Here is a 138,069-nt window from a genome sequence, read left to right on the forward strand (position 1 = left end):
AAGTGGAGTGACATCCATGCCGATATGTCACTTAGTAGGTTAGTAATGGGAGAGGAGACTGAAGGGGTGAGGTGAGGAGGAGACTGAAGGGGTGGGGTGAGAAGGAGACTGAAGGGGTGAGGTGAGGAGGAGACTGAAGGGGTGAGGTGAGGAGGAGACTGAGGGGGTGAGGTGAGGAGGAGACTGAAGGGGTGAGGTGAGGAGGAGACTGAAGGGGTGGGGTGAGGAGGAGACTGAAGGGGTGAGGTGAGGAGGAGACTGAGGGGGTGAGGTGAGGAGGAGACTGAAGGGGTGGGGTGAGGAGGAGACTGAAGGGGTGAGGTGAGGAGGAGACTGAGGGGGTGAGGTGAGGAGGAGACTGAAGGGGTGAGGTGAGGAGGAGACTGAAGGGGTGGGGTGAGGAGGAGACTGAAGGGGTGAGGTGAGGAGGAGACTGGGGGGGTGAGGTGATGTCTTGGACTCGGTCACTTACAGACCATTTACCGTGATCTACCAGTGAGCCAAATTAATATGAGAATACGTGCACGTGGAAGTAAGACACTGACACTTCGCAGTTTGCCAACTTCCTAAAAATTCTGTTTTATTGAGGAACTAACAGTATCATTTATAGGGCTTATGATGCAGGCAAAGCATATACATTGATTGGGTGAAAAGTCCACTGGGTTTCTGCGTGTTCGTCCATCCGTGTTGATATCTTCCAATCATTGTCCCCAAAGAGACTCATTCCCTTTTATGGGGGTTGTTTACATTAAAAGATACTTTTCTCCTGATGAGTCACCAAGGGTGAGACTCCGGATGAAGGCGCCATCTTAATTATCATCATTGTTCCGTCAACCTATATCTGATTGTTCACTTAAGAGAGTAAGGAATTTAAAGAGCAAGATACAGACAGTAGCAAGACTATAAAATTGTCATTTTACTGATCATCTAATAAAACGTGGACTGTCAATCACAATCCACTACAATCCCCCCTTAAAATGGCTATTTTATTCCTGACTGTCCCTATATCTTCTGATGTCCTAACTGCCTGGTGGCCCTCCCTCTGGAACTCTTTTAAGACGCATATAGAGCCCCTGAGTGGCTAATCCATCCCTAGAGTCTCGATACGTCCTGAGAAGGCCACAGTCAGGCACTATCTTTCCCTATTTATAGTTGTCTGTTAGGGGGGGAAATTTGTAGCATTCCCTTTTGTTTTTATAAGTCTGAAATATGATGATCAGGGGCTATAGTCTGTAAGGGAGTATAGGATTCTCTTTCTTCACGGGGGAGTTCAACATTGTTATAGTTCAGGAATGTAGGGGAGATCTCGTTCACAGCGTTTCCTATTAGCCTCTTAATGCAAGGGATCACACAGCAGGCGACTATTGCCATTAGAATGATAATACCCAGGATAACCACCCCCGCTTGGGCGAGGGCTTTCTGCCAGCCACTCAGCCATCCAAACCACTGATCCCAGGGATGTGTAATACCTGAGTTTTCCTTAAGCTCATTTGACAGGTCCTCCAACCTCTTGATGGCCAGTGTCACCTTCCCATTTGGGCCTGTGTTATCTGGGATATACGTACAGCAGGTCATGGTCTTTGGTATCATTTTACAGACCCCCCCTTTTTCAGCTAATAACATATCGAGTGTCATACGATTTTGAAAGACCATGTTAGAAGTAGCCTCCAACTGCTCTGCTATCCCCTTGAGGGCATCTCGTGTGTAGTTTACAAACCGTTGTTGATTATAGTAGATGTAGTTTATCCAATCTACATTCTTGTTCTCAGTGATGAAGAGGAATAGGGATTCAAATCCCGCGGCCACCTGGTCTCTGGCTTTGAATTCATCGGGTACCCCCCTTGGGACTCCTATCGCATCTATATAGACATGGGGGTCAAAACTCCCTTGTGGGGCACTTCGTTTGTGCTTGGTTGCATGGAGGGGGTTAGGCGGCCCCTTAAGTAATGGATCTGAGAGGATGTGCAATGGCATTATGGCATTGGCAAGGGTACATTCCCCTCTCCATTTCCCCATCAGTCGGGTCCTAATCTTCTGATCACCACAGATCCAGAATATATCCCCCAATGACATGACCTGGTTCTGGGTGAGATCTGACCGGGCTGTACTATAAGCAGCACAGAATCCCTTTGTGAAGTTCCCCAGAAACCTTCCTCCTCCCTCATAGTTGGCATAGCAGGTATAATTACCGGGATATATGGTTAAACCATTTGGGGCCTTTTCGTCTCCTTGGATTAAGGGGTAACGCTTCTTCCAGTCCTCACATAAAGACTGGTTCGTAGAGATGTTAGTATACAGGCTTAAGACACACTCCTCTATGGAATCTGGTAGGGTTAGTGGCACCGTCCCCAGATGTGGTCTGGCATGCCCACACACATAGCAGTTGGACTTATTATGCGAGTTTGCATTGTATCTCATCCATTCTAACCACAAATTAGTGTCTGAGAGGCCGGTTTCTACTGCTATAGTATCTTCGTATGTAGGGTTTGCTATGGCCACCATCTCTGCCAACGTTTTGATCTTTGGCATAAGTGGGTTATAGGTGGGAGCAGTATCTCTGGAAGATTTCCATCGGTTTGATCTATACATATCCCTTATCCAGAATTGTCCCATCACTCCCCCATGTCCCCAGTATCCCAACCAGTAAAGCCCCTCATCTCCTGGGCTGGGGTTCTCTATGGTGAGGGTGAGTGGCATAGTTCTCCCTGTTGGGTTTTCATATGAACATGTGCCTTTTTTAAATATAGTCAATCTATCAATTAGGCTCTTCCCATTTTTATCTTTGCGGTTTAAGGCACTTAGCGGTTTATACCCCCAGTCAGGCCCCGTATTCCATCCTACTGAGCCCCAGTATCTGCATTTGTCTCCCCAATAGTCATCCGTCACACATATATATATACTACTGGAGTGATCCTGATACGTAGTACACTGCCAAGGTTGTTTCGGACAAGGCGCTATGAAGCAAAAGTCAAAGGCAAAAGTGGCCACACGGGTGTTGGAAGAATTGTACCAAAATGTTATCAGGCCACTCTGTTCGGGTGTCCCACCTTCCCTTGTGATTGCCACTCTTTGTCCCCTACCCATTCCCGAAAGCACATACAAAAGGATATATGTGTATAGTCTCATGTTCTAGTTGTCTTCTGGGGGTGCAACTTTCTTGCAGTGAGAGGCGTGGATCCAGGTACTCTTTCCTTCTAGCTTCACTGAGGTGGCCGTCACCAGAAGCACCTGGAAGGGACCGTCATATCTGGGTTCCAATGTATGTTTCCGCAGAAACTTCTTGACCAAGACCCAGTCTCCAGGTTGCAAAGTGTGCGTTCCAGTGTCCGCCTCAGGATCTGGAATGGAGGAGAAAACTTGCGCATGGATATTAGTCAACACACGTGCCAAAGATATCACATACTTTGTCAATGAGTCAGACTGCAACTGTAATTGTTGAGGATAGTAGGTACCCAGTCTAGGGGCGGACCCAAACAAAATCTCATAGGGAGACAACCCATGACTTCCCCTTGGTGTGTATCTAACGCTGAAAAGAGCAATAGGCAAGCTGTCCGGCCATCCCATGCCTACCTCTTGGGCCATTTTTAACATTCTTGACTTCAGGACCCCATTTAGGCGCTCTACCTTCCCACTACTCTGGGGATGATAGGGTGTGTGAAACGCAAGTGTGACCCCCAGAGCCCCCCAGATCTCTTTCGTGACATTGGCAGTAAAAGCCGGTCCCTGATCGCTTTCAACCACCTCGGGCACTCCGTATCTGCAGACTATCTCCGTGAGCAGCTTCTTGGCAGTGGTTCTTGCCGTCTGGTTGGTTACTGCGAATGCCTCTGGCCATCCTGAGAACATATCCACCACCACTAGGGCATATTCAAATCGTCCACTTTTTGGCATCTGGATATGATCTATCTGGATCCTCTGAAATGGATATAGTGCCCTGGCCAGATGCTTGCTTGGAGGTTTCTCAGGTCTTCCAGGATTGCACTTGGCACATACAACACAAGACTTACAGAATCTGTCTGTGTAAGCCGTAATTCCGGGTGCCACATAGTATTTACTGATCAAAGAGTTCATTAGCATCTTGGACAGGTGTGACGCTCCATGTGCCCACTGCACTGTTGCCGGATATAAGGATCTGGGAAGCAAAACCTTCTTCCCCACCACCCACAATCCTTTGTCCTCAACTGCTCCTTTCTGCATCCATTCCTTCCTTTCTTCTTCTGAAGCATTATCCTGGGCTTCCTGGAGTTGGTTGTCCTTGGGCTGATGAATTAGCACAGGCATCACCTCACTGCACATCTCTTCATCCTCTTCCTGCACCCTGACCGCAGCTTGCTTAGCAGCCATGTCTGCCAGATGATTTCCTTTTGCTTCCATAGTGGTCAATTTACCGTGGGCCTTCACCTTCAGTATGGCCACTTGGGCTGGTAGTAAAAGTGCTTCCATAAGGTGGTTGATCGCCTTTCCATGCTTTACAGGAGTCCCAGCTGCCGTGAGAAAGCCCCTCATTTTCCAGATTAGGCCAAAATCAAGTGCAACCCCCAGTGCATATCTGGAGTCCGTGTAAATGTTAGCTGTCTTTCCGTTTGTTAATTCACAGGCTTTGGTGAGGGCCCTTAGTTCAGCCTCTTGTGCAGACATAAAAGGTGGAAGAGGTCTAGCTTGCAGTACCATTGTGTCGGTAGTCACAGCATATCCAGTGTGGTAGGTGCCAGCATTATCTGCAAAGCGGGATCCATCCACAAAAAGTATTAAGTCAGGATTTGATAGGGGCGTATCATGGACTGTTGGTAGGTGTGTAGTTTCTGCCTGCATAAGTTCCAAACAGTCATGTACCACATCCTCTGGTGCCACGTCTTTGGTGTCTTCTTCTGCTTCGTCTACCCCCCCCCCTGGAAGAGGGAGAAGAGTTGCAGGGTTTATCTGGGTGCATCTGACCAGGGTGACATGATCAGGTAAAAGAAGGGAGCCTTGCAGTCGCAGATGCCTGGCGGCAGATAGATGTTTTGGTTGGGTTTGGTTCAGTATTGCGGTAATGTCATGGGGGGCCAGAAGTGTGAGTGGATGTCCTAAGACCAAATCTGCCGTTTTATCCAGAAGAAGATGAGAAGCAAAAACAGCCCTCAGACAGGAGGGACCACCTCGTGCAACCGGGTCTAGCCTGCAGGAGTAATAACCCAGAGGCCGGAGGCGACCCCCATGGCGTTGTGCCAGAACTCCTGTTGCATGACCCTGTCTCTCAGCCACAAAAAGCTTGAAGGGCTCATCATAATCTGGTAGACCTAATGCAGGTGCAGTGGAGATGGCTTTTTTCAGGCGATGGAAATCAAGTACAGCTTCTTCTGTCAGGGAAAAGGGTTCAGATTTCAGGGCATCATAAAGGGACTGCATCAAGACGGAAGCTTCTGGGATCCAGGAACGACAATAGGAAACCAACCCTAGAAAAGCATGCAGGGTTTTTGGTCCCTGAGGTATTGGGACATTCTGGATAGCCCGTACTCTATCCGGTGTGAGGTGACGAGTGGCTTGGGAAATGCAATGTCCCAAGAAAATGACAGAAGTTTGGCACCACTGTAACTTGTCCTTAGAAACCTTGCAGCCCTGTTCAGCCAAGTGGTGGAGGAGGCTCAGAGAGGCGATTTTTCCTTCAGAATGGTTGGTGGCACATAGGAGCAAGTCATCCACATATTGGAGCACTATGACTTCCGGGTGTGACTGTTGCCAGGTGCTGAGGATAGATGTCATGGCCTTTGTAAATTGGCTTGGCGAATTTTGGGCCCCTTGGGGCATAACTCTCCAGGTATACTGTCGGCCAGCATGGGTAAAGGCGAAGAGATACATGCAAGAGGGGTCCAGCGGAACACTGAAGAAGGCATTGGCCAAGTCAATAACTGTGAACACTTGGGCTGTGGGAGGTACCCCTGCAAGCAGGGTGTGGGGGTTTGGTACAATGGGGGTTTCCAAAATAGTTGCCTCATTGACTGCTCTCAGATCTTGAACCATGAGATATTTGGTGGGCTCACCTTTTGGAGTTTTTTTCTTCACTGGGAAAAGGGGTGTATTGCATGGGGACACACAGGGAATTAATGCCCCATTTTCCAGAAGTATATTGACTTGTTTGGAGATGGCGTCCATCTGGGCTTGCTTCAGAGGGTATTGAGGCTTCCGTGGCAATGGTGCTCCAGGCTTAAGCTGGACTAACACTGGAGCAACTTTCAGATGGCCAATATCCTCAGGGCCGGTGGACCAAAGAGTGAGTGGCAGCTCCTGTAAGGCCTGTTCTACATGGTCTGGCAAGGGGTGGCCTGAAACTTCCTGTAGAGACATCATCAGTGGTAATGAACATAGAGCCGAGGTGTCTTCCTCTCCCAAGGGGGTGGAGAGCTGAATGGTGCCATCTGGTTGGTAGGATATAGTTGCTTGCAACCTGGACAAGACATCAGCTCCCAGCAGATTCAACGGGCAAGTATTTGACACCACAAAACGAGACAGAAGATTGGGTAAGGTGCCGATATGTAGAGGTTTTGTAAGCCAACTGCGTTGTGGGCAGCCGTCTACTCCAACGCAGGAAACATCAATGTTTGAGAGGTATGTTTCATTGGGTAAATCTTCTCTCCGCAAAACGCTTCTGGCTGCACCTGTGTCCACTAAGAATTGTGTAGGATGTCCCTCGATGGGGACAGTGACCTTTGCTAGGGGCCCACTAGCACAATATCCATGAGAAGAAACTGTCATAAGGGGAGTGGACACAGGTTTGCCCCTGTCCTATTGGAGAAGGTTTAGATGTTCTTGGGTAGGACCTGTGCGTGGGGGTCCTGGAAGCGGTGGAGGTGGTGGCATTGCAGACTCTTCCCACCCTGAGTTGTAGTCATTGGGTCGTCGTGAACGTCTGGGAGCTCTGCATTCCCTTCTGAAATGTCCTGGTTTTCCACAGTTGAAGCAGATAAGTGGGTTTCTTCTGGAGACCTGCTCTCCAGCCGACAACATGAGTGGTGCCGGCTTCCGGGCCACCTGGGCGGTCTCTAGACCTTTTGCCACCAATAGCAGTATATCCAGGTGGAGGGTACGGTACTCTGGACGGGCAGTGATCAAACCCTTGCGAACAGACTCCTTTAGTCCTGATACAAATGCAGAGGCCAGCATTTGAGTATGTACCTTGTTATGGACACTGAATCCCAGGTCTGTAAACACCTGTGTTAGTCTGGTATGGAACTTTTCCACCGACTCAGTCTTGTCTTGGGTAATGTCCTGCAATGTGGTTGCCTGGTCCGCCAGTCTCTCTCTGGCCCACTGCTGCAACTGGTCACAGAAAGAAATTCCCGAGGCATAAGTGGTGTCCTCATTTGGCTTTACTCTGGTGAGATCCTTTTCCATTATAGGCCAATATGCATCCCCAGCCTTGATCTCACACAGACTGACCAAATCCCTCCAGGCTGTGGAATAGGTCTTGTGGATCTGGGCTATGCGCCGGTAAAAAGGCATCGGGTGTTTCTCCGGGTCCGGGAGAGTTGTGACTAGTGCGGAGGCTTGGGATGGAGTGAAGGCCACATACATGATAGGAGCATCAGGTAGGTTGGGCACCGGGCGGGGATGGTCTCCTTCAGATCCTTGGGGGCGATAGACAGGATTGTGGTAAGTGGAAGAAAAGGGATGAGGTGCTGAGTCTGCTTCCATTCCAGACTCATACATAGATAATTTTTGACGTTGGGGTTGTGTGGTTGGGGGAAGTTGAACGAGTGGTTTGCTTTCTGGACCATGGCCTTCTGAGAACGGATCATTCTGTTGGGAACGAATGGAAACAGCATCATCCTCTCGGGTACCCTGGCGGACTGCCGCAGCCACTGTCTTTTCTTGAGCCCATCCTCTTCTGTCTGGCAGAGAGGTAGGGGTTACCACATCTGTAAAATTCCAGCCCTGCCATTCTGTGGGTGTCTTCAGTTCAACTTGGTCTGAAGCCTCTGTTTGTTTTGGTGGTGGTGGTACTACAGGCATTAGGGGTGTGTGGAGGGCCGAAGGTGGTTGGGAGCCAGAGACAGTAAGCACTGGGCACAAGGTGGTAGCTGGTATGAGGTGTGTATGGTGTATCGGTGTACTAAGCCCAGAGTCAACATGGCTTCCGGTGGCCTCACTGGGCGCCGCCATCTTTGAAGAGGGCGGAAGCGGAAGGGGCGGAGGCGGAAATGGAGGTGACTGAGTTGGAAGCATCGGATGTTGCATAGTCAGCTTCCGGTCACATCCCTTGCAAATCTCCTCCCACCCCGGATTCTTAACTGAACACCCCTTACATATCCGGAGGTTCTGACTACACGGTATGCAAAAATCTGGACTCTCGGGGTAGGGCCTTCCTGTATTTCCACATGCCTCGCACCTCCAGGACGGGCCATCATCATAGGGGGGCGGCGCCTTGCTGGGCGCATCTCCTTTCCTGTAATATACATATACAACTCCCCTGTCCTGATCCAGTTTTTGCTCCACCCACCCCTCCTGATGTAGGGTGCGGGCCACATTAAACCAAGTTTCTGCTGTCTTTAACATGTTATATTTCAGTAGAAGCCCTTTCTTCTCTTTACACAGCTTTCTCCAGTCCTCCGCCTGCAACCTCCCACCGTTCTTACATGTTCCACCCAGCTTGTTTAACTGTTTTAACTTTTTTACATACTCTGGTCCCTCTCTCTCCTCCACCAGTTCACAAGCAAACGAACTGTTCTCTGGCTTTATAAGTTTCTGTCCCATTTCGTTTTACTTCCCTCCCGGGGACCCCAAGGTGGTCCCCAAAGCCGTCACTCTGTTCTGAAAGTGCTGTGCCGTGAGACAGTGGAACCCGCGCAGCACTTTGCCCCCCCCCTTCTTCTCCTCCAGTAACTTCCCTATTTTTCAGCTACACTGAGAATAATGTACATTAACCCTGTAAACCAATATATCAGGATCTACGATTGACACCGTACCACTACTTGTAGTACTTTCACGAATCCCCACTCTTTCGTGGTGTACACCAAACATTAATCCACATACACAGTGTGATCATGACATAGTATTTCAGACACGCCTGTCGGGAGTAAAATGTTTTTTTTTTTTTTTTTTTTTTCCTTTTTCCCCCACAAGCCAATCCCTGGCTGTGGTTATTTTTTCCCTCGAGTCACCATTACTGCGACTACGAGTTTCCCCTCGACAGTCACCACGACTGCGAGTGCCCGGCACCCTCTCTCAAATCAGAGTGTTTCCTGTCCACTCCTGACGAGGAATATTTTGCCGTAATTCTCCCCTCCCTCACAGGCGCATCAACAACAACCCAACCAATCACACTGGTACACACAGACAACCAGACAACAAGACAACACAAAAGACAAGACATATCACACTGGTAGATGACGTTACACTGACAGGTGGGTTCAAAGGAGCCCCGGGCAAGTATACCTGTCACTTTGCTGATCAACGGACAGCCAGACGGGTGAGTAGTCCCGCTGAGCAATTCCAGACTACGCAGGTAAGGAATTATTAGACATAAAAATTCACTTACCGCTTTTGGAGGTGATCAGTCTCCGCGTCTGGAATGCTCCACGGTCCCCCTCATCCACTCTGGGTCGGGCTGAGCCGGTGTTCAGAACCCGGGCCCCACGCTGGGCGCCAAATGTCTTGGACTCGGTCACTTACAGACCATTTACCGTGATCTACCAGTGAGCCAAATTAATATGAGAATACGTGCACGTGGAAGTAAGACACTGACACTTCGCAGTTTGCCAACTTCCTAAAAATTCTGTTTTATTGAGGAACTAACAGTATCATTTATAGGGCTTATGATGCAGGCAAAGCATATACATTGATTGGGTGAAAAGTCCACTGGGTTTCTGCGTGTTCGTCCATCCGTGTTGATATCTTCCAATCATTGTCCCCAAAGAGACTCATTCCCTTTTATGGGGGTTGTTTACATTAAAAGATACTTTTCTCCTGATGAGTCACCAAGGGTGAGACTCCGGATGAAGGCGCCATCTTAATTATCATCATTGTTCCGTCAACCTATATCTGATTGTTCACTTAAGAGAGTAAGGAATTTAAAGAGCAAGATACAGACAGTAGCAAGACTATAAAATTGTCATTTTACTGATCATCTAATAAAACGTGGACTGTCAATCACAATCCACTACAGTGAGGAGTAGAAAGATAGATTTGTGTGTCATCAGCATAGAGATGGTACTTAAAGCCATGGGAGTTTATCAATATCCCCAATATATCAATATGTATTCATTGTTAAACCATTTCATATAAATATATGTATGTGGAAATGGAATCTAGTAATATAAACCTGGATGACATAAGTAAGCAAGCATTCACTTCATGTAATACTAATAATAATACAAGTGACATTTTTGGATCAGATATTCCTGTCACATAATAATAACACCATATACAATGTAAGGTATAATATGCACTCTTTCCAGAGGATCATGGGAAATAATCATTGTGACCAGTTCTTGTGTCCTTTGTCCAATCTAGACATGGACTCATCCATTTATCTTACCACTTGGTGTCATGTCTAGTCTTCATCTTGTAGCCGTCTGATCCCACCATACCCCCCCCAGATTTATAACCTGGGAACATAAGCTGTAACCACCTTGGAATGCTCTTAGAATCTGTGTTCAGAAACCATGAAATAGAATATACAGAACAAAATGGCTTCCAGCATGTCCATGTAGAGATGATAAGTTCAGCCTTCCTGGTTCATTCTGTGAGCCAGAACAGTTCTGACAACCTGGTGATCTATGATTGGCTCATAACCTTGTGTGGTGGTAACCTATAGGCACCTGGTGATCTACGATTGGCTCATATCCCTGTAGGGTGATAACCTGTAGGCACCTGCTGATCTATGATTGGCTCATAATCCTGTGTGGTTTTATCCTGTAGGCACCTGCTGATCTACTATTGGCTCATAACCTTGTGGGGTGGTAACCTGTAGGCACCTGCTGATCTATGATTGGCTCATACCCCTTTGTATCCTGATCAGATGATGATTGCGGCACTCCCAATGTTGTTCATGTAATGGAGTGCACAGTGTGTTCCATCCAAGAAGGGCAGCAAGGTAGAAGCCGGCAATTACAGGCCAGTGAGTCTAACATCGGTGGTAGTCAAGTTAATGGAATCACTCCTGAAAGGAAGGATCATTGATCATCTAAAAACACACAACTTGCTGGATCCAAAGCAGCATGGCTTTACTGAGGGCAGACCATGGCAGACTCATCTGATTGGACTTTTTGACTATATCACCAATGTTTTGGACCAGGGTGGTGCTGTGGACATAGAGTATCTTGATTCCAGCAAGGCATGTGATACAGTTCCACATAATGATCTAATACAGAAGTTGGACAAGCTAGGACTTAGCCCTTGGGGGGTTCAGTGGATGTGCAGCTGGATAAAGGAGAGATACCAGAGTGTGGTTGTAAATGGGGATCAATCAGAACAGAGAGCAGTCACTAGTGGTGTACCCCAAGGCTCTGTACTGGGAGCTGCTCTGTGCAATCTATATGTAAGTGATAGAACTAAAGGGTTGTTGGGTTAGGGGATGTCTCTTTGCTGATGACACAAAGGCGTGTAATAGGGAGGATATCCCTGGAGGTGACTGTAACATGGAACAGGATTTGGCATTGCAGGAAGATTGGTTAAAAAGTGGAAATTGCAGTTCAATGTTTCTAAATGTAACATAATGCACCTAGGGAAAAACATCCCTTCAGAGAGTACAACATTGGGGGTACAGTGTTGGCCAGCACTTCAGAAGAAAAGGATTTGAGGGTACTTATTTCAGACAATTGCAAAATGAGCAAACAGTGTGGCCAGGCAGTAAGGAAAGTGAATAGAATTCTAGGATGCATCACTAGAGGAGTCACCGGCAGGAGGAAGGAGTTCCTCATTCCTCTATATAGGTCTTTATATCACTAGAGGGGTCACCGGCAGGAGGAAGGAGGTCCTCATTCCTCTATATAGATCTTTATATCACTAGAGGGGTCACCGGCAGGAGGAAGGAGTTCCCGATTCCTCTATATAGATCTTTATATCACTAGAGGGGTCACCGATGGGAGGAAGGAGTTCCTCATTCCTCTATATAGATCTTTATATCACTAGAGGGGTCACCAGCAGGAGGAAGGAGGTCCTGATTTCTCTATGTAGATCCTATCACTAGAGGGGTCACCGGCAGGAGGAAGGAGGTCCCGATTCCTCTATATAGCTCTATATATCACTAGAGGGGTCACCGGCGGGAGGAAGGAGGTCCCAATTCCTCCATATAGATCTTTATATCACTAGAGGGGTCACCGGCGGGAGGAAGGAGGTCCCGATTCCTCTATATAGATCTTTATATCACAAGAGGGGTCACCAGCAACCTCATTTAGAATACTGTGTCCAGTTCTGGAGACCTCACTTACATAAAGGTATTTATGAAGTACATGAATGAAGAACATAGGGAAATGACCTCCAACTAACTTGAGGAAAGTTCAAAACTAATCTCAGAAAGTATTATTTTACTGAAAGAGTAGTTGATGCTTGGAGTAAACTTCCAGTAGAGGTATTGAGCCAGTGACAAATCACAGAGATCATCACAATAGTACTCAATGAATGGCTATGAATGAAAGCCATTCATTGTATACAACTGTCATATGATCACTGTGATTGGTCATAGCAATCACATGGTACTGGGCTGGTCTGGTACAATGATCTGTCATCTGGTGGACACAGCAGGTGACATATCAAGATACAGCAGAGCCACTAGACTTGGAGGACTTCATATGATGTCCACCCAGGATGGGAGAGATCCCGCTCAGCTGTCATTCTGCTATAGGCCTGGTGGGAAGCAGTTCATTACAGGGGACACTGTACAGGTTCTATATGTAGTCTCGGGGGTCCCTGTGGAAGTCCATGTGTGGACATTTCTACCTATGATAAATGACAGGCTAAACCCACCTGGAGACTTTCTCCACACCTGGAGTGTGTTGAGTTCTTGGAGAACGTCTACACAGTGTTTCCAGATTGGCTTTATCACCCCAACGAGCTCGCTCCAGTTCATGGATGTCATCATTATGTTTGGAGGATCTCACCAGTCAGGAGCCTTTCCTGTCATCCTACATGTTCCCTTCTGAGGATTGTTCTATCCTTCCAAACAAATGTATGAAATCATGGATGAGTCCTCCTTCTATGTGATCTAGAAGATCTTCAATCACAATGTCTTTATGGATGAAGTGGATGGCCCAGTTTATATATTATTTATTGCTTTACAGCTTTATTCCCTCCAGGATTCATTCTTTATTTATAGAACCATTCAAGGAAGTGTTCTTACTGTGAGAGATCTCCACCACCATTCCTCTGTGACCATTACATCCTTGTCATTTATGTCTAACATCCTCATTATCAGTGGATTGATAGATATTCTTATACTTTAGGATGTATTTTTGCATTTTTTTTACCCAAAAAGATCTGTTTTGGAGGTTTCTGTTTTATTAGGTATTTTGTTTTTATCTTGTGTTCTGTGTCTTTAAGACTTTTCTATCTGTAGTAAAATATCTTTTTTAAACAGTTGGTTGCATAAGAGTTAGATTTATTGTTTCTTACTTTTTTTAGTTCTTTTTGAACGTCCCTGGTATCTCTGTAAGGTAGATACAATGCAGGAATGGTTATTAGGGATGTTTCTTGGGGCTGCAGTTCCTCTGAACTCCACAAGATGGGGATCTCATTTCTCTCCAGACAGAACTTCTCTATGGAATACAGACAGGAAGTGATGTCAGGTATAGACATGAAGTGATGTCAGGTACAGAGAGGAAGTCATCTGGAATAAAGATAGGAAGTTCCATACCTTAGAAATCGGCAAGGAGATGTTGATGGACATGGCAGAAGATGAGGTAATAAGATGTTATTTCTTATTTACACCCAGTAACCCCCATCATGTCCGTCCTCTTCCTCCATAGTCACGTCCGTCGTCTTTCTCCATACTCACGTCCGTCCTCTTTCTCCATAGTCACGTCCGTCCTCTTCCTCCATAGTCACGTCTGTCCTCTTCCTCCATAGTCACGTCCGTCCTCTTCCTCCATAGTCACGTCCGTCCTCTTCCTCCATAGTCACGTCCGTCTTCTTCCTCCATAGTCACATCCGTCCTCTTCCTCCATAGTCACGTCCGTCCTCTTCCTCCATAGTCACGTCCGTCCTCTTCCTCCATAGTCACGTCCGTCCTCTTCCTCCATAGTCACGTCCGTCCTCTTCCTCCATAGTCACGTCCGTCCTCTTCCTCCATAGTCACGTCCGTCCTCTTCCTCCATAGTCACGTCCGTCCTCTTCCTCCACAGTCACGTCCGTCCTCTTCCTCCACAGTCACGTCCGTCCTCTTCCTCCACAGTCACGTCCGTCCTCTTCCTCCACAGTCACGTCCGTCCTCTTCCTCCACAGTCACGTCCGTCCTCTTCCTCCACAGTCACGTCCGTCCTCTTCCTCCACAGTCACGTCCGTCCTCTTCCTCCACAGTCACGTCCGTCCTCTTCCTCCATAGTCACGTCCGTCCTCTTCCTCCATAGTCACGTCCGTCCTCTTCTTCCATAGTCACGTCCGTCCTCTTCTTCCATAGTCACGTCCGTCCTCTTCCTCCGTAGTCATGTCCGTCCTCTTCCTCCATAGTCATGTCCGTCCTCTTCCTCCATAGTCACTGTGACGTCTTTTATCTCCAGCAGATGATGATACACACATATATAGTGTGGGAACCCAGATTACCCCCTTCAGGGGCAGAACATTCCCCCACTTCCGGGGCCGGAACATTCTCCTCATTGTGGAGATAAATTCTAGTAATATGGTCCTCTAAACAAACAGCACTGACAATAAATAGACAAGACAAGGACCATCCTGACCATACATGGCCTACAAAGGGCAATGATGACACTACACAGGCAGCCAATGGGCAATCATTACACTATGCAGCCAACACAATGATGGAGTGCCGGGGTCAGGAGTATGGAGCATAGAGCCCCTTACATTGCTGCTCAGGAGGAAGGAAACATTCCCCAGCCGGCCATGAAGAATATGTTCCATCATTGGTGTCAGAGGGAGGAATACTGAGGGGTCTGAGGGAAGTAGAGGAGCTGAAGGGTCTCTCAGGGGTTACTGAGGATGAGGGACTTTAGGTCCCCTAAGGGGTAGTGGAGCTCAAGAGCTTTGAGGGGGTAGAGTAGCTGAAGGAATCTGGGTGGATAGGGTTGGCGGGGAGCAGGGCTTTGAGGGAAGAGAAGATTGTCAGGCTCAGGGGGACACTGAGGTAGGGAGGGGGCTCTTAGTCTCTGCTTACTCTCCCACATGAATTTACTTTCCAGACCTCCTTACAGAACTCCTACCAGGAAAGGAAGACAACCTTCACCTTCTTATCATCTCACTGGTCAAATATTATTTTCCAGTATACCAAGTGGAATGAAAAAGGACAATCCTTCATCCCTTGGTGGGCACTTGTTCTTAGAGGTCTGTTGGTGCATTATTCACTAGAAAGTAGTCAGCATTCAGTGCTGAACATCTTCTGGAGACACTCCAATACCTCCCATGACACAGGCTCTGGCAGTGCCCGGTGCTGGAATTCAGAGCCTCAGGTACCCACCGCCTCTCTGTACAATGTCCTGGATACTACAGTATACTTGGCAATGAAGAGAAGTAACCCCTCCCTTATGTTCTCCTTCTACCCATTATGAGCTGTCATTGGAGGGAAGAGAACAGATTCCTCCCCCACAGCTAACTACTTCACCAGCACCATCCTCCTGCTATCCAATCCCTTCTCTTATGGCAGAGAGTGACAGTGACATCACTCCTGTCAGTCAGCAGGCTGCCAGAGATTGGAGCCTTGCAGTCAGAGTTCTGGCTATTAAAGTCAGCAAATCCGGCCAAAAGTCAGCAAGTTCCCCTTCCTGGACCTCATGATGAGCCGACATTGACCTCACAGCACTGCCTCAGAGCAAACAAGTCATAGGAAGGTGTGAAAAATATACAAATAAAGTGCTTCACTTTTCCACTCCAACCTCAATGCGTGCTCGTGTGACACTCTAGTGTATCTATCCATAAGTGCCTAGAGTGCCTCCTCACCTCCTTAACTCGACCCCTAGGGCCCACAACTCTTTTTACAGCAGGCTCTTCACACCATAAAGAATCATAAACAACTGGCTCCAATGGCTCCACTTAGTCTCCACTGACAGATCAGGTTCCCCCTCAGGTAATGGTCACCGTAGTGAAGCTGAAAGGTACATGGTATGTATCAGGGCCATAGAGGAGTAAACAGAAGAGACCTCCATAGTGTGATACTATTTACTGATTTATAACAAATTAGAACACCAAATGAACACTCACGTTTCAGCTGGTACAGACAAGCGGTTTCCCATGTGCTATGGGTGTACTGTGGGACACTGAGTGTATGAAGACGGCGTGTACCGGAAGTGTGTCAACCGGAAATGCGTCATTGCGCTCTACGCGTTACTCCACGATTACCACGTGGCTTCCTCAGGATATCACAATTGGTGACATGGTCTTCTATTTATAATTCAATGAGATGTCAATTTTATATACATTGAGAAAGGTCTGATACTTCTGGTGATCACCCACTGTATGCAGCTTTGTGGGTATAGGAATTTCCTTCCAGTGTATGCACATTTCTATGTATACATTTTATACATCCATGGAAGCTATCCACAGGAACACAAATATAGGGACTTCACATTAATCTGCAGAATAATAAGATTCACATAGGAGAGCGCTTAATGTACTAGGGAAAATGGCTGCCGGATTAGGAATTAGACTACAACAAAATGGAAGAGGAGTCTCCACCCTACTTTGGCTGATTGACATCTCAATGAATTATAAATAGAAGACCATGTCACCAATTGTGATATCCTGAGGAAGCCACGTGGTAATCGTGGAGTAATGTGTAGAGCGCGGTGATGCATTTCCGGTTGACGCACTTCTGGTACACGCCATCTTCATACACTCAGTGTCCCACAGTACACCCATAGCACATGGGAAACCGCTTGTCTGTACCAGCTGAAACGTGAGTGTTCATTTGGCGTTCTAATTTGTTATAAATCAGTAAATAGTATCACACTATGGAGGTCTCTTCTGTTTACTCCTCTATGGCCCTGATACATACCATGTACCTTTCAGCTTCACTACGGTGACCATTACCTGAGAGGGAACCTGATCTGTCAGTGGAGACTAAGTGGAGCCAGTTGTTTATAATCCCCTATGGTGTGGAGAGCCTGCTGTTAGAGTTGTGGCCCCTAGGGGTCGAGTTAGGGAGGTGAGGAGGCACTCTAGGCACTTACGGAGAGATACACTAGAGGGTCTCACGACCACGCATTGAGGTTGGAGTGGAAAAGTGAAGCACTTTATTTGTATATTTTGCACACCAATTTTTGCACATATTGGTCTGCACTACATTGTGGACTTTATTCTTGTCATTTGATATTTATATGTTAATTAATTTTGTGGTTTATGAGCACCAGTCACTTTATTATTGAGTATATTGAGTGACACCCTACTTGTATATCCCTCTATTGTAATTGGGGGGATTTCTTTTTGGCACATTTTGTGAGGTCATTAGACCTGTCATTTGCACACCATCACAAGTGTGGAATATTAGCACCAGTCACTGTGATTTATTATTGTGTTTATCTTTTTATGTAGATTTATGTATTTGATTTATTTTCTTATATTGCACTTTTTAATTATCTCAGTTTATTATTGATATATGTTTTTTTTTATATGTGTATTTATGATTATTGCATATGTATAGCGTTTCACCATTATTTTATATATATTGTACATCCTTTGGTATAAGGTAAGGGTGGTAGCAGCTTGAACGTGCATATTTCATTTATCTTATTTATCACCTGTGGATGGCAGGGGGATTTTCACCAAAAGTCATAGAAAGGATCGTATTTATCATTCCTTGTCTGCAGATCTGAAACTCATCAAAACCAGTTCAGAGAACAAACAAACCCAACAGAGAAAAGGGGATTTCTGCTTCGGCAGATCAAGAGGGTCCCCGGACCTCCAAGATGTAGCAAATACTGAACAGTCCAAACTAAATGTCTTCCCATGGGGGGAGTAATTCTTCAATGTCCAGCAACCCTCCTATTCCCCCCTCACATCCACATCCTATTATTGTGTGACCAATACCATCCAAATCATTCTTACTTTCATTTCCCAAAGTTATCGGTCTACAAGGAGACCTGTATAGATCACATGATGGCACCAATGAGGATGGAGGAGGACCGGAGTCACATGACTGAGAAGATACTAAACCTCACCCTGGAGATCATCTACCTGCTGACCGGAGAGGTGAGGAGGATTCTGGGAGGTCACATGACATCACTCTTATCTCTATTAATAAAACACAGACCTGACCGGAGAGGTGAGGAGGATTCTGGGAGGTCACATGACAACACTCTTATCTCTATTAATAATACACAGACCTGACCAGAGAGGTGAGGAGGATTCTGGGAGGTCACATGACATCACTCATCTCTATTAATAAAACACAGACCTGACCGGAGAGGTGAGGAGGATTCTGGGATTCTAACATGATATTCCTATTGGTTCCTCAATACAGAGATTTCCTCTTCTGAAGTCAGGTGATCATATGACCATCACAGTGCCTCCATGTGACTCCCTAAATCCTGAGAGACACAACATGCAGAAGATTCTAGAAGTCACCAAGAAGATGATGGAGCTGCTGACAGGAGAGGTGAGCGGTGCCGGGAATTCTGGGACATTCTCCAGTAACAGACAAGGGATGTGTCTGGATGGTGACTGTATCATTGTGTGTGTCAGGTTCCTATAAGGTGTCAGGGTGTCACTGTCTATTTCTCCATGGAGGAGTGGGAGTATTTAGAAGGACACAAGGATCTCTACAAGGACGTCATGATGGACAATCAGCCGCCCCTCACATCACCGGGTAAGAGGAGACTTTATTGTAAAGGAGAGAGCAGTACGGAGGATCCACCTAGATCCCCCATCATCTGATAAACACATAGAAACAATGGATTCAGTCAGTGTGTGTGTTTCCTACAGATGGATCCAGTCATGGGAACCCACCAGAGAGATGTCCCCGTCCTCTGTATTCCCGGGATTCCACACAGGAAGGTCACACCATCCCTCACCATCATCAGGTAGATGATGACAATTATTGGTAGTTGTGATTTATACACAGCATGTTTGTTACAATGAATGTTTTATTATATCTTTCAGAGTGGAATCCTCGGGGATGATAATATTGATGTTAAAGAAGAGTATAAAGAGGAGGATGAGGAGTATGGAGTGATGGAGGAGTTTTCAGAAGGACACAAGGATGTTATGGAGCCACCTAATACCAGGAACCCACCAGAGAGATGTCCCCGTCCTCTGTATTCCCGGGATTCCACACAGGAAGGTCACACCATCCCTCACTATTGCAAGGTTGGTGGGATGGAGAATCTAGAACATGGACTCATAGAGACAATGTGTGGATATTTTATGTGAGCTTATATTTTACAGATGATATTTTCTCTCCTTCTCTTGATTTAGAGTGGAGATCCAATCGATATAGAATTTGAGGTGAAAGCAGAAGAAGAAGAGGCGTATGTGAGGGATGATCAGCAGTCTATGGAGGAGGATGGAATAACGGGGACATTTATAGAGGAGGACACTCCTACAGAGATCAGCACAGGTGGGTCATGAACACTAAATCCATTCCTCCACCCATACTGCTCACTGATTGGTCCAGAGTAGGGCGGGGACTGGGTGATATCAGCCTGTAATCCCCTGGTCACTTTCCTGAGCTGTGTTCCCCGTCCTGTATTCCTGGATTTCTCTCGGATAATCTTCCTTCTCTGTGCTGCAGACACAATTTATGTATCTAGACTGGATTTATGGAGATTCTGGGGATCAGCTGGCAGCAAAATGTTCATTTTCACTTTAGACATTGCTCTACCTAGGCACCTGGGGTGTGTGCTTTAAGTCTTTTACTCCATGCCCGGGTCTAGTAAGATCTCTGACAGAACAATTCTCCCAGGGTTCCTTGCTCTGTGGTCTGCTGGCTGTGCCTGGTGGAGGGATATGTCTGTAGTGTCTCAGACCCAAGTCACTGAGTGCAGTCTCAGGAGATGGGAGGCAGCGGTGTGGGATCTCTGCAACTTGTCTACAGTAAACAATCTTCCCCTGATTGCTGAGTACCAATATTATGAGACCTGACCCTTACACTATATAATTTATATTGTACATTACATCCTCCTGACCCCTGCACTATATAATCTATGTTGTACATTACATACTCCTGACCCCTGCACTATATAATCTATGTTGTGCATTACATCCTCTTGACCCCTGCACTATATACTCTGTTGTGCATTACATACTCCTGACCCCTGCTCTATATAATCTGTTGTACATTACATTCTCCTGATGCCTGCACTATACATTCTATGTTGTGCATTACATACTCCTGACCCCTGCACTATATACTCTATGTTGTACAGTACATACTCCTGACCCCTGCACTATATAAATTGTTGTGCATTACATACTCCTGACTCCTGCACTATATACTCTGTTGTACATTACATACTCCTGACCTCTGCACTATATACTCTATGTTGTACATTACATCCTCCTGACCCCTGCACTATATACTCTATGTTGTACATTACATACTCCTGACCCCTGCACTATATACTCTATGTTGTACATTACATCCTCCTGACCCCTGCACTATATACTCTATGTTGTACATTACATACTCCTGACCCCTGCACTATATACTCTATGTTGTACATTACATACTCCTGACCCCTGCACTATATACTCTATGTTGTACATTACATACTCCTGACCCCTGCACTATATACTCTATGTTGTACATTACATACTCCTGACCCCTGCACTATATACTCTGTTGTACATTACATACTCCTGACCCCTGCACTATATACTCTATGTTGTACATTACATACTCCTGACCCCTGCACTATATACTCTATGTTGTACATTCCATATTCCTGACTTCCGCTCTCCCCCTCCCCCCACTGCTATTTATACACATAATATGGATTCTCTTTTGTTCCCCCCATTTCCTCCCAGCTGGACATTTTATATCGGATGATGTGATTGGAGCACAGACTTTTACATGGTCATAATAATGTGATAACATCCTCCAACTTTGGTCCCTTAAACAGAAAGTGATAATGAGGGAGGAGTCAATACCCCAATGATGGTGGTCTTCAGGATCAGTCCAGTCTTCATCTTGGTTGTTCTCCCCCCATCCTCACTCTCTGACCTCTGGTGGGGCTCAGCCCCGCTGTTCTTCATGACTAAATCATGGACTAAATAAGGAAGTGCAGTACTTATTGTGTTGGGAAGATGGCGATGAGTGATAGAGGGGGTGGGGACCCTCATCCTATAATCCCCTCATCACTGTCCCTCCTATAAAAGACAGTTCTGGTTGTTTCCTCACTCTCTGACTAAGGTCCATGAATAAAGAAATGACCTGGTAGGAGATCAGAGGAGCCATTTCCTAGTTCCCTTGAGGGTGGAATTGTAAGCTCCTCAGAGACCAAGCTGCCTGGTGTGGGCGGAGTCCTGGTTTGGGGGAACCAATCAGCTCCTGTCTAGTAATCCTCTTTGTCTTTGTATTTTAGTCCATGGCCGGGAGATGAGGAAAACCTCCGAGGATTGTCTCACTTTGTCTCCAGACTGGAAAGTAGAAGATGAGGACATCACACAGTATAGTCCAGGAGAAAACCCGGCTCCCTCCAATGTCCATCCGGCACCACCCAGTGTAGATGGACCATCGGATTCCTCGTATCCTGAGGAACCTCAGACTGTGCGGGACCGGGCCAGCCTTCCAACAGGGAAGAGCTTCTCCTGTACTGAGTGCGGCAAGAGGATCTGTTCTACATACCATGTTAATGTGCATAAAAGATCTCACACGGGAGAGAAACCGTATTTCTGTCCTGAGTGTGGGAAAAGTTTTTCACAGAAGTTCAATCTTTACACACATCAGCGATCTCACACAGGGGAGAAGCCATATTCCTGTCCTGAGTGCGGGAAAAGTTTTTCACACAAGTCCAGTCTTCACACACATCAGAGATCTCACACGGGGGAGAAGCCATATTCCTGTCCTGAGTGTGGGAAAAGTTTTTCACAGAAGTTCAATCTTTACACACATCAGAGATCTCATACGGGAGAGAAGCCATATTCCTGTCCTGAGTGTCAAAAATGTTTTTCAGATAAGTCCAGTCTTTACAGACATCAGAGATGTCACACGAGGGAAAAGCCATATTCCTGTCCTGATTGCAGCAAATGTTTTTCAGTGAAGTCCAATCTTTACACACACCAGAGATCTCACACGGGGGAGAAGCCATATTCCTGTCCTGAGTGCAGGAAATGTTTTTCAGAGAAGTCTAGTCTTCACAAACATCAGAGATATCACACAGGGGAGAAGCCGTATTCCTGTCATGAGTGCGGGAAATGTTTTTCACAGACATCCAATCTTTACAGACATCAGAGATCTCACATGGGGAGAAGCCACTTTCCTGTCCTTAGTGAGGGAAATGTTCCTCACTGAAGTCCTGTCTTCCTGTACATCAGGGGTCCCACACAACCCTGGAGGTATATTAGTGCCTTGAGTGCGGGAAATGTCTTCTAGATGAATGTTGCTGGACATCCCAGCTCTCATGTGGGGAAGAAGCACACCCTGATATACACCTCAGATATACTCCATGGCTGATCTTCATCATGGAAGGAACAGTTGATAAGGAGATGAGAGGTCCCCAAAGACATGGATGAAGTGCAGTAAATGTCGGGGTGCAGAGTGGTCAGTAGATCCTGGAAATGAAGGACACAACTTCAGCCCTTCTTGGGTGTCGGAGTTGCGTTTCCTGATAATGATATAGCGGGTTACAGAGCTAGAAGCCGGGAGAGCCCAGATCTCGTTATCGGGGAACTTTACACAGACAACAAGAACTTCTGAAGTTGATGACCTTCATTTCAAGGCTCTACAGAACAGTGGTGACCCCGAAGCGTCTCTCTGTCTTCAGTCCATCCTTCTCCCATCCCCCAACAGGAGGGAAGGAGAACTCCGCCCCAAACTAGGGGGAAACTTTCCTCTCATTATTTCCCTTGGCTTCTGTGTGGGTTTGGGTGGTTGGAGGAGTGCGGCACGAGAGGGAACACAGCTTGTTGTTCTATGTCTACATATGGGGTCTGGGTAGAGGGGATCCACCGGAAAATATTTCTACTCTTTGATTTTGTGCAAATCGTTTCTGTTTTCACTTTGAAGGGCGATATTATGTGTGGTTTGTAAAAGGGATTGGCCCAATAGATACCGCCCCACTTAGAGAATAGATGAACTAATATGACCAGCATTCATTCAGCCATGTCACATGTTGGGATCTTTTCTACAATACTTTGTTATAATAATGGAACACGTTGTGTATTGTATTGTACACCAATAATAATGACTCCGCCCCCACATTCCAGACAAGGGATCTTCCTGACCAATCGGATTCCTTCCTTTGTTATTTCCTGATTCTATGATTACAATCTTATTAGAAGTAAAACTATAATAAAGAATTTATTGAGTGAAAAGAATTGTGTGTGTCGGGGCCATGATGGGGATCTTTGGGGCCCAAACATTTCTCACAGGAGACACTTTACAAGCCTTTACAGGTCATCCAGTTTCTGGTTCATCATGAATAATGGCCCAGAGTGCAGGGGTCAGGAGACTGCTTCATACAGCCCTGCAAACAACGTGCAGTGGTCAGGAGTTACATCCCAGAGTACAGAGTGCAGTGGTCAGGAGTAAGTGATTTCCATCCCAGAGTACAGAGTGTAGTGGTCAGGAGTATGTGATTTACACCCCAGAGTACAGAATGTAGTGGTCAGGAGTATGTGATTTACACCCCAGAGTACAGAATGTAGTGGTCAGGAGTATGTGATTTCCATCCCAGAGTACAGAGTGTAGTGGTCAGGAGTATGTGATTTCCATCCCAGAGTGCAGAATGTAGTGGTCAGGAGTATGTGATTTACATCCCAGAGTGCAGAATGTAGTGGTCAGGAGTATGTGATTTACATCCCAGAGTACAGAGTGTAGTGGTCAGGAGTATGTGATTTCCATCCCAGAGTACAGAGTGCAGTGGTCAGGAGTATGTAATTTCCATCCCAGAATGCAGTGGTCAGGAGTATGTGATTTACATCCCAGAATACAGAGTGTAGTGGTCAGGAGTATGTGATTTCTATCCCAGAGTACAGAATGTAGTGGTCAGGAGTATGTGATTTCCATCCCAGAGTACAGAATGTAGTGGTCAGGAGTATGTGATTTACATCCCAGAGTACAGAGTGTAGTGGTCAGGAGTATGTGATTTACATCCCATAATACAGAATGTAGCGGTCAGGAGTATGTGATTTATATCCCAGAGTATAGAATGTAGTGGTCAGGAGTATGTGATTTATATCCCAGAGTATAGAATGTAGTGGTCAGGAGTATGTGATTTACATCCCAGAGTACATAGTGTAGTGGTCAGGAATATGTGATTTACATCCCAGAGTACAGAGTGTAGTGGTCAGGAATATGTGATTTCCATCCCAGAGTACAGAGTGTAGTGGTCAGGAGTATGTGATTTACATCCCAGAGTACAGAATGTAGTGGTCAGGAGTATGTGATTTACATCCCAGAGTACATAGTGTAGTGGTCAGGAGTATGTGATTTACATCCCAGAGTACAGAGTGTAGTGGTCAGGAGTATGTGATTTACATCTCAGAGTACAGAGTGTAGTGGTCAGGAGTATGTGTTTTCCATCCCAGAATATAGAATGTAGTGGTCAGGAGTATGTGGTTTCCATCCCAGAGTGTAGTGGTCAGGAGTATATGATATACAGTCCTCATACAGAGTGAAGTAGTCAGAAGTGGTATGTCATGTACAGCGCACAGTGGGTAAGATCATGTCTTATACAGCCCAGCATTTAGATGTGGCCATTGGTCAGGAACATGTCATACATGGCGCAGCAAAAAGAGTGCAGTGGTTAGGAACATGTCACATACAGTCCTGTGTACAGAGTGCAGTGGTCAGGAGCATATCATATACAGCTCTGTGTATAGAGTGCAGTGGTCAGGAGTATATCATATACAGCCCTGTGTATAGAGTGCAGTGGTCAGGAACATGTCATATACAGCCCTGTATATAGAGTGCAGTGGTCAGGATTATATCTTAGACCTGTGTATACAGTGCAGTGGTCAGGAACCTTTCATATACAGCCCTGTGTACAGAGTGCAGTGGTCAGGATTATATCTTAGACCTGTGTATACAGTGCAGTGGTCAGAAACCTTTCATATACAGCCCTGTGTACAGAGTGCAGTGGTCAGGATTATATCTTAGACCTGTGTACAGAGTGCAGTGGTCAGGATTATATCTTAGGCCTGTGTACAGAGGTCAGGAACATATCATATGCAGCCCTATGTATAGAGTGCAGTGGCCATGTTTATATCTTAGGCCTGTGTACAGAGTGCAGTGGTCAGGAATATGTCATATACAGTCCCGTGTATAGAGTGCAGTGGTCAGGATAATATCTTAGGCCTGTGTACAGAGTGCAGTGGTCATGAGCATATTACAGTTGTGTCCAAAATTATTCAACCCCCACTGAAATTGAGTGTTTTGGCCAGTTTGACATTGCTTTTGATCATTCAGTCATCTTGCTTACATTTACATTAAAGAGGCACTTGTAGGTCAGACAAATATAACATAACAGTTATAATGAAATAACCACAAATGTCTTTTCTGTGCTCACAGCATTATCAGTTTTATTCAACCCCCAAGTGACATTCAATCTTAGTACTTAGTACAGCATCCTTTTACAGTTATAACAGCTTTTAAACGTGAAGCATAGCTTGACACAAGTGTCTTGCAGCGATCTACGGGTATCTTCGCCCATTCTTCATGGGCAAAGGCCTCCAGTTCAGTCACATTCTTAGGCTTGCGCACTGCAACTGCTTTCTTTAAGTCCCACCAGAGGTTCTCAATCGGATTTAAGTCTGGTGACTGCGATGGCCACTCCAAAATGTTCCAGCCTTTCCTCTGCAACCATGCTCTAGTGGACTTGGAGGTATGCTTGGGATCATTGTCCTGTTGAAAGGTCCAACGTCTCCCAAGCCTCAGGTGTGTGACGGACTGCATCACGTTTCCATCCAATATCTCCTGGTACTGAAGAGAATTCATGGTACCTTGCACACGCTGAAGCTTCCCTGTACCTGCAGAAGCAAAACAGCCCCAAAGCATGATTGACCCTCCACCATGCTTCACAGTAGGCAAGGTGTTCTTTTCATCATAGGCCTTGTTCTTCCTCCTCCAAACATAGCGTTGATCCATGGGCCCAAACAGTTCTAATTTTGTTTCATCAGTCCACAGAACACTATCCCACAACTTTTGTGGTTTGTCCACATGGCTTTTGGCATACTGCAGTCGACTCTTCTTATTCTTTGGAGACAGCAAGGGGGTACGCCTGGGAGTTCTGGCACGGAGGCCTTCATTACGCAGTGTGCGTCTTATTGTCTGGGCTGAAACTTCTGTACCCACATCTGACAAATCTTTTCTCAGTTCCTCAGCAGTCACACGGGGACTTCTCTCCACTCTACGCTTCAGGTAGCGCACAGCAGTCGAAGTCAGCATCTTCTTTCTGCCACGACCAGGTAGCGTTTCAACAGTGCCCTTTGCCTTGAATTTGCGAATGATGCTTCCTAAGGTGTCTCTTGGTATGTTTAACATCTTTGCAATCTTCTTATAGCCATTGCCCTTCCTGTGAAGAGAAATCACCTCTTCTCTTGTCTTCCTGGACCATTCTCTTGCCTTCACCATGTTTGTAACCACACCAGTAAATGTCTAGAAGGAGCTGAGTATCACAGTCATTTTAAAGCTGCCTAATTGGTGCTTATTATGCTTGATTGCTGCTCGGTGACATCCACAGGTGTTTTCAATACCTGATGGAAAGCACCTGTATGAACCTCTGTTCTTCAGAGTGGTAGTCTTTAAGGGGTTGAATAATTGTGGCAATGAAGAAACCACATAAGAACCATTTACTACTGTATTACATAAACAATTGATGTCATTTTAGTTGCATTTGGGTAGTTACAACGTCCTTGTAGGATTTGATTCTGAATACAATTCCAAATGTACACTATAGTCCCTAAACCCCTTTACAGCATTGGGGGTTGAATAATTTTGGACACAACTGTATATACAGCCCTGTGTACAGAGTGCAGTGGTCATGAGCATATTATATACAGCCCTGTGTACAGAGTGCAGTGGTTAGGAGTATATCATATACAGCTTTGTGTACAGAGTGCAGTGGTCAGGGTTATATCTTAGGCCTGTGTACAGAGCGCAGTGGTCAGGAGTATGTCATATACAACCCTGTGTATAGAGTGCAGTGGTCAGGGTTATATTTTAGGCCTGTGTACAGAGTGCAGTGGTCAGGTTTATATCTTAGGCATGTGTACAGAGTGCAGTGGTAAGAATTACATCTTAGGCCTGTGTACAGAGTGCAGTAGTCAGGAGTATATCTTAGGCCTGTGTATAAAGCGCAGTGGTCAGGAGTATATCTTAGGCCTGTGTACAGAGCGCAGTGGTTATAATTACATCTTAGGCCTGTGTACAGAGCGCAGTGGTCAGGAGTATATCTTAGGCCTGTGTACAGAGTGCAGTGGTCAGGATTATATCTTAGGCCTGTGTACAAAGCGCAGTGGTCAGGAGTATATCTTAGGCCTGTGTATAGAGCGCAGTGGTCAGGAGTATATCTTAGGCCTGTGTACAGAGTGCAGTGGTCAGGAGTATATCTTAGGCCTGTGTACAGAGTGCAGTGGTCAGGATTATATCTTAGGCCTGTGTACAAAGCGCAGTGGTCAGGAGTATATCTTAGGCCTGTGTACAGAGCGCAGTGGTCAGGAGTATATCTTAGGCCTGTGTACAGAGTGCAGTGGTCAGGATTATATCTTAGGCCTGTGTACAGAGTGCAGTGGTCAGGAGTATATCTTAGGCCTGTGTACAGAGTGCAGTGGTCAGGATTATATCTTAGGCCTGTGTACAGAGTGCAGTGGTCAGGAGTATATCTTAGGCCTGTGTATAGAGCGCAGTGGTAAGGAGTATATCTTAGGCCCGTGTACAGAGCGCACTGGTCAGGATTATATCTTAGGCCTGTGTACAGAGTGCAGTGGTCAGGATTATATCTTAGGCCTGTGTACAGAGTGCAGTGGTCAGGATTATATCTTAGGCCTGTGTACAGAGCGCAGTGGTCAGGAGTATATCTTAGGCCTGTGTAACAGAGTGCAGTGGTCAGGAGTATATCTTAGGCCTGTGTACAGAGCGCAGTGGTCAGGAGTATGTCATATACAGCCCAGCATGCATAGTACAATGGTCAGGATGTTGTGGTATACAGCCCGGTATACAGAGTACACTGGTGAGGAATATAAACCCTTGTAAGGAATGCAGGTATCCAGTGACAGCAGGGATGACCAGATCGGTGGGCTATGCCTAAGAAATGTGGAATAAGACGGAGTAGGAGGAGTGTGATTACAGGGGGTGTAAAGTCAGGAGGTTTGTTACCTCCATGCATTCTATATATGAAGGTAAATACCCTTCTCTGTGCAGCAGCCCCCCCAATACTCACCTGAGCCCCATCCTGATCCAGCAATGTGCTCAAGATCCTCTGCAGTCTGGGGACTCTCCCTCTTTGGCTGAGGCAGGAGCAGGGGCCGTTGGCTCTTGCTGCTGTCAATCATGGCCAGTGAGCCAATGAGGGAGAGGGGACTCTGTGGGCACACAGAGCAGCGGCTTGCTCCTGAGCCTGCTTGGATGCCCCCATAACAAACTGCTTGCTGTGGGGGCACTCAGCAGGAGGGAGAGGCCAGGAGCACCTGTGGGGGACCCGAGAAGAGGAGGATCCAGGCTGCTCTGTGCAAACCCATCACACACAGCAGTAAGTATGACATGTTTGTTTTAAAAGAAAAAAAAGTTGCCTTTACAATCACTTTAAGTCTCATTTACTAATGGACACGACACCCTCCGACACCCACAGATCATAAACAAAGCAAAAGTGACAAATAAATGTGACAGCAAATAACCGACCCAACAACCTGACTATAATACACTGTGTACAATGGAGGGAAGCTGACATACACCGGGCAGACCCGGGACTGGGAATCGGGAGCAGAGATGGGGGAACAGGATGCAGGAAACCAGAATCAGGGGAAAGTATACAAGATACAGGACGCAGGATCCAGCAGGGAAGCGGCTCACAGGCAGAACACTGAGGCACTGATGAAAACTACGGGGGGATTATATACCTTCCCAGCAGCCAGCATCAGGTGGAGCCTCATTACTGACACCTTCTGTCTGCTGGGAGACACAGCAATGTCTCCTCTCCACTTCCTCCCGACTTACCTCACCCAGAGCTTCCTGTCTGTACCTGACATCACTTCCTGTCTATACCTGACATCACTTCCTGTCTGTACCTGACATCACTTCTTGTCTGTACCTGACATGACTTCCAGTCTATACCTGACATCACTTCCTGTATGTACCTGATATGACTTCCCATCTGTACCTGACATCACGTCTTGTATGTACCTGACATCACTTCCTGTCTATACCTGGCATCACTTCCTGTCTGTACCTGACATCACTTCCTGTATGTACCTGACATCACTTCCTGTCTGTATCTAACATCACTTTCTCTCTGGGTAGAAGGGCACTCACCACCTGGTGGAGCTCAGAGGAACTGCAGCTCCAAGAAATGTCTCATAGTTTGAACCTTCTTGTTGTTTCTAAGTGTTCTGGAATGTTCATGTCCATGTCTGGCAGGTTCCAGGACTCTTCAGAGTGGCAGTGAGGTGATGACTCCGGAACTCTCTCTGGGTTCCATCACCAGGCACTGCAATTATACCCGACTGCTGGGAGCCGGCATCTCCTTTCCTACAGTGAAAGTATAATTGTGACATCAGCAGAGAGATAGTGGGAGGGTGGGATCAGGTAAGTACCACCACTGACCACTTATGCTGGGCTGGGGGTACACTTTGTTCTCACTGACACCAATAATAGAGCTTATATTATCTCACTGACACCAACAATGAAGCTTATTTTATCTCACTGACACCAACAATGGAGCTTATTTTATCTCACTGACACCAACAATGGGGCTCATTTTATCTCACTGACACCAACAATGGGGCTTATTTTATCTCACTGACACCAACAATGGGGCTTATTTGTTCTCACTGACACCAACAATGGGGCTTATTTTATCTCACTGATACCAACAATGGGGCTTATTTTATCTCACTGACATCAACAATGGGGCTTATTTTATCTCACTGACACCAACAATGGGGCTTATTTTATCTCACTGACACCAATGATGGATGTCAAGGAAATCATGCCCACGGTGACTGGGTAACTGGAGATCCATGATTGGTGGAGAAGGAATGAGGGTGGAGCTTTCTCTGAATTCTCATCTGGTGACAATTGATGGACTTATCTGAATTCTGTGTGAAATATATCTGGTTGTTAATGATTGGCTGGAAATCAGGCGGTCACACCCCTAACCGATGACTCCTCATCTGTCGGCAGGTTTCCCCACTGACAGCTGAATGTCCATAAAAGAATTGTCAGCAATTACAAATTGTGGAAAACCCCTCAGAATGTCTCTGAGAAGAAATGATATTTTATCTTCTCTCCAACTCAGACTATATTTGTCTTAGACGTAAGAGGCCCAAAATCCCGAGTCCCTGTCAGGTCTGAGCTCCAGCCGGATACAATCACCTTCTCCACTCACATAGTTTGCTTTTGTAAATGAAGTGAGTACAGAATTGAGGAAAGCGAGGACACCCGGCAACAATGGGATTCTGTCCTATCTCCTGCACCCGGAGCAAATGAACAACATGTACCAGCCTTCCCAGCCCCATCAATGTACACTGTGGAGGCATCTTGTATGTAGACTCTGGATTCAACAAACCAGCAGCCTGGCCATTCAGGAACATACCATTGTTCAGTTCTGGGGGGGAACAAACATCTCTCATGGAAAGGAGCTCTGGGGAGTCAACAGACCAATCTTTCATCTATACATATGTTTCCATCTCTCCACATCACTCCATTCTTTTTCTGGACAAAACCATTATAAATATCAGCGACAGATTTACAAATCTAGGATTTTACAATGAGAACACAATGTCACAAGGGATCTATAAAAGATTTTATCCGGACACAAGATCCCATTGTAAGAAAGTAATTCTGAATATGAACAGCGACTGTTATGTGGGATCCCATTATATTCAGGGCGGGGAAATGTATCTTTTATATTTTACTGAAACCTTAGATAATAAATTACATTTATGTCCCAGAAATTAACTTTACTGTATTTTTAACTGAAATTGTACCTTTCATAAATCATTGCACTAATATTGTGTAAAATAATAAAAATCATAAAACATCAGAACTAGAGATGAGCAAAGAAATGAAAAATTCGATTCGACTGATTCGGCGAATTCGTGGACAATATTCGATTCGAGACGAATAAATTCGCTGTGAATTTAACTTAAAAAAGGGTGTTTCTAGGCTTCAGAGAGACTTAATATTAGTGCAGAACACTGTACCTTTAATTTAAATGCCCTTGGAGTCTGCTGGGGAAGAGAAATAATACTGTCACTCAGTATGACATGCAGATGAGTGCTGTCGATCTTAGAATCACCGCACACTTCACTCATTTGGCCAGTCACGGGGCCAAAACCAGTGTTTGGAGCCACAGTGTGGCGGTGGAGGCAGCAGCAATGGGAGGCCATACAGCAAAAATGACAAAATGGAAACCAGCAGGAGTGTGAGGAGACCTCAAAGTGGCACATGGCAGAGTGGGAGCAATGGAAGGCGGTACAGGGACCCAGGTCACACTGTGGGCTCAGCAGCAGCGTGACCAGGCGGTACGGGGGCCCATGGCCGATTTGGGGCCTGGTGGCACCTATGGAAGGCCGCTAATCTGCCAGCAACCTATGACAAAATGGACAACCGCAGGAGTGTGAGGAGATTTCAAAGTGGCACATGGCAGAGTGGAAGCAATGGGAGGCCGTACAGGGACCAGGTCACACTGTGGGCTCAGCAGCAGCGTGACCAGGCGGTACGGGGGCCCATGGCCGATATGGGGCCTGGCGGCACCTATGGGAGGCCTGTAATCTGCCAGCAACCTATGACAAAATGGACAACCGCAGGAGTGTGAGGAGATTTCAAAGTGGCACATGGCAGAGTGGAAGCAATGGGAGGCCGTACAGGGACCCAGGTCACACTGTTTTTGGGCCTGGCGGCACCTATGGAAGGCCTGTAATCTGCCAGCAACCTATGTCAAAATGGAAAAGCACAGGAGTGTGAGGAGACCTCAAAGTGGCACATGGCAGAGTGGAAGCAATGGGAGGCCGTACAGGGACCCAGGTCACACTGTGGGCCCAGCAGCAGCGTGACCAGGCGGTACGGGGGCCCATGGCCGATTTGGGGCCTGGCGGCACCTATGGGAGGCCCGTAATCTGCCAGCACCCTATGACAAAATGGAACCCTGGGCTGGGGCAGGCAGAACCGCCGTATCTTTATCACGTTTTTCCCAGGCCACCGAATGGCGACGCTGCATATGCTGACGCAACGCTGTAGTCCCAACATGGGCCCCCTGGCCACGCTTGACTTTCTGGCCACATAGTCGACATTAGGCTACGTTTACTTCCTCGGGCGGCTTGACGAAAACTTGCCACACCGCCGAGTAGGAAACTTTGCACCCGCTACTCCTCACTGGCTGACTGCTACTTCCTCCGTGCACACCGGCACCACTACTGGCTGTGGTGGTAGGCTGCAGTGGAGCTGCTGCTCTACTCCGTGGCCGTTTGCCTCCACTGACACAGCTGCGACCCTGCTGCCTCCTGGCAGCAGCAATGGGAGGCCGTACAGGGACCCAGGTCACACTGTGGGACCAGCAGCAGCGTGACCAGGCGGTACGGGGGCCCATGGCCGATTTGGGGCCTGGTGTCACCTATGGAAGGCCTGTAATCTGCCAGCAACCTATGACAAAATGGACAACCGCAGGAGTGTGAGGAGATTTCAAAGTGGCACATGGCAGAGTGGAAGCAATGGGAGGCCGTACAGGGACCCAGGTCACACTGTGGGACCAGCAGCAGCGTGACCAGGCGGTACGGGGGCCCATGGCCGATATGGGGCCTGGCGGCACCTATGGAAGGCCGCTAATCTGCCAGCAACCTATGACAAAATGGAAAACCGCAGGAGTGTGAGGAGACCTCAAAGTGGCACATGGCAGAGTGGGAGCAATGGGAGGCCGTACAGGGACCCAGGTCACACTGTGGGACCAGCAGCAGCGTGACCAGGCGGTACGGGGGCCCATGGCCGATATGGGGCCTGGCGGCACCTATGGAAGGCCGCTAATCTGCCAGCAACCTATGACAAAATGGAAAACCGCAGGAGTGTGAGGAGACCTCAAAGTGGCACATGGCAGAGTGGGAGCAATGGGAGGCCGTACAGGGACCCAGGTCACACTGTGGGACCAGCAGCGTGACCAGGCGGTACGGGGGCCCATGGCCGATATGGGGCCTGGCGGCACCAATGGAAGGCCTGTAATCTGCCAGCAACCTATGACAAAATGGACAACCGCAGGAGTGTGAGGAGATTTCAAAGTGGCACATGGCAGAGTGGAAGCAATGGGAGGCCGTACAGGGACCCAGGTCACACTGTGGGACCAGCAGCAGCGTGACCAGGCGGTACGGGGGCCTATGGCCGATTTTGGGCCTGGCGGCACCTATGGAAGGCCTGTAATCTGCCAGCAACCTATGTCAAAATGGAAAAGCACAGGAGTGTGAGGAGACCTCAAAGTGGCACATGGCAGAGTGGAAGCAATGGGAGGCCGTACAGGGACCCAGGTCACACTGTGGGCCCAGCAGCAGCGTGACCAGGCGGTACGGGGGCCCATGGCCGATTTGGGGCCTGGCGGCACTTATGGGAGGCCCGTAATCTGCCAGCACCCTATGACAAAATGGAACCCTGGGCTGGGGCAGGCAGAACCGCCGTATCTTTATCATGTTTTTCCCAGGCCACCGAATGGCGACGCTGCATATGCTGACGCAACGCTGTAGTCCCAACATGGGCCCCCTGGCCACGCTTGACTTTCTGGCCACATAGTCGACATTAGGCTACGTTTACTTCCTCGGGCGGCTTGACGAAAACTTGCCACACCGCCGAGTAGGAAACTTTGCACCCGCTACTCCTCACTGGCTGACTGCTACTTCCTCCGTGCACACCGGCACCACTACTGGCTGTGGTGGTAGGCTGCAGTGGAGCTGCTGCTCTACTCCGTGGCCGTTTGCCTCCACTGACACAGCTGCGACCCTGCTGCCTCCTGGCAGCAGCAATGGGAGGCCGTACAGGGACCCAGGTCACACTGTGGGACCAGCAGCAGCGTGACCAGGCGGTACGGGGGCCCATGGCCGATATGGGGCCTGGCGGCACCTATGGAAGGCCGCTAATCTGCCAGCAACCTATGACAAAATGGAAAACCGCAGGAGTGTGAGGAGACCTCAAAGTGGCACATGGCAGAGTGGGAGCAATGGGAGGCCGTACAGGGACCCAGGTCACACTGTGGGCCCAGCAGCAGCGTGACCAGGCGGTACGGGGGCCCATGGCCGATATGGGGCCTGGCGGCACCAATGGAAGGCCTGTAATCTGCCAGCAACCTATGACAAAATGGAAAACCGCAGGAGTGTGAGGAGACCTCAAAGTGGCACATGGCAGAGTGGGAGCAATGGGAGGCCGTACAGGGACCCAGGTCACACTGTGGGACCAGCAGCAGCGTGACCAGGCGGTACGGGGGCCCATGGCCGATATGGGGCCTGGCGGCACCTATGGAAGTCCGCTAATCTGCCTGCAACCTATGACAAAATGGAAAACCGCAGGAGTGTGAGGAGACCTCAAAGTGGCACATGGCAGAGTGGGAGCAATGGGAGGCCGTACAGGGACCCAGGTCACACTGTGGGACCAGCAGCAGCGTGACCAGGCGGTACGGGGGCCCATGGCCGATATGGGGCCTGGCGGCTCCAATGGAAGGCCTGTAATCTGCCAGCAACCTATGACAAAATGGACAACCGCAGGAGTGTGAGGAGATTTCAAAGTGGCACATGGCAGAGTGGAAGCAATGGGAGGCCGTACAGGGACCCAGGTCACACTGTGGGACCAGCAGCAGCGTGACCAGGCGGTACGGGGGCCCATGGCCGATATGGGGCCTGGCGGCACCTATGGGAGACCTTTAATCTGCCAGCAACCTATGACAAAATGGAAAACCGCAGGAGTGTGAGGAGACCTCAAAGTGGCACATGGTAGAGTGGGAGCAATGGGAGGCCGTACAGGGACCCAGGTCACACTGTGGGCTCAGCAGCAGCGTGACCAGGCGGTACGGGGGCCCATGGCCGATTTGGGGCCTGGCGGCACCTATGGGAGGCCTGTAATCTGCCAGCACCCTATGACAAAATGGAACCCTGGGCTGGGGCAGGCAGAACCGCCGTATCTTTATCACGGTTTTCCCAGGCCACCGAATGGCGACGCTGCATATGCTGACGCAACGCTGTAGTCCCAACATGGGCCCCCTGGCCACGCTTGACTTTCTGGCCACATAGTCGACATACGGCTACGTTTACTTCCTCGGGCGGCTTGACGAAAACTTGCCACACCGCAGAGTAGGAAACTTTGCCCCCGCTACTCCTCACTGGCTGACTGCTACTTCCTCCGTGCACACCGGCACCACTACTGGCCGTGGTGGTAGGCTGCAGTGGAGCTGGTGCTCTACTCCGTGGCCGTTTGCCTCCACTGACACTGCTGCGACCCTGCTGCCTCCTGGCAGCAGCAATGGGAGGCCGTACAGGGACCTATGAGACACTCTGGACCTGGCAGCAGCATGAAGAGGCAGTACAGGGGCCCATGGCAGATTACGGGCCTGGCAGCAGCAATGGGAGGCCCGTAATCTGCCAGCACCCTATGTCAAAAAATTCAACACACCAGCAGTGTGAAGAGACCTGAAAGTGGCACATGGCAGAGTGTGGCGATGGAGACAGCAGCAATGGGAGGCCGTACAGGGACCCATGAGAGACTCTGGACTTGGCAGCAGCATGAGGAGGCGGTATATAGGGGCCCATGGCAGATTAGGGGCCTGGCAGCAGCTATGGGAGGCCCGTAATCTGCCAGCACCCTATGTCAAAAAATTCAACACAACAGCAGTGTGTGAGGAGACCTGAAAGTGGCACATGGCAGAGTGTGGCGATGGAGACAGCAGCAATGGGAGGCCGTACAGGGACCCATGAGAGACTCTGGACTTGGCAGCAGCATGAGGAGGCGGTATATAGGGGCCCATGGCAGATTAGGGGCCTGGCAGCAGCTATGGGAGGCCCGTAATCTGCCAGCACCCTATGTCAAAAAATTCAACACAACAGCAGTGTGTGAGGAGACCTGAAAGTGGCACATGGCAGAGTGTGGCGATGGAGACAGCAGCAATGGGAGGCCGTACAGGGACCCATGAGAGACTCTGGACTTGGCAGCAGCATGAGGAGGCGGTATATAGGGGCCCATGGCAGATTAGGGGCCTGGCAGCAGCTATGGGAGGCCCGTAATCTGCCAGCACCCTATGTCAAAAAATTCAACACAACAGCAGTGTGTGAGGAGACCTGAAAGTGGCACATGGCAGAGTGTGGCGATGGAGACAGCAGCAATGGGAGGCCGTACAGGGACCCATGAGAGACTCTGGACTTGGCAGCAGCATGAGGAGGCGGTATATAGGGGCCCATGGCAGATTAGGGGCCTGGCAGCAGCTATGGGAGGCCCGTAATCTGCCAGCACCCTATGTCAAAAAATTCAACACAACAGCAGTGTGTTAGGAGACCTGAAAGTGGCACATGGCAGAGTGTGGCGATGGAGACAGCAGCAATGGGAGGCCGTACAGGGACCCATGAGAGACTCTGGACTTGGCAGCAGCATGAGGAGGCGGTATATAGGGGCCCATGGCAGATTAGGGGCCTGGCAGCAGCTATGGGAGGCCCGTAATCTGCCAGCACCCTATGTCAAAAAATTCAACACAACAGCAGTGTGAAGAGACCTGAATGTGGCACATGGCAGAGTGTGGCGATGGAGACAGCAGCAATGGGAGGCCCGTAATCTGCCAGCACCCTATGACAAAAAATGGAACACACCAGCAGTGTGTGAGGAGACCTGAAAGTGGCACATGTTTGGGGCATGATTCATGGCGGATTTAGTCAGTTGTGTCAGGAACTGGTGGTTTAAAATCTAGACTAATCCACGCCTGATTCATTTTCACAAACGTGAGTCTCTCCACACTTTGGGTGGACAGTCGTGTCCTCCGCGGAGTTACAATACCTCCTGCCGCACTAAACACGCGCTCCGATGCCACGCTACTGGCCGGGCATGACAGCCTTTCAAGGGCAAATTCAGCTAGTTGGGGCCAAAGGTCAAGTTTCGTTGCCCAGTAGTCAAGGGGATTGTCTACCTCGGTTGGCAGGGTGCTGTCCAAGTAGGCCCAAGCCTGTTGTTTGAGCTCCTGCTCCAGGTCCACCTGATGCTGCTTCTGCTGCTGCGGCTGGTTAGTAGTTTCCTCACTGCGCTGGTGAAGAAAGCTACTCATCATCGACTGCAGACTGAGGCAGCCGCTGCTGGTGGAGCTGCCACTGCTCCTACCACCCCACCCCTCCCCTGCTGCCATGGCAGCGGAACGCGAGCGCACAGGGCCCACAGTGTCTGAGGATGGACGTTGGCGCACAAAGGCAGAGACCAACTGACTACATAGGTGGTTTTTATAGTACGTAATTTTGGCCTCCCTCTCAGCAGGTGTGAAAAAGGCCACCATTTTGAAACGATAGCGAGGGTCCAACAAGGTGGACAGCCAAAAGTCATCCCTCTGTCTGATGGTTATTATTCGGCTGTCGCTACGCAAGCAACCGAGCATGCTATGGGCCATTTGTGCCAAGGAATGCGAGGCACTCCCTGCCTCCATCTCCACAGCATACTGCCACGGTGCGTCTGGGTCCTCTGTCTCCTCCTCCTCCTCCTCTACCAGATGCTCCTGCTCCTCCACTCCTGTCCGCTGAGTGGAAAAACCACCCATTTCACTCAATAATTCCTGAGCACAAATGTCCTTCTCTACCTCCTCCTCTTCTTCCTGTCCTGGCCCCACAGGGGTCATGTGGCGTTGAGATCTGTGCGCCACGTCTACCGCACCCTGACCAGCCATTGTTAACAGCATTTGTTCCAGGACGTGCAACAGAGGAATGACGTCGTTCATCCCATAGTCCTGCCGACTCACGAATAGCGTGGCCTCCTCAAAGGGCCTGAGCAAGCGGCAGGTGTCACGCATGAGCTGCCAATGGCTGACATCTAAGTTACACAGGGGAGTACCTTTATCTGCTTGTAACATCAGGAAATCGGTGATGGCCTTTCGCTGCTCGTAAAGGCGGTCTAACATGTGTAGGGTTGAATTCCACCTTGTTGCAACGTCGCAGATCAGGCGATGCTGTGGAATTCCGTTCTGCCGCTGCAGCTCAATGAGGGTGTTCTTTGCGGTGTAGGAATGGCTGAAATGCATGCAAAGTTTACGTGACATTTTAAGGATGTCTTGCAGTGGGATAGTGGATTTTAGGAACCGCTTGACAACCAGATTGAACACGTGAGCCATGCATGGCGCATGGCACAACCTTCCTTGACGCAGAGCAGACACCATGTTCTTTCCGTTGTCGGTCAACATGGTTCCGATTTTCAGTTTGCGCAGAGACAGCCATCTGTCGATTTCTCTGTTCATTACACTCAGAAGTTCCTCCCCTGTGTGACTACGTTCGCCAAGGCATACCAGGTGCAGCACAGCGTGACACCGTTGCGCCCTGCACATGTGATATGCCGGTCGGGTAATGGGACTTGGCACGGGGGTGGCGGCTGAGGACACGGCGGAAAAAGAGGTGGTAGAGGCGGACATGTTTGCTGGACCAAGGACGTGCAAAGGTGGAGGCAAAAGCGTCGTGACCTGTCCAAGTTGCTGGTGCGGCTGTGCCGGCACCACGTTCACCCAGTGGGCCGTAAATTACATATACTGTCCCTGACCGTAGTTACAGCTCCACACGTCGGCGCTGCCGTGCACTTTGGCAGAGACCGACATGCTCAAAGACTGGCCCACCATCTCTTCTACATGTGAATGCAGGGCTGGCACTGCCTTTATGGCGAAGAAATGACGGCTTGGCACTCTCCACCGCGGCGCGGCACAAGCCATCATTTCTCGGAAAGGTGCTGAGTCCACCAGTTGGAAAGGGAGGGACTGCAGCACCAGCAACTTGGACAGGAGGACGTTCAGCTTTTGCACCGTCGGGTGCGTGCTCGCAAACTGTTGTCTCTTGGAAACGGATTCCAAGAAAGACTGCTGACGGAATCCGAGAAGAGGAGTAGCAGGAGAAGGAGCATCTGAACGAGCGGAAGATGCCAACGAGCGACAACTCCCCTCAGCAGAGGTGTTGGAGCCTTGACTGGCTGATAGAGGGTGATTGACGACGTCGGGTGACGGAGCAAGTAACGGAGCGGGTGATGGAGCAGGCAGAACCGCCGTATCTTTATCACGGTTTTCCCAGGCCACCGAATGGTGACGCTGCATATGCTGACGCAACGCTGTAGTCCCAACATGGGCCCCCTGGCCACGCTTGCATTTCTGGCCACATAGTCGACATACGGCTACGTTTACTTCCTCGGGTGGCTTGACGAAAAATTGCCACACCACCGAGTAGGAAACTTTGCCCCCGCTACTCCTCACTGGCTGACTGCTACTTCCTCCGTGCGCACCGGCACCACTACTGGCCGTGGTGGTAGGCTGCAGTGGAGCTGGTGCTCTACTCCGTGGCCGTTTGGCTCCACTGACACTGCTGCGACCCTGCTGCCTCCTGGGCAACCCACCGACTGTTTCACTCGCTGCCAAGCTGGCACCCTCTTCTCCTGATGATGCGGAAGAAATTGCCTGATGACGACGAGGCAGCCAAGTGCGATCAACCTCCTCATCATCAAGTACGGTCTCCGCCTCACTACTAGCCCCCTCGGCTGCATCTGGGTCAGGAGACAGACCTGTCTCTAGACCGGCTACCGAGCCACTCTCCTCGCCAGTACTTGTTCGCCTGGCTGCTGAAAAGGCCAATGTCTCCCCCCGTTCCTGACCGCCCTCTGTTAGCTCTTCCTCACTGTACAGTGGGGCTGAGCCCACAGCATGCGATACTTCACTTGGTGAGGGAACAGCAAAGGACAGGGGCAGGTAGAGGACATGTGATTTCAGTGGGCTTGCTCCCGGGCCATGCCAACTAACGGTTGTGTCTGACGTACCCACCGACCGTTGGCTGTAGGTGTCAGAGGTGACCTGGGAAGAGGAAGACGACCGAGCCAACCAATCAATGACGGCAGGGTTGTCGGTGGAGACACGACCGCTGGATGACACCGGGAGCACTGGCCTCTGGCTGCGAATAGTGCTGCCTCGACCCCTTCCTCTGCTGCCACGTCTGCTCGCTCCTAAAACATTGCCTCCTCTGCCACTCCTCTGCATGTTGTCTGACATACTCTTTAATTCAACGATTATGTGTCCCTGAGTAACAATTCTGTGTCCCTGAGTAACAATTCTGTGTCTGTCCGAGTAACAATTCTGTGGCCCTAAGTAACAGTTCTGTGGCCCTCAGTAACAATTCTGTGTCCCTGAGTAACAATTCTGTGGCCCTAAGTAACGGTTCTGTGGCCCTCAGTAACAATTCTGTGTCCCTGATTAACGTTTTTGTGGCCCTAAGTAACGGTTCTGTGGCCCTCAGTAACAATTCTGTGGCCCTCAAGAAACAATTCTGTGTCTGTCCCTGAGTAACAATTCTGTGGCCCTAAGTAACGGTTCTGTGGCCCTCAGTAACAATTCTGTGTCCCTGATTAACGTTTCTGTGGCCCCAAGTAACGGTTCTGTGGCCCTCAGTAACAATTCTGTGTCCCTGATTAACGTTTATGTGGCCCTAAGTAACGGTTCTGTGGCCCTCAGTAACAATTCTATGTCCCTCAAGAAACAATTCTGTGTCTCATGTTCCTGAGTAACAATTCTGTGGCCCTAAGTAACGGTTCTGTGGCCCTCAGTAACAATTCTGTGTCCCTGATTAACGTTTCTGTGGCCCTAAGTAACGGTTCTGTGGCCCTCAGTAACAATTCTGTGTCCCTGATTAACGTTTATGTGGCCCTAAGTAACGGTTCTGTGGCCCTCAGTAACAATTCTGTGTCCCTCAAGAAACAATTCTGTGTCTGTCCCTGAGTAACAATTCTGTGGCCCTAAGTAACGGTTCTGTGGCCCTCAGTAACAATTCTGTGTCCCTGATTAACGTTTCTGTGGCCCCAAGTAACGGTTCTGTGGCCCTCAGTAACAATTCTGTGTCCCTGATTAATGTTTATGTGGCCCTAAGTAAAGGTTCTGTGGCCCTCAGTAACAATTCTGTGTCCCTGAGTAACAATTCTGTGTCTGTGCGAGTAACAATTCTGTGGCCCTAAGTAACAGTTCTGTGGCCCTCAGTAACAGTTCTGTGTCCCTGAGTAACAATTATGTGTCTGTGCGAGTAGCAATTCTGTGGCCCTAAGTAACAGTTCTGTGGCCCTCAGTAACAGTTCTGTGTCCCTGAGTAACAATTCTGTGTCTGTGCGAGTAACAATTCTGTGGCCCTAAGTAACAGTTCTGTGGCCCTCAGTAACAATTCTGTGTCCCTGAGTAACAATTCTGTGGCCCTAAGTAACGGTTCTGTGGCCCTCAGTAACAATTCTGTGTCCCTGTGTAACAATTCTGTGTCTGTGCGAGTAACAATTCTGTAACCCTAAGTAACGGTTCTGTGGCCCTCAGTAACAATTCTGTGTCCCTGAGTAACAATTCTGTGTCTGTGCGAGTAACAATTCTGTGGCCCTAAGTAACAGTTCTGTTGCCCTCAGTAACAGTTCTGTGTCCCTGAGTAACAATTCTGTGTCTGTGCGAGTAACAATTCTGTGGCCCTAAGTAACAGTTCTGTGGCCCTCAGTAACAATTCTGTGTCCCTGAGTAACAATTCTGTGGCCCTAAGTAACGGTTCTGTGGCCCTCAGTAACAATTCTGTGTCCCTGTGTAACAATTCTGTGTCTGTGTGAGTAACAATTCTGTGGCCCTAAGTAACAGTTCTGTGGCCCTCAGTAACAATTCTGTGTCCCTGAGTAACAATTCTGTGTCCGTGCGAGTAAAAATTCTGTGGCCCTAAGTAACAGTTCTGTGGCCCTCAGTAAAAATTCTGTGTCCCTGAGTAACAATTCTGTGTCTGTGCGAGTAACAATTCTGTGGCCCTAAGTAACAGTTCTGTGGCCCTCAGTAACAGTTCTGTGTCCCTGAGTAACAATTCTGTGTCTGTGCGAGTAACAATTCTGTGGCCCTAAGTAACGGTTCTGTGGCCCTCAGTAACAATTCTGTGGCCCTGAGTAACAATTCTGTGTCTGTGCGAGTAACAATTCTGTGGCCCTAAGTAACGGTTCTGTGGCCCTCAGTAACAATTCTGTGTCCCTGTGTAACAATTCTGTGTCTGTGCGAGTAACAATTCTGTGGCCCTAAGTAACAGTTCTGTGGCCCTCAGTAACAGTTCTGTGGCCCTGAGTAACAATTCTGTGTCTGTGCGAGTAACAATTCTGTGGCCCTAAGTAACGGTTCTGTGGCCCTCAGTAACAATTCTGTGGCCCTCAGTAACAATTCTGTGTCTGTGCGAGTAACAATTCTGTGGCCCTAAGTAACGGTTCTGTGGCCCTCAGTAACAATTCTGTGTCCCTGTGTAACAATTCTGTGTCTGTGCGAGTAACAATTCTGTGGCCCTAAGTAACAGTTCTGTGGCCCTCAGTAACAGTTCTGTGTCCCTGAGTAACAATTCTGTGGCCCTAAGTAACAGTTCTGTGGCCCTCAGTAACAATTCTGTGGCCCTAAGTAACGGTTCTGTGGCCCTCAGTAACAATTCTGTGTCCCTGTGTAACAATTCTGTGTCTGTGCGAGTAACAATTCTGTGGCCCTAAGTAACAGTTCTGTGGCCCTCAGTAACAATTCTGTGTCCCTGAGTAACAATTCTTTGTCTGTGCGAGTAACAATTCTGTGGCCCTAAGTAACAGTTCTGTGGCCCTCAGTAACAATTCTGTGTCTGTCCCTGAGTAACAATTCTGTGGCCCTAACTAAAGTTTCTGTGGCCCTAAGTAACAGTTCTGTGGCCCTCAGTAACAATTCTGTGTCTGTCCCTGAGTAACAATTCTGAGGCCCTAACTAAAGTTTCTGTGGCCCTAAGTAACAATTCTCTGGCACTCAGTAACAATTCTGTCTGTCCCTGAGTAACAATTCTGTGGCCCTAATAACGTTTCTGTGGCCCTAAGTAACAATTCTCTGGCACTCAGTAACAATTCTGTCTGTCCCTGAGTAAGAATTCTGTGGCCCTAACTAGCGTTTCTTTGTCCCTAAGTAACGATTCTGTGGCCCTCATTAACAATTCTGTGTCCCTGAGTAATGGTTCTCTGTCCCCAAGTATCGTTTCTGTGGCCCTAACTCTGTCCCTGTCCCTAATACAGAGCGGTCTGCCTCTGTTCAATGACTGGAGGCAAATGAAGAATTCCAAAATGGCCGCTATTTATAGCTCGACCATTACACAGTGCTGGCTGGCTGCTGATTGGCTGATGCGATCACATGTCGTTGAGGAATGCATTATGGGTCAGCGCGCCTTGTCTGCGCGCCTTCCCAGACATCCCTGCTCCGTCGCCGCACATGTCAGCCGCCATTTTCGGAAAAATTTCGAAAAATTTTTCCGATATTCGACTCGAATTCCACTTCGGCTACTTCGATTCGCTCATCTCTAATCAGAACTACTAACAATTCATCCTCTAGTGTGTCTGCTGTTGTGAAGGAATATATACAGTTGTGACCAAAATTATTCAACCCCCACTGAAATTGAGTGTTTTGGCCAGTTTGACATTGCTTTTGATCATTCAGTCATCTTGCTTACATTTACATTAAAGAGGCACTTGTAGGTCAGACAAATATAACATAACAGTTATAATGAAATAACCACAAATGTCTTTTCTGTGCTCACAGCATTATCAGTTTTATTCAACCCCCAAGTGACATTCAATCTTAGTACTTAGTACAGCATCCTTTTACAGTTATAACAGCTTTTAAACGTGAAGCATAGCTTGACACAAGTGTCTTGCAGCGATCTACGGGTATCTTCGCCCATTCTTCATGGGCAAAGGCCTCCAGTTCAGTCACATTCTTAGGCTTGCGCACTGCAACTGCTTTCTTTAAGTCCCACCAGAGGTTCTCAATCGGATTTAAGTCTGGTGACTGCGATGGCCACTCCAAAATGTTCCAGCCTTTCCTCTGCAACCATGCTCTAGTGGACTTGGAGGTATGCTTGGGATCATTGTCCTGTTGAAAGGTCCAACGTCTCCCAAGCCTCAGGTGTGTGACGGACTGCATCACGTTTCCATCCAATATCTCCTGGTACTGAAGAGAATTCATGGTACCTTGCACACGCTGAAGCTTCCCTGTACCTGCAGAAGCAAAACAGCCCCAAAGCATGATTGACCCTCCACCATGCTTCACAGTAGGCAAGGTGTTCTTTTCATCATAGGCCTTGTTCTTCCTCCTCCAAACATAGCGTTGATCCATGGGCCCAAACAGTTCTAATTTTGTTTCATCAGTCCACAGAACACTATCCCACAACTTTTGTGGTTTGTCCACATGGCTTTTGGCATACTGCAGTCGACTCTTCTTATTCTTTGGAGACAGCAAGGGGGTACGCCTGGGAGTTCTGGCACGGAGGCCTTCATTACGCAGTGTGCGTCTTATTGTCTGGGCTGAAACTTCTGTACCCACATCTGACAAATCTTTTCTCAGTTCCTCAGCAGTCACACGGGGACTTCTCTCCACTCTACGCTTCAGGTAGCGCACAGCAGTCGAAGTCAGCATCTTCTTTCTGCCACGACCAGGTAGCGTTTCAACAGTGCCCTTTGCCTTGAATTTGCGAATGATGCTTCCTAAGGTGTCTCTTGGTATGTTTAACATCTTTGCAATCTTCTTATAGCCATTGCCCTTCCTGTGAAGAGAAATCACCTCTTCTCTTGTCTTCCTGGACCATTCTCTTGCCTTCACCATGTTTGTAACCACACCAGTAAATGTCTAGAAGGAGCTGAGTATCACAGTCATTTTAAAGCTGCCTAATTGGTGCTTATTATGCTTGATTGCTGCTCGGTGACATCCACAGGTGTTTTCAATACCTGATGGAAAGCACCTGTATGAACCTCTGTTCTTCAGAGTGGTAGTCTTTAAGGGGTTGAATAATTGTGGCAATGAAGAAACCACATAAGAACCATTTACTACTGTATTACATAAACAATTGATGTCATTTTAGTTGCATTTGGGTAGTTACAACGTCCTTGTAGGATTTGATTCTGAATACAATTCCAAATGTACACTATAGTCCCTAAACCCCTTTACAGCATTGGGGGTTGAATAATTTTGGTCACAACTGTATAATATTTGGGGGTTTTAAGTACTTTTAAGGTAGAAATTATTTTTAAAACATGTAAACAAAAGAATTAAAAATGTCTCCAGGACTCCATGGACCCCTTCATTCCAAACACAAATTCTTCTGCACTCTAGGACCCAGGCAGGTGGCAAATAGATGGAACCAAAACTGGAAAAACAGCGACCACCAGTGCTTCAAAGGTTGTGCAGCTCCAAACAAGGCTGGGGAAGCCCGACCAACACTGCAAAGCGAAATAAAAATGAGAAGCGCACAAACCTTGCGCATTACCTCAGTAAACAGAAGTTTATTAAAAAGAAAGGTACTCACAAACAGCGAATAAAATCAGGCATGTAAGTCCTCACAGGGACTTCAGAGATAGAGGGCCAGCGCGAGTCCCATCGTGGGGGTAAGCACTCAGTTCAGCGTTTCGAAGGCCAGACCTGAGCGGTGGGAGGACCTGATGGAGAACAAGACCATGACCACCAGGACCATCGCCTGACTGAAGCCATGCTCACATTTCTTTCTAATGCTGCTTCTATGGTCTACTCAGATACAGATTTGGCAGATGTACATTAGTGGAACCCTTTCACTCCGGCCAATGTAAGGTTTCCATCAGCAGCAGCACGGCCTTATAGCTACAGCACCCGGGGGTTGTATATATTTGTTAGGCCGACTGTCGGATTTCTGGTGGAAGTGATTCAGCCGCACTGAAGGTCCTCCCCCCCGCCATGTATACCGGGCTCAGCTGTCCCTCCTACAAGCCCAAGACAGGCATGGTGGGTGTCAGTGGTGAGAGCAGAAGGAGATCAGCAAACATCTGATCTCTGATCTTCCCTTCAGTGAATGGATGTGGGAGGTGGGAGATTATGTCATTTCTGGGTTCAGCGCTGTCATTCTCCAGTCACTATGGTTTGGGAAGGAGCTGATTAGGCATGATCTGTGCTTGAACATCTTTCTTGGGGTACAGAGGTGACATTGGGGGTCTAATAATGTTCTGATGTCTCTTTAAAAAGGACCTGTGACCAGAAATATGTATCACAGGGAGCTATCAACCCCCTATATGACAGAAGCCATGTTATGTGAAAAAAGAGTTGAAAAAAAATTAAACCCTATAAAAATTTAAAAACACACAAAACAAATTATACGACACATTTTACATATCATTGCACAAGCGAGAGTGAGAACAATCATTCTGAGGCCATCGTTCACGGGTAACTATCTGAACTGATAACCTATAAAGGCTCTTAAAGCGTCACCTTTGAACAATTTTTGGTACTGAAGTTTGTCACCATTTCACAAGTACGCACAGTTTGTAAAGTTTGACATGTTTGGTATCTATATACTTGATGACAACCCCATATTTTATATTTCACCAAACAAATTGGGTCATATATTGTGTTCTTTGTGCACTAACATTATCTTTTTTTACAGAAAAAAAATTTGATAAACAGCTGTACTAATATTCTGTGACATGAAAAATGGCAGCTACCACCATTATATTCTCCAGAGTCTCTGCTTTCAGATAATAAAAGAAATGTTTGGGGTTTAACTAATCATATGGCCTGAAATGTGAATTTAACTAAAAACAAAAGCAAAATAAACTCTGGCAGTGAAAGAAAATACAGCAATATATAACATTTCAAAATCAAAACTATGGTAGCAACTAATGGCTTAAGAAGCAAACCCACCATATTACTCAACCAGGTTCCAACTAAACCCACCCAAACATTGGATCCCACCTCCTCCCACCCAGGTTCCTGTTGGAACTCCTTTACCTTGTGTAGATATCCCCTTCTGAGATCCTCATTATCTAATATAAATGTACAACACTCTCCATCTGACACCAGTTTGTAGACTCCACCTTGGTCTGCCAAGAGATAGTCAGCTGCCAAGCAGTTCTGTGACACCACCTTAGGTGGTGGAGCCACTTCTGCTGTCAGCTCTGCTATAACATCAATGGTGTCATTGGTTATCTGATCCGTGACTCCAGTACACCGGTTCATCTTACTTATCTTAGATTCCCCATCCCGTCTATGAAGGGCTCACTGCATAAAGCATCTCCAATCCATAGAAAATGTTTCTTCTCACTGGAAGGCCAGGGGAATATTGGAAGAAATTGAGGCTTTCCCTTACAGATATGGGGGAGGGGCAACATAACCTCAAGTACAGCTATGGGTGGAATTGAAGGGAAGACATTTTAGGGCGCTCCTTCCACAAAAGAAGCAAATGTTATCTTGAAGGACTAGGAATCCATTGGACCAATGGGGATTAAACATTCTGCAATTACAGTGAGAAACCATGAAATGTTACTGGCCTGTGATTGGCTCTCCTATTGTTAGTGAAGTAAATGAGACTCCCCTTGTCGGTGCCATTAATGGAATTAAATGTTTCTTCCAAACCCAAAAAGGTGACCCCCTTGAGTAAGTACCCATCCTACTATTCCTGATATGAGGTTGTAGTCCCTGCTATACAGGAAACATGTGGGCAATCATTTACACCTTTTACAGCAGGACAGTAAATATCAGAACACAATTCAAACAGAAGACCAACAGCAGGAAGTCTGCTAACTGAATGTGTAATGCAATCTGTCATTAGCATTCCCAGAGTTCCCTCTGCAACATAGTTGTATCAGCTGTTGGTCCTGTCTGTAGATCTGTTATTTCCCCACCTTCTGTAACAGGGTGACAACCCTGATCTTTCTGCAGGAACATTACACAGCAGCGTTGTCACCCTGTACAGGGAAGTCTTAGATAGATTATAAGTAAGACACACAACAAGTAAAGTCCAACTCCAGCTAACGCTTCTACAGCAGTTACAGCAACAGGATTTCTATAAGGTTCAACCCCCCCATATGAATGGAAGATGACAGTTGTAAGCACCCCCAGCAGTGTTATATGGTGTTTCCTACCCCCCAACTTTAATTTTTGCCAAATAGCTTGGCCTTCTACATGAAGCAGAAAAAAACAGATCTACTGGGAGGGTCAACAGGTAATAAAAATATTACGAGGGGAGACTTGGAAAAACATAAAACGTTTATGCTAATGACAGATTGCACCATTTACGTAATTATTGATTTTGCCCATTGTTACACTTTAGTGCCGATGTCTTAGCATTTCCAGGAATAATTAGTGCTCTTTGCTAACTTTGCCCCAAAAAGGGATCCGTTCATTCAGAGTCATTAAGGTGAACCCCAATAAGAGGAATTTCAGTCTCCCAGAAGAAGTGGTAGGAATATGACCGCACACTTAGCACTTTGTAAGTTCAGATCTCTTGCAGTTGTACTGTGTGAATAGTTTATGGAGATGAGCAATAGCTGGACAAAAAAAAAAGATAACAAGGACATCCAATCATCACCTGATAGAATCCCTTTTGAGAAAACCAGATGAAACATAAGTGGTCAGCTGGGAGTAGGTGATACTGTTGAATATGTCCCCTAAAACAGCATTAACTCCGTGTTGGAAGGCCTACACCAGCTTAAGAAGTTACTCTCTAACCAGAGACCTCTATCTGGCTGGTATCTCAGCTACAGACCTGCCTGCAAAGCTGTCATCCATGAGAGGAGATGGAACATGGAAAGGAGGCATTGATCATGGGAGAGGAGGTGGAACATGTAATGGGAGGTGTGGACAAGGTGGGCTTAGCTGGAACCCTCAAGCCTAGCTTATGATGTATCAGTTCTCAAAAGAACCTGGAATGGACTCTCCTAATGAGGTTTCAGAGGCATGGCAAGAAGCCATTGGACCCCATCCTAGACTCTGGTACTGAGGCATTGTTGGTCATGTATTGGTTGGTCAGATTCTGGCAATGAAGAAAACACATGGGAACATAGCTCAGTTAGTGAATGATGAAAATGCATTACATGTTCAGTCAATGCTCCATAAAAAAGGATAAAGATGAGAATGATGAAGAATACAGTTCAGTCATTGCTGCTTGTCTGAAGAAATGTCCAAAGGTGAAATATTCACAGGCCTTCTAGATGTGTTCCTGATGGACATAAGCACTAAACCCAATGAATCTGATCATTAGAGTCCTGTTTGTTCAAAGTTTTTTTTTTTTAAGTAGCATCATGTCTTCCCTAGTTTGTGGGAAGACATTGGGCCTGTGAGCCTAATGGGACAGCTGTGACTTCTTTAATATTGCCCCTTCTTCTGGAGTTTCCTCTATGTAGCTCAAGCTTGTGAATCCTCTGGTGATAGATTAGCCCGGCCTTACCTGTAAAAGCTTTGTCACATTCAGAACACTGATATGGCATCTCTCCAGTGTGGACCCTCTGGTGTGCTATGAGAACTGACTTCTGTCTAAAAGTTTTATCACATTCAGAACACTGATGTGGTTTCTCTCCAGTGTGAATCCTCTGGTGTATGATAAGATCTGACTTATGTGCAAAAGCTTTGTCACATTCAGAACATTGATATGGCATCTCTCCAGTGTGAACCCTCTGGTGTGTGATAAGATATGACTTATGTGCAAAAGCTTTGTCACATTCAGAACACTGATATGACTTCTCTCCAGTGTGAATCCTCTGGTGTGTGGTAAGATTTGACTTCTGTGTAAAAGCTTTGTCACATTCAGAACACTGATATGACTTCTCTCCAGTGTGAATCCTCTGGTGTGTGATAAGATATGACTTCTGTGTAAAAGCTTTGCCACATTCAGAACACTGATATGACTTCTCTCCAGTGTGAACCCTCTGGTGTATGATAAGATCTGACTTATGTGCAAAAGCTTTGTCACACTCAGAACACTGATATGGCTTCTCTCCAGTGTGAATCCTCTGGTGTGTGGTAAGATTTGACTTCTGTGTAAAAGCTTTGTCACATTCAGAACACTGATATGACTTCTCTCCAGTGTGAATCCTCTGGTGTGTGATAAGATATGACTTCTGTGTAAAAGCTTTGCCACATTCAGAACACTGATATGACTTCTCTCCAGTGTGAACCCTCTGGTGTATGATAAGCTTTTTCTTGGTTAAAAAAGCTTTGTCACATTCAGAACACTGATATGGCTTCTCTCCAGTGTGAATCCTCTGGTGTGTGTTAAGACTTGACTTATGTGCAAAAGCTTTGTCACATTCAGAACACTGATATGACTTCTCTCCAGTGTGAACCCTCTGGTGTATGATAAGCTTTTTCTTGGTTAAAAAAGCTTTGTCACATTCAGAACACTGATATGGCTTCTCTCCAGTGTGAATCCTCTGGTGTGTGTTAAGACTTGACTTATGTGCAAAAGCTTTGTCACATTCAGAACATTGATATGACTTCTCTCCAGTGTGAACCTTCTGGTGTCTGATAAGATATGACTTCCATGTAAAAGCTTTGTCACATTCAGAACACTGATATGGCTTCTCTCCAGAGTGAACCTTCTTGTGTGCGATATGTTTTGCCTCCATTGTAAAATCTTTGTCACGTTTCAAACAAGAAATAGCTTGAAATGACTCCTCTTATGTATACATGGGTTGGACTTTACTGTAAAGCAATTGTCACTTCCAGAACACTGAAATGATTTTTCTCTTGTTATCCTCTGAGGTTGGATCAGTGTTGAAGAGGACCCAAAGCACTTAAGACATTTAGAACACGGATATGACTTGTGTCCTGTGTGACTCCTCCAGTGAACTGCGATACAAACTTTCAGTCAATTACAACACCCAGACGTTTGGTTTCCCATGTGACTGAGTTGTATTCACGAAGACCAGCATGACCAAAAACGTGGCTCATCAATCCACCTGTACAAAAAAAATAAAAATCAGAATTCTATATAAAAGGGCTAAAGTTGGTTTTTATTTTTAATGGTCATTATTAAATATATCTTATATATCATCGCAGGCTGTGTCAGCATTATGGTTGTCCTCAAAGGGCCAGTTGTAACTGTAAGACTAGATGTCCAGAGCACCTCACCCCCCCATTACATCAGATGCCAAGAACCCCACACCCACCCTAACATCACCGTGCACCTCCTTTGGGGGCAGAGCTGGAAAGCAGAAAGTGCAGGGTCTGGAGGAGGACCAGAGGAGGAGTGGAGTCAATTACCAGAGTCTGCTGAATGCTGAGACCAAGGGAGGCGGAGATGAGGGGATGCTGCAGCTGCACTGAGAAGTACAGGATTTGGAAGAGGAGTTATTTTCTCCTCTCTGCTGCCGACTGCTGAGACATGGTGGAGGAGGAGACAAGGGGGTACCTGCAGGAGAGGTGCAAGGGCTACATGGAATAACCTAGAGGGCAGGATCTGGATACAGGTGTTTGACACCTGTGTTATATATATAGAAAGCATATGTACATCATCATTTGTATATATATATATATAATATTTTTTTTTAAATTAAACTAAATTGTATTGTTTAAGTTTTTAAGTGCACACAGTATATCCAACATTCAGCCCAGACAATGGAGTCATACATTCTAATGTATAAGCAGTTGTGGCAATGTTACAGATCATACAGAACAATAACTTGCTTTGTCTCTGGTGTCACTTTTACTTTCTATAAACAAATGAAAAGAGAAAAAAGAAGCAACGTAGAACAATTCACCTGTACATGGCAAGTAACTCTCTCCAGTATAGACATAGATAGCTGACACCATTCAAGTAGGCCTGTGTCTACAGGATCATACACCAAGTATCGGCCTCCAATGTAGTTACCATTTAGTAGGGTACAATTGGCTGGTCCATTTTTAGGGGCCTAAAAAAGTTAAACCTATAAAAATCTATGACAAATGAAATATGGGGAGTGAGTACCGGAGTATCCAGCCAGTTCTGCCAGAGAGCCATAAGTCTCCTAGGAGAAGTTAGGTTTTCATGTATTATTATGGGGTTCACCTGCTCAATCCATGCCTGGTGGGAGTATGAGTTGATAACCAGAATGTTTGGATTCGATTTGCAGGTACGTTCAGAAAGTGCATCTAAAAATCCAAAAATTACAAGCTTAATCTCAGCTAGGGAGAGACTTTGTTCAATTAAAAGAAAAATGTCAAAGACAGGTGAGAAAATGTAAATAAGCAGCTTAGAGAAGAGCTAAAAACACAAACACCCCCCCAGATCTATCCTAGAAATTCGATCTAAAATGTAATAATTACAACAAGAAAACCCTCAACTGAGGGAAGAGATAATGACACCAAAGATACAAATGGAGCTCAACAATCAGGAAAGAGAATCAAAGAGGATGATTTATACAAAGTACCCATCAAGGAACAACAGACCGGTGAGACCAATCAGCTTCCGAAATGTAACGAGACAAAGACCAGCAATAGCCAAGACAACTCTACTAATCCTGAGACCACAAATAGTGATGGCCGAACACCCCCCCTGTTCAGGTCGCGGTCAAACATCCGAACCTACAGAATGTTCTACAGTGAATGTCAAACATGAAGGACTGAGAGGTGTCTTACCACATCTGAGTATGAAGATCCCGCTCAGTTACTAATATCCGGCATGAGTTATGTGATGAAGTCACGCAGTATTTTAGTAGTGAGACACTCATTCATGTTCCTGGTGTCAGTGGGGTTTCCTGCCGACAGCTGAATGTCAAAAGAATTGTCAGCATTGCCCAACAATTAAAAAAAAAAAAAACTTGTTGTCCCCCCTCTCATCCACACCAAGCACTTTGAGACTGGTATGAATTTTGAGAGGAACCCTCTATGCCAATCATTTTTTTAAAAATGGTATGGGGGTCCCCCAAAAATCCATATCAGGAGGCGAGCACCCCCTCTCCTGAACCATACCAGGCCACATGCCCTCAACATGGGGGGGTGCTTGTCCACATATTGATGGGGACAAGGGCCTCTTTCCCACAACCGTAGCCTGAGGTTGTGGGGGTCTGCAGCCTGGGGGCTTATTGGAATATGGAAACCCCCTTTAACAAGGGGGCCTCAAGATCCCACCCCCCCGCCTATGTGAATGAGTAGGCTGTATATGATACTGCTACCCATTCACAAAAAAAGTGTAGTGTAAAAAATGATAGGAGACAGTCTTTGACAAGTCCTTTATTAAAAATAAACATTTTAAAAAATGTCCCCCAAAGTAGATCCAACATCAATCACGATGCCACCACCACCGCTACCCAAAAAAGGGGGGAAAAAGCTCCGCTTGCGATGCTGGCTCCTGGCTGACAGCTGTGCCCATGACAACAGTTTTTATATACCCCGCCCCCTTGTGACATCACCACACACTGTGATTGGTCAAAGTATTACACCTGACTTGTGGTTAGGTGCATTGCTTTGTCCAATCACAATGCACTGTCAGGGTAAACAGCCCACTGAATGCCCGTACCGTTTCTGTTTGCCGAACACACGAACGGCCATGTTCAAATCAAACTTAGGTTCAAGTCGAACATGAAGCCCATCCCTACAAACAAACAATCATCAAACCACAAGAACAGGCAACAAATTCCGGATATTTTTTGTTAATAATAGACTCCAATGGGAAATATCTAAACACCAAACGGCTCTTCCCAGGAACAAGAGACAACAAAATTCAAGTTCAACAACTGAACAAGCGATAGGAGTCATCAATGATCCGTATTTCACCGACCCCAAACATATCATCATACACACCGACCCAAACATATCATCATACACACCGACCCAAACATATCATCATACACACCGACCCAAACATATCATCATACACACCGACCCAAACGTATCATCATACACACCGACCCAAACATATCATCATACACACCGACCCAAACGTATCATCATACACACCGACCCAAACATATCATCATACACACCGACCCAAACGTATCATCATACACACCGACCCAAACATATCATCATACACACCGACCCAAACGTATCATCATACACACCGACCCAAACATATCATCATACACACCGACCCAAACATATCATCATACACACCGACCCAAACGTATCATCATACACACCGACCCAAACATATCATCATACACACCGACCCAAACATATCATCATACACACCGACCCAAACATATCATCATACACACAGACCCAAACATATCATCATACACACCGACCCAAACGTATCATCATACACACCGACCCAAACATATCATCATACACACCGACCCAAACATATCATCATACACACCGACCCAAACATATCATCATACACACCGACCCAAACGTATCATCATACACACCGACCCAAACATATCATCATACACACCGACCCAAACATATCATCATACACACCGACCCAAACATATCATCATACACACCGACCCAAACATATCATCATACACACCGACCCAAACATCCTCCAGGGACAAAAGGAAGCCTCTGAGAATAAACTATTACAACTAACAGAGACCGCACAACAAAAATGTCCTCACTCCAACATCATACTGTCCTCCCTAATTATTAGTATTATACAGAATTTATAAAGCGCCAACAGTTCGCTCAGCGCTGTACATTACAAAGGGGGACAGAACAAGCAACAAACAAAACAGTAACAATACAACACAATATAATGTGATACATGAGGGGGCCCTGCTCCTTGGAGCTTACAATCTAGGAGGGAGGGGAAAGTGGTACAGAAGATACTGTAGCTGTGGGGGATGGAATGGTAGGAAGAGTGGAGGAGGTAGAAAGATTAGCAGGGGGTGGGGTAGGCTTCCCTGAAGAGGTGGGTTTTCAGGGCATGCCAAAAGGAGAGGAGGGTAGGTGATAGTGTGATGGGTTGGGGAAGGGCGTTCCAGAGGATGGGTGACACCCTGGAGAAATCCTGGAGGTGGGCATGGGAGGAGGAGACCAGGAAACTAGAGAGAAGGAGGTCTTGAGAGCAGCAGAGAGTGCGTGAAGGGTGATACTTGGATATTAGGTGTATGTATGATGTAGTTTGGGGTGGTATTATGGACAGCTTTGTACGTCAGTGTTAGGATTTTGAATTTGATCCATTGCGCAATCGGAAGCCAGTGGAGGGATTGGCAGAGGGGGGTGGCGGAAACGGAGAGGTTGGTAAGGTGAATGAGTCTGGCTGCCAAATTCAGGATAGACTGAAAGGGGGATAGCCTGTGGCGAGGCAGGCCAGTGAGGAGGGAGTTGCAGTAGTCGAGTTTTGATATGATGAGGGAGTGGATGAGCTGTTTAGTGGTTTCAGGGGTTGGAAACGTGCATATTTTGGCGATGTTGCGGAAGTGGAGTCGGCACGACTTTGTTAATGATTGGACATGGGGCTGAAAGGAAAGGTTGGAGTCCAGAATGACACCAAGTACTCTGGTCTGCGGGGCGGGTCTGATAGTGGAATTTTTGGATGTGATGGAGAAGTCAGTAGGGGGTGGTGTGTGGGTTGGGGGAAGACAAGGAGCTCGGTTTTGGAGAGGTTCAATTTAAGGAAATAGAGTGACATCCAGTCTGATACGTCGTTCAGTAGGTTGGTGATTTGGATAGAGACTGAGGGGGTAGAGAGATTTGTGTGTCATCGGCATAGAGGTGGTAGTTGAAGCTGTGAGAGTGTATGAGTTGGCCCAGGGAGGAGGTATAGATGGAGAAGAGAAGGGGCCCAAGGACAGAGCCTTGGGGGACCCCAACAGAGAGGGGGAGTGAGGGGGAGGTGGTAGCATTATAGGTAACGCTGAAAGAGCATTGTGATAGGTAGGATGAGAGCCAGGAGAGAGCAGAATCTCTGAGGCCGAGGGAGTGTAGTTTTTTGAGGAGGAGGGGGTGGTCAACTGTGTCGAAGGCTGCGGAGAGGTCCAGGAGTAGGAGTACAGAATAGTGGCCATTGGATTTGGCTGTTAGGAGGTCGTTGGAGAGTTTGAATAGGGCAGTTTTGGTGGAGTGTATGGGGCAGAAGCTGGACTGTAGGGGATCAAGGAGGTTGTTGTCGTTGAGGTGAGAGCTTAGGCAAGTGTAGACAAAGCGCTCGAGGAGTTTGGATGTGAGTGGAAGCAGGGAGATGAGTCTGAGGTTGTTCAGGTCATTGGGATCCAGAGAGGGTTTTTTAAGTATGGGGGTGATGTGTGCATGCTTCAGAGGGGAGAGGAATGTGCCGGAAGAGAGGGAGAGATTAAAGATGTGGGTGAGGGAGTGTAGTATGGAGGAGGAGGGAGGTTGTAGGAGTTGTGAGGGGATAGGGTCAAGGGGGCAGGTGGTGAGGTGGGCATCAGTGAAGACTTTGGAGACCTCCTCGATGGTAGTAAGGTCGAAGGTTTGGAGGGAGTGTGAGCTGCGGCAATGTCCTTGTGAATAGTGTCAATCTTGTTTTTGAAGTAATTGCACTAATCTCAAGGGCAGTGAGTGAGGAACTGGGTGGAGGTGGGGGCAGAGAGAGTAGGAAGTTAAATGTGGAGAAGAGTCGGCGAGGATGGGAGGAGAGGGCCTTGATGAGGGTCAGGAAGTAGGCTTGTTTGGCGGAGTGGAGGGAGGAGGTGTAGGTGTGGAAGGCAGATTTATAGCGGGAGAAGGCTTGTTGGGATCTGGTTTTGTGCCATAGTCACTCCAGGGCATGACTGCATCATTTGAGAGATTTAGTGTGATCATTCTGCCAGGGCTGGAGCGGTCGGGGTCTGATGTTTTGTGTGGTTAAAGGCACTAGTAAGTCAAGGGCTGTTGATAGCGTGTTGTTATAGGCAGTCATAGCCAAGTCGGGGCAGGACAGGGGGAGGATGCTGTCGTGGAGTTGATCAGCTGCAGAGTGGAGGGGGGCAGGGTTAAGGTTGCAGAGGTTGCAACTGGTGGTGGTAAGACATTTGGAGGGGTAGGCACTGGAGGACGAGGAGATAGAGAAGGTAATCAGGTTGTGGTCAGAGAGAGGGAAGGGGGAGTTTGTGAGGTTGTGGGGAGCACAGCGGTTGGAGAAGACAAGGTCCAGGATATTTCCGTCAGAGTGGGTGGTGGATTGTACACACTGTGCAAGTGCAAAGGAGGAGGTTAAGTGGAAGAGATGGGATGTGGACGGGTTGTCAACGTTGACAGGGATGTTGAAATCCCCAAGGATGATGGTGGGTAGCTCGGAGGAGAGGAAGAATGGTAACAAGGAGGAAAAGTCATCCAGGAAGCAGGATAGAGGTTCAGGAGGCCGGTGGATAACAGCAACCTTCAGGGGGGTAGGAGAGAATAGTTGGATGCAGTGGGCCTGGAAGGAGGAGAAGGATAGAGAGGGGGGGTTTGGGAGGACTCGGAAGGTGCTCTGTGGTGACAGGAGCAGACCAACCCCACCACCTTTATGACAGTTGGGCCTGGGTGAGTGGGTCCAGGTGAGACCTCCATAGCAGAGCGCAGCAGGGGAGGTAGAGTCAGTGGCCTGGACCCAGGTTTCCGTGATCGCTGGGAGGTTGAGGGAGTGGGAAATAAAGAGGTCATGGATGGTGGTGAGCTTGTTGCACACCGATCGGGCGTTCAGGAGTGCGCATGAAAATGGGGGGGGGGGTGGTTTTAGGAAGCAGGGGGACAGATACTAAGTTGCGATGGTTGCGGCAGGACGTGGAAGTGGGAGGGTGCTGTGTGGGTGAGCGAGGTGGTGGAGGGCCAGAGTTCGGGGAGATGTTCCCGGAGGTTTGGAGGAGAAGGGTGAGAAAGGTGGCATCGGAGCGGGATGTACAGGAGTGAGCAAATCTGCCAGTGGAGGTGTTCGGGTCTGTGGGAGGGTGGAGTGTTAGGAGGAGGTGGTGGGTGCCGTAGAGGGGCGAAGGAAGCAGTGAGGACACAATATACAATTGTCTGGGAGGAGCAGAGTGATATAGAGAATAGATTTTGGGAACGGAGGAGAGGAATATGAGAAGGAGTGGAAGAGGCATTTAAGGGTGGCAGATAGGAGTGGTGGGAGGCTTGGCTGTCGATAGTCCAGTGTGCAGTGGCGTATCTTGTTGCTGTGGCTTCTAGTAGCTGGGTAGTAGGGGAGTAAGGAGGGGGAATGGGTGAGGGTGGATGGTTTCCAGGGGCGCTTGATTGTAGACAGTCTGGTGAGCAGTGGGGTCTCTTGTTGTGGTGTCTTACATCAAGGGTTCGTGTCTTTAGGTCGAGCAGAGATGGGGGTTGGTGTGAGTAGTCCCTGGGTGGACGGATCTGGATCATTGTGCGGCTGTTACTTGTCCTTTGGGTTGAGCTGGGTTGGGGTCGGTGTGAGTGCTGTCAGGGTGATCAGGTCAGGAGTGATGTGTGGCTGCAACTTGCGTGTGCTCCTGCGGAGACATGCTTGGCAGGGTTCAGGGTCCAGGTGGAAGTCCCAGGGTGCTGGTGCTGGTGTGTGGGTTGACTGTGGTTTCCTTGGAGCCTTGTGTGCTCCTGTGGCCCTCTAGGTTCTAGTGGTATCCCCTGGGTTTGTGGTGGCAGCTTTGTTGGGGGTGATGGCAGCTTCCCCTCATTGTGGAGAAAAACGGCGGTGTGGCAGCATCCCGGAGGTGATGGCAGTTTTGCCTTCTCTCAATTGTGCTTGTGGGCGCTGTGTGCCAGCGTTAGTGGGTGCCGTAGGGTCAGGCGTCTGTGGGAGCGGCAGGGTCTGGCACCTTTAGGTGTTGTAGGGCCCGGCATGTGCTGTAGGCCGCATGGCAGGCTCACATGATGGGCCATGGGGTTGTGCGGTGGTGGGGCACGGGGGCGGCTTTGTAGCACATGGTGGGGAGCAGGGGTGCTGAGTTGGTGGTGGTGGCTTACCCTGTCCATTTTGGTGGTGGTGGATTTCCCTCACAGGGTGGGGGTGGTGGAAGTGTCTTTAACCCCTCTGGCTGGAGAGGAGGCGTCCTGGTTCTCAGTGGCCCGTTTTGGTGGTGGTGGCCGTGCGGGTGGTGGTGCTGCCATGCAGGCTCCCTGTAGGTGTCATGGGGGGTGCGCCTTGGTGGGCCACAGCAGGCCATGCGAGGCTGGGTGCTGGAGTGCTGCACTAGTCCTGGGCAGTTATAGGGTCCTGGTGGCAGAGGTAGGGCTGGGGGGCACCAATGCTTGCCCCCTGCCTGCTGCTACCCGGCGGTAGCTTATATGCAGGCTGCTTGTGTGCAGCTAATCAGGTTGTGGGTGGTTTGTCTGGAGGGCCGGTGGATTCGGGAGGCCGGGCCAGGGCTGCAGGGACAGGCACCGTGGAGGCTTGGGCGGCGGCTTCACTTCTTAGAGGGCGGTGGCTTCCCCTCTCCTGGTGTGTCTAGGGCCCGAGGAGCTTGGATGTGGCCAGCGGTGACGGCGGCGGCAAAGAACCGGGCCGTGTGGTGATGAGACCAGCATGGCGGCAGCGGCAGAGATTCGGGCCACGTGGTGATGGGACCAGCGTGGCAGAGGTGGCGGATAGGGCACAGTGGTGGATCACGTGGCACCACTCCCTCTCCAGGTACAGGGGGGGTCAAGGAGGGTCGGGGTGGCCGCTGTTAAGTCAGTTTAGCTGGTGGGAGTTAGATGGAGTTTGGGGGCGACCGGAGCTCTGGGTCATGCGGCTGCTCTGACCGCCATATTGGCCTCATCAGATTTAAGGATGGACATTCCAAGGATGAACATAATAAACAATATAAAACTCAGCGAATCAACACAGAGCTGGCAGATAAAACCAGGTCAGAGCCTACCATTCACCTGACACAACATCATTCCATCATGACCCAACACCTCTATGACTACAAACACCTCAACTAACAAGGGGGCAGTCAACTAGCAAGAGAACTCAAAGACATTGTACTGAATGGAACTCACAACCCGGGATCTGGCACAAACCATCTCAGATGGACACAATGGGGCTGATTTACTAAAACTGGAGTGTGCAAAATCTGGGGCAGCTGTGCATGGGAGCCAATCAGGTTCTGACTTCAGCTTGTTCAATGAAGCTTTGACAAAAAACCTGGAAGCTGATTGGTTCCTATGCAGAGCTGCACCAGACTTTGCACTCTCCAGTGTCTCATTGTCATCACATGCTGTGTCCATAATGACCACCCATCCCCCCTTATCAGCTGGCTTCAATGTTATATCTCACCTTGCTGCTAATGATGGCAATGCACCTTTCTCCTCAATGGTCCCATTATTAGGATATGACCCCAGAGTTCCTGATTATAGACTGTCATACGTCACCATCTTTATCATCCAAATGAAGAAACATTTCTGCTGCTGAATATGTAGTGGGTGGTGGAAACTTCCATTTTATCTGTAAACCTCAGACAGACCTACTCAGTGGTGTGACTACAGATGATCCCTCAATATCGCCTCTCCAAGAATAATGTACCTTCAATCTAATATTCCTGAAACATCTATACAAGTCCTGTGCCAACAAAAACTTCTTCATGATACCTTTAGGGCTAAAGCCCAAACCTTTCCCCAGAAGGTCCATCTTCCCCGATGTCAGTCCAGCTGAGGAGAAGGTGAGAATTCCGTCTATTTCTGTTGATGAATCATCTGTTGGGATGGTTGGATGAGTGGGAGATCCCTTGTTGCAGCGTTGATGTTTCCTACCTCCCCTGTGGCCGGATCTCTGCTGTTTCCTTGATTCCGATGTACAATACGAGGTGGGTGTTGTCCCTCTATAGATCCTAATAAAGTGCCTCCAGCATAGGAGGGAAGTGATGGGTCAGAGGCTGTAGAAGAAGCTCTAGTGAGCAGTCTAGATGGACGAGGTGAGTCTTGTGTAGGTGGTGCTCCAAGAGTACGCCTGATTAGTAGACGTTTAGATGTTGGACTCCTTCAGCTGCTCGGCTGACAATGCAGACTGCAGTGTAGACTCCACCTGTGTGATCTGTACAGCCAGAGCAGCTTCTTCCTTCTGGAGAAATGAAACTGGAGAACAATGGAGCTTTTGTTTAGGACTTGTGTAAACAGACCATTGAACTCCTCCCTGTAGGCAAACAGACCATTGTCCTCCTCCTTGTAGGCAAACAAAGTTGGGGTCAGTTTACCTCCTAGCCACCTTGGAATACACTGTGCTTTCTAATATTCAGCTAAAGTTATCTTTTTTACATAGACAAGACAGTTTTTTTTTTAGGAACTTCTCAGGAGGACTTTGATCTGGTGTCATTTACCCAAAAAAAACCCTTCCCCTCTTCCACTAAGAACACCCTCTCCCCCCACAGAGGACACCCTTCCTCCAGTAAAAACACCCTCTCCACTGAGAATACTCCCTTCCTCTCTTTTCCTCCTCTGATGACACCCCTCTCTCTCCTTTTCTGCACTGGGGACACCTTTCCCCCTCCCCTTCTGAGGACACTCTCTCCCTAGTGTTGTCACCCCTCCCCCACTCAAGACACTCTTTCCACTGAGATCATTCCCTCCAGATTAACACGTTGCCGCCCAACCTATAGCCAGATGGTGGCCAGGCGAATAACTCGTCCCTCCGGGTGGACACCATAAGGCGTCCTTCCCGGAGAGTGTATTGCGCATGCCCGCAAGGCCACGCTGTGGTGTGGTCTGTCACCAGCCGTGTACCTCGGACACGGCCGATAACAGATATGTGCTCCTTTGCCAGTACCATGTGACCTGCTGTGACCAATCACAGCAGGTCACATGATAGTTGTATGCAATGGATGGCTTCCTTTCACGCCATCCATTGTATACAAGTGTGTCTAGCTGTGAATGGTCACAGTGATCACATGCACAAGCTGGGCCAATCACAGCCCAGCTGTGTCATGTGATTAGCTGTGGCCAAATCACAGCTAAGCACAAAAAAACCCTGAATGAATCGATTTCATTCAGGTAAATGTTTGCTTATAGCAAAGTAATTCTTTGCTATAAGCAAATTGTGTAAAAAAAATATATATATAGATCACTTCCCCAAAGTAGTACAACGTTACTATGGTAATATTGTACTACTTTGGTCATAGTGAAATATGAAAAAAATCTAAAAAAAATAAAAAAAGTGTAATAAAAAATTAAAACTAATAAAAAAAATAAAAAAAGTATAATTTTTTTTGTTCATACTGTCACCAGTCAGTGTCCCTGATCACCGCTATGCCAGTTATATGATGACACTATACTGCACTGGTGACAGTATGTAAAAAAATAAATAGTGCAAATAATTTTTTTTATTTTTTTTCATTTTTTTAAAAAATATGACAAAAAATTACAACTTCAAAAAACTTGCCACGCCTCTTATGAAATACGTCGGACTGTCTACTTTGCAAAAAGAGGTAATTTGGGGGATATCTGTACTGTCCTGACATTTGGGGGATATCTGTACTGTCCTGACATTTGGGGGATATCTGTACTGTTCTGACATTTGGGGGATATCTATACTGTCCTGACATTTGGGGGATGTCTGTACTGTCCTGACATTTGGGGGATATCTGTACTGTCCTGACATTTGGGGGATATCTGTCCTCTCCTGACATTTGGGGGATATCTGTACCGTCCTGACATTTGGGGGATATCTGTACCATCCTGACATTTGGGGGATATCTGTACCATACTGACATTTGGGGGATATCTGTACCGTCCTGACATTTGGGGGATATCTGTACCGTACTGACATTTGGGGGATATCTGTCCTGTCCTGACATTTGGGGGATATCTATACCGTCCTGACATTTGGGGGGATATCTGTACTGTCCTGACATTTGGGGGGATATCTGTACTGTCCTGACATTTGGGGGATATCTGTACTGTTCTGACATTTGGGGGATATCTGTCCTGTCCTGACATTTGGGGGATATCTGTACTGTCCTGACATTTGGGGGGATATCTGTACCATCCTGACATTTGGGGGATATCTGTACCGTCCTGACATTTGGGGGATTTCTGTACCGTGCTGACATTTGGGGGATATCTGTACTGTCCTGACATTTGGGGGATATCTGTACCGTGCTGACATTTGGGGGATATCTGTACCGTCCTGACATTTGGGGGATATCTGTACCGTCCTGACATTTGGGGGATATTTGTACCGTCCTGACATTTGGGGGATATCTGTACCGTTCTGACATTTGGGGGATATCTGTACCGTTCTGACATTTGGGGGATATCTGTACCGTTCTGACATTTGGGGGATATCTGTACCGTTCTGACATTTGGGGGATATCTGTACCCTCCTGACATTTGGGGGATATCTGTACCGTTCTGACATTTGGGGGATATCTGTACCATCCTGACATTTGGGGGATATCTGTACCGTCCTGACATTTGGGGGATATCTGTCATGCACCGCCTGGCAGAGTCTCTAGCAACCCACAGCTCGGGGTTCTTCAGGGCGTGGGGTCTAAGTCCCAATCTGCTTAACGTTATGGAGTAGGTCTGGCGCTAGAATTATTGCTGTCACTACAGTGTGCACGGTGAATGTAACGTGTATCAAAATCGATGTTCACGTGTAGGCGCCCTGATATGTAGGCACCCACCACCTCCTCCTATTACTCCACTCTCACACTGACACAAACAACTCCACTAGTAGTTTCTCCTGCACATCCCGCTCCCATGCCACCTTTCTCACCCTTCTCCTCCTCCTAGCCGCGGGGGACATCTCCCCGAATCCTGGCCCTCCACCACCTCCCTCACCTGCACAACACCCTCCTGCCTCCACGTCCTACCGCAACCCCCGCAACTTAGTATCTGTCCCCCTGCTCCCTAAAATCTCCCCCCCCCTGTTTTCATGTGCACTCCTGAACGCCCGATCGGTGTGCAACAAGCTTGCCACCATCCACGACCTCTTTGTTTCCCGCTCCCTCAACATCCTAGCGATCACGAAAACCTGGATCCTGCCCACTGACTCTACCTCCCCTGCTGAACTCTACTACGGAGTACAACAACGCGCTGTTAACAGCCCTTGACTCACTAGCGCCTTTAACCACACGCAACATCAGACCCCGACCACTCCAGCCCTGGCAGACTGATCACACCAAAACCCTCAAACGACACAGTCGTGCCCTGGAGCGACTATGGCGCAAAACCAAATCCCAACAAGCCTTCACCCGCTATAAATCTGCCTTCCGCACCTACACCACCTCCCTCCACGCAGCCAAACAAGCCTACTTCCTGACCCTCATCAAGACCCTCTCCTCCAATCCTCGCCGACTCTTCTCCACCTTCAACTCTCTACTCTCTCCACACCCAGCACCTCACTCACCGCCCTTGAGATTGCCAATCACTTCAAAAGCAAGATTGACACAATTCGCAAGGACATCGCCGCAACTCACACGCCCTCTCAACCTGTCCCCTCATCCCCCCTCCCCCTCGACATAACCCGCAGGGACTTCGTCACTGCTCAAACTCCCTCCAACCCCGTTTCCCCTCCCTCAGCCACCCCCTCATCACCCCTCTCCCACGGCCCCACCACTGCTCTGACCTCCACTTCCACCTCACCCTACATTCCTCATACTGAAGCTCCCCCAACACTCCACACCTTTGACCTTACCACCATCGAGGAAGTCTCCAAGATCCTCTCTGATGCCTGCCTCACCACCTGCCCCCTCGACCCTATCCCCTCACAACTCCTACGACCTCCCTCCCCCTCCATCCTACGCTCCGTCACCCACATCTTCAATCTCTCCCTCTCCTCAGGCACTTTCCCCTCCCCTCTGAAACATGCACACATCAACCCCATACTTAAAAAGCCCTCCCAGGACCCCAATGACCCGAACAACCTCAGACCCATCTCCCTGCTCCCCTTTACATCTAAACTCCTTGAGCGCCTCGTCTACACCCGCCTATGCTCTCACCTCAACCACAACAACCTCCTCGATTCCCTACAGTCTGGCTTCCGTCCCCTACACTCCACCGAAATCGCCTTACTCAAACTCTCCAACGGCCTTCTAACCGCCAAAGCTAATGGCCACTATTCAGTGCTCCTACTCCTTGACCTCTCTGCGGCCTTCGACACAGTCGACCACCCCTTCCTCCTCAAAAAACTACACTTCCTTTGGCCCTAGAGATTCTGCTCTCTCCTGGCTCTCATCCTACCTGTCACAACACTCCTTCAGCATTTCCTATAATGCTACCACCTCCCCTTCACTCCCCCTCTCTGTTGGGGTCCCTCAAGGCTCTGTCCTCGGGCCCCTTCTCTTCTCCATCTACACCTCCTCCCTTGGCCAACTCATACACTCTCATGGCTTCAACTACCACCTCTATGCCACAAATCTATCTCTCAACCCCCCACCTCACCCCCTCGGTCTCCGCCCGAATCACACACCTGCTGAGCGACATATCAGATTGGATGTCGCTCCACTTCCTTAAACTGAACCTCTTGTATTCCCCCCAGCCCGGACCCCACCCCCCATTGACTTCTCCATCACATCCAACAACGCCACCATCAAACCCGCCCCGCAGGCCAGAGTACTTGGTGTCATTCTGGACTCCAACCTATACTTCCAGCCCCAAGTCCAATCTTTAACAAACTCATGCAGACTCCACCTCCGCAACATCGCCAAAATCCGCACGTTCCTAACCCCAGAAACCACTAAACAGCTCATCCACTCCCTCATCATATCACAACTCGACTACTGCAACTCCCTCCTCACTGGCCTGCCTCGCCGCTGGCTATCCCCGCTTCAGTCCATCCTGAATACGGCTGCCAGACTCATTCACCTTTCCAACATCTCCATTTCCGCCACCCCCCTCTGCCAATCCCTCCACTGGCTTCCGATTGGCAACAGATCAAATTCAGAATCCTAACACTGACGTACAAAGCTGTCCACCATACTGCCCCGAACTACATCACTGACCTAATATCCAAGTACCGCCCAGAATGCACACTCCGCTCCTCACAAGACCTCCTTCTCTCTAGTTCCCTGGTCTCCTCCTCCCATGCCCGCCTCCAGGACTTCTCCAGGGTGTCACCCATCCTCTGGAACTCCCTGCCCCAACCCATCAGATTATCACCTACTCTCCTCTCCTTTAGGCGCACCCTGAAAACCCACCTCTTCAGGGAAGCCTACCCTACCCCCTGCTAACTTGACCGACCTCCTCCACTCTTCCTACCACTCCATCCCCCACAGCTATCTCCTCCTGTACCACTATCCCCTCCCTCCTAGATTGTAAGGTCCAAAGAGCAGGGCCCTCGATCCCCTCATGTTTTGCATTGTATTGGTATTGTTCTGTCACATGTTCTGTCCCCCTTTGTAATGTACAGCGCTGAGCCAACTATTGGCGCTTTATAAATACTGTATAATAATAATAATATGTGCGTTTATGTTCGTACATGTGTATATGTGTGGCTCAAAATTGTTTGGTGGGTATGTTGTGTGTTTGGGTGTAACTTTATTTTTTACTTTAAAAAAAAAAAAAACAACTTTTTTTTCATTACATAGGGAACTCAAAGTCCCTTAATGTGATGATTTTTAGGTGACAGGTTCTCTTTATTGAGACATGCAGGGTTCTAAAATATCCCCAATGTCTCCTCTGGGATCCACTCAATGTATTGTGATGCCATACATTGCTGCTTGGCTATGCTAGAGAAGGTGACCCAAAAGTGACTTCACACACGTCGCCTTCCGGGCATTTCCAGCATTTCGGGGGAGGGGGGTTTGACATAAATCTTTGCATTTTGAGAATAGATATGAGCCCAAACACATTTAGAAAGGCAAATGACTGAGGCTTTCAAATGAACTTTTGAGCAATTTTTCCACCCATCTATGGCCACCTTTTTAGAAGTGATCCGAGCGGCTATACACTTTTGCAGAGCGTGGATGGGGGTCTTCCTCTGGCTGCTTCCTTCCACCATTACCGGGCTCTCCTGAGCGATCGGGGGGGGGGCCAGGGATCATCGCCATTCAGTGTGCTTAGGAGAGGCATGTTCATCCATACCCGCCTCCCCTCATATAGGAAACCAGAAATGGTGAGGATTGTGTCACTTCCGGTTTCAGTTTGTGGTTCACAAGCCATTGCTGGCTGATATCGCATCCGACAAACCAATCTCCATTTAATCAGATGCTTTGGAGGCCAGCGGAGAGATATGGTGTCTAATAGAGCCTAGAGATCTCCATGAAGAGGACCTGTCATGACCTATGATATCAAAAGGGATATTATTCATCTCTTGTGATAGCAATAAAGTTGATCAAAGAAAAAAATTTAAAGAGACAATGTATTTTTAAAAAATAAAATACTTAGTAAAATATTAAATTAATAAATATAAATTCAATTTTAACGAGAGATTTGGGGTCTAATAGAGCCTAGAGCTCTCCATAAAGAGGACCTGGCACGGCCCATGCTACACAAGGGATATTGTTCATCTCTTGTGATAGCAATAAAGTCGATAAAGAAAAAATGTAAAGGGACAATGTATTTAAAAAAAATAAAATACATAATAAAATATTAAATTAATAAATAAAATTTTAAATAAATTATAAAATAATACAAATTTAGAGCACCCTCCCCATGCTCGCGCACAAATGCGAACGCACATGTAAGTCTCACAAGCATACGGCAGCGGCAATCGCACCACACATGTGAGGTATCGGTGCAAACATCAGAGTGAGCGTAATCATTCTAGCACCAGATCTCCTGTGTCACTCCAAGCCGGTAACCTGGAAAGGCTGTTAAAGTGTTGCCTGTGGAGGACTTGTAGATACTGTAGTTTGTCTCCATTCCACAGACATGTGCAATTGTAAAAAGTGACATGTTGGGTATCTATTTACTCAGCATAACATCATCTTTTATAGTTTACCACAAAAATTGGGCATTCTATTATGTCTGTGTGCACTAAAATTCATTAAAGTGTGCTTTTTTCCCAAAAAAACTGTGTTTTAAAAATGTCAGCGCAAATATAGTTCACCTTACAAAAATTGCAACACCCAATATTTTAATCTCCAGCGTCTCCACTTTCAAAAACTGTCTAATATTTAGGGGTTCTGAGTAATGTTCTAGCAAAAAAAAGCTACTTTTTACTGGTATGTGTAAGTGTGAGAATTGGCCTGGGGGGAGGGTGATCAAAGAGAACCAATCTTGGCTGAGCTTCCACTGTTTTGTTTATCTTTTTGGGATCATTGATTTTTTTTCCAGTTGTCTTTCAGCTGTTTTATGAGCTTTGCATTTCCTTTGTGCTCACAAATTCTCAGCCTTGCTCTGTGGAGGAACCTCCCTCACTTGAACAATTGGTTCTGGAGATAAGGAGCTTTGTTGATTTCTCTGTCTTCTATCAGCGATGGCGTCCTCCGATATGAGAGCTCTGCTGGATTGTTCCATCTTCCTGAACATTTATTCGGATCCTGTCATCTTGAAATGTGGACACAGCTTCTGCCGGGTCTGCATCGATCATGTGTTGGATACACAGAAGGAGTCCGGAGGATATTCAGCAGGGGAGAGTTCCAGGAGAGACCTTCACCGTACACAATTATAACTCTGAGTAACATCTCTCAGCATTTCCTGTCTCCACCACAAGATCAAGAGAAGACCGGTGTCTCCTGTACTTACTGTGTCCACACCTCTGTACCTGCTGTGAAGTCCTGCCTGCATTGTGAGGCTTCTCTATGTGACATCCATCTGAGAGTCCACCACAAGTCACCAGAACACGTCTTGTGTGACCCCACCACCACCCCAGAGACCAGGAAATGCTCCGTCCATAAGAAGACCCTGGAGTATTACTGCATTGAGGACTCTACTTGCTTCTGTGCCTCCTGCTTTATAATTGGAGAACATCAGGGACACCAGGTGGAGACACTGCAGGAAGTCTTTTTAAAGAAGAGGAACATGACAATCTATCTTCACAAACTGATTAATAAAAGAGAGAAAACAGAAAAAGAGTCCAGAGTCTGCAGGAACTCAGGGGAAAGTACAAGACAAAGCAGATGGTGAAACAGGGAGAGTCACTGTCCTGTTCAGAGATCTCAGGAGACGTCAGGAAGACCTGAAGAAGAAAGTCCTGCGTGAGATCTCCAGGCAGGCAGAGCGGATCTTAAGCCCCATCGATGATCTGATCCAGTGCTTGGAATTCAAGATGGAGGAGCTGTCCAGGAAGATGCAACCCAAGATGGATCCATTGACTGTTCTACAGCAATCAGACACAGGTGACTGGTGTGATACTGAGGATGGAGATGAGGAGGACACAGAGAGACATGATGGAAGGGATCTGGATGTGGGGGTGATTTTCCATATGATCAGCACAGGTTTATCAGATCTAATCACTGGTGTCATTGGGGGGGTCTATATTCAGAAAGCTGTAGACATTTTATTGGATGAGGACACAGCTCATATTAATATATGCATCTCTTCTGACAAGACGACTGCAACCCAGTTGAGAGAATGCCGGCATCGCTCATATACCGAGGAGAGATTTATGGATTTTTATCAAGTTTTAGGCAGCCGAAGCTTCTTCTCAGGGAGACATTACTGGGAAGTAGATGTCCATAGATCCAATAACTGGAGAATCGGGATGTGCTACAACAGTATAGACAGGGCCGGCTTTACTCCTTGATTGGATATAATGATGTGTCCTGGACTTTGGTCAGGAGGGGTAAAAGGTATAAAGTGGTGCATGACGATAATGAGACCGAGCTCTGTTATAGTGTTTTGGTAAACGATTCCGGGTATATCTGGATCATGAGGCCGGGCAAATCTACTTCTATGTGTGTGACCCCATCCGTCATCTCCACACCTTCACCGCCACCTTCACCGAGCCCCTCTATGCTGCGTTGGGTGTTTGGCATTCATCTATATCATTGGCTTGAAGGGAGATGGGAAAAATCTAGTCTAGACAAATCTTCCAATGGGGACGCTTGTTCTGGTGGTTCCCAAGGAACTTCCTTAATTTGGAAGAACTTTCTCTCACTTCCTGTTTGGCTGACACAAGAAGTAAAGGGAAATCTGCACAATGGTGCACAGATGTAGAAAAAAATCTGACAGTGTTTTTTTTGTTGAATTCAATAAAAAACTAAGAAAAATGAACAAATAGGAACACATTTTATTAAAAATAAAGAGTACAGTGTTAAAGTTTATACCTTTGACTGTATTTTGCAAGATGACTTTTCTGCATAGGGGATGTTACCCATTTCTAATCTGTGTACTCTGGAAATATTGAACTGCTCTGTGAGTGTGGAATTGTCTCTATAAATAAAGAATTTGAAAAAAAAATAGAGAGTACATACAAATTCATTTTTTGTTGCATTTAATAAAAAAAAGAAAAATGAATAAATAGGAACAATTTTTAATGGTATTTTCACTCTTTTTTTGTTGTTGCATTTAATAAAAATATTTGCACAGCGGCTAAATGGTTAGCACTTCTGCCTGGCAGCACAAGGATGATTGGTTCAAATCCCAACCACAGCATCACCTGCCTGGAGTTTGCATGTTCTCCCTGTGCCTGCATGGGTTTCCTCTGGGACTCCGGTTTCCTCCCACACTCCAAAGACAAGCTGGCAAGTTAATTGAATCCTGTCTAAAATTGGCCCTAATATATGAATGTAAGTTAAGGACTTTAGATTGTATGTCCCTTGAGGGGTGGGGACTGATGTGAATGTACAATATATATGTAAAGAGCTGCGTAAATTGATGACGCTATATAAGTAATGGAAATAAATAATAAAAAAGGAAAAATGAATAAACAGGAACAAATTTTATAAGAAATAAAAAGAGTACATGCAAAAGTAACAATTTTACTTTGTACTGTGTGTACATATATGTATGTTTACGTATATATATATATATACATACATACACACACACATTCCTGAATATCCATGCATAGACTGGTGACAAGTCCATTTACATATTAAAAGGGAATTCCTGAAGAGTGATAGACTATGGGGACTATTCTGGTGCTAATTCTATTTAAAAGGCAAACTGTATCTGTGTGACTGTAATGAGAGAAATGGTAATGGGTCCAATGGACAATAGTATACTGTCCTGTCCAGGGTGACCAGGGTGGTAAACAATTGACCATTTCAGCAATTAACATTTTCATGATAAGATGTTTGGTAAAAAAATCAGAAATCCCTCCAGCAGGTATTAATCTGTATATGAAGGGAAGATTAACAGCTAAAGACTTTATACCCACATGGAAGGAAGATATATTTAAATATATTCTAAAAATATTCTTCCCAATATTTTGATATATATTTGAAATACTACAATTTTGGCCGTATATATATGCTGCATGTTAAAATGAGTTTTTTATATATTCCAAAATAAATTAAACATATATTCTTCAAAATTTTTTAACATATAAAAAAGTAATTTTAGCATATATGTTTACATATATTTATAAATGCATTCCAAAAATGTAGATTAAAATTTACAAAGGCATACAGTATATATGTAAATGTATTTTTAAAAATATTTTTCCTATATTTTGTAATACAAATGCATTACATCATACAATATATATATATATATTGAAATATATTTTGAAATATACTGAATATGACCAACATTGCAGTATTTAAAGTATATGTCAATATATTTTGGAAGAATATTTTTAAAATATATTTAACCACTGGACATCCTGAGGATTTACCCCCCTTCCTGTTTTTGCTGTTCGGTGCTGCACTATTTCAACTGACAATTGCGCAGTCATGCAATGCTGTACCCAAATGAAATCTATGTCCTTTTTACATACAAATAGAGCTTTCTTTCATTGGTATTTGATCACCTGTGCGATGTTTATTTTTCGCACTATAAACAAGAACAGGGCCAAAATGTTTGAAGAAAAAGGATGTTTTTTACTTTTGGCTATAAAAAATATATAGTAAACTCAAAGTTTGTTATAAATTTAGGCCAAAATGTATTCTGCTCCATGTTTTGGTAAAAAAAATCCCAATCAGTGTATATTGATTGCTTTGTGTGAAAGTTATAGCGTCTACAAACTATGGGATAGATAATGGAATTTACACAGCTTTTACTTTCTGACTGCCCATCACATTTCTTGAGGTGCTAAAATACCAGGATAGTACAAACACCCCCAAATACCAGGACAGTACAAACACCCTCAAATACCAGGACAGTACAAACACCCTCAAATGACCCCTTTTAGGAAATTAGACACCCTAAGCTATCTGCTGAGAGATATATTGAGTTCATGGAAGGTTTTTTTTTTGTTCCACTAGTTTTTGGAAAATGACAAAAACATTTTTTTGTACACAAAGTTGTCATTTAAATGATTTATTTCTCACATGAGCCATGGGTATATGTGGACTTACACCCCAAAATACATTCTGCTACTTCTACCGAGTATGGGGGTACCATACTCGGTAGTATGGTACCCCACCATAACTTGCTTTGTCTCTGGTGTCACTTTTACCTTCTATAAACAAATGAAAAGAGAAAAAAGAAGCAACGTAGAACAATTCACCTGTACATGGCAAGTAACTCTCTCCAGTACATACATAGATAGCTGACTCCGTTCAAGTAGGCCTGTGTCTACAGGATCATACACCAAGTATCGGCCTCCAATGTAGTCACCATTTAGTAGGGCACAGTTGGCCGGGTCCATTTTTAGGGGCCTAAAAAAGTTAAACCTATAAAAACCTATGACAAATGAAGTATGGGGAGTGAGTACCGGAGTATCCAGCCAGTTCTGCCAGAGAGCCATAAGTCTCCTAGGAGAAGTTAGGTTTTCATGTATTATTATGGGGTTCACCTGCTCAATCCATGCCTGGTGGGAGTATGAGTTGATAACCAGAATGCTTGGATTCGATTTGCAGGTTCGTTCAGAAAGTACATCTAAGAATCCAAAAATTACAAGCTTAATCTCAGCTAGGGAGAGACTTTGTTCAATTAAAAGAAAAACTTCAAAAACAAGTGAGAAAATGTAAATGAGAAGCTGAGAGAGGAGCTAAAAACACTAAAAATACCCCCACAGATCTATCCTAGAAATTCAGTCTAAAATGTAACAATTACACCAAGAAAACCCTCAACTGAGGGAAGAGATAATGACACCAAAGATACAAATGGAGCTCAACAATCAGGAAAGAGAATCAAAGAGGATGATTTATACAAAGTACCCATCAAGGAACAACAGACCGGTGAGACCAATCAACTTCCGAAATGTAACAAAGACCAGCAATAGCCAAGACAACTCTACTAATCCTGAGACCACAAATAGTGATGGCCGAACACCCCCCTGTTCAGGTCGCGGTCAAACATCCGAACCTACAGAATGTTCTACAGTGAATGTCAAACACGAAGAACTGAGAGGTGTCTTACCGCATCTGAGTATGAAGATACCGCTCAGTTACTAATATCCGGCATGAGTTCTATGATGAAGTCACGCCGTATTTTAGTAGTGAGACATTCATTCATGTTCCTGGTGTCAGTGGGGTTTCCTGCCGACAGCTGAATGTCAAAAGAATTGTCAGCACTGCCCAGCAATTAAAAAAAAAAACAAGCCCATCGAGACTGGTATGGATTTTGAGAGGAACCTTCCATGACAATTTTTTTTAACCATTTCCATACCGGGCACTTTTACCCCCTTCCTGCCCAGGCCAATTTTCAGGTTTCAGCGCTCTCACACTTTGAATGACAATTGCGCGGTCATACAACATTGTACCCAAACTAAAATGTTATCATTTTCTTCACACAACTAGAGCTTTCTTTTGGTGGTATTTAATCACTGTTGCAGTTTTTGTTTTTTTGCTAAATTAACGAAAAAAGACCGAAAATTTTGAAAAAACACATTTTTCTTTGTTTCTGTTATAAAAGTTTGCAAATAAATAATTGTTCTTCATACATTTAGGCCGAGATGTATTCTGCTACATGTCTTTGGTGAAAATAACCCAAATAAGGATGTATTTTTTAGTTTTTAGAAAAGTTATAGAGTTTACAAACTATGGTATAGATCTGAATATTGATCAATCCTGAAGTACTGACAGCCAATCTAATTTCTTGAGGTCCAAGAATGTCAGAACAGTACAGATATCCCCCAAATGTCAGGACAACACAGATGTCCCCCAAATGTCAGAACAGTACAGATATCCCCCAAATATCAGGACAGTACAGATATCCCCCAAATGTCAGAACAGTACAGATATCCCCCAAATGTCAGGACGGTACAGATATCCCCCAAATGTCAGGACAGTACAGATATCCCCCAAATGTCAGGACAGTACAGATATCCCCCAAATGTCAGGACAGTACAGATATCCCCCAAATGTCAGGACGGTACAGATATCCCCCAAAATGTCAGGACGGTACAGATATCCCCCAAATGTCAGAACAGTACAGATATCCCCCAAATGTCAGGACGGTACAGATATCCCCCAAATGTCAGGACGGTACAGGTATCCTCCAAATGTCAGGACAGTACAGATATCCCCCAAATGTCAGGACAGTACAGATATCCCCCAAATGTCAGAACAGTACAGATATCCCCCAAATGTCAGGACAGTACAGATATCCCCCAAATGTCAGAACAGTACAGATATCCCCCAAATGTCAGGACAGTACAAATCCCCCCAAATGTCAGGACGGTACAGATATCCTCCAAATGTCAGGACGGTACAGATATCCCCCAAATGTCAGGACGGTACAGATATCCCCCAAATATCAGGACGGTACAGATATCCTCCAAATGTCAGGACAGTACAGGTATCCCCAAATGTCAGAACGGTACAGATATCCCCCAAATGTCAGGACGGTACAGATATCTCCCAAATGTCAGGACGGTACAGATATCCCCCAAATGTCAGGACAGTACAGATATCCCCCAAATGTCAGGACGGTACAGATATCCCCCAAATGTCAGGACAGTACAGATATCCCCCAAATGTCAGGACAGTACAGATATCCCCCAAATGTAAGGACAGTACAGATATTCCCAAATGACCCCTTTTTGCAGAGTAGACAGTCCAACATACTTCATAAGAGGAATGGCGAGTTTTGTGAAGTTGTATTTTTTTGTCAAAATTTTTCAGAAAATGAAAAAATGAAAAAAAAATTATTTTCACTATTTTTTTTACATACTGTCACCAGTGCAGTACAGCGTCATCATATAACTGGCATGGCGGTGATCAGGGACAATGACTGGTGACAGTATGAAAAAAATATATATATATTTTTTTATTATTATTTTAAATTTTTTTATTACTTTTTTTCTTTTTTAATATTTTTTTTATTTCACTATGTCCAAAGTAGTATAATGTTACCATAGTAACATTGTACTACTTTGGGGAAGTGATCAGTATTTTTTTTTGTTACACAATTTTCTTATAGCAAAGAATTACTTCGCTATAAGCAAGCATTTACCTGAATGACATTGATTCATTTAGGGTTTTTTTTTTTTTGTGCTTAGCTGTGATTTGGCCACAGATAATCACATGACATGTGCATGTGATCGCTGTGACCATTCACAGCTAGACACACTAGTATACAATGGATGGCATGAATGAAGCCATCCATTGTATACAACTGTCATGTGACCTGCTGTGATTGGTCACAGCAGGTCACATGGTACCAGCAACGGGGGCTGGTACACAGATCTGTCATCGGCCATGTTCGAGGTACACGGCCAGTGAAAGATCACGCTGCTGCGCACTCTGCAAGTGCGAAAACTGTGCGTGTGGGAGGACGCCATATGGCTTACACCCGGAAATCTACAGCCTTTTCCTGGCCACCAAACGGCTATTGGCCGGATGGCTATTGGTTAAAAATGGCATGGGGGTCCCCCCAAAATCCATACCAGACCCTTATCTGAGTATGCAGCCCGGCAGGTCAGGAAAGGGGTGGTGAGCGTCCCCCTTCCTGAACCATACCAGGATACATGCCCTCAACATGGGGGGTGCTTGGGTCGGGAGCCCCCCAAAGCACCTTGTCCACATATTGATGGGGACAAGGGCCTCTTTCCCACAACCGTGTCTTGTGGTTGTTGTGGTCTGCAGCCTGGGGGCTTATTGGAATCTGAAAGCCCCTTTTAACAAGGGGACCTCAAGATTCCAGCCCCCCGCCTATGTGAATGAGTTGGCGGTATATGATACTGCTACCCATTCACAAAAAAAAGTGTAGTGTAAAAAGTGATAGGACAAAGTCTTTGACAAGTCCTTTATTAAAAATAAACATTTAAAAAAAAGTCCCCCAAAGTAGATCCAACATCAATCACGATGCTGCCACCACCGCTACCCAAAAAAGGGGGAAAAAAAGCTCTGCTTGTGATACTGGCTCCCGACTGTCTGACAGTTTTTATATACCCCACCCCCTTATGACATCACCACACACTGTGATTGGTCAAAGTATTACACCTGACTTGTGGTTAGGTTTATTGCTTTGTCCAATCACAATGCACTGTCAGGGCACATTGCATTGTGGGGCATGGTGGGCAAACACCCCACTGAACACCCGTACTATTTATGTTTGCCGAACACATGAACGGCCCATGTTCAAATCAAACTTAGGTTCAACTGGAACATGAAGCCCATCCCTACAAACAATCATCAAACCACAAGAACAGCCAACAAACTCCGGATTCTTTTTGTTATTAATAGACTCAAATGGGAAATATCTAAACACCAAACGGCTCTTCCCAGGAACAAGAGACAACAAAATTCAAGTCCAACAACTGAACAAGCGATAGGAGTCATCAATGATCCGTATTTCACCAACCCCAAACATATCATACACACCGACCCAAACATCCTCCAGGGACAAAAGGAAGCCTCTGAGAATAAACTATTACAACTAACAGAGACCGCACAACAAAAATGTCCTCACTCCAACATCATACTGTCCTCCCTAATTCCAAGGATGGACATAACAAACAATAGAAAACTCAGCGAATCAACACAGAGCTGGCAGATAAAACCAGGTCAGAGCCTACCATTCACCTGACACAACATCATTCCATCATGACCCAACACCTCTATGACTACAAACACCTCAACTAACAAGGGGGCAGTCAACTAGCAAGAGAACCCAAAGACATTGTACTGAATGGAACCCACAACCCGGGATCTGGCACAAACCATCTCAGATGGACACAATAAGGGTGATTTACTAACACTGGAGTGTGCAAAATCTGGGGCAGCTGTGCATGGGAGCCAATCAGGGTCTGACTTCAGTTTGTTCAGTTAAGCTTTGACCAAAAACCTGGAAGCTGATTGGTTCCTATGCAGAGCTACACCAGACTTTGCTCTCTCCAGTGTCTCATTGTCATCACATGCTGTGTCCATAATGACCACCCATCCCCCCTTATCAGCTGGCTTCAATGTTATATCTCCCCTTGCTGCTAATGATGGCAATGCACCTTTCTCCTCAATGGTCCCATTATTAGGATATGACCCCAGAGTTCCTGATCATAGACTGTCATACTTTATCATCCACAGAAGAAACATTTCTGCTGCTGCATATGTAGTGGGTGGTGGAAACTTCCATTTTGTCTGTAAACCTCAGACAGACCTACTCAGTGGTGTGACTACAGATGATCCCTCAATATCACCTCTCCAAGAATAATGTCCCTTCAATCTAATATTCCTGAGACATCTATACAAGTCCTGTGCCAACAAAAACTTCTTCATGATACCTTTAGGGCTAAAGCCCAAACCTTTCCCCAGAAGGTCCATCTTACCCGATGTCAGTCCAGCTGAGGAGAAGGTGACAATTCCGTCTATTTCTGTTGATGATGAATCATCTGTTGGGATGGTTGGATGAGTGGGAGATCCCTTGTTGCAGCGTTGATGTTTCCTAGCTCCCCTGTGGCCGGATCTCTGCTGTTTCCTTGATCCCGAAGTACAAAACGAGGTCGGTGTTGTCCCTCTATAGATCCTAATAAAGTGCCTCCAGCAGAGGAGGGAAGTGATGGGTCAGAGGCTGTAGAAGAAGCTCTAGTGAGCAGTCTAGATGGATGAGGTGAGTCTTGTGTAGGTGGTGCTCCAAGAGTACGCCTGATTAGTAGACGTTTAGATGTTGGACTCCTTCAGCTGCTCGGCTGACAATGCAGACTGCAGTGTAGACTCCACCTGTGTGATCTGTACAGCCAGAACAGGTTCTTCCTTCTGGAGAAATGAAGCTTGGAGAACAATGGAGCTTTTGTTTAGGACTTGTGTAAACAGACCACTGGACCCCTCCCTGTAGGCAAACAAAGCTGGGGTCAGTTTACCTCCTAGCCCCTTGGAATAGGCTGTGCTTTATAAGATTCAGCTAAAGTTCTGCCATGTCACCCCAATGACCGTTGTTTTTTTAGGAACTTCTCAGGAGGATTTAGATCTTGTGTTATTTAGCCAAAAAACCCTTTCCCCTCCTCCACTAAGAAAACCCTTCCACAGAGGGCACCCCTCCCCCACTAAAGACACCCCTTCCCCTCTTTTCCTCCTCTGAAGACACCCCTCCTTTCCTGCACTGAGGACACCCCTCCCCTTCTGAGTACACTCCTCTCCCACTCAAGACACTCTTTCCACTGAGATCACCCCCTCCCCCTTCTTTCCTGAACTGAGGATCCCCCTCCTGCTCTTACATGGAGCTGCAGCCAGAGACAGACAAGAAGCTGAAGGAGAAATGTCTGGGGAGGTCAGGATGTGAGGAGCCATAGAGGGAGACTACTGGGGTGACAGCAGCTATTGTAGTGAGAGAGGAGAATCGTGGGGGGCAATGTGGTGTCAATCAGAGGTGAGAAGACAGGAACCATGGGGGCAATGTGGAGTCACTCAGAGGTGAGGAGACAGGAACCATGGGGGGCAATGTGGAGTCACTCAGAGGTGATGAGAGAGGAACCATGGGGGGAAATGTGGAGTCACTCCGAGGTGAGGAGACAGGAACCATGGGGGCAATGTGGAGTCACTCAGAGGTGAGGAGACAGGAACCATGGGGGGCAATGTGGAGTCACTCAGAGGTGAGGAGACAGAAACCATGGGGGCAATGTGGAGTCACTCAGAGGTGAGGAGACAGGAACCATGGAGGCAATGTGGAGTCACTCAGAGGTGAGGAGAGAGGAACCATGGGGGCAATGTGGAGTCACTCTGAGGTGAGGAGACAGGAACCATGTGGGGCATTGTGGAGTCATTCAGAGGTGAGGAGACAGGAACCATGTGGGGCAATGTGGAGTCACTCAGAGGTGAGGAGACGGGAACCATGTGGGGCAATGTGGAGTCACTCAGAGGTGAGGAGACAGGAACCATGTGGGGCAATGTGGAGTCACTCAGAGGTGAGGAGACAGGACCATGTGGGGCAATGTGGAATCACTCAGAGGTGAGGATACAGGAACCATGGGGGCAATGTGGAGTCACTCAGAGGTGAGGAGACGGGAACCATGTGGGGCAATGTGGAGTCACTCAGAGGTGAGGAGACAGGAACCATGGGGGCAATGTGGAGTCACTCAGAGGTGAGGAGAGAGGGACCATGGGGGGCAATGTGGAGTCACTCAGAGGTGAGGAGACGGGAACCATGGGGGCAATGTGGAGTCACTCAGAGGTGAGGAGACAGGAACCATGGGGGCAATGTGGAGTCACTCAGAGGTGAGGAGAGAGGAACCATGGGGGGCAATGTGGAGTCACTCAGAGGTGAGGAGACAGGAACCATGGGGGCAATGTGGAGTCACTCAGAGGTGAGGAGACAGGAACCATGGGGGCAATGTGGAGTCACTCAGAGGTGAGGAGAGAGGAACCATGTGGGGCATTGTGGAGTCATTCAGAGGTGAGGAGACAGGAACCATGGGGGGCAATGTGGTGTCACTCAGAGGTGAGGAGACAGGAACCATGTGGGGCAATGTGGAGTCACTCAGAGGTGAGGAGACAGGAACCATGTGGGGCAATGTGGAGTCACTCAGAGGTGAGGAGACAGGAACCATGTGGGGCAATGTGGAGTCACTCAGAGGTTAGGAGACAGGACCATGTGGGGCAATGTGGAGTCACTCAGAGGTGAGGAGACGGGAACCATGGGGGCAATGTGTAGTCACTCAGAGGTGAGGAAACAGGACCATGTGGGACAATGTGGAGTCACTCAGAGGTGAGGAGACCGGAACCATGTGGGGCAATGTGGAGTCACTCAGAGGTGAGGAGACGGGAACCATGGGGGCAATGTGGAGTCACTCAGAGGTGAGGAGACGGGAACCATGTGGGGCAATGTGGAGTCACTCAGAGGTGAGGAGACGGGAACCATGGGGGCAATGTGGAGTCACTCAGAGGTGAGGAGACGGGAACCATGGGGGCAATGTGGAGTCACTCAGAGGTGAGGAGACGGGAACCATGGGGGGCAATGTGGAGTCACTCAGAGGTGAGGAGACGGGAACCATGGGGGGCAATGTGGAGTCACTCAGAGGTGAGGAGACATGATCTATGGGGGGGGGCAATGTGGTGTCACTAAAAAGGGAGGAGAGAGGAACCATGGGGGGCAATGTGGTGTCACTAAGAGAGGAGGAGAGAGGAACCATGGGGGCAATGTGGTGTCACTAAGAGAGGAACCATGGGGGGTGTTGTGCTTTTGAAGAATTATTAATAATTCATCCAGCAGTGCCTCTAAAAATAGTATGTTCTGCCAGGTAATGCCTGGGCAAATAAAGTCAGCTAAAGGTGCTTGCAAATATAATAATAATTTATAAAATAATTTATCTGATTTAATAATTCTGAGTAATTTAGAGCCAACCAAAATCCTTTAAAAACACAGATTAGATCAGTGGAAATATGGACTAAATGATTATTTATTTACAATAAGGGACTGCGAGACTGTGGCAGACATTCTGACACTGGGGGGGCTGACTTGGTGTCACTGACATCCCCAGTGACACCAATACATTTAAAAGCACTGACTCTGTACTAATGGCACTGGGCAGGAAGGGGTTAACATGAGGGGTGAACAAAGGGTTAACTGTGTGCTGGGAGTGTTTTACTAGGGGGCGGGGGTGCATTATTGTAAGCTCACTGTTCTGGATAGCTGTGCTGTGCAGTGTGCCCGAGCTGACAGGGAGGAAGATTTTTAGTAAACAAAACAGTCCTCCTCCCCATCAGAGATACTCGGTAATCACTGGGCGCCGGCGGATAATTACTGTCCGGGATCCGGTGACTGACAGCCACACACACTATTTCTATCGCTCCTGATTGGTGGGAGATATGACATCACACGCACACTATTTCTATCACTCCTGATTGGTGGGAGATATGACATCACACGCACACTATTTCTATCCCTCCTGATTGGTGGGAGATATGACATCACACGCACGCTATTTCTATCCCTCCTGATTGGTGGGAGATATGACATCACACGCACGCTATTTCTATCCCTCCTGATTGGTGAGAGATATGACATCACACGCACGCTATTTCGATCACTCCTGATTGGTGGGAGATATGACATCACAAACACACTATTTCTATCACTCCTGATTGGTGGGAGATATGACATCACACGCACACTATTTCTATCGCTCCTGATTGGTGGGAGATATGACATCACACGCACACTATTTCTATCGCTCCTGATTGGTGGGAGATATGACATCACACGCACACTATTTCTATCACTCCTGATTGGTGGGAGATATGACATCATCACACGTACACTATTTCTATCACTGCTTATTGGTGGGAGATATGACATCACACACACACTATTTCTATCACTCCTGATTGGTGGGAGATATGACATCACACGTACACTATTTCTATCACTGCTTATTGGTGGGAGATATGACATCACACGCCCGCTATTTCTATCTCCTGATTGGTGGAGATATGACATCACACGCACACTATTTCTATCACTCCTGATTGGTGGGAGATATGACATCACGCACACTATTTCTACAATCAGATACATTTCCCCACACTGAATATAATGGGATCCCACATAACAGTCGCTGTTCATATTCAGAATTCCTTTCTTACAATGGGATCTTGTGTCCGGATAAAATCTTTTATAGATCCCTTGTGACATTGTGTTTTCATTGTAAAATCCTAGATTTGTAAATCTGTCGCTGATATTTATAATGGTTTTGTCCAGAAAAAGAATGGAGTGATGTGGAGAGATGGAAACATATGTATAGATGAAAGATTGGTCTGTTGACTCCCCAGAGCTCCTTTCCATGAGAGATGTTTGTTCCCCCCCCAGAGCTGAACAATGGTACGTTCCTGAATGGCCAGGCTGCTGGTTTGTTGAATCCAGAGTCTACATACAAGATGCCTCCACAGTGTACATTGATGGGGCTGGGAAGGCTGGTACATGTTGTTCATTTGCTCCGGGTGCAGGAGATAGGACAGAATCCCATTGTTCCTGCACTGAGGTGTCCTCGCTTTCCTCAATTCTGTACTTGTCCAATAGATACTATATACATGACAATCAGAGAACAATCTCCTAGACTTCATGTGGGGAGAGATCCATTGTTCTAGATGAGCTCCATAAAATAGCTTTGTTTGCAAAAAAACAAAAACAAACAATGTAACTCTGACTATTGGGAAGGAGATTGTATCCGGCTGGAACTGACACCTGGAAGTCACTTTGGATTTTTGGGCCTCTTCAGTGTAATACAATTCTAGTTGGAAAGAAGATAAAATATCATTTCTCTCATAGAAATTGTGGCAGAATAAATGAGTTTCTGCTTTAGAAAGTTCACGCTGGAGAGTCAACTTCTGATGGTTATTATCCCATTTAAGATGGGCTCCAACAGAAATACATGGACCCCTAAAGAATGCCTTATGTGCCCCCCACAGCGTGTCCACCCTGTCCACAGTACCAGTGTTCAGTCTACACCATTCCTCCAAAGAAGCCTGCAAGTCATATTGGATTTCCGGGTGTTGAAGGAAAATGTCGATAAGCCGACAATAACATGTTCTACTAGACATATCGGGAACCAGAAAATCCAATGATGTGGCCGTGTGATCAGACCAAGGAAATGATTTCAGAGGAGACGATATTCTTTATCCATGGAGCTGAGACAAATCAATCCAGTCCAGAGTGGACCCGATGACCCCCGGAGAATAAAGAATATTGTTTGTGGGGAGGGTGTTTGGTCCTCCACCAGTCATATAGGTGATATTCCCTCGTAAGATCGGGAAAAGACATAGATAAAGCAATCAGACGTTTAGACGGTAATCCTCCAATGGCTGAAGGTCTGTCCCTATACAGGACATATGTGCATTGATGTCCCCACCAACCATAATATGTGGACTAGAAAACTGGTGGAGCTTTTCCAGGGTTGGCTATAAAACTGAATTTGTCCAGAATTGGGAGGACAGATAATCAGCAATATTATAATTTTGCCAGCGTAGGTGCAGTTCAATAAGATACAAAGGATATAAAAAGTCTGCACACCCTGCTGAAATGTCAAGTTTCTGGGATGTAAAAAAAATGAGAGAAAGATAAATAATTTCAGATTTTTCCACCTTTAACCACTTGCCCTCCAGAGGATTTACCCCCTTAATGACCACGCCTCTTTTTGCTACTTAGCACTGCACTAATTCCACTGATAATTGCGCGGTCATGCAATGCTGCACCCAAACAAAATGTACGTCCTTTTTTCACAAAAATAGAGCTTTCTTTTGGATGTATTTGATCACCTGTGCGCTTTTTATTTTTTTGTGCTGTAAACAAAAAAAATATTTTTTTTGAAGAAAAACAATTCTTTTTATTTTCAGTTATAAAAAAAATACAATAAACTCAAAGTTAGTCATAAATTTAGGCCAAAATGTATTCTGCTCCATGTTTTTGGTGAAAAATCCAAAAAAATCCAAAGTGTATATTGATTGCTTTGTGTGATAGTTATAGCGTCTACAAACTATGGGATAGATACTGCAATTTACACCTTTTTTAATATACAGCGCTGTGCTAGTTTAACTGACAATTGCGTGGTCATGCAACATGGTACATAAATGAAACTTATGCACTTTTTTCACACAAATAGAGCTTTCTTTCGGTGGTATTTGATCACCTGTGCATTTTTAATTTGTGGCGCTATAAACAAAAAAATTAAAAAAAAAAAAGATTTTCTCAATTCTGTCAAAAAAATATCCAAAAAACTCAAATTTCATCAAAAATGTAGACCACAATGTATTCTGCTCCATGTTTTTGGGTAAAAAAAAACAATAAGTGTATATTGATTGCTTTGTGTGATAGTTATAGAGTCTACAATCTATGGGAGAGATAATGGAATTTTATTTTCTGACTGCCCATCACATTTCTTGAGGTGCTAAAATACCAGGACAGTACAAACACCCCCAAATGACCCCTTTCCAGAAAGTAGACACCCTAAGCTATCTACTGAGAGGCATGTTGAGTCCAAAGAAGATTTATTTTTTTCCACAAATTTTTAGAAAATTACAAAAACCTTTTTTTTTGTACAAAGTTGTCATTTAAATTATATATTTCTCACACAAGCCATTGGTATACACCTTGTTCCAAATTATTCTGCAAATTCTATTTAAGTATCACAAAGATTAAATATTATGTTTTTCAGTGTAACTCATGGATGGCATTGTGTGTCAGGGCTCTTTTGATCACTGAAAACAATCTGGGACATCTGTGATAATTAGATTGGCCGGTGAGCCCAAATTAAGGAAAAACTCCTAAAGGACGGCGTTCCCCATTATTAAGCAGAGCACCATTTTCAAGCAATATGGGGAAGAAAAAGGATCTCTCTGCTGCTGAAAAGAGTGAAAAAGTTCAATGCCTTGGATGAGGGATGAAAACATTCGATATTTCAGGAAAATGTAAGCGTGATCATCGCAGTATGAAGAGATTTGTGGCTGATTCAGAGCACAGACGGGTTGGTGCAGATAAAGGCACATTGAGGAAGATTTCTGCCAGATCCTTGCATTGGGATCAAGAGAGCAGCTGCTAAAATACCATCACATAGCAGCAAACAGAAATTTGAAGCTGCTGGTGCCTCTGGAGTCCCACGGACATCAAGGTGTAGAGTCCTCCAGAGTCTTGCAACTGTGCATAAACCTTCTATTCGGCCACCACTAACCAATGCTCACAAGCAGAAACGGCTGCATTAGGAAGAAAAATACATGAAGACTCATTTTCAAACAGTCCTGTTCACTGATGAGTGCTGTGCAACCCTGGATGGTCCAGATGGATGGAGTAGTGGATGGTTGGTGGACGGCCACCCTGTACCAACAAGGCTGTGACGTCAGCAAGGCGATGGTGGAGTCTTATTTTGGGCTGGAATCATGGGAACAGAGCTGGTCGGCCCCTTTTGTGTCCGCGAAGGTGTAAAGATGACCTCTGCAAAGTATGTGGAGTTTATGACTGACCACTTTCTTCCCTGGTACAGAAGGAAGAACTATGCTTTCCGTAATAAAATCATCTTCATGCATGACAATGCACCATCTCATGCTGCAAAGAATACCTCTGCATCAATGGCTGCTATGGGGATAAAAGGAGAGAATGTCATGGTGTGGCCCCCATCTTCCCCTGACCTCAATCCTATTGAGAACCTTTGGAGCATCCTCAAGCAAAAGATCTTTGATGGTGGGAGGCAGTTTACATCCAAACAGCAGCTCTGGGAGGCTATTCTGACATCTTGCAAACAAATTTAAGCAGAAACTGTCCAAAAACTGACAAGTTCAATGGATGCAAGACTTGTGATCTGCTATCAGATAAGGGGTCCTATGTTACAATGTAACGTGACCGCTTCAAATGTTTACAAAGTTACAATGTTGGGAAAAGTTTGATTGAAATAGCTTTTGATTTCAGTAAATATGCTGCAAACACCACAAATGACAATTTTCAGTTCTTTACAACCTAGAAAGTGTTTTGAAACTTCCTGTGCGGAATAATTTGGAACAAAAATCTTGTTATTAGGAGGTTTGTTCAATAAAATGTGAATTGTACTCTTCTAGTTGTAACATGAGAATTATGCCGACTGTTATTTACATCAATTATTGAGGGAAATGAGAAAAATATCATTTGCATAATAAGTTGGAACAGGGTGTATGTGGAATTACACCCCAAAATACATTCTGCTACTTCTACCAAGTATGGGGATACCACATGTCTGAGACTTTTTGGGAGCCTAGCCACATACAGGGGCCTGAAATCCAATGACTACTGTGAAAGCCTGAAGGTGTGTAACTTCCTCATTACCTATCACAGTTTCAGAGGCCTTGAAATGCCAGGATAGCACCAACCCCCCCCCCCCCTCCAAATGACCCTTTTTTGGAAAGTAGACACCCCAAGGAATTTAAGAAGAGGCATGGTGAGTATTTTGCAGATCTCATTTTTTCTCACAAGGTTTTGAAATATAAAAAAATAGAAAAAATATGTTTTTGTTTTCTTCATTTTCCAAAGAATTGTTGCAATAAACGAAATCTGCAAAATACTCACCATGCTTCATTTTCCAAAAACGTTTGGTAAAAAACTTAATTCTTCTATTGACTCAACATGCCTCTCAGAAAATAGTTTGGGGTGGTCTACTTTCCAAAAATTGGTTGTTTTGTGGGGTGGGGGCATTCTATGCCCAGCATTAGAAGTTTATGCCGCACATCATTCACTCTTCTAACCACCTGAAGACCAAGCCTTCTCTGACACTTTTGGTTCACATGAACCATATTTTTTGCTATTTTTTTGCATATTTTTTGCTAGGAAATTACTTTGAACCTCCAAACATTATACATTTTTTTAAAGCAGACAACCTAGTGAATAAAATGGTGAGAGCTGCAATTTTTTATGTCACATAGTACTCACGCAGCGATCTTTCAAATGTAATTTTTTTGAAAAATTACACTTTTTTCACTTTTAATGCACAAAACAAAATATGTTTGGTAAAATATAAAAGATGATGGTATGCCGAATAAATAGATACCAAACATGACATTATTTAAAACTGTGCATCCCCTGTGCAATGGTGACAAACTTAATATCCATAGGCAATGCTTTAAAAGCCTTTACAAGTTACCACGCTCGAGGGGGCTTTTTTTAACATTATTTTGATTTGTTTTATTATTTTTACATTGTCCCTTTCATTTTTTTATATCCCTTTTAATGCTATCACAGGTTCCCCTGATGGCACAGGACTGCCCAAGAAGACCGTGGAAGGAAGGGGCATCTACTCCACTGCTTGTAAAAGCAATCTTGCAGCTAATTAGCCACTAGGATTGCTTTTACATGAAGGCTGATTGCCGGATGAATAAAATGATACCAGGATGATGCCTGCCACTGTAGGCATCATCCTGGTATAACCATTCAAAGTCCTCTGATGTACCAGTATGTCTCTGGTCCTTGTTGGGTATATATACTATGTTCTTTTTTATGTATGCAGCCTGTGTGCTGAATGAAAAATAGAGAAGAAATCTCTGGCAGAAAAAGTGTTTGGTGTGCCCACCATTAGAATATACCGCCCTGCATCCACCCACTTCTAATGATGGGCACACATTAGGTCACATGGTGCCACGTGCCAATTCCAAGATTGTACAAATGTCTAAATAGTGGCACGCTTGAATAAAAATTATCCACGTATAGGTGGTACCCCATATGGAGAAAGGATGACACCGAGTCCCAAACTATCTTGCCACTGCTCCCCATGTATTCTGGGCATCCGAGGGGCTCCATGTGACTATCTTTTCCCTCATAAATCTGAAACATATGTATATCCTGTTGTCCTCTCACAGGTCTTCTACATTGTGAGCCCATATCTGGCACGCTTGCTGGGGAGAAATTGTTTGTATGCAAGGCAGCCAGAAAAATGAATGAGGGACTCATCAACGCAGATGCTTTGCTGGGGAGTATAGACAGCTGCAAATTTTTGGTTAAGGTGATTTGCGAGGGGCTGAATTTTGTGGAGTCGGTCAAATTCAGGGTCACCCCGAGGATGATAGTGAATTGTCGTTGAAATGCATAAAACACACTATACTCTCATATCTATGCCTGGCCATGGAAGCAGAGAACACGGCATTTGATGAATCGGGTCTGCGGACCAATACAATCGCAATTCATTTTTTTAGTAATGCCCATGTTGAGGGTTAGTCCCAAAAAACTTTACATTCAGGAACTGTAATGGGTTTCCATGCGAATAGTCTGGCAAGGTTAGAATTTGGGTTGGAGGCCATAAATTGTTGTGCATATAAAGTGCTTTGATCCACAATCATTGCATACAGATATTCCGTGAAAAACAGTTCCAAAAAATCAAGGGGAGTAGTTAAATTTGCTGTTTCCACCTTAATTCCAGGTTTGGCAGTGAATGGGGGAAGTACAGATGCTGCAGAATTTGTAGGCTGCCAATTGGGATTTGCAAGCACGTCCGGAAGGATACTAGGTGCTCTACGGGCCTGTGTGCAAATTCTTGGTGGTTGCGAGACAATACTTGTGCTCGTCACCGCACCAGCTTGTACTGCACTTATGGGACTCGCCTCATCACCAAGTGATACTGCAGTGCTGGTATAAGAGAGACCAGGATGTACTAGACTGCTGGTGCTCACCAGTTTACCAAAAGGTAGTGTGGCACTAGTACTGGCACTCTGCTGCATATGAGAGTCATCATGCGATTGTAACATCTCAGCAACCTGGGAACGGGGTTGGGTATGCCTGACCTTAGTAGGGACCTCTTCCCCATTGTCTGAGCGATCTGTCAGGGTGCCGCAGCTGTCTACAGGTTCGTATTGTGAGACAGATTCCGTCAGTAAGTCTTCCCCTTCACTCTCATCTGACATACTAAGAATCCTGTAGGCCTCTTCACTAGTGTACCTTTTGTTGGACATATTGGACACTAAATTTATAGGTACCTAGTGTGACTCAAGGATAAAAGAGCACTTGGCTGTCAGGGACTGCATGAACCCGTACAAGCAAATGTACCTGCAAGTGCTAGCAGAGATCAGGCTTGATTCTGTGAACACTGCAGTTTTGTGTGCAATATATCAAGTGACAGTGACCTACTGACACTGCACTTGCTGGGGGAGAAGGGGGGGTAAGCGTAGGGGCTAAACACAGATGCTGGCAGGTGCCGGGGCTGATCCCACTAACGCTTCATTTTTGGGGACACTATACTAATTTGAATGCTGGTATGGTGTTGATCTGATCAAAGATATTGATCCGTTCAGACACTATGCTAGCAGCGGTGGTTTATTGTGTATGTGAGCATGTTCCTGGCAATCAAGGGGTTAAATGTGATGAGTGGTGTACTGACGGACAATCTGACTCTATCTGAAAGGGGCACTAATGCTATGTGAAGTCGCCGGCGTCACTAACACAGCGATCAGCAAAAAGCTGTGTACTGTACTAATGACACTGGTGACATGACAGTGAAGGGGTTAACTGGGGGGGGGGGTCAAGGGGTTAAATGTGTCCTAAAATGTTCTAACTGTGTAAGTGTGCTGTTTTACTCACTGTCTGCTTTCTTCTCTCTCTGGGACGGAATGGGCTTCTTGTGAATCTCTTTTCACAATTTCTTTGTTGTTCTTGTGGGCCCTGGCACAATGCTGTGGTTGTTCTTGTGGGCCCTGGCACAATGCTGTGGTTGTTCTTGTGGGCCCTGACACAGTGATTGGGGTTGTTCTTGTGGGCCCTGGCACAATGCTGTGGTTGTTCTTGTCTTGTGGGCCCTGACACAGTGATTGGGGTTGTTCTTGTGGACCCTGACACAGTGATTGGGGTTGTTCTTGTGGGCCCTGACACAGTGATTGGGGTTGTTCTTGTGGGCCCTGGCACAATGTTGTGGTTGTTCTTGTGGGCCCTGACACAGTGATTGGGGTTGTTCTTGTGGGCCCTGGCACAATGCTGTGGTTGTTCTTGTCTTGTGGGCCCTGACACAGTGATTGGGGTTGTTCTTGTGGGCCCTGACACAGTGATTGGGGTTGTTCTTGTGGGCCCTGACACAGTGATTGGGGTTGTTCTTGTGGGCCCTGGCACAATGCTGTGGTTGCTCTTGTGGGCCCTGACACAGTGATTGGGGTTGTTCTTGTGGGCCCTGGCACAATGCTGTGGTTGCTCTTGTGGGCCCTGACACAGTGATTGGGGTTGTTCTTGTGGGCCCTGGCACAATGCTGTGGTTGTCCTTGTGGGCCCTGACACAGTGATTGGGGTTGTTCTTGTGGGCCCTGGCACAATGCTGTGGTTGCTCTTGTGGGCCCTGACACAGTGATTGGGGTTGTTCTTGTGCGCCCTGGCAAACTGATGTGGTTATTGTGGCCCTGACATTTGCTGGGGTAATTTAGTAATGCTGCCACCAACACCAACAATGGGGCTTATTTTACTCCCACACTCTCTTCAGTGTACCCCAAGGACAAGCTGTTCAGTGTACCCCAAGGACAATCTCTTCAGTGTACCCCAAGGACAATCTCTTCAGTGTACCCCAAGGACAATCTCTTCAGTGTACCCCAAGGACAAGCTGTTCAGTGTACCCCAAGGACAATCTCTTCAGTGTACCCCAAGGACAATCTCTTCAGTGTACTCCAAGGACAATCTCTTCAGTATACCCCAAGGACAATCTGTTCAGTGTACTCCAAGGACAATCTCTTCAGTGTACCCCAGGGACAATCTCTTCAGTGTACCCCAAGGACAATCTGTTCAGTGTACTCCAAGGACAGTCTCTTCAGTGTACCTCAAGGACAATCTATTCAGTGTACCCCAAGGACAATCTCTTCAGTATACCCCAAGGACAATCTCTTCAGTATACCCCAAGGACAATCTCTTCAGTGTACCTCAAGGACAATCTATTCAGTGTACCTCAAGGACAATCTGTTCAGTGTACCCCAAGGACAATCTCTTCAGTGTACCCCAAGGACAATCTCTTCAGTGTACCCCAAGGACAATCTCTTCAGTGTACCCCAGAGACAATCTCTTCAGTGTGCCCCAAGGACAATCTCTTCAGTGTACCCCAAGGACAATCTCTTCAGTGTACCCCAAGGTCCTATTCCGCCTCTACCATAGCAATACACCAGAAGGGAAGGTGGCACCATACACACCATACCATGTGAAGCAACACCCAGTTTATTGACTATGGCCACTTTTTCAGTCATGCCCACAAGCATGTATAGGAAGCGTGCTATGCCAGCCAAATGTTTTCTTGCTAATACCTTACAAAGCAGTGGGCAGCAGCATGCATAGGGCACCACATTTCTCTTTCAGTTCCTTCAAGGCGTTGCTCTTGCACTTGGTGACCATCAATGTTAGGGATGCTTTAGACAACTGCCCTCGGTACACACCTAACAATATTCAAGAGGGACCGTCTTCTCATTGCACTGTGAATGGTTTCTACATAACATTGCTTTGTTCATTTCTGACTAAGCCTTTCCATGTATTCTCCAAGCACCAGCATAGCACCCCCCAAAAGATGCCTGGAGCCCCCCCCCACCATGCACAAGGCTCTATGCTGCAGGAATCAACTTACATTTCCTGATCTGGAAATTCCACAACAACCTGCCAAGCCCTTTCCATTGTCAGCAATGTGTACCTGTAAAGTGAGCCCCTCCCCCCTTCACCAATCAAACATTTATCCCAAAGGACTCCTATATTCTGTTCACTACACACCCTGAGAGAAACATGTGACCCCCCCCAGAGAGAAACATGTGACCCCCCCAGAGAGAAACGTGTGACCCCTATAGAGAAATGTGTGACCCCCCAGAGAGAAAAAATGTGACCCCCCAGAGAGAAACGTGTGACCCCCCCCAGAGAGAAACATGTGACCCCCCCGAGAGAAACGTGTGACCCCCCCAGAGAGAAACATGTGACCCCCCCCAGAGAGAATCATGTGACCCCCCAGAGAGAAACATGTAACCCCCCCAGAGAGAAACATGTGACCCCTATAGAGAAATGTGTGACCCCCCCCAGAGAGAAACGTGTGACCCTCCCAGAGAGAAATGTGTGACCCCCCCCCAGAGAGAAACATGTGACCCCCCAGAGAGAAATGTGTGACCCCTAAAGAGAAATGTGTGACCCCTATAGAGAAATATGTGACCCCCCAGAGAGAAATGTGTGACCCCTATAGAGAAACTTGTGACCCCCCCAGAGAGAAACGTGTGACCCTTATAGAGAAATGTGTGACCCTGATAGAGAAATGTGTGACCCCTATAGAGAAATATGTGACCCCCCCATAGAGAAATGTGTGACCCTCCCAGAGAGAAATGTGTGACCCCTATAGAGAAACGTGTGACCCCCCAGAGAGAAACTTATGACCCCTATAGAGAAACGTGTGACCCCTATAGAGAAACGTGTGACCCCCCAGAGAGAAATGTGTGACCCCGATAGAGAAATGTGTGACCCCCCCCAGAGAGAAAGGTGTGACCCCTATAGAGAAACGTGTGACCCCCCAGAGAGAAATGTGTGACCCCTATAGAGAAACGTGTGACCCCGATAGAGAAACATGTGACCCCCCCCAGAGAGAAATGTGTGACCCCGAGAGCTTCACTACCACAAATCTTCATCTACAGAAATACTTCCAGAGATAAAGAGACTGAAAACCACAAACATTCTTCAGGTAATACTGATCTCTGAGCACAAATACAGTTATATATACATATACCAGAGCGCTGTACAGAGACCACTGAGCCAGAGGAGCTTACACTCTAATGTCCCCTCCCCCCAAATCATATCAATCTCTGTACCAGAGGAGCTTACACTCTAATGTCCCCTCCCCACAGTCACATCAGTCTCTGTACAGAGGAGCTTACACTCTAATGTCCCCTCCCCACAGTCACATCAGTCTCTATACCAGAGGAGCTTACACTCTAATGTCCCCTCTCCCACAGTGACATTACTCTCCATACCAGAAGAGCTTAAACTCTGATGTCCCCTCCCCCACAGTCACATCGGTCTCTGTATCAGAGGAGCTTACACTCTGCACCAGAGAGGTTGTGCTGCAGTTGCTCTCCCTCTCCAGGCACTAGGGGGCCAGGCCTGCTCGCCTGGCCCCAGAAACATGGCCTCTTCTGGGCTAGGCTCAGACCATGCTCCCCCTGAGGGACCCAGCTTGCCTTCCCATACTTTACCAGCACCTGAAGACCTTGGCTGTGGCCCTAAAAGTGGGGAATCCCTCCCTGTCTTTAGAGAGCGGGTTGCTGATTATCTGGTGAGAATCGCAAAGGAGGAGGAAAAGTTGGTGAGTCTGAAAACTGACTACAAGAAGAAGAAAGTTCTCCATGATAAGTCATGGAGCAGCAAGAGGCAGAGTCTGAAGCCGGAGATGAAGGGTTTGGAGGACGTCATGAAGCAGCAAGAGGCAGAGTATGAAGCCGGAGATGAAGGGTTTGGAGGACGTCATGGAGCAGCAAGAGGCAGAGTATGAAGCCGGAGATTAAGGGTTTGGAGGACGTCATGGAGCAGCAAGAGGCAGAGCATGAAGCCGGAGATGAAGGGTCTGGAGGTCGCCATTAAGAAGCAGCAGAATCTGGTAAAGACGCTGAAGGAGAAGAGTGGAGCTTTCAGAGAAAAGTTCCGGAATGAGGAAAGGTTCAGGAAGATGAAGGGAGACTCCGGTAAGGATTCAGCATCGGCGGTGGCAGTACGGGTGGAGAGCGAGGAGGGGGTCCTGGATGCTGCCCCTGCTATCCCATCCACCTCAGGATCTGCTTCCCTGGAGGAAATGTCAGCCTCTGCTTCCCTCCCTCCACAGCAAGCTGGAGGATCAGCACAGGAGGTAGAGGAATATGGCGGAGGGCTGCTGAAGTACATTGAGGAATTGGAGTCTTCCCTAATTGGAAGAACTTTCCGCTTTTCTGAGGACTCTGAGGATGAAGATGACGGTGAGGACTCTGTACCTGGTCCTGTAAAGGAGAAAAAAACAGAAAAGCCACGCTTTATTAAAAGTGCCAGTTTGGACTCCAGTGTGGACAGCCATGTGCACTGCAGTGTTTTGGAGGGAAATCCTCCTGTGTGTGCACAGAGCTCTGCAGGGAAGATGGCTGCTGTGCCTGCAGGACTGCACTCTGCTGGGACTGAGGACTCTGATACCAGGAACCCTGGGACTGTGGACTCTGCTGGGGGAAAGGTAAAGGGGGGATCTGACACACTTGCTGGACAATCCCTGCTGATGGCTGCAAATGCAGCAGAAAATGGTGGGAGGGAAATTGTCAGCAGCACTCTGAAAGGTGTTGCTGAAACCCAGGGGAGAGTGACCAGGAGTGGAAGGCTTTTACCTAAGAGGAGTATGTTGGGGGAGGGGGAGACAGGAGCATCTGGTGTGAGTGGGCCTGCTGGGAGCAGTAGTGCCACGAGTGAAAGGAAACATATGGATAAGAGTGCTTGCAATGCTGGAAAGGGGAATGCCTGTGTGTTGGTGGATGGAGTGACTGCTGCTGCCTCTAATGGTGGTTTGCAGAGCGGGGGCTCTGAGGTTCCTGCAACCAGTGGGCGGGGTGCAGCTTTAAGGTCCACTACATCTAATGCTGCAAATAAGACCTATGCTGGGGCTCTGGCTGGGAGGAGGGGGTCACATCATGTCAGCTCTGGGGGGAGGTCTGCTGCAGGTCTGCCATCTGCACCCCTGTCCTTCAGGAGGAGGAATTTGGTGCAGCTCAGATGGGAGGGTGGGGGTGCTCCCCCGGTCAGGATGTTGGTGGTGGACAGGATTTTGGAGATGGGGTTTAGGGCGGATGACATCTTCGCCTTGATCAGCCCTGTAGGATCCTATGAATATGATCTGTCCTTTGTGCGCCCCGAGTCTCTGGATATATTCTGGGAGAAGTATGAACACATGTATAAGGGTCTGCCGGAGTGGAAGGGACTCGTCCCAAAGGTTGTCTCACGCCAACCTCTAGTGAAGACGGTCACCATTCTAGTACGGAATGAGTCCATTCCTTCTGCTGACTTGGCTGTCTGGCTGAGGAGATTTGGGGAGCTACTTGCACCCCTGAAGAAGATTGTGGATGAGAGAGGGATATGGACTGGTGGGTGGTCGGTGCAGATGAGGTTGTATGTGTGTGGGAATGTGGTCCAGCATCTGCCCTCCTCAGCCTTCATTGGGAAGGACAGGATTGTGGTGTTCTACCCTGGACAGCCCAAGCTCTGCAATAAGTGCGGTTCTCGGGGTCACTTCGCCTCCTCATGCCCAGAGATGAAGTGCTCCCTATGTCAGGATCTGGGGCACCTGGCTAAGGATTGTAACATCATCAGGTGCAATCTGTGTGATAAGGTTGGCCATTCGTACAACCGGTGCCCTGAGGCCATGCACAACCAGTCAGCTTTGGTGGAAGAGTTTTTTCGTCTGGACATGGAGGAGGCAGAGGAGAGGGAGACTGGGCCAGGGGTCCCCAATGTCTCTGTCCCTGTGGTCCCAGTGTCTGATGGTCCCTCTAATGTGTCATCTCCTTGTGTTGTGCCCCCTGAGTCAGTGTCCGTGGATGTTGTGTCTGATCCTCCTGTGTCAGTTTCCCCAGAGGTAGTGGGGGCTGTGGAGGGAACTGGACCAATGTGTATGGTTGCACCGACCCCCCCTCCCCGGCGTCGGAGGGTCAGAGCGCGTGAGGCGCTGGGGGGTGGAGTGAATGATGGTGGGGGTATTGGGGTGAAGGTTGGGGGGCCTGCTGTGGTGAGTGGAGAGAGTGGGGTGGATGATGTTGTTGGTGATGGTGGAAGGGAAGGGGAGGGGGCTTTGCGGTCCGGTTTATCAAATGATGATATGGAGTGGTTGGAGGCAAAAAGGAAGTCTGGGAAGAAGAAGCGGAAGAAGGATGTGCCTGTACCTGACCCTGGGAGGGTGGAGGTGTCAAACACATTTGATGTGTTATCTGAGGTGGAGGATGAGGGATCTTCAGGGGATGAGTCTCTGGTTTCCATGGAGGAGGAATCACAGAGGACTATGAAACGTGTAGGGTCTCCAAGTAGGGAGGGGGGTAAGCAGGCTAAGAAACGGGTACCTCGATCATCCTGATGGCGGTTCCCACTCCTTTGAAGGTGGCGACCATTAATGTCGCCAGCATAAAATCAGTAAGCGCTCGTAACATGGCCTTATTTTTGCTCAGCAGGTTTGATGCTGACATTTTCTTTTTGCAGGAGACCAGGTTGTCCAGTTTGGGGGATGTTCATATGGTGAAGAAGGAGTGGAGGCGCGGCCCCTCCTTCTGGTCTCTTGCGGCCGAGCCTTACACTGGAGTTGCGGTACTTTTTTCCGGCATGGTAACCTGTCGGCGGATTATTGAGGTAGAAATGGGGAGATGCATGGTCTTAGACGTCTCCATGGGGGGGCAGGACCTGCGCCTGATTAACATCTATGGGCCCCAGACAAAATGGGACAGGAAATGCCTCTTCATGAAGATCAAGCCTTTCCTTTTTACAGCCCAGCAAGTTGTCTTCGGTGGTGACTTTAACACCGTCACTAGGACTAAGGACAGGAGAGGGACCGGAGTCAGGCTGGACTGTGACGGGTTTTTTTTAAACAAAATAGCTAGAGAGGCAGGTCTGGTTGATGTGCACATTCATTGCTGCCCAGACGACACGGGATTCACTTTTCAGCGAGGTTCTAGTCAGAGTAGAATAGATAGGTTTTTTTTAAAGGGGAACTCCGCCTTCTCGGCACCAGTGTGTCAGGCGGTGGAGTTTTCCGATCACTGTATTCTGTCTGTGACTCTGAGTGGCCCCGATACACCACCTAAGGGGAGGGGTACCTGGAAGCTGAATTCGGCACTCCTGGACGATGAGAAGGTGAGTCAATCCTTTGAGGATTTTTTTCAGGCACAGGTATCAATCATGGACTTTTGCAGCAGTAAGTCCGAGTGGTGGGAGCTTACAAAACGAAGGATCGTTGGGTTTTTCAAGGCCATAGGAAGGAATAAACAGCTTGATAAGTATGTCACCTACCAGCGTCTGCGGAGGAAGCTCGATCGGCTTGTCTCGAATAATGGAGATCCAGAAGCGATCTCTGAGGTTAAACTCTTGCTCAGGCAGTGTCAATATGACAGGCATGCCTCTTTGGTTCTGGAGAGGGATTATGGGAAATATCACTCACCCGACCCTTACCAGAACTGCAAACAAGGTAGAGCAGTTAAGTCAGTTGTAGGCCTGGTTGACAGTACGGGTTCCCTGACAAAGTCCAAGATGGGGATCCTGGAAACCTCCAGGTCATATTATGCTGACCTCCTGGGTAGGAGGGACCTCGATCGGGCGAGCATGTTGGGTTTTCTGGACTCTACTCCAGGACTGGGAAATGGCAGTTCTCTTGTGAGTTTGACAGAGGACATCATGGCAGATGAGGTGGTGAAAGCTATTGATCAGCTTGCCATGAAGAAGTCGCCTGGGCCAGACGGATTGACAGCCGAGTTTTATAAGCACTTTAAGGTGACTCTGGCCCCATATTTGGTGGAGGTGTTTAATGGCTGTCTGAGAGAGGGTTCGCTCTCTCCCTCCATGCGACAATCTGCAGTGATTCTTCTGTCAAAGGGTAAGGATTCCTCGAGAATTGAGAATTGGCGGCCCATTAGCCTTCTCAATGTTGATAGGAAGATATTGGCAAAAATTATTTTCTGGCGTTTATCGTCTGTTGCGGGCAATTTACTTTCTCGCCATCAGCATTGTTCGGTTCAGGGAAGAAGCACTTTTTCAGCGGTGTTAGCTGTCCGGGAGGCCCTGGAGCGGTGCAGGGCTGCAGGCTGGGGAAAGTTCCTGCTGGCATTGGATCAGGCCAAAGCTTTTGATCGAGTCAATCATGAGTACCTATGGCTGCTTCTTGGCAAGTATGGCCTGGAGGGGGGCTTTATCGATTGGCTAAAGACCTTATACAGAGGGGCTGAAAGCTTCATGCTTGTGAATGGTTGGATTGGACGGCCCTTTGAGGTTGGCTCAGGTGTGCGTCAGGGGTGTCCTTTGAGTCCTCTGCTATATGCGTTTGTAATCGATCCCTTCATTCGGAGGTTAGAGAGCGGACCATTGTGTGGAGTTCCTTTGGGCATTCCTGGGGAGCCCCCTCTGAGGGTCGTGGCCTATGCTGATGACGTGTCTGTTTTCATCTCCGGGACGCAGGAGGCAGAGGAGGTGGTCTCGGTGATGGAACAGTATGCTGAGGCATCTGGCTCAAAGATCAATCAGGATAAGAGTGAGGTTTTCTGGATGGGAGAGGAAGGCGAAGGCTTTACCCTTCCGGACGCCTTCCCAGAGCCCCAGCAGGAAATTAAAGTTTTAGGCATCAGATTTGGTCCCGGTGATTACGGCCTTGCAAATTGGGTAAGCAGGCTACAAGATGCCGATGCCAAGGTGGCCAGCTGGAAGGATTGGAAACTCTCTTACAGGGAAAGGATTGACCTGATTAAAACTTACCTTATCCCGGTATTTCTGTACGTCAGCTTTGTCTGTGTTTTGCCAGTGTCTCTCTATGCGAGGATCTACAGTTGTTTCTTCCAGCTGTTATGGGGGCACAAACTAACGGATGGGTGGCCTAGGTATGGTCAACCCGGTGGTTTTCTTTTCTCTGATGTTTTTGAAACATAATTTTGGTAGCATGCTGGCAGAGGAACCGCCTGGGTGGGTTGGTATTTTTCAGTCCTGGTTTAGGCCTTTTCTACGGAGCTGGGAGAATGGTGGGCCAGTGAAAAGCCTGAGGGTCCACCATGGTAAGCTCCCGGCTTATGTTGCCCCTGTGGTGGTTTATGTAAGGATATATATTATTTATAAAGGGCGTGTCCCTTTCCCTTAGATGAAATATTACAGTGCCTCCAGCCGTTAAAATACGGCAAATATTTAGTAAACCAATAATTTGGACACCTTGATAATTTGATCACCACTTATTATTATACCTTGAATTCTTTTAGCCAATATGATTTCGTACCATACACACAAAATTTGCCTTATAATAGATAAATATAAAAATTTATTTATGTACAAAAATTATATATATATTAACACAAAACGCAAAAGACTGGTGATAAATGAATATTGGTACACACAATCAAAAATATATCCTACCAATGTAAGACACAATAATAAGGTTTCTAACTAATTACATCAATATCACAATTTTTAAATGATATGATTATTTATTAAATTTATTAATAATTAATAATTTCGAATACATCAAAGGTTATATTCTCACAAGCCGTGGCCATAGGATTGCAAGAAGCAAGCCCTTGATATATGATACTCTGGTTATTAATATTCAATAAATTTGAAATATGAAAAAAAAATTATAATATGGCAATAAACAATTTTTAACAGTAAAACAGGATCTCTCTACATATATCTAACTACCCAATATTGTTGTGATACACTAAGGTAATTTTATGATTCCACACAACGGAAAAAATAAGTAATACAAAATCAAATAAACATCTCACCACACCCGGAATTCAGACTAGGCAACTCTCCCGTGGATTTAGCTGGCAGTGGAACGCCTTTAGACTGATATTATAGGGCAAGTGATAGATTCAGTAGGGGAGAATGTAGGAAGTTATAAGGTTAGAGGTTTAGAAATTTAGTTAAAGTTTTAGGAAGTTTGAAAGTATGAAAGAGTAGTTATTCAGCAGAGATCTTCTTCAGATGTCAGGGTCTTCTTGTGATGAGGTCTCTTCTTGAGCTTTTTCTTGATGAGCTTCCTTTGTTAAAGGTACAAAGGCTTTTATATCCACTAATCCATTGTTCTAAGATACCTTCCCACCAGGCTTCTTGATTGGCTAGTTGAGAAATGTGTGTACATAAGCTATTTCTCACCTGCCCGCCAGGTGGCGGTCATGTATCACAGAACAATTTGAGTATTTGAGATGACTCATACCTTGGGTGGAATCTTAAGGTAATTTCAGGAATCAAATATACGTCTTTTTCCAGATATAAGTGATCATACCTATGATATTCTAAATAGGGACCATGGAATATAGGTGTATATTCAGTTATTCCTTCTTGAAATACCATCCTGTTTGTTTCCTGATAAGACATGTAACTAATGCTAGTTTATAATACATCTTACTTCCCATCATCTCAATACTCAAGTTAGTGATATATAGTTCCCATTTCTGAATATTTAGTGGTGTGTAAAATCCATAACATCTCATTTATAATATGTTTTTGTAATATATTTTTGTAATTATATACAGTCAACTTTTAGACTTTATATACAGTCAACTTTTAGACTTAAATGTCCTAAATTTCACCCCTTTGTTTTAGAATCAACATTTTCTCTGTGTAGGAAAAAAAAACTTTCTGTTTGCCTGGTCCTTGTATTGGACTCATGGTAAACAACTGTTAATGCTTTCACCCTTGGTGAACAATAGTATATTTCAGAGGTCTGTTGGTTCATCACACTCTGCACGTTTTGGTTAAGCTTTCAACCAGTTGAGTTCCCGTCTCATTATTGTTAAAATGTTTGAAAGTCGAAGTCCTATCTGGCTATTTGTTTGACTTTCTGTATCTGCATTCTTCTCAACCTCAATATACAAATAGTCCTTGTTGACAGTTCAAACAGTCTTATTGTCTTGGAAAAGTCTCACTTCCCCCCTTCTCCATTTCTTAACTAGAATCCTTGATGGTTCAACCAAGACAAAATTAACTCTTAGCATCCGGCTATACTGAGCTGTTTGCCATATAATATTATGTCTTGATAAAGTCATATTTTTGAGACATAATTCAAAAGGTCCACAACAAATCCCCCTTTTTTTTGGGGGTACAGGCACGTGTAGAGGGGTGTCTGTATTGAAAAACACGAGTGGGACTTTTGGTTAGAGTGGTCGTTCGTCTTCTCCGGTGAAGTGAATGAAATACAAAAGAAAAAATATATAATTTTTTTTTTTTTTTTTATAATAAAATAGCAGCGGTGATGCTGGTTGGTCCTCAACTTGACTCGGCGTCTTTAGATGGACACTCCTGATGACGATCCTGGTCTTGTGATGAGGCCGGCCTGGCCTGGCACATCCACCTTGGGGTCCATGGGTCCTCCGCACGACAGGTCTCTTAGACGGTCTCCTAGGCGGGTCTTTTCCTCTGGACTGGCCCTTGGTGGCCTGGGACATCAGGTTATCGTCTTCGGATCGATCTCTGGCATCTGGTCTTTCCCACAGGACATTATAGCTTCCTTCTAGGGTCTGGTCATTGACACCTCCGATCGCCGGTCTGATCATAGTCTGGGCCTTCCTTTCTAAATTATTAAAATGAACAGTTTAAGTATCGGATATACATAAAATTATATTACTGGATCCTGTAAGGCAAAAGATGAGTAATATGTTCAAAGGAAATTTAATAATGATCTCAATATCTCCAGATAGGAACTGGTGGGTTAGTCTTCCAACAACTGCAATTGAGACTTTGGATGGCAAGCACGTAATTGGTTGATGTGCACCCATCTATCACTGATTTCACCATACCGGGTAACCTGCAATTTAGAGAGATTTTATCAATGATAGAGAACGGACCTTTCCAAGATGGAAGGAATTTCCGTTCCTTGATCTGGTCTCTTGCAAAGTTGTATAGATAGACCTTGTCACCAATCTCATATTCCTTCTTAGAGGTTTTGAGATCATAGTATGTCTTAGCACTAGTTGCAGCTCTTTCCAAATTTCGCTGGGCAAAGGCAAAAGCATATTGCAGATGTTTACGTAGATCCTCTATGTACTGGTGTGTGGTGGTAGCATTGATCAAATTTTGATCTGTAGTGCGATACAATAAGTGCTGGGGCAGTACCATCCGTCTACCTGTCATCAGTTCAAAAGATGACATTTTTGTAACTGTATTCGGAGTAGCCCTCAACGCCATCAGGACCAGCGGGAGTTTGACATCCCAATCTTTGCCTGTTTCCTTAACAAATTTCTTAAGGACATTAACGATGGTCTGATTGTATCGTTCTACACCACCACTAGAGGCTGGCCGATAGGCGATATGCAATTTCCTTTTAACCCCCAAAATTTTCCACAATTTGGCCATCACTTCGCTAGTGAAGTGCGATCCTCTATCAGACTCTATCCTCTGTGGGAGACCAAAACGAGAAAATACATGATTTATTAGCAATGCAGCACATGTCTCAGAGCTATTATTTGGTGCTGGTATACATTCGACATACTTGGTGAATAAACATGTAACTGTTAACATATACCGATTTCCTCGTGAAGATTTTGTTACTGGCCCAATAAAATCCATCTGAAGGTCTGACCAAGGCATACATATCCCCCTCTTCTGGAGAGGTGCTCTGTGAGTTGGCTTGGTAGGTTGAAATTGGGGACATATTAGGCAACCTTGGCAGTACTCCTTCACATCACGTAACATATGAGGCCAGTAGGCATAATCCCGCAGGATCTCATACGTGATCTTCTCTCCACGATGACCGGAAGTGGGAGCATCATGGGCATGCTGTAGCATCAAACCTCTAAATTTAAGTGGGACGACCCATTGTTGTACGCCACCCTTTGAGGTTCGTATCAACAATCCCTGGTATAAAGAGAATTGGGATTTGGATTTCATTAAGATACGTAAATCCTCCTTCCCACTACATACTTCCTTATTTATGGGATTTTGGTTGGGATCTTCTATATGACTATAAAATAAGCCAATTATTGGGTCTTCTTTTTGGGCAGTAATTAAATCCTCACTAGGAGAATCGTGACTCCACTGTAATGCATTCGGATCACCAGCTGTTCTGGCCTGTTTCCTGGTGACAGCTTCAACCTGTACGGTACCTAAAAATTGGTCAATGTCTAACAGTTCACCGGTGATTGCCCCTTCCTTGGCTAGAGAATCGGCCAGATCGTTCCCTTCTTTCTCGGCACCTAGAACCTTGGAGTGGCCTTTGGTCTTCTTGAAGTGCAGGGTGAGATCATTTGACCTTACCAGTTCATCGATGTGACAAAAGAGCTTACCATGTTTCACGGGTTTGTGATTACTCTTGTTCATGTTGTTTCGCTTCCACCTAGGGAAATACTCCACAAAACTATTCCTGACATAATTGGAATCGGTTATGATGGCACACTCTCTGATGTTGAACTCTATAGCCATCTCAACTGCTCTAAGGATTGCAGTAAGTTCAGCAACCTGACTGCTTTTTGGTCCAAGTTTGTATCCCACAGAAATTGGGGTGACACCTTGGGTCCAAACGATTCCAATACCTGCCACTAGTTGGAGCTGTTCCCCATCCTTGTGATGAAAAGCACAACCATCCACATATACACACGGCAGCTGTTTACAGTATTCTTCATCGTAAACCTTGTAGGGAGAGAACAGTTGTTCTTCCAGAAAGTCAGTGTCCGGGGCCTCCATAGCAGGCGTAGTTGCGGAACAATCATGGAGCTCGGCTAGGCCCTGGGCTACTGGACTTTCCTTGTTCTGTTTGTACCGAATTTCAAGAGGCCACCCTTGCAAAGACAAAGTCCAAGCAGTGATGCGGCTATTAGACACATTTCCTCCCTTGATACGTTCACTCTTTAAATACTGTAAAGGCTGGTGTGCCGTTTCAACAATGATTCTCTCTCCCTGAATGTAACTGCAAAAATTCTGTAATGCCCACACGGTGGACAATAGAGCTTTTTCACAGTCACTGAACTTTACTTCAACCGGGGACAAAGTTTTACTGGCATAGGCAATCACCTTACTGACATCATCACGTTTCTGGTAAAGAACAGAACTCATACTTACCTGCGTAAACCCTGTCTCTAGATAGAAATTTTTACCCCCTTCGGGATATCCGAGACACGGGGCTTGTGTGAGACGTTCCTTTAATTCCTTCATGGCGTCCTCCTGTTTCTTACCCCACGACCATCCGACATCCTTCTTCAGTAGGTGAAGCAACGGCTTGCTTATCTCGGCGTAGTTATCAATAAATTTACGCGAGTAGTTTACCATACCTAGGAATGATCTCAATTCTTTAAGGTTAGTAGGGACTTTACAGTTCAGAACCGCCTCAACTTTCTTCTTTTGTGGGTTCAAACCTTCAGCAGTAACTTCATGGCCTAGGAAGTTTACCTTCGTGCGACACCACTGGGCTTTTTGTAAGGACAGTTTAACTCCTGCTGCTTTTAATTGGCCCAGGACATGCCGAAGTTCTGTAATATGCTTGGCCATATCAGTACTTTTGATCAGGATATCGTCCACATATGCCAACGTCCCCCTTTCGAAGGCGTCTGGCATGGCCTTGTGCATGAACACAGCAAATTCATGTCTGGAATTTATGAATCCGAAAGGCATTCGCACCCAACAATACTGTCGATTCCCAAAACTGAAAGCCAGTTTGTATTGGTCTTCCTCACTCACCTTAATGGTCCAATACCCCTGTGCACAATCCAAGGCTGTAAAAACTTGGGATCCTTGGAGCTGAGCGAGACATTGGTCTATGTATGGGACAGGCCATCCTGACATGTACACACGCTTGTTTAGCTGACGGAGGTCAGCGCACAAACGCCATTGTCCATTGGGTTTTAAAATACCCAGGATCGGGTGGTTATAGGAGCTGTGGATGGGCCTAATTATACCCCTTTCATGTAACTTCCTGATAATCTCAGCTAGAGATTCATAGGAAGCTAATGGCAACCTATACTGTCTTACGAATACTGGTGGGGCATCTGGATCTGTTTGGATCCTAGCGATGTGTAGGTCAGTAGTCCCACAATCGTAGGAATCCTTGGCAAAGATCTCTTGGAATTCAAGGAGAAGCTCTCGGAGCAATTGTCGGTCAAGATCACTGGAACACGCATCGGCGAGGGCCACCATCTCTTCCACTAACTCCTTGAATCCAGGAAAGCTTTCCGGCTGACCTATCTGATATGCCTCTTCAAGTTTTGTGGTGAGGTCATTGGGCATGTGATGTGTGTGTGTGTTCTCCTGCCATCCAGGTTCTTTGGGGTACTCTTGTTCTTTGATTGGGTGATCAAAGACAATGGATGTCTCTTCAATTCTACAGGTACCATCTTTAGAATCGAACGGATAAATGGACTCTACGGTGAAAATACCCTCTGGTAATGAATGGAATGTTTGTTCAATTAATTGTTCCTCCGACAAATATTCATCGGGGATGAGTCCAATCACCTGGTTAGTGACCCCAAAGGTGTAATATTCAGTCTCTACCGCTAGACCAATAAGGGTCTCCTTGGGTAAGACGATGTCCTGATTGGACAGATTATGTATGTAAATGTACATCGGGAATTGATGTGTGTTGACTAGGGGCGTGTGTGTAATGTTCAGTCCCTCCCCCTGCATTTTATGGGAGAGGCATACTAATGCATCTGACCCCTTCAGTCTATGTCCCTTTTTAACTTGGATGGGGAGTATGAAATTATTTATGCCCTTAGGAATTGTAATCTTTTGGGCTACCTGGACTTCAACAGCATAAGGCATCTGTTGCTGGGATTTTAAAGCTAAGTCCAGATTTTGGTATTTCTCGGGGTCCCCCTTTAGTCGACTCCATAAACAGTCATTAATTAGGTCGACTTGCACTGCAAAGCGATGTAATACATCATTGCCAAAATAAATTTTAGTTTGGGGATTATCCAAGACTAGGAACACATGGGTGGCTGTTTTGTTTCCTACAGTGACATTTAAGAGACACTTGGCTATTGAATTGTAATCATCAGAGTCATCAAGGGAGTCTGAAATCCAATGACGCTGAGGTGTGGAGAAACGGATCATTTCCATTTCGGTCAGGTGTTTTATCAGCCCATGGCTTACAAAGCTGTGTTCCTGTCTCAAATCTAGTTTGGCATATTTTGACCTATTAAGACCATTTATCCGGATGGGGATAAACAAGTCGCTGTTAACCCTTTCAATACCTGTCAAGAATTGGGTGTGATCTCCCCCTTTTCTTGGTTTATCCTCCTGATGAAAAGATATCGTAAGGATATAATCTTGGAGGGAAATATCTTTTATTTTATCTTGGGGAATTTTAAAAATGTGATCCTCATCTCTTCTGATAGGGTTATGGTCATCAGGTTGGATAACTGTGACTAGAGATGAGCGAATCGAACTTGGCAAAGTGGAATTCGTTTCGAATATTAGGAAAAATTTGATTCGCATCGAATCCGAATTTTAGCAAACTTCGGATGCACGAATCGAATTTTCCCCGATCAGCCGGCAAAAGTGTCACTGCAGAGAGCTCCGCTATTTCTGACAGTTCTCTGACAGTTCTGACAGTTCATTTACAGCGGTTGAAACATTGTATCTATTTGTTTCCATTTAGGATACAGATGTTTTTATTCGGAAATAAATAGATACAATGTTTCAACCGCTGTACATGTGAAGGAACTGTCAGAGAACTGTCAGAAATAGCGGAGCTCTCTGCAGATACACTTTTTGCTGTACTGGAATTCTTCTTCTTTTCATTCTTCTTCTTCTTTTCATTCTTCTTCCTCTTCTTTTCATTCTTCTTCTTCTTTTCATTCTTCTTCTTTTCATTCTTCTTCTTCTTTTCATTCTTCTTCTTCTTTTCATTCTTCTTTTCATTCTTCTTCTTCTTCTTTTCATTCTTCTTCTTCTTTTCATTCTTCTTTTCATTCTTCTTTTCATTCTTCTTTTCATTCTTCTTTTCATTCTTCTTCTTCTTTTCATTCTTCTTCTTTTCATTCTTCTTTTCATTCTTCTTCTTCTTCTTTTCATTCTTCTTCTTCTTCTTCTTTTCATTCTTCTTCTTCTTCTTTTCATTCTTCTTTTCATTCTTCTTCTTTTCATTCTTCTTCTTCTTCTTTTCATTCTTCTTCTTCTTCTTTTCATTCTTCTTTTCATTCTTCTCATTCTTCTTTTCATTCTTCTTCTCATTCTTCTTTTCATTCTTCTTCTTTTCATTCTTCTTCTTCTTTTCATTCTTCTTTTCATTCTTCTTCTTCTTCTTTTCATTCTTCTTCCTCTTCTTTTCATTCTTCTTCCTCTTCTTTTCATTCTTCTTCTTCTTCTTTTCATTCTTCTTCTTCTTTTCATTCTTCTTCTTCTTCTTTTCATTCTTCTTCTTCTTCTTTTCATTCTTCTTTTCATTCTTCTTCTTCTTCTTTTCATTCTTCTTCTCCTTCTTTTCATTCTTCTTTTCATTCTTCTTCTCCTTCTTTTCATTCTTCTTTTCATTCTCCTTCTTCTTCTTTTCATTCTTCTTTTCATTCTTCTTTTCATTCTTCTTTTCATTCTTCTTCTCATTCTTCTTTTCATTCTTCTTCTTCTTCTTTTCATTCTTCTTCTTCTTCTTTTCATTCTTCTTCTTTTCATTCTTCTTTTCATTCTTCTTCTTCTTTTCATTCTTCTTCTTCTTCTTCTTTTCATTCTTCTTTTCATTCTTCTTTTCATTCTTCTTCTCATTCTTCTTTTCATTCTTCTTCTTCTTCTTTTCATTCTTCTTCTTCTTCTTTTCATTCTTCTTCTTTTCATTCTTCTTCTTCTTCTTTTCATTCTTCTTTTCATTCTTCTCATTCTTCTTTTCATTCTTCTTCTCATTCTTCTTTTCATTCTTCTTCTTTTCATTCTTCTTCTTCTTTTCATTCTTCTTTTCATTCTTCTTCTTCTTCTTTTCATTCTTCTTCCTCTTCTTTTCATTCTTCTTCCTCTTCTTTTCATTCTTCTTCTTCTTCTTTTCATTCTTCTTCTTCTTTTCATTCTTCTTCTTCTTCTTTTCATTCTTCTTCTTCTTCTTTTCATTCTTCTTTTCATTCTTCTTCTTCTTCTTTTCATTCTTCTTCTCCTTCTTTTCATTCTTCTTTTCATTCTTCTTCTCCTTCTTTTCATTCTTCTTTTCATTCTCCTTCTTCTTCTTTTCATTCTTCTTTTCATTCTTCTTTTCATTCTTCTTTTCATTCTTCTTTTCATTCTTCTTCTCATTCTTCTTTTCATTCTTCTTCTTCTTCTTTTCATTCTTCTTCTTCTTCTTTTCATTCTTCTTCTTTTCATTCTTCTTTTCATTCTTCTTCTTCTTTTCATTCTTCTTCTTCTTCTTCTTTTCATTCTTCTTTTCATTCTTCTTTTCATTCTTCTTCTCATTCTTCTTTTCATTCTTCTTCTTCTTCTTTTCATTCTTCTTCTTCTTCTTTTCATTCTTCTTCTTCTTTTCATTCTTCTTTTCATTCTTCTTCTTCTTTTCATTCTTCTTTTCATTCTTCTTCTTCTTTTCATTCTTTTCATTCTTCTTCTTCTTCTTCTTTTCATTCTTTTCATTCTTCTTTTCATTCTTCTTTTCATTCTTCTTCTTCTTCTTTTCATTCTTCTTCTCATTCTTCTTCTTTTCATTCTTCTCATTCTTCTTTTCATTCTTCTTCTCATTCTTCTTTTCATTCTTCTTCCTCTTCTTTTCATTCTTCTTCTTCTTCTTTTCATTCTTCTTTTCATTCTTCTTCTTCTTTTCATTCTTCTTTTCATTCTTCTTCTTCTTCATCTTCTTCGTCGTGCCCCGTGACTGCCCAAATGAGTGAAGTGTGCGGTGATTCTAAGATCGACGGCACTCATCTGCATGTCATACTGACTGACAGTATTATTTCTCTTCCCCAGCAGACTCCAAGGGCATTTAAATTAAAGGTACAGTGTTCTGCACTAATATAAAGGTTCTCTGAAGCCTAGAAACCCTTTTAATAAGTTAAATTCGCGGCGAATAAATTCGCATCGAATCTAATTTCTCCCGCAAATTCGGCGAATCAGCCGAATCAAATTTTTGAATAATTCGCTCATCTCTAACTGTGACATCAGGAAGTTGCCTATTCCTGAAATGGATTTCCAAGGAACCAGGCCTTTCTTCCACCAGGTGGCAGTGTTGTCGGGAATGGGGAGTTTGAAGTTTCCCATATTTAATCGGGGTATTTACCTGTGACCACAGTACTTGGTTCACACAGTCAACTATTGTGTTCAGCCTTTTTAAAAAGTCCATCCCAATTATCATGTGGTGCTGGGAGATGCTGGCAATGATGATGGGGTGTCTCAGTTCCTTGTTACCCAGTTTAAGCTTTAGCCAGGCGGTGCCTGTGACTTGTAAAGGGTCTCCACCTACACCAATGAATGAGCTGTCAAAGCTTTTAAGTCTTGGCTTAGTGGGCATGACATTCGCCACTTTATTAAAATGTTCCTGTGACATGATGGTAGCCTGGGATCCAGTGTCTATTAGGCCGACAATAGAAAGATCACTGGCATCCTGCACCTGCACCGTGGCATAATATCTCCCATCAGATTCAGTCAGCTCACACATGAAATTAGTGTGGTTGAAGATCTGTGGGCCCTTCAATGACATATGACTGGCTCTTATCTCACCGCATGTGGTGGACGCATCACCCTTATCCTTCCTGGCGGGACTCTTGGAATGTTTCAAGACGGAAGCACAACTAGAAGTTGGCGTTCCGTCTGGCTTGTCAATCCCGACGACTTCCGACGCCGCGACTATATTAGGGAAAATAGATGGACACTGAAAAACAGGAGAGGAATTAATAACCAACAACTGGTCCCCCTTTGCCCGAGAACTAGATTCTCCATTAGTGGGCATGTCAGGGACGGGACACACATCTCCTGTCATTTTACTCAGTGTTCTCCCCTGTTGGTTTAAGGGTTGGTTGTTTATGAATTCTGTGACCCTTGGTTGGTCACAGAAGCTGCTCCTAAAAAAGGATTGGAAGAATGGTTAGTGACAAGCCTGTTCATTTGTTCAGCCATTTTGCTGATCTGCACCTCTATTTGCTCGATGCGCTTAGAGGAGGCATTCTGGTGATTCTCCCTTTTCCTGTACTTGCAGTTGTACTGCGGACGGGATTGGCTAGGAGACCCGGAGTCAGAATTGCTGCTCCGGTCCCGACGCCATGGCCTTGCTCCCTGAGGTTTCTGGTTCTCCCTGTAATTGAGGGGAATCTGGGGTACTGTATCCACCCTTTGAGCTTGAGGGTGTTCCTGGTGTTGAGGGAATCTTTGGAAGTCAGAGTTCCTATTAAAATTGGGGTTCCTATTGAAATTAGGGTTCCTATTAAAATTGTTGTTTCTATAAAAATTTCTCTGTTGGTTCTGGCGAGTATAGTAGAACCTCCGAGGATACCATTGACCCCTTTGGTTCTCATCACTATAGTGGGCATTTTCATACCTTTTATTCTTTTCACTTCCACTACCGTAGTTCCCTGGCTTTTGTCTATCCTTCCTCACCCACTGGGTTTGAGGGGCAAAGCTAGGGGCCTCCTTTACTTGCTGGGTTTGAGGTGCAAATCTAGGGGAACCATTGGGTTAACTCCAACGGACTACTTCCGCATACGATTTCTTCTCCGCCTGCAAATTTAGATTTGGAGGGGAAACGGTAGTGGCTGCCACTATCTTGGGACTATTCTTGTGCTCTCTTTTTATCCCGCCCTCACTGGACTGTTGGATTGAGAACAGATAGTCACTCTCTTTCACCAGCCAATCAAGAGAGCGTCCCTTTCTGTAATCCTGAGCAAGTCCCAATTTTATGTAAGCAGGTAATGCTTCATAAAATAGAGTCTTGAATTCTGGCTGGTCAGGATTGGGATCCTTCTCAGCCAGGATATATGCATTTATGAGGACGGCCAGAAATTCTGCAGGGCTTTGGTGAGGACCACACTTTAAATTGTAGGCCGCAGCCTTGGCAGAGGTAACAGTTCTATAAGGCCCAAATTCCATGTGGCACCTATGTTTTACCTCTCTCCAGGACTGATTGGAAAAGGCCTTCAAGGTATCAAAGAATTGCCGGTATTTTTCTTCAAACACCCATGGCAATAATTCAATTTTGGTGTGGTCATCCCTAATGCCTAGAATTTCTAACGCTTGTTCATATGTTTTCATATGTTCAGTAATTTCCAGGGACCCTTTCTTGGTGAAAATAGGAATGGTGTCTTTCAAAAATTGAATGACCTTTGGGGTGTCATATCTTCTGAATGACCCCCGGGACTTCCCTTCCTGCCTATATGAACCCTCATACTCTTCTTCTGCATGCTCTGGGGTATATCTTTGGAGCCTAGGGGGCGACCTATATTCCGTCTCTGTCTCACTATCAGGTACTTCACTGTGATATGGGTATTCCCGTTCATCAGCCTCCTGCTTAACTGGGTAGGTCCGGTTCTGGACTCTAGAATTTATTTGGGCAGTTAACCTGACAATCTGCTCCTCCAGTGCTTTTTGCTCAGACCTTACAAAAGCAACTTCTGATTGGTCATTCTTATCCCCTGGATGAACATTAATTTCAACAGGAGATATCCTTCCTGATCTAAAGAACTCTACTTCTTGTTTTAAATCCTGATATCTCTTTTTAAATTGTTTTAATTCCTGAAAACTTTCCTCATATAAGCCTTGAGCACATTGAATGTCTTTGACCAATCTAGCTTGATGCTCCTTGGATTCGTTGAGACGAACACATGTATGGTCAAGCTTCTCCCTCAAGGACTCAATTTCCTGATCTCTGTCTTTCAAAAGGTGGCGGGCTTCTGACAGGTCCTCCCTTAAAGCTGGTGTTTGCTGGGCAGCTTCACTGCTCATAAACCATAACATGGGCCAGGCTTCTAGAAGTCTGTCACGGCTTTTATTATTTTCTGCTTCAGCAAATGCAAAAAAAACCTGACAAACCGACCTTCTTCGTTAAACAGGTCCTCAGAGGTGCTCATAGCTTGCTTTTTCTCTTCTGCTACTAATTCCTCAATGTTATCCCCTAAATCTAATCCTAGATAATCTATTACCGTACATTCTGTATACCTTTGCAAAGCATCGCAGGATTTTCTAGCTCTCTTAGGAGTTTCCTCCTCAACATTCTGGACAGCTACCTTTTCCTTGCTATGCTTGGAAGAGGTGGATCCGTGGTTACTGGATGCCATTTTTATACAAAATATGTTTTTGACAATGGTATAATCACCAGTGCGTTTTGTATTATGGTACGATTTCTTTGGCTCTCAGCAGTGCCTCCAAATTTGTCCTGTGGTGATTTATGTAAGAATTTATTCTAAATACGTAGGGTGGTGTCCTCTCCCTTAAACAAAATATCGCAATGCCTCCAGCCGTTAAAATACGGCAAATATTTAATGAACCAATAATTTGGACACCTTAATAATTTGATCACCACTTAATAATATACCTTGAGTCCTTTTAGCCAGTATGATTTCGTACCATAGAAACAAAAATTGCCTTTTGATAAATAAATTTATTTATGTACAAAATTTATATATATATATTAATACAAACGCAAAAGACTGGTGATAAATGTATACTTGTACATACAATAAAAATATGACAGGCTAATTCTATATGATCCATAGATAATAGTAAATAGAGGAAAAATCTAAGTTAGGTATAAGTTGTAACCTTATAGTGCTTCAGCAATTATTTAAAATTTCTCGTGGCCATAGAGAAAAAAGAAAAGTATCTCTGATAAATTGCACTACAACAAAACTACCGATCAGTGAAATATGAAATATATACACTCAATACCAAACCAAATACTTTTTAGTGATAATTATGTATATAATCTTAATATTCCTAAACACACAATACAAATGCTATAAGTCTTTGGAAAATTGGAAATATCAAATAAAATACAATATCCTAGCAGTCTCACCACTCCTAGAACCTTGATTTTGAGGACTCCCCAGTGGGATGCAGTTGGGCCTTCAAATGGTCCTCAAGACAAAATGGCAGCTGGACTCCTTCAGCAAAATGGCCGCAGGTAGCAAGTGAGAGATAGTGCAGTCTTGATTGTAGTGTTTAGAGTAGAGTGTAGATATTATATAAGGAAAGTAGATCAGAAGAAGTAGCTCAGTATAGTCATAGACGTGTCGATAAAAGTCTAGATCAGAAGTGTCATAGAAGAAGTTTAGAAGTCTTGAAGTTTAGAAGATTGTTTTCAGATTTTTAAGTGTCAGATTTTCAGCTTGATTGAGTATGAGGTGTACGGCCTTTTTATACCATACAATCCTTTGTTTCAAGGGACCCTCCCAACTGGCTTGTTGATTGGCCGGTCGAGAAGTGTGCGTACCTAGAGATATTCCTCACCTGTCCACTGGGGACAGTCAGGCATCCAAGGAAATTTGTGTTTTAATGACTCATACTTTGATAGAAACAAAATGTCTTTAGGTATCAAATATATATGTCTTATCCAAGTATAGTTGATTTCAATACTAATTCTTGGATAAGGATCATAGAAAGATATATGTACATTCAGTTTCTCATTTCCCTGATATTTAAGCTGTTTTGAGATAGCTGATTTCTTTGGAAATGTACAATTGACACCAATTCATAAATCATCCTATTCTTTATCATTTCACACTTAATTGAGTGGTATGCAATACCCAACTTTGTTGAATATATTTTGGTGTGTGGAAACATACCCTTTATAAGATCCCATTGATATAAACCACATTTTTCTTTGTATCTTAGCTGACCCAGATTTTACCTTGGGCTGAATGTACAGTTCATGGGAATGTGACGGAGAACCTTATCCATTGTTGAGTAATTAAGGTAAATAGACTGGCCTGGAGTTAAAACCTCAGTTCAATAGCATATTGTCACATTTCACGGTTTGTTCATCACACTTTCCAAGGTTTTGTGTGAGCTTTCAGACAATCAGGTTTGGTTCCCCTATTGTCACTTCCAGACCTTGTATATGTTCACCTGCAGAAGTCCAAATAGTGGTGTTTGACTCTATAATTAAGTTCCCTGCAGGTGAAGTCTCCTGGCTTCCCATAGACCATGGTACTTGTTTAGATGACACTTTGCAAGGTCTTAGAAAAACCAGAATCAGATCCCACCATTGTCTTTTCTGGTACTCTTGTTTGATCACCTGTAGAAATTCAAATAGTAATATTGTGTCTTGAACAAGTCTCTTCCACTCATTGTGTGTGTGTGGTAACCTCTTGAAATATCCCTTGAAATTCACCCTAAAATGTTAACCCCTGACAGTCAGCTGGGATTCCCAATTTTGGGATAATATTATTTTTCTTAATAAACAGTCCCCCAAAAGTCACTACAATCCACATCTCCAGTATGTTCTTGGTAGGGCTTAAAGTCCATCCTGAAGATTCGTGGTTTCCCTTACCACAGGGACAGACACAGAAGTGGCTTCTCTGTTCTTTGTAGCCTCCCACTCTGTGTGTCTCTTTTGTGTCTTTTCAGTGACTGCAAGTTTCCTTTCTGTAGTGGCACCCTCCCCCAGAATGGCCATCTCTAGCACCAGATAACCCATGGGCTCTTACTGGATTTCCCAGGTAGCTCTGGTACATCCTCACCGGGTGGTGCCTGACCCATGTCGGTGCCCAACTCCTGTTGGCCAGCTTCCTCCAGTATTCGGACCAGCTGTTCTTTAGTAAGTCCCCTGTAGCTGAGACCCAACTCTCCAGCCTTTTCTTGTAGGCTGGGACGGTCAGAGACTGCAGACATACTACAGGAGATGGTCAGAGACTGCAGACATACTACAGGAGACGGTCAGAGACTGCAGACATACTACAGGAGACGGTCAGAGACTGCAGACATAGTACAGGAGATGGTCAGAGACTGCAGACATACTACAGGAGACGGTCAGAGACTGCAGACATACTACAGGAGACGGTCAGAGACTGCATACATACTACAGGAGACTGTCAGAGACTGCATACATACTACAGGAGATGGTCAGCAATAACAGACATACTACATGAACATAGCTACAAATTTTCAGAAACATTTCCAGGGACACCTTTTCTGATGAACATCCAGCAAGCCATTAAAGGTAGAGAATGTATTTCCTATTAAATCTATTCTGGAGAATGCCGGTCACATCCGTTCAACATTGTTCTCCATAGACCTCCAAGTGTTTGTGAAATCTCCCACCACAAAATGTACTCAGCCAATCACAGGGCAGGACTCTATTTTTATTCTTCTCCTGCCATCAATGGCCAACCCGGTCCCACACTTCATCCATGTCTTTGGGGGCCTCTGATCTCCTTATGAACTGTTCCTTCCATGATGAAGATCAGCCATGAGTTATACAGGTGAAACTGGAAAAATGAGACTATGGTGCAAAAGTTCATTTATTTCAGTTCAGCAACTTAAAAGGTGAAACTAATATATGAGACTCATTACATGCAAAGCAAGACAGTTCAAGCTGTGATTTGTCATCATTGTGTACCTGTATCTGAGATGTACATCAGGGTGTGCTTCTTCCCTACATGAGAGCTGGGATGTCCAGCAACATTCATCTAGCAGACATTTCCCGCACTCAAGGCACCAATACACCTCCAGGGTTGTGTGGGACCCCTGATGTACAGGAAGACAGGACTTCAATGATGAACATTTCCCTCACTCAGGACAGGAAAGTGGCTTCTCCCTCGTGTGAGATCTCTGATGTGTGTAAAGACTGGACTTCTGTGAAAAACATTTCCCACACTTAGGACAGGAATACGGCTTCTCCCCTGTGTGAGATCTTTGATGTGTGTAAAGATTGGACTTCACTGAAAAACATTTCCCACACTCAAGACAGGAATATGGCTTCTCCCCTGTGTGAGATCTCTGATGTGTGTAAAGACTGGACTTCACTGAAAAACATTTCCCGCACTCAGGACAAGAATGTGGCTTTTCTTCAGTGTGAGATCTCTGATGTGTGTAAAGACTGGACTTATCTAAAAAACATTTCCCACACTCAGGACAGGAATACGGCTTCTCCCCCGTGTGAGATCTCTGATGTTTATGAAGATTGGACTTCTCTAAAAAGCATTTTCCACACTCAGAACAGGAATACCGCTTCTCCCCCGTATGATATCTCTGATGTGTGTAAAGATTGGACTTCACTGAAAAACATTTCCCGCACTCAAGACAGGAATATGGCTTTTCCCCAGTGTGAGATCTCTGATGTGTGTAAAGACTGGACTTCACTGAAAAACATTTCCCACACTCAGGACAAGAATACGGCTTTTCTTCGGTGTGAGATCTCTGATGTCTGTAAAGACTAGACTTCACTGAAAAACATTTTCCACACTCAGAACAGGCATACGGCTTCTCCCCTGTGTGAGATCTCTGATGTTTATGAAGATTGGACTTCTCTGAAAAGCATTTTCCACACTCAGAACAGGAATACGGCTTCTCCCCCGTGTGATATCTCTGATGTGTGTAAAGATGGGACTTCTGTGAAAAACATTTCCTGCACTCAGGACAGGAATATGGCTTCTCTCCCGTGTGACATCTCTGATGTGTGTAAAGACTGGACTTCTGTGAAAAACATTTCCCACACTCAGGACAGTAATGTGGCTTCTCCCCTGTGTGAGATCTCTCATGTCTGGAAAGATGGGACTTCTGTGAAAAACATTTCCCACACTCAGGACAGGAATGTGGCTTTTCCCCCATGTGAGATATCTGATGTTTATGAAGATTGGACTTCTCTGAAAAACATTTCCCACACTCAGGACAGGAGAAGCTCTTCCCTGTTGGAAGGCCGGCCCCGTCCCGTACAGTCTGAGGTTCCTCAGGATACGAGGAATCCGATGGTCCATCTACACTGGGTGGTGCCGGATGGACATTGGAGGGAGCCGGGTTTTCTCCTGGACTATACTGTGTGATGTCCTCATCTTCTACTTTCCAGTCTGGAGACAAAGTGAGACAATCCTCGGAGGTTTTCCTCATCTCCCGGCCATGGACTAAAATACAAAGACAAAGAGGATTACTAGACAGGAGCTGATTGGTTCCCCCAAACCAGGACTCCACCCACATCAAGGCAGCTTGGTCTCTGAGGAGCTTACAATTCCACCCTCAAGGGAACTAGGAAATGGCTCCTCTGATCTCCTACCAGGTCATTTCTTTATTCATGGACCTTAGTCAGAGAGTGAGGAAACAACCAGAACTGTCTTTTATAGGAGGGACAGTGATGAGGGGATTATAGGACGAGGGTCCCCACCCCCTCTATCACTCATCGCCATCTTCCCAACACAAGAAGTACTGCACTTCCTTATTTACTCCATGATTTAGTCATGAAGAACAGCGGGGCTGAGCCCCACCAGAGGTCAGAGACTGAGGATGGGGGGAGAACAACCAAGATGAAGACTGGACTGATCCTGAAGACCACCATCATTGGGGTATTGACTCCTCCCTCATTATCACTTTCTGTTTAAGGGTCCAAAGTTGGAGGATGTTATCACATTATTATCACCATGTAAAAGTCTGTGCTCCAATCACATCATCCGATATAAAATGTCCAGCTGGGAGGAAATGGGGGGAACAAAAGAGAATCCATATTATGTGTTTATATAGCAGTGGGGGGAGGGGGGAGAGCAGAAGTCAGGACTATGGAATGTACAACATGGAGTATATAGTGCAGGGGTCAGGAGTATGTAATGTACAACATAGAGTATATAGTGCAGGGGTCAGGAGTATGTAATGTACAACATGGAGTATATAGTGCAGGGGTCAGGAGGATGTAATGTACAACATAGAGTATATAGTGCAGGGGTCAGGAGGATGTAATGTACAACATAGAGTATATAGTGCAGGAGTATGTAATGTACAACACAGAGTATATAGTGCAGGGGTCAGGAGAATGTAATGTACAACAGAGTATATAGTGCAGGGGTCAGGAGTATGTAATGTACAACATAGAGTATATAGTGCAGGGGTCAGGGGTATGTAATGTACAACATAGAGTATATAGTGCAGGGGTCAGGAGGATGTAATGTACAACATAGAGTATATAGCGCAGGGGTCAGGAGGATGTAATGTACAACATAGAGTATATAGCGCAGGGGTCAGGAGTATGTAATGTACAACATAGAGTATATAGCGCAGGGGTCAGGAGTATGTAATGTACAACATAGAGTATATAGCGCAGGGGTCAGGACTATGTAATGTACAACATAGAGTATATAGCGCAGGGGTCAGGAGTATGTAATGTACAACATAGCGTATATAGCGCAGGGGTCAGGACTATGTAATGTACAACATAGAGTATATAGCGCAGGGGTCAGGACTATGTAATGTACAACATAGAGTATATAGCGCAGGGGTCAGGAGTATGTAATGTACAACATAGAGTATATAGCGCAGGGGTCAGGAGTATGTAATGTACAACATAGAGTATATAGTGCAGGGGTCAGGAGTATGGAATGTACAACACAGAGTGTATAGTGCAGGGGTCAGGAGTATGTAATGTACAACATAGAGTATATAGTGCAGGGGTCAGGAGTATATAATGTCCAAATAGAGTATATAGTGCAGGGGTCAGGAGTATGTAATGTACAACATAGAGTATATAGTGCAGGGGTCAGGAGTATGGAATGTACAACACAGAGTGTATAGTGCAGGGGTCAGGAGTATGTAATGTACAACATAGAGTATATAGTGCAGGGGTCAGGAGTGTGTAATGTCCAAATAGAGTATATAGTGCAGGGGTCAGGAGTATGTAATGTACTACATACAGTGGATATAAAAAGTCTGCACACCCCGGTTAAAATGTCAGATTTCTGTAATGTAAAAAAATGAGACAAAGATAAATAATTTCAGAAGATTTTTCCACCTTTTCCATCGGGCAATATTTGCCCGATCTTTCTTGTAAAAACGCTCCAAATCTGTCAGATTGCGTGTCATCTCCTGCGCACAGCCCTCTTCAGATCACCCCACATATTGTCCATCAGATTCAGGTCTGGGCTCTGGCTGGGCCATTCCAAATCTTCCATCTTCTTCTGGTGAAGCCATTCCTTTGTGGATTTGGATGGATGCTTTGGGTGGTCGCAATGCTGAAAGGTGAAGCTCCTCTTTGTTCAGCTTTCTAGCAGAAGCCGGAAGGTTTTGTGCCGATATTGACTGGTATTTGGACCTGTTCATAATTCCCTCTACCTTGACTAAGGCCCCAGTTCCAGCTGAAGAAAAACATCCCCATAGCATGATGCTGCCACCACCATGCTTCACAGTGGGTATGGTTTTCTTCTGGTGATGTGCACTGTTGTTTTTGTGCCAAACATATTTTTTTTGAATTAAGGCCAAAGAGTCCAACCTTGGTTTCATCAGACCAGAACATCTCCCCACATGCTTCTGGGAGACTTCAGATGTGTTTTTGTAGAATGTAGCCGGGCTTGGATGGTTTTCTTCCTAAGAAAAGGCTTCCGTCTTCCACTCTACCCCATAGCCCAGACATATGAAGAACACGGAGATTGTTGTCACATGGATCACACAGCCAGGACTTGCCACATATTCCTGCAGCTCCTTTCATGTTGCTGTAGGCCTCTTAGCCGCCTCCCAGACCAGTTTTCTTCTCATCTTTTCATCCATTTTGGAGGGACGTCCAGTTCTTGGTGAGGTCACTGTTGGTGATGTCACTGTTGGTGATGTCACTGCTGCACCATATTTTCTCCACTTGATGATGACTGTCTTCACTGTGTTCTATGGTACAGTTATGTTCAAAATAATAGCAGTGTGTTGAAAAAAGTGAATAAAGCTGAAAATCCTTCTAATCCTTTTATTTCCATCCACACAAATGCATTGGGAACACGGCACATTCTATTCCAAATCACAACATGAAGAAAAATACATCAAATTTGTGTTGTTCCTCTAAAAAAATGGAAGAAAAGTGAATATTAGACGGTTCAAAAAAAATGGCAGTGTTTGTATTCTTCTTTACAAACTCAAACATTCACTATATAAACTGAGAAATGTTTGAAGATTTTGCTTTCCTTTGAATGACTTCATGAATATTTGGTTGTAGTCGCACTGTTTCTGAGAACTGCTGTACATCTGTGTTGCATGGAGTCCCCCAACTTCTGGCCCCTGTGATCAGGTATTCCAGCCCAGGATGATTGGACAACGTTCCACAGTTCTTCTCTATTTCTTGGTTTGGCCTCAGAAACGGCATTTTTGATGTCACCCCACAAGTTTTCTATTGGATGAAGATCCGGGGATTGTGCTGGCCACTCCATAACGTCCATCTTGTTGGTCTGGAACCAAGATGTTGCACGTTTACTGGTGTGTTTAGGGTCGTTGTCTTGTTGGAACACCCATTTCAAGGGCATTTCCTCTTCAGCATAAGGCAGCATGACCTCTTCAAGTATTCTGATGTATTCAAACTGATCCATGATCCCTGGTATGCGATAAATAGGCCCAACACCGTAGTATGAGGAACATCCCCATATCATGATGCTTGCACCACCATGCTTCACGGTCTTCACAGTGTACTGTGGCTTGAATTCAGTGTTTGGGGGTCGTCTGACAAACTGTCTCCGCCCACTAGACCCAAAAAGAACAATCTTACTTTCATCAGTCCACAAAATGTTGCGCCATTTCTCTTTAGGCCAGTCAATGTGCTCTTTGGCAGATTGTAACCTATTCAGCACACGTCTTTTTCCCAACAGTGGGACTTTGCGGGGACTTCTTGCAGATAGCTTGGCTTCACATAGGGGTCTTCTAATTGTAACAGTCCTCACAGGGAACGTCACACCTTCTTTCATCTTCCTGGAGCTGATTGTTGGCTGAGTCCTCACAGGGAACGTCACACCTTCTTTCATCTTCCTGGAGCTGATTGTTGGCTGAGTCCGCCCCATGTTGGCTATTCTTCTATCCATTCCAATGGTAGTTTTTCGCTTTCTTCCACGTCTTTCAGGTTTTGGTTGCCATTTTAAAGCATTTGCCATCATTTTAGCTGAGCAGCCGATCATTTTCTGCACTTCTTTATATGTTTTCCCCTCTCCAATCAACTTTTTAATCAAGGTACGCTGTTCTTCTGAACAATGTCTGGAACGACCCATTTTCCTCAGATTTTCAGAGAGAAATGCACTGTAACCAGCATGTCCAACATTTGCTGCCTTCCTTCCTTAAATAAGGGCAATAATTGCCACCTGTTTATCAAAGAATGAATGACCTCACTAATAGAACTCCACACGGCTATTATTTTGAACACGCCCCTTTCAATGAGTGATTCAATGACACAGAATCAGCAGCATGCATGTCATGACTGTTGGGTCTGTTGGATTTCTATGACTCTACTACGCCTGCTAGGAAATTATTTGCCATGTAGAAGTATCATTTCCACCAAAAACAGTGATTGATCCGGTTAGTGATGTCTGACTGCTAGTATTTTGAACATAACTGTATATCTAATGCCTTGGAAGTTCTTTTGTACCCTTCTCCTGACTGATACCTTTTAACAATGAGATCCCTCTGTCAAGGTCCTACCTTTTCCCAGAGACTGTGCGGCTTCATGTACTGACGTCCATCTTGGGTTTCTGCAGAGCATGGTGGGAGTCTTTTATGCCTTCAGGTCTCTGAGGTCCATCCCCCAGAGGGGTGTGGCTGAGCACATATAATCCTGTGATCCGCACATGCTCTTTGCACTTGTGTCTTGTGTCTTTGTGTCGCTACAGCTCTGTTCATACTCTCGTGACTCTCCTGGAATCTGACTCGGCTTGTGACAAGACCATTCTCTGTGTTTTCCTTTGATCTGACCTTCCGTTGCTGAACCCGGCCTGTGATCTGTAATTCTCATCTACTGTTCTGTACCGTTTTGTCCCGTTGTTGTCGACCCGGCCTGACTGACTACGCTATTGTCATTCCTACCAGCTACACACCATTGGCGGTGGCCATTACCGCAGCCGGGGTATCTCGGGGGCTGCGACCTGGTTCCTGGCTGTGTCAAGTCCATCCCCACCATCAGGGGCCCCGGTGAAGGGCAGCCTGGGACTTAGACTCCACTCCCTGAGGGACTTCGGTCTGTTGGTGGTGGTTGTCATCAGTCAGTGCGTTACCCTGCCACTAGGCCTACCTGTCCATTCCAAATCCCTGCCCTGACACCCTCTGATGCTTTGGAAGCTCTCTGCAGACCATGGCTTTTGCTGTAGGATGCGACTAAGAAAATGTCAGAAAAGACCGACTAGAACAGCTGAACTTTATTTAGGGTTAATCAGAGGCACTTTAAATGATGGCGGGTGTGTACTGACTCCTAATTAACATGATTGTGAATGTGATTGCTTCATTCTGAACACAGCTACATCCCCCAATTATAAGAGGGTGTGCACACTTATGCAACCACATTATTTTAGCATTTTTTGTTGACTTCCCCTTAAAAGATTTCAGTTTGTTTTTCAATTGAGTTGTACAGTTTATAGGTCACATTAAAGGTGGAAAAGTTTGGAAATGAGTTATCCTTGTCTCATTTTTTTACATCACAGAAACCTGACATTTTAACAGGGGTGTGTAGACTTTTTATATCCACTTTAGAGTATATAGTGCAGGGGTCAGGAGTATATAATGTACAACAGAGTACATAGTGCAGAGGTCAGGAGGATGTAATGTACAACATAGAGTATATAGTGCAGGGGTCAGGAGTATGTAATGTACAACATAGAGTATATAGTGCAGGGGTCAGGAGTATGTAATGTACAACATGGAGTATATAGTGCAGGGGTCAGGAGTATGTAATGTACAACATAGAGTATATAGTGCAGGGGTCAGGAGTATGTAATGTACAACATAGAGTATATAGTGCAGGGGTCAGGAGTATGTAATGTACAACATAGAGTATATAGTGCAGGGGTCAGGAGTATGTAATGTACAACATAGAGTATATAGTGCAGGGGTCAGGAGTATGTAATGTACAACATGGAGTATATAGTGCAGGGGTCAGGAGTATGTAATGTACAACATGGAGTATATAGTGCAGGGGTCAGGAGTATGTAATGTACAACATAGAGTATATAGTTCCTGCTCCCTGGTCTCCTCCTCCCATGCATGACTGCAGGACTTCTCCAGGTCCTCCCCCATCCTCTGGAACTCACTGCCCCAATCCATCAGACTGTCGCCTTCCCTATTCACATTCAGGCGCTCCCTCAAAACCCATCTCTTCAGAGAAGCCTACCCCACCCTCACCTAACGGCCATCCTCCCTCATTCCTCCCACCACTTCATCCCCCTCAGCCACTTCCTACTGTACCTTTTACCCCCTCCCTCCTAGATTGTAAGCTCGTAAGAGTAGGGCCCTCTTACCCCTCGTACATTGTTTGTTGTTGTTGTACTGTGCCATGTTTTGTCCCCCCTATTGTACAGCGCTGAGCAAACCCTTTGGCGCTATATAAACCCGTAGTAATAATAATAATAATAGTGCAGGGGTCAGGAGTATGTAATGTACAACATAGAGTATACAGTGCAGGGGTCAGGAGTATATAATGTACAACAGAGTATATAGTGCAGGGGTCAGGAATATGTAATGTACAACATAGAGTACATAGTGCAGAGGTCAGGAGGATGTAATGTACAACATAGAGTATATAGTGCAGGGGTCAGGAGTATGTAATGTACAACATAGAGTATATAGTGCAGGGGTCAGGAATATGTAATGTACAACAGAGTACATAGTGCAGGGATCAGGAGCATGTAATGTACAACATAGAGTATATAGTGCAGGGGTCAGGAGTATGTAATGTACAACAGAGTATATAGTGCAGGGGTCAGGAGTATGTAATGTACAACATAGAGTATATAGTGCAGGGGTCAGGAGTATGTAATGTACAACATAGAGTATATAGTGCAGGGGTCAGGAGTATGTAATGTACAACATGGAGTATATAGTGCAGGGGTCAGGAGTATGTAATGTACAACATAGAGCATATAGTGCAGGGGTCAGGAGTATGTAATGTACAATATAAATTATACAGTGTAATGGTCAGGACTCATAATATTGTTATTAAGTAATTAAAGATCCTTAAAAGGTTGCTTCTCTCCCATCTCCTGAGACTGCACTCAGTGACTTGGGTCTGAGACACTACAGACATATCCCTCCACCCGGCACAGTCAGCAGACCACAGAGCAAGGAACCCTGGGAGAAATGTTCTGTTAGAGATCTTACTAGACCCGGACATGGGGAAGAATACCCAAATCACATGTCTCATGGGCCTAAGTAGAGCAATGTCTATGGTGAAAATGCACATTTTGCTGCCAGCTGAACCCCAGAACCTCCATAAATCCAGTCTAGAGACATAAATTGTGTCTGCAGCACAGAGAAGGAAGATTATCCGAGAGAAATCCAGGAATACAGGACGGGGAACACAGCTCAGGAAAGTGACCAGGGGATTACAGGCTGATGTCACCCAGTCCCCGCCCTACTCTGGACCAATCAGTGAGCAGTATGGGTGGAGGAATGGATTTAGTGTTCATGACCCACCTGTGCTGATCTCTGTAGGATCATCCCTCACATACGCCTCTTCTTCTTCTGCTTTCACCTCAAATTCTATATCGATTGGATCTCCACTCTAAATCAAGGAAATGAGAGAAAATATAATCCGTAAAATATAAGGTCACATAAACAATCCACACATCATCTCCACAAGTCCATGTTCTAGATGCTCCATCCCACCAACCTTGTAATGGTGAGGGATGGTGTGACCTTCCTGTGTGGAATCCCGGGAATACAGAGGACGGGGACATCTCTCTGGTGGGTTCCCATGACTGGATCCATCTGTAGGAAACACACACACTGACTGAATCCATTGTTTCTATGTGTTTATCAGATGATGGGGGATCTAGGTGGATCCTCCGTACTGCTCTCTCCTTTACAATAAAGTCTCCTCTTACCCGGTGATGTGAGGGGCGGCTGATTGTCCATCATGACGTATCATTGTCCACAATGATACAGTCACCATCCAGACACATCCCTTGTCTGTTACTGGAGAATGTCCCAGAATTCCCGGCACCGCTCACCTCTCCTGTCAGCAGCTCAGTGATCTCTCTGGTGACTTCTAGAATCTTCTTCTTCTTTCTCTCTTCTATCAGGGAGGGAGGTGGAGGCAATGTGATGTCATATGATCTCCAGACTTCACAGGAGGAAAACTCTACATCTGAACACAAATAGTCACATCAAATGATATTCCCAGAATCCTCCTCACCTCTCCGGCCATTTCTCTGTTTTTTAACGTCCCACTTCAGAATGAAGTATAATTTCCCCCCACAGGACCCCCACATAACTCAGGGTAAAGTTTGGAGTATGCAGTTCTGATGTCATTACATATGACAGGACAAACAGTCCCACTGTGCTAGTGAGAATAGCAAGTACCTGCTGACATCCTAAGAACATCAGAAAAAAAACGCCAGAAGGAGAGACATTGGGAGGAGGAGCTGTGAAGTCAGTGTAAAAAAAGGGGACTATCCTCCTGCGCTTAATATGAATAAATCCCTATACTTACAGCTGCTATCACTCTCCCTTAACCATTAAGTCAAAAAGTACCACACCCTAAAATAGTGAAGCGCTAAAATAAATCCCTATATACACACAATAGGTACCATCAAAAACTATAATAATTATAAAATACCATCCAATTAGAACTATGAGATATCCAATAGAACAGTGGGATATCTCAAATAAATATAATAAAACAACGTGACATATATAACTCAAAATAATATAAATCCGTGATTGAAAATAAATATGTGACAAAATTAATATTCCCTTAATTATTCCATCCTTCAAATTAATCAGTGGTATGAAATCAAAATCCGTGATTATAATATTCAATAATAAAAGAATTATATATATATATATCCGTGATATATTGTGACAAACCTATAAAATTGGAATTAATAAAACTGTGATTCTTAATCCAAATAAGTGATTATTAATTTCTGTGACGAACCATAAATCAAAATATTCCATAAAAAAAATTCATTATATATTAAATCCACTATTTCTTATGATAAATAAATATATAAAAACAACACTGTGCCTAAAATAAGTGAAAAAAGTCCATGCAATAATGTGAAAACACTCAGTGATCTTCACTTCTAGTGCTCAAAAGGAATCCTCCAATGGCAGCAGTGCCTGCTCACCTCCCCACCTTGACCCACACAGGGCCACAAGGCTATAGCTCTCAGGGGATCACAGGACTTCCACTCCACCTCCTCTCAAACGTCATATAGGACACAAACAGAACTTCCCATAGTGTAATACTGTTTAATTAGACACTCAGTACAACATATTGTTTCCACTCACATTTGTTTCCCCTCCCCTCTAAAGCATGCGCACATCACTCCCATACTTAACAAGCCCTCCCTGGACCCCACCAATCTGAACAACTTAAGACCCATCTCCCTGCTGCCATTTACCTCTAAACTCTTAGAACGTTTAGTCTACAATCGCCTGAGCTCCTCCCACCTCACCGACAACAACCTTCTTCACCCTTTACAGTCTGGCTTTCACTCACTACACTCCACTGAAACTGCCCTACTAAAACTCACTAATGATCTACTAACTGCTAAAACCAATGGCCACTACTCCGTACTCATCCCAACCAATGGCCTCTACTCCGTATTCATCCCAACCAATGGTCACTTCTATGTACTCATCCCAACCAATGGCCACTACTCCATACTCATCCCATCCAATGGCCACTACTGCATACTCATCCCAACCAATGGCCACTACTCCATACTCATCCCATCCAATGGCCACTACTGCATACTCATCCCAACCAATGGCCACTACTCCGTACTAATCCCAACCAATGACCGCTACTTCGTACTCATCCCAACCAATGGTCACTACTCCGTACTAATCCCAACCAATGACCACTACTTCGTACTCATCCCAACCAATGGTCACTACTCCGTACTCATCCCAACCAATGGCCACTACTCCGTACTCATCCCAACCAATGGTCACTACTCCGTACTCATCCCAACCAATGGTCACTACTCCGTACTCATCCCAACCAATGGCCACTACTCCATACTCATCCCAACCAATGGTCACTACTCCGTACTCATCCCATCCAATGGCCACTACTCTATTCTAATCCCAACCAATGCCGACTACTCCATACTCATCACAACTAATGGCTACTACTCCATACTCAGCCCAACCAATGACCACTACTCCGTACTCATCCCAACCAATGACCACTACTCCATACTCTTACTACTTGACCTCTCTGCGGCTTTTGATATTGTTTACCATCCCCTCCTCCTCAAAAAACTCCACTCTCTTGGCCTCCAAGACTCTGCTCTCTCCTGGTTCTCCTCCTACCTATCGCAGCGCTCCTTCAGCGTTACCTATAATGTCACCTCCTCCTCTTCACTCCCTTTCTCTGTAGGGTTCCCTCAAGGTTCTGTCCTTGAACCCCTTCCCTTCTCCATCTACACCTCCTCCCTTGGTCACTTGATAAACTCCCATGGCTTTAAGTATCATCTCTATGCTGATGACACACAAATCTATCTTTCTACTCTTCACCTCACCCCTTCAGTCTCCTCCTCACCTCACCCCTTCAGTCTCCTCTCCCATCACTAACATACTAAGTGACATATCGGCATGGATGTCACTCCACTTCCTCAAAATCAATCTTTCCAAAACTGAGCTCTTAGTATTCCCTCCAGCCCGTGCCCCCCCCCCTGACTTCTCCATCAAGATCAATAACACAATCAGTCCCTCCCCTCATGCCAGGGTACTAGGTGTAATCCTAGACTCCCATCTGTCCTTTCAGCCCCAAATCCAATCACTGTCCAAATCTTGTAGACTTCACCTCCACAACATCTCCAAGATACGACCGTTCCTAACCTCGGAAACCACTAAGCAACTCATTCACTCCCTTGTTATATCTCACCTTGACTATTGTAACTCCCTCCTCATTGGCTGACCTCTCCGCAGGCTATCCCCACTCCAGTCCATCATGAATGCTGATGCCAGACTCATCCACCTTACTAACCGTTCTGTATCTGCCACCCCTCTCTGCCAATCCCATCCACTAGCCTCCACTCAGTGTCCTCCACCCCTCTCTGCCAATCCCTCCACTGGCCCCCATTCAGTGTCCTTCACCCCTCTCTGCCAATCCCTCCACTGGCCTCCACTCAGCGTCCTCCATCCCTCTCTGCCAATCTCTCCACTGGCTTCCCATTGCCCAACGGATAAAATTCAAAACACTAACTATGACATACAAAGCCATCCATGACACTGCCCCAAATTACATCACCAATCTTATCTCTAAATGTCACCCAAACCATACTCTTCGCTCCTCGCTCTCTAGCTCCCTTGTCTCCTCCTCCCATGCTTATCTCCAGGACTTCTCCAGAGCTTCTCCCATCCTCTGGAACTCTCTACCCTAATTTATCAGACTATTGCCTACTCTGCTCACTTTTAGGTGATCTCTGAAAACCTATCTCTTCAGGGAAGCCTATCCTGCCCTCAGTTTATACTGGAATCCTTTACTCTTCCAACCAGTCCATCCCCCACAGTTATTACCTTTTGTACCACTAGCCCCTCCCTTTTACATTGTAAGTTCCCAGGATCAGGCCCTCCTATCCCTCTTGTATTGATCTGTATTGTTGCTGTATTGTCTCCCGTTATATTGTAAAGCACTGAGCAAACTGTTGGCACCATAAATCCTGTATAATAATAATAATATTTTTTTCTCTCATCCGACTTGCTGAATGATAAAACTGAACCATGTAGGCCAGCTTTGGGAGCAAATATATTATCATCAACTCCTGCCCCTGAAGGGGTTAATCTGGGTTCCCACACTATATATGTGTGTATCATCATCTGCTGGAGATAAAAGATGTCACGGTGACCATGGAGGAAGAGGATGGACATGATGGGGGATTACTGGGTGTAAATAGGAAATAACATCTTATTACCACCTCTGCTGCTACTTCCACCGATGTCTCTTTTTCTTTGTGCCACATGGAACTTTGTCTTTATTCCAGGTCACTTCCTGTTTGTACCTGACATCACTTCCTGTTTGTACCCGACATCACTTTCTGTTTGTACCTGACATCACTTCCTATCTGTCTTCTATAGAGACTTCCTGTCTGGGTAGAAATGAGATCACCACCTTGTGGAGCTCAGAGGAACTGCAGCCCCGAGAAGCGTCTGGTAGTGTAGATCTCATTTGTTGCCACAAGTTTTTCAAAATTGAAAAAAAAAAACAAAAACATTATTTCTTTTTTTTTATATTTCAAAACATTGTGAGAAAAAATTAGATCTGCAAAATACTCACCATGCCTCTTTTTAAATTCCTTGGGGTGTCTACTTTCCAAAAAGGGGTCATTTGGGGGGGGGGGGGGTCCTATCCTGGCGTGTCAGCACCTTCAAAACTGTGATAGGTAGTGAGGAAATGAAATGAGGAAGTTACGCACCTTCAGGCATTCAAAGTGGTCATTGGATTTCAGGCTCCTGTATGTGGCTAGGCTCCCAAAAAGTCTCACACATGTGGTACCCCCATACTCAATAGAAGTAGCAGAATGTATTTTGGGGTGTAATTCCACATATACCCATGGCTTGTGCGAGAAATATATTATTTAAATGACAACTTTGTGTAAAACAATTTTTTGTCATTTTCCAGAAACTTGTGGAAATAAAAAAAATCTTCCATGGACTCAATATGCCTCTCAGCAGATAGCTTAGGGTGTCTACTTTCCGAAAAGGGGTCATTTGGGGGTGTTTATACCATCCTGGTATTTTAGCGCCTCAAGAAATGTGATGGCAGTCAGAAAGTAAAAGCTGTAAATTCCATTATCTCTCCCATAGTCTGTAGACTCTATAACTATCACACAAAGCAATCAATATACACTTACTGGGATTTTTAACCAAAAACATGGAGCAGAATACATTTTGGCCTAAATTTATGAAGCAAGTTTAGTGTTTTTAGATATAGTTTAAGACAGAAACAAGAAAATATTGTTCTTTTCAAAAAATTTTTATTTTTCACAAAATTTTTTTTGTTTATAGCGCCAAAAATAAAAAGCGCACAGGTGATCAAATATCACCAAAAGACAGCTCTATAGTTAAACTATTGCAGCGCTGTATAGCAAAAAAATGGCATAAATTGCAGTATCAATACCATAGTTTGTAGACACTACAACTTTCACACAAAGCAATCAATATACACTTAGTGGGATTTTTCACCAAAAACACGGAGCAGAATACATTTTGGCCTACATTTATGACTAACTTTGAGTTTACTATATATTTTTTATAGCCAAAAGTAAAAAATTTTGTTTTTCTTCAAAATCTTCAGTCTTTTTTTTATTAAAGTGCAAAAAATAAAAAGTGCACAGGTGATCAAATACCACCAAAGAAAGCTCTATTTGTGTGAAAAAAAGAACGTAAATTTCATTTGGGTACAGCACTGTATGACTGCGCAATTATCAGTTAAATTAATGCAGCGCCGAATATAAAAAAGATGCGTGGTCAGGAAGGGGGGTAAATCCTTTGGAGGGCAAGAGGTTAAACATGTCCAGCAAAAAAAAAATAAAATCATAAATTTTGGCCAAAGTGTATTCTGCTCCGTGACTTTACTAAAAATAAAATCCCAATCCGTGTAAATGAATCGGTTTATGTGAAAGTTATAACATCTACAAATGGCGGGATAGATACTGGAATTGTATTTTTTGTTACTAGTGTGATAGATATTTTGGGCCTACAATAATTTTTACCATCATTGTGAACTTTTGATAGAAGTCTCAGTCTCAGTTCCTGCAACTTCCCGGAACTGCACTTTCTAAGTGGACATTGACTGTATATAAGATTTCCCATGTGTTTTATCACCCCAACACCCCCCATGAAGGTTTCCTGTAGAGGTTTATGGCAGTATGGTCACCTGGCTGATGTAAGGAATAAGCCCCGGACCCGTCATTCCTAACACCTCCTAGTAAGTATTGTCATCCATCTTCCTGCAGGAACTGAATTCAGAGGAGGTATGATCAGCGACTGTCATCCATCTTCCTGCAGGAACTGAATTCAGAGGAGGTATGATCAGCGACTGTCATCCATCTTCCTGCGGGAACTGAATTCAGAGGAGGTATGATCAGCGATTGTCATCCATCTTCCTGCGGGAACTGAATTCAGAGGAGGTACGCTCAGCGATTGTCATCCATCTTCCTGCGGGAACTGAATTCAGAGGAGGTATGATCAGCGATTGTCATCCATCTTCCTGCGGGAACTGAATTCAGAGGAGGTACGATCAGCGATTGTCATCCATCTTCCTGCAGGAACTGAATTCAGAGGAGGTATGCTCAGCGATTGTCATCCATCTTCCTGCAGGAACTGAATTCACAGGAGGTATGCTCAGCGATTGTCATCCATCTTCCTGCAGGAACTGAATTCAGAGGAGGTACGATCAGCGATTGTCATCCATCTTCCTGGGGGAACTGAATTCAGAGGAGGTATGATCAGCGATTGTCATCCATCTTCCTGCAGGAACTGAATTCAGAGGAGGTATGCTCAGCGATTGTCATCCATCTTCCTGCAGGAACTGAATTCAGAGGAGGTATGCTCAGCGATTGTCATCCATCTTCCTGCAGGAACTGAATTCAGAGGAGGTATGATCAGCGATTGTCATCCATCTTCCTGCAGGAACTGAATTCAGAGGAGGTATGCTCAGCGATTGTCATCCATCTTCCTGCAGGAACTGAATTCAGAGGAGGTACGATCAGCGATTGTCATCCATCTTCCTGCAGGAACTGAATTCAGAGGAGGTATGCTCAGCGATTGTCATCCATCTTCCCTCGGGAACTGAATTCAGAGGAGGTACGATCAGCGATTTCCATCCATCTTCCTGCGGGAACTGAATTCAGAGAAGGTATGCTCAGTGACTGTCATCCATCTCCCTGCAGGAACTGAATTCAGAGGAGGTACGATCAGCGATTGTCATTCATCTTCCTGCGGGAACTGAATTCAGAGGAGGTACGATCAGCGACTGTCATCCATCTCCCTGCGGGAACTGAATTCAGAGGAGGTATGATCAGCGACTGTCATCCATCTTCCTGCAGGAACTGAATTCAGAGGAGGTACGATCAGCGACTGTCATCCATCTTCCTGCGGGAACTGAATTCAGAGGAGGTATGATCAGCGATTGTCATCCATCTTCCTGGGGGAACTGAATTCAGAGGAGGTATGATCAGCGATTGTCATCCATCTTCCTAGGGGAACTGAATTCAGAGGAGATATGATCAGCGATTGTCATCCATCTTCCTGCAGGAACTGAATTCAGAGGAGGTACGATCAGCGATTGTCATCTATCTTCCTGCAGGAACTGAATTCAGAGGAGGTATGATCAGCGATTGTCATCCATCTTCCTGCGGGAACTGAATTCAGAGGAGGTATGCTCAGCGATTGTCATCCATCTTCCTGCAGGAACTGAATTCAGAGGAGGTACGATCAGCGATTGTCATCCATCTTCCTGCAGGAACTGAATTCAGAGGAGGTATGATCAGCGATTGTCATCCATCTTCCTGCGGGAACTGAATTCAGAGGAGTAATGATCAGCGATTGTCATCCATCTTCCTGCAGGAACTGAATTCAGAGGAGGTATGATCAGCGATTGTCATCCATCTTCCTAGGGGAACTGAATTCAGAGGAGATATGATCAGCGATTGTCATCCATCTTCCTGCAGGAACTGAATTCAGAGGAGGGACGATCAGCGATTGTCATCCATCTTCCTGCGGGAACTGAATTCAGAGGAGGTATGATCAACGACTGTCATCCATCTTCCTGCGGGAACTGAATTCAGAGGAGGTACGATCAGCGATTGTCATCCATCTTCCTGCGGGAACTGAATTCAGAGGAGGTACGCTCAGCGATTGTCATCCATCTTCCTGCGGGAACTGAATTCAGAGGAGGTATGATCAGCGATTGTCATCCATCTTCCTGCGGAAATGAATTCAGAGGAGGTACGATCAGCGATTGTCATCCATCTTCCTGCGGGAACTGAATTCAGAGGAGGTATGCTCAGCGATTGTCATCCATCTTCCTGCAGGAACTGAATTCAGAGGAGGTATGCTCAGCGATTGTCATCCATCTTCCTGCAGGAACTGAATTCAGAGGAGGTACGATCAGCGATTGTCATCCATCTTCCTGGGGGAACTGAATTCAGAGGAGGTATGATCAGCGATTGTCATCCATCTTCCTGCAGGAACTGAATTCAGAGGAGGTATGCTCAGCGATTGTCATCCATCTTCCTGCAGGAACTGAATTCAGAGGAGGTATGATCAGCGATTGTCATCCATCTTCCTGCAGGAACTGAATTCAGAGGAGGTATGCTCAGCGATTGTCATCCATCTTCCCTCGGGAACTGAATTCAGAGGAGGTACGATCAGCGATTTCCATCCATCTTCCTGCGGGAACTGAATTCAGAGAAGGTATGCTCAGTGACTGTCATCCATCTCCCTGCAGGAACTGAATTCAGAGGAGGTACGATCAGCGATTGTCATCCATCTTCCTGCAGGAACTGAATTCAGAGGAGGTATGATCAGCGATTGCCATCCATCTTCCTGCGGGAACTGAATTCAGAGGAGGTACGATCAGCGACTGTCATCCATCTCCCTGCGGGAACTGAATTCAGAGGAGGTATGATCAGCGACTGTCATCCATCTTCCTGCAGGAACTGAATTCAGAGGAGGTACGATCAGCGACTGTCATCCATCTTCCTGCGGGAACTGAATTCAGAGGAGGTATGATCAGCGATTGTCATCCATCTTCCTGGGGGAACTGAATTCAGAGGAGGTATGATCAGCGATTGTCATCCATCTTCCTGCGGGAACTGAATTCAGAGGAGGAACGATCAGCGACTGTCATCCATCTTCCTGTGGGAACTGAATTCAGAGGAGGTATGATCAGCGATTGTCATCGATCTTCCTGCGGGAACTGAATTCAGAGTAGGTATGATCAGCGATTGTCATCCATCTTCCTGCGGGAACTGAATTCAGAGGAGGTACGATCAGCGATTGTCATCCATCTTCCTGCGGGAACTGAATTCAGAGTAGGTATGATCAGCGATTGTCATCCATCTTCCTGCGGGAACTGAATTCAGAGGAGGTACGATCAGCGATTGTCATCCATCTTCCTGCGGGAACTGAATTCAGAGGAGGTACGCTCAGCGATTGTCATCCATCTTCCTGCGGGAACTGAATTCAGAGGAGGTATGATCAGCGATTGTCATCCATCTTCCTGCGGAAATGAATTCAGAGGAGGTACGATCAGCGATTGTCATCCATCTTCCTGCGGGAACTGAATTCAGAGGAGGTATGCTCAGCGATTGTCATCCATCTTCCTGCAGGAACTGAATTCAGAGGAGGTATGCTCAGCGATTGTCATCCATCTTCCTGCAGGAACTGAATTCAGAGGAGGTACGATCAGCGATTGTCATCCATCTTCCTGGGGGAACTGAATTCAGAGGAGGTATGATCAGCGATTGTCATCCATCTTCCTGCAGGAACTGAATTCAGAGGAGGTATGCTCAGCGATTGTCATCCATCTTCCTGCAGGAACTGAATTCAGAGGAGGTATGATCAGCGATTGTCATCCATCTTCCTGCAGGAACTGAATTCAGAGGAGGTATGCTCAGCGATTGTCATCCATCTTCCCTCGGGAACTGAATTCAGAGGAGGTACGATCAGCGATTTCCATCCATCTTCCTGCGGGAACTGAATTCAGAGAAGGTATGCTCAGTGACTGTCATCCATCTCCCTGCAGGAACTGAATTCAGAGGAGGTACGATCAGCGATTGTCATCCATCTTCCTGCAGGAACTGAATTCAGAGGAGGTATGATCAGCGATTGCCATCCATCTTCCTGCGGGAACTGAATTCAGAGGAGGTACGATCAGCGACTGTCATCCATCTCCCTGCGGGAACTGAATTCAGAGGAGGTATGATCAGCGACTGTCATCCATCTTCCTGCAGGAACTGAATTCAGAGGAGGTACGATCAGCGACTGTCATCCATCTTCCTGCGGGAACTGAATTCAGAGGAGGTATGATCAGCGATTGTCATCCATCTTCCTGGGGGAACTGAATTCAGAGGAGGTATGATCAGCGATTGTCATCCATCTTCCTGCGGGAACTGAATTCAGAGGAGGAACGATCAGCGACTGTCATCCATCTTCCTGTGGGAACTGAATTCAGAGGAGGTATGATCAGCGATTGTCATCGATCTTCCTGCGGGAACTGAATTCAGAGTAGGTATGATCAGCGATTGTCATCCATCTTCCTGCGGGAACTGAATTCAGAGGAGGTACGATCAGCGATTGTCATCCATCTTCCTGGGGGAACTGAATTCAGAGGAGGTACGCTCAGCGACTGTCATCCATCTTCCTGCGGGAACTGAATTCAGAGGAGGTACGCTCAGCGACTGTCATCCATCTTCCTGCGGGAACTGAATTCAGAGGAGGTACGATCAGCGATTGTCATCCATCTTCCTGCAGGAACTGAATTCAGAGGAGGTACGATCAGCGATTGTCATCCATCTTCCTGCAGGAACTGAATTCAGAGGAGGTATGATCAGCGATTGTCATCCATCTTCCTAGGGGAACTGAATTCAGAGGAGATATGATCAGCGATTGTCATCCATCTTCCTGCAGGAACTGAATTCAGAGGAGGTATGATCAGCGATTGTCATCCATCTTCCTGCAGGAACTGAATTCAGAGGAGGTATGATCAGCGATTGTCATCCATCTTCCTGCGGGAACTGAATTCAGAGGAGGTATGCTCAGCGATTGTCATCCATCTTCCTGCAGGAACTGAATTCAGAGGAGGTACGATCAGCGATTGTCATCCATCTTCCTGCAGGAACTGAATTCAGAGGAGGTATGATCAGCGATTGTCATCCATCTTCCTGCGGGAACTGAATTCAGAGGAGTAATGATCAGCGATTGTCATCCATCTTCCTGCAGGAACTGAATTCAGAGGAGGTATGATCAGCGATTGTCATCCATCTTCCTAGGGGAACTGAATTCAGAGGAGATATGATCAGCGATTGTCATCCATCTTCCTGCAGGAACTGAATTCAGAGGAGGGACGATCAGCGATTGTCATCCATCTTCCTGCGGGAACTGAATTCAGAGGAGGTATGATCAGCGATTGTCATCCATCTTCCTGCAGGAACTGAATTCAGAGGAGGTATGATCAGCGATTGTCATTCATCTTCCTGCAGGAACTGAATTCAGAGGAGGTATGATCAGCGATTGCCATCCATCTTCCTGCAGGAACTGAATTCAGAGGAGGTATGATCAGCTGGACATTGGCCTATCATACATTCCATCTGATGAGTTACAGATGGCCAATATCTTTCACAAGTCACAGAGCCCCCCATTGAACAGAAATGGCAAATACTGGAATGTATTGAAGGGTTTGCCTTTACCTGGAATGGGGGGTATAAAAGTAAGCCATTGCTCTCCTTGTGGCCCCTCTTGGAGCCCAGGTGTCAGGACCCCAGGATGTCTGTGGAATGTACCTCCATGATTCTATGTGTCTGTCCTGTAGTCCTCTCTATGTACTGGTAATATACTGTATGTTAGACTGTGACATCATTGTTTGTGTGTATCATATCCTTTATATTTTGTTATATTCCATTCATAGCAAGCTTCTTTTCTGTGTAAACCAATCAGATCTTTATTTGTTGTACAGTTGTTATCATTTGGTATAAATATTATTGGTAATAGCCGGATGGGGATTGGCTCAAGTCATATATAGACAAAAGGTTGTGATCACTTATTATATTTACCATCAAGGGAATAAGTGAGGTAATGGCGGTGATCAGAGTACTATAGTGGGAATGCGGCTGGCATTCTGACACTGGGGGGAAGTGACTTGGTGTCACTGACATCTCCAGTGACACCAATACAGTGATCAGTGCTAATAAAAAGCATTGACACTGTGCTATTAGCACTGAGCAGGAAGTTAACATGAGGGGCCATCAAAGGGTTAACTGTGCTGTGTGTGTGCTTTACTGTGAGTACACTGCTTTGTATGGGTCTGCTATGCAGAGCCATACAAAGCAGTGTGCAGGAGTTGACAGGGGCGAGATCTGTGTTGTATATACACAGGTCTCTTCCCCATCAGTAATACTCGGCAATCACCGGGTGCTGATGAGGAATCACCGGGTGGAACCCAGTGGTTGACAACGAAGGCTGTGAATGGCAGTGTGGGTAGGGCACACGTGCATGCCCCCTACCCGGAACTGCAAATTCACATATATATATATATACAGTATATATATATATATATATATACACCGCTATATATATATACATACTGTATATAGACACACATGATTTTGCACAGCCGTACCGCCCTGTAGCAGTATTTCTGGTATACGGCGGCACTGAAGTGGTTAAAGTGGTACTTACTGCCAATATGGAATGCCCCTTGTACTGATGACTTCCTCTTTAGTTGAAGTCTTCCATCCTTCAATCCCCCCGACCTCCACAGTGCTAACAGGCAGATGAATATTCAGAATACAATGTAGTGGAAGGGGGGATTCCCCCATCCACCTCACTTGTTTGGATGGAAAAAAGACCCTGTCCCATCTTTGGGGACCAAAGATTTTTAGTGGGGGGAGTGTGTAGCCAGGTGCAGGCTACTAAGAGATGGAGGAGACATTACAGAGTACACAACAGGTTGTTTCATTTCCCCTTATGTTCATGGATAGATCATTGCATCACATTTCTGCCTCTAGAGCACGGGTGTCAAACTGACGGCCCTCCTACTGTTGCCAAACTACAAGTCCCATGAGGCATTGCAAGATTGGCAGTTACAAGCATGACTCCCAAAGGCAGAGGCATGATGGAACTTGTAGTTTTGCAATAGCTGGAGGGCCACCAGTTTGACACCCCTGCTCTAGAGGGAGACCACTCTTATTGACCCTGAAAGCAGAGGATCCTGGGACATGTAGTCCCTCAACCAACTCTTACTGAAGAATGAATTAGCCCAGAGACTGCAACTGGCTTGAGAGCCAAAGCAACAGGGGATCCTTGGAGAGTTTATAAACTTACTGTAATTGGTGGTCTCGGGGTCTTGTCCTGGGGGCTCTGGAGTGTTCAGTTGTTTGCTGCCCTTCTGCTAGTTTCTGTGGAGAGAAACAGCAACACAGGAGTTCTACATCCAGCCTTCCAGTGACCGTCCTACGTAAGCAGCAAGCAGTTCAGTGACACCGCATTTTCCAGTGACCATCCTATGTAAGCAGCCAGCAGTTCAGTGACACCGCACCTTCCAGTGACCGTCCTATGTAAGCAGCAACCAGTTCAGTGACACCACACCTTCCAGTGACCATCCTATGTAAGTAGCAAGCAGTTCAGTGACACCACACTTTCCAGTGACCGTCCTACGTATGCAGCCAGC

General features: G+C 45.8%; 2 protein-coding genes and 1 pseudogene across 2 annotated transcripts; 1 reads left to right on the forward strand and 2 right to left on the reverse strand.

Moving 5' to 3' along the window:
• Positions 1 to 554: 554 nt before the first annotated feature.
• Positions 555 to 3,126, reverse strand: LOC149445465 (uncharacterized). Its single transcript, XM_089653797.1, has one exon. It carries the CDS (start codon positions 3,124 to 3,126, stop codon positions 1,195 to 1,197), a length of 1,932 nt encoding a protein of 643 aa, XP_089509923.1. The 3' UTR covers positions 555 to 1,194.
• Positions 3,127 to 7,511: 4,385 nt separating this feature from the next.
• Positions 7,512 to 116,624, reverse strand: LOC149445466 (uncharacterized). Its single transcript, XM_089653772.1, has 3 exons — positions 115,385 to 116,624; positions 50,330 to 50,871; positions 7,512 to 7,868 (listed from the first exon to the last, which is right to left on the reverse strand). Exons 1-3 carry the CDS (start codon positions 116,622 to 116,624, stop codon positions 7,512 to 7,514), a joined length of 2,139 nt encoding a protein of 712 aa, XP_089509898.1.
• LOC149445467 (E3 ubiquitin/ISG15 ligase TRIM25-like) lies at positions 68,581 to 70,102 on the forward strand (annotated as a pseudogene).
• Positions 116,625 to 138,069: the final 21,445 nt, after the last annotated feature.

This window comes from Staurois parvus, unplaced genomic scaffold (genome assembly GCF_062004578.1).
Source record: "Staurois parvus isolate SC_StPar_1 unplaced genomic scaffold, SC_StPar_1.0 ptg000720l, whole genome shotgun sequence".
Lineage (NCBI taxonomy): Eukaryota > Metazoa > Chordata > Amphibia > Anura > Ranidae > Staurois > Staurois parvus.

Excerpts from the sequence above, each read along its gene's own strand:
- LOC149445466 (XM_089653772.1), bottom strand. The coding sequence starts at position 116,624 with ATGAGGAAAACCTCCGAGGATTGTCTCACTTTGTCTCCAGACTGGAAA. Across the intron at positions 50,872-115,384 it reads CTGTCCTAAGTGTGGGAAAT|CTTTTGCACATAAGTCAAGT; the intron begins GTTTTTCACAGA and ends AATGTGACAAAG. Across the intron at positions 7,869-50,329 it reads ATCTTATCATACACCAGAGG|ACAGAAGAGGATGGGCTCAA; the intron begins GTTCACACTGGA and ends CCTCTCTGCCAG.
- LOC149445465 (XM_089653797.1), bottom strand. The coding sequence starts at position 3,126 with ATGAGACTATACACATATATCCTTTTGTATGTGCTTTCGGGAATGGGT.